Source organism: Pyrus communis, chromosome 4 (assembly GCF_963583255.1).
Source record: "Pyrus communis chromosome 4, drPyrComm1.1, whole genome shotgun sequence".
Lineage (NCBI taxonomy): Eukaryota > Viridiplantae > Streptophyta > Magnoliopsida > Rosales > Rosaceae > Pyrus > Pyrus communis.
Window position 1 is genome coordinate 5,780,454 of NC_084806.1, and position 144,179 is coordinate 5,924,632.

General features: G+C 36.4%; 13 protein-coding genes and 1 pseudogene across 15 annotated transcripts in view; 5 read left to right on the top strand and 9 right to left on the bottom strand.

Annotated features, from left to right (window-relative positions):
- Window positions 1-3,068, top strand: part of LOC137732038 (BTB/POZ domain-containing protein At1g67900-like) — a 3,246-nt gene extending 178 nt beyond the window's left edge. Inside the window, exons 2-4 of the mRNA XM_068471329.1 lie at window positions 59-128; window positions 259-1,530; window positions 2,110-3,068. Coding sequence (XP_068327430.1) covers window positions 59-128; window positions 259-1,530; window positions 2,110-2,607 — 1,840 coding nt within the window. The 3' untranslated portion in view covers window positions 2,608-3,068. The remainder of the gene's footprint in view (window positions 1-58; window positions 129-258; window positions 1,531-2,109) is intronic.
- A 13,878-nt stretch (window positions 3,069-16,946) lies between these two features.
- Window positions 16,947-18,230, bottom strand: LOC137730757 (ethylene-responsive transcription factor ESR1-like). Its single transcript, XM_068469717.1, has one exon. The coding sequence runs from the start codon at window positions 18,228-18,230 to the stop codon at window positions 16,947-16,949; it is 1,284 nt and encodes a 427-aa protein (XP_068325818.1).
- A 27,777-nt stretch (window positions 18,231-46,007) lies between these two features.
- On the bottom strand, window positions 46,008-48,123 carry LOC137732408 (non-functional NADPH-dependent codeinone reductase 2-like). The gene is made up of 4 exons (XM_068471716.1): window positions 47,694-48,123; window positions 46,958-47,199; window positions 46,649-46,848; window positions 46,008-46,264 (listed from the first exon to the last, which is right to left on the bottom strand). The coding sequence occupies exons 1-4, from the start codon at window positions 48,017-48,019 to the stop codon at window positions 46,034-46,036; spliced, it is 999 nt and encodes a 332-aa protein (XP_068327817.1). The 5' UTR covers window positions 48,020-48,123; the 3' UTR covers window positions 46,008-46,033.
- Window positions 48,124-50,059: 1,936 nt separating this feature from the next.
- Window positions 50,060-51,572, bottom strand: LOC137731421 (protein DOWNY MILDEW RESISTANCE 6-like; annotated as a pseudogene).
- Window positions 51,573-58,221: 6,649 nt separating this feature from the next.
- LOC137732051 (RAF-like serine/threonine-protein kinase PRAF) lies at window positions 58,222-59,381 on the bottom strand. The gene is made up of 2 exons (XM_068471346.1): window positions 59,153-59,381; window positions 58,222-59,066 (listed from the first exon to the last, which is right to left on the bottom strand). Exons 1-2 carry the CDS (start codon window positions 59,307-59,309, stop codon window positions 58,525-58,527), a joined length of 699 nt encoding a protein of 232 aa, XP_068327447.1. The 5' UTR covers window positions 59,310-59,381; the 3' UTR covers window positions 58,222-58,524.
- A 12,348-nt stretch (window positions 59,382-71,729) lies between these two features.
- LOC137730463 (inorganic phosphate transporter 2-1, chloroplastic-like) lies at window positions 71,730-77,604 on the top strand. Its single transcript, XM_068469452.1, has 3 exons — window positions 71,730-72,797; window positions 76,209-76,400; window positions 76,780-77,604. Exons 1-3 carry the CDS (start codon window positions 72,045-72,047, stop codon window positions 77,602-77,604), a joined length of 1,770 nt encoding a protein of 589 aa, XP_068325553.1. The 5' UTR covers window positions 71,730-72,044.
- LOC137730704 (uncharacterized) lies at window positions 73,550-75,713 on the bottom strand. Its single transcript, XM_068469664.1, has 4 exons — window positions 75,535-75,713; window positions 75,356-75,454; window positions 74,626-74,688; window positions 73,550-73,662 (listed from the first exon to the last, which is right to left on the bottom strand). Exons 1-4 carry the CDS (start codon window positions 75,672-75,674, stop codon window positions 73,656-73,658), a joined length of 309 nt encoding a protein of 102 aa, XP_068325765.1. The 5' UTR covers window positions 75,675-75,713; the 3' UTR covers window positions 73,550-73,655.
- Window positions 77,605-80,107: 2,503 nt separating the features above from the next.
- On the bottom strand, window positions 80,108-87,089 carry LOC137730920 (uncharacterized). Of its 3 annotated transcripts, XM_068469927.1 has the most exons (12): window positions 86,599-87,089; window positions 86,296-86,335; window positions 85,591-86,013; window positions 84,019-84,326; window positions 83,760-83,936; window positions 83,481-83,669; window positions 83,229-83,303; window positions 83,085-83,151; window positions 81,938-82,946; window positions 81,800-81,856; window positions 80,743-80,817; window positions 80,108-80,594 (listed from the first exon to the last, which is right to left on the bottom strand). In XM_068469927.1, exons 1-12 carry the CDS (start codon window positions 86,947-86,949, stop codon window positions 80,549-80,551), a joined length of 2,817 nt encoding a protein of 938 aa, XP_068326028.1. In that variant the 5' UTR covers window positions 86,950-87,089; the 3' UTR covers window positions 80,108-80,548. The 3 variants fall into 3 exon arrangements, with proteins under 3 accessions (XP_068326028.1, XP_068326029.1, XP_068326027.1); XM_068469928.1 differs by having other exon boundaries at window positions 80,108-80,817; window positions 84,061-84,326; XM_068469926.1 differs by having other exon boundaries at window positions 80,108-80,817.
- A 974-nt stretch (window positions 87,090-88,063) lies between these two features.
- On the top strand, window positions 88,064-90,300 carry LOC137732101 (uncharacterized). Its single transcript, XM_068471393.1, has 4 exons — window positions 88,064-88,639; window positions 88,951-89,103; window positions 89,210-89,415; window positions 89,948-90,300. Exons 1-4 carry the CDS (start codon window positions 88,148-88,150, stop codon window positions 90,153-90,155), a joined length of 1,059 nt encoding a protein of 352 aa, XP_068327494.1. The 5' UTR covers window positions 88,064-88,147; the 3' UTR covers window positions 90,156-90,300.
- A 520-nt stretch (window positions 90,301-90,820) lies between these two features.
- LOC137730734 (large ribosomal subunit protein uL15x) lies at window positions 90,821-91,495 on the top strand. Its single transcript, XM_068469692.1, has one exon. The coding sequence runs from the start codon at window positions 90,891-90,893 to the stop codon at window positions 91,329-91,331; it is 441 nt and encodes a 146-aa protein (XP_068325793.1). The 5' UTR covers window positions 90,821-90,890; the 3' UTR covers window positions 91,332-91,495.
- Window positions 91,496-91,605: 110 nt separating this feature from the next.
- Window positions 91,606-96,483, bottom strand: LOC137731422 (protein DETOXIFICATION 30-like). Its single transcript, XM_068470531.1, has 5 exons — window positions 96,199-96,483; window positions 95,395-95,936; window positions 93,628-93,714; window positions 93,120-93,176; window positions 91,606-93,045 (listed from the first exon to the last, which is right to left on the bottom strand). Exons 1-5 carry the CDS (start codon window positions 96,478-96,480, stop codon window positions 92,646-92,648), a joined length of 1,368 nt encoding a protein of 455 aa, XP_068326632.1. The 5' UTR covers window positions 96,481-96,483; the 3' UTR covers window positions 91,606-92,645.
- A 6,146-nt stretch (window positions 96,484-102,629) lies between these two features.
- On the bottom strand, window positions 102,630-106,493 carry LOC137732439 (protein DETOXIFICATION 30-like). Its single transcript, XM_068471746.1, has 7 exons — window positions 106,248-106,493; window positions 105,145-105,686; window positions 104,273-104,359; window positions 103,606-103,662; window positions 103,138-103,495; window positions 102,958-103,044; window positions 102,630-102,868 (listed from the first exon to the last, which is right to left on the bottom strand). The coding sequence occupies exons 1-7, from the start codon at window positions 106,461-106,463 to the stop codon at window positions 102,707-102,709; spliced, it is 1,509 nt and encodes a 502-aa protein (XP_068327847.1). The 5' UTR covers window positions 106,464-106,493; the 3' UTR covers window positions 102,630-102,706.
- Window positions 106,494-113,060: 6,567 nt separating this feature from the next.
- LOC137731962 (uncharacterized) lies at window positions 113,061-115,331 on the top strand. The gene has a single exon (XM_068471232.1). It carries the CDS (start codon window positions 113,186-113,188, stop codon window positions 115,052-115,054), a length of 1,869 nt encoding a protein of 622 aa, XP_068327333.1. The 5' UTR covers window positions 113,061-113,185; the 3' UTR covers window positions 115,055-115,331.
- A 6,742-nt stretch (window positions 115,332-122,073) lies between these two features.
- On the bottom strand, window positions 122,074-123,071 carry LOC137732366 (cyclin-dependent protein kinase inhibitor SMR6-like). Its single transcript, XM_068471677.1, has one exon. It carries the CDS (start codon window positions 122,585-122,587, stop codon window positions 122,258-122,260), a length of 330 nt encoding a protein of 109 aa, XP_068327778.1. The 5' UTR covers window positions 122,588-123,071; the 3' UTR covers window positions 122,074-122,257.
- Window positions 123,072-144,179: the final 21,108 nt, after the last annotated feature.

Below are 144,179 nucleotides of genomic sequence, written 5' to 3' on the forward strand. Positions count from 1 at the left end.
TCAATTAATCAGAGGTACTAAAGATTTTTTTTTTTTTTTTTGTTGTTGTTCAATTCAGGTCAGTCTCCTCTGAAGTTTCTAGTGATCTCATAATTCAAGTGAAAGGAAGCAGATATTTGCTCCACAAGGTACACACGTACTACTTTTCACAAAAATAAATTTATGGGATTTCTTGAAGTTCATGTTTTGATGTAATTTAAGTTCAATGTCACACATGGGATTTTCTCAAAATTGTTCTTTTTTCCACTTGTCACACAGTTTCCTCTGTTATCCAAGTGTTTGAGGCTGCAGAGGCTCTGCTCTGAGTACCAAGAATCTTCAAACCACCACATAATCCAGCTCCATGACTTCCCCAGTAGCGTCGAGGCTTTCGAGCTCTGCGCAAAGTTCTGCTACGGCATCACTATCACTCTCAGCGCCTACAACATTGTCGCTTCTCGCTGTGCCGCTGAGTACCTGCAGATGACCGAGGATGTCGAGAAGGGAAACCTTATATACAAACTCGAGGTGTTCTTCAACTCCTGCATCCTCCACGGTTGGAGGGACTCAATTGCCACGCTTCAGAGCACGAAGGCATTTCCTCTGTGGTCGGAGGAGCTTGGAATCACATCCAGGTGCATTGAAGCAATTGCCACAAAAGTCCTCACAAACCCTTCCAAAGTTAGCCTGTCACACAGCTATTCCAGGAGGGGCAGAGATGACATTGTGTCGTGCAATGGCTCCGAGAGCCTCCGGCATAACAGTAGGCCTGCAGGCAGGGGATGGTGGGCTGAGGACATTGCAGAATTGGGGATTGATTTGTATTGGAGAACTATGATTGCTATAAAATCTGGTGGGAAAATTCCCTCTAGTCTCATTGGAGATGCATTGAAAATTTATGCGGCTCGATGGTTGCCTAAAATATCGAAAAACGAATGTGATCATCGACAAGCAGCGTCGGATTCGGATTCAGACTCGGCCAATGATTTAACCTCAAAGCATAGGTTGATCTTGGAGTCCATCGTAAGTTTAGTTCCAGTCGAAAAAGGTGCTGCTTCCACTAGCTTTCTGCTTAAACTTTTAAAGGCAGCCAACATTCTCAATGCTTCTTCTTCTTCAAAAATGGAGTTGGCTAGAAGGGTAGGGCTTCAATTGGATGATGCAACAGTCAATGACTTGCTAATCCCCTCTGCGTCGTGTGAAAGCGACACGCGATATGATGTGGACATAGTCATGACAATTTTGGAGCACTTCTTGCAGCAGGGGCAGAGCCCCCCAACTAGTCCTCCGAGGTCCAAGCTTGGTTTCGAAAGGAGGAGGTCTCGCTCTGCGGAGAACATTGATTTTGAGTTTCAGGAGAGCCGGAGATCTTCCTCGGCGTCACATAGCTCGAAGCTGAAGGTGGCTAAGATTATAGATGTGTATCTTCGGGAGATTGCCCGGGATGTCAATCTGTCCCTCTCAAAATTCATTGCAATTGCTGAGGCAATACCAGAGTTTGCAAGGCTTGACCATGATGATCTCTACAGAGCAATTGACATTTACCTCAAGGTAATAACAAGTTACTTGATCTCAAATTTACCTCAATTCATGTTTTACTGTCTTATAAATTATCTGCACAGGACGTTTGTAAAGAACGGAAGGGCATTGTTTTTGTCGAAAACAAAGATATAACGTGTCTACACGTTTTTTGACAACAATAACATTGGCATATTATCCATGTCATATTGACAGTCTGTTCGAAAAATGAAGATATAACATGTCTACACATTTTTCGACGACAATAACATTGACTATTATCCATAACATATTGACAGTCTGTTTTATCCATCGACGGACTGACGACTATTATGTTAGATTTCTAGGTATATTTCATTGTCAATTTTCCAAATGTGGGACACCATTAGATAACCAACTCTCTTGACCTTAAAATCTTGTCATCATCACAACTTGTTATAAGTTAGGGTTAGGTTTATCCACTAGAAATTTAGAAGGGGTGAGTCCACATTTTCAATAGCATAATAATTAATCATAATTTCTTTTCATTAAATTTTGTTCTATGCTCTGAGTTGGTCTTTATTGATGTTACTTATAGAAAATTCGCTAATTATTGTTATGCCTTCGAATCAGGCACATCCAGACCTAAACAAAAGTGAAAGGAAGAGGCTTTGCAGAATTCTAGACTGCAAAAAGCTCTCAATGGAGGTCTGCATGCATGCTGCACAAAATGAGCTGCTCCCACTAAGAGTGGTGGTCCAAGTTCTTTTCTTTGAGCAAGCTAAAGCCGCCATGGCTGGCGGCAAAGTGACCGAGCTGCCTAGCAACATTAGGGCTCTGCTAGCCTCGCATAACATTGATCCGTCAAAGCCTCCGCCCTCTCTAAGCAACGCTAGTATTGTTCCGGCAGAGGATCAATGGAGCGTTTCAGGCCTGAAATCGCCAAAGTCAAAGACGTCAACTTTACGAATGAAACTGGATGAAGACGATGATTTGGACGACAATGATATGCATCCTGATGGACTTGGGAGAAATTCAAAGTTCAAATCTCTTTGTTCACTTCCTGCTAAACCCAAAAGAATGTTCAGTAAGTTGTGGTCCATAAACAGAACTAGCAGTGAAAAGAACTGAGTGATTTTTGTATAATTTGTTTTCCCTAGCACACCATTAGTGATATCTTCGGTGTATGTAAGTTCTCTCCAAGCTGGAATGCGGTAATCCAAATATTCCAAAGAACAACATATAATACTATGCTTTTTCGCTCCCCTCATTCCTTGTAAACTTACTAGGAACAAAAATTAAGAAGGATTCCAATGTGCATTAGTTAATGTTCATGTAATCTTTTGTAATAAGAAAGAAGATCTTCAGGGCATGATCAAGTGGCTGCTGCAAATCTCAATTCGTTGTACTAGATCAAACCCTTTGTGGGACCAATTTTGTTGTCACTGTCCATGAATCTGCAACACCTGTCTTTGTCTCCTAGCTGCACCTCCATTGGATCCTCACCTTCTAATCAGATTTTATTCCTGTGTTGTGAGAGGGGAGTTCATGTACCTGACTAAATGCACTGCTGTAGTTTTGGAATTTCTGCAAATTAAATTCCACTGCATAATAGAAAATTATATTTTCTCTCAGAAAAATTATGTACTCTTTTTTCGGTTGGTTTGGGGAAATCTTTTGGAAAGTTGAGACAAGTTGCTGTAAACAAAGCACCATTAAAGGATTTAAAGTAAAGAAGTCAAAAAAGCATACAAGAAGAAACAAAAATGATTTACCTGGAGTAAAATCTAGATGAACAATGTTTGTGTCTTCTTACTGGGAACTTACTTATCTAATCACTTACGATATTGTCCGAGCTCATAATTTGAACCGTTCATTATTTTTATCATCATCTAAAGATCATATATACAAAAAAGGATCAGGATCCTCTCCTGAGCTTAGGAGGCTGAGCCTCTTAGGCAAATCACACGGACTGTTGATTTTTGATCCAACGGCTTCAAACAGGGGGCCCCTCTAAAAGTTATAATAATTATAGCCGTTAGATAAAAAATCAACGGTCTGTGTGATTTGCTCAGGAGGCTTAGCCTCCTAAGCTCAAGAAAGGATCCTGATCCTACAAAAAATTAGTTAGTAGGGAGATGTTTTAGTTATTCATATGCATAACACAAATGAACAGTTTATCGTAAAGATGATACTTATTACTAAAACCGTTGATTAGTTTAACACGTATAAATGACAAAACGATCTCCAAACTGAATGATATTTTACAAATACGATCTTTACAACAATCATACCCCATCAACTGACCGACACATTCACCTCAAATTTCTTGTTTTTTATAATCTTTTTCAAATTGAGGATGACATCAAACTACCTGGTGCTGTGTTGCATGGAACTAATCATAATGTCAAAAGCCTATTTGGCACCTATTAAAAGGTTACTCATGTTACAATACTAGCATCCGATCGTGTTAGAATGTAAATATCCAATTCAAAATTACTGAGCGGCTCAAGAATTTTTAAGCAGTTATGTTATCGCGCGTTCATCCTTTCGTGCCGGATGTTAAGGTAAGCTCAACACAATTGAGCTTAGTTGACTTATTGTAAATTCGATTTTTCTAGAATTAGGACTTAATTTGTATAATCCGCTGCGTGTAATCCTATTTATATTCTTCCGTATGGAGAAGACAAATACAATTCAGAATATTTCTTCATATTTTAGCAATAATCTCAACGACGCCCACAATAGTTATTGGTGATTATCTGCGGAAACTAGTACAATCGATAGACAAATGTTACCTTGCTTGCTTTTGGATTTTACATGCAATAATTTTAACCATCCTTGGCAATTCAACTGAGACTTCCAATCGGCAAGAACAAATTGGGGTCACTTTCATTCTCCTGTTGATACGTAAAGTTCCATGTTTGCCATCCAAAAATGATTAGAGCAATAGGAATTCCATTGCTATTGTCTTGTTGGAATGCTATTAGGAATATAGTGAGTCAGATGCCAATATATCATTGAGATCGAATTCTGCATGCAGAAACAGACATCTTACTTACTATTTGGGGAAAGTAGTACAGACTACAGAGAGAGATGGAATTTCTCTCGTATGTACTTGTAACCTTTGATTTGGTGCTTCATAATTTGGTGTTGTTTGGCTCGATACAAGCCAAACGAATTATGTGCGAGATGTGCAGGATCGCACGTCGAGGTAATACAACAATAACCTACAATTACGAATATCCCTGTATGGTTTGAACTTAGTAGAGGCCACTTGCTAAGTCGGTGACACGACACAACATAATTGTGGCGGAGATCGTTGTCCTTTCAATATTTTCAATATGATTACCGTCGTCATGGTTTATTACAGTTTTCCTCCACATTCTCCATAATTGTGTGAAAACAAATGTATTTTACTTTGCAATTTCGTTGTCTTAAAGTTTTTTTTCCCCAATCATTCAGTTAGTAAGGCCATTCCACTATATGAGGAACTTAAGTAAATGTCGAATTGTATAGAAAAACATTGACACGCACAGAGCTTCAAGTATTGCAATAAGACACAAACCATAGAAGAACCAACCAGATTTCGTGTAGTAGAATTGTAGAAACAGCCTCTTTGCAAAAAACAAGTGTAAGGTTGCGTACGGTAGACGTCTCCCCTTTGGGACCATCGCAAAGCGGATAGCCTTATTAGTTTGGGATCGCCCTTTTAGTGAAGAAATTCGATATAAATTATACTATAGATGTGCTAGGTTTTACAGCGATTGCCCATGTCGCTTAACAAATGAATGATCCTTATAAAACCCTTGATAAAATGCCATATTTTTAATTCTCAATACAAAATAAGGATGGTTACAAAGTACAGAGAAAATACAAAATTTCCAAACTTTAGCAAAGAGCCATGCCATATATGATATAAATAATACATATAGTAACGCTCTTATTTTTCATTAGATCGTTGCTGGCGTTACAAGCTTAGGATCATGGTGATGAGCAGAGGTAGGTTGCATTATAAGCCAGCCTTAGACGCTGGGTCTTGGGCTCGGGGGGAAGCGTAGCTCAGGCTTTTCGTCCGCTGGAGGCTCGGGGTCCGGTGAAGCCTGCAACGGAACGAACCCTCATGCGTAGTCGGGGAGCAAAGGCAATTGTTCTTGGTCATGCTCTGCTGTCTCATAAGCCCGGCGCACACGACTTGATCAGTCTGATGATCCGATGGAATCTCCACCTTTATCACGTCCTTCTTGCTTACTTGGTCGTCACTCTCCATTAGACTCGATCAACACACCTTGAATTATATCGGAAAAGAAAGAAACAAAGAAAATAAGACGATAAGAAGAATAAAGAAGTAGTAAATTTTGCACCTAAAAAAAACTTGGTGATCCGGAAAAGTAGTGACTGGTGTGACAAGATAGAAATTTGTGGTGTGACAAGATAGAAGTTTAAACCAATAATTAATATTTTGGTACGAAAAATTGTGGAGAAGTTTCTGCTTGAAGGATGTATATGGCTGCTGCTGCTGCTGCTGCTAATATTTTCTTATTAGATGGAAAGAAAGAAAGGAGGGACAAGAAAAAGATAAGAAAAGTTGATGCGTGTATACACTTGATTTAAAAACCTTGATGGGTTGATGAGGAGGTCATGCATGATCTCTCTCTCTCTCTCTCTCTCTCTCTCTCTCTCTCTCTCTCTCTCTCTCTCGCCCCCCACGGGTGTGATAATAGTCCATTAACGTCCCACCTACATCTCTATCACCTTTTGATAATGCTCCAACCACTTGTGGAAACCCGTCATCGTCGTCATCATCATCATCCATAACATAGAGAGCATTAGCTGATTCTCCTTCTACTCTTTTTGTGAAATTGCATTGAATCATGAAACTACATCATATATAGAGAGAAACTTCGATACGTTATCCTACTAGAACAACTCACATATCTAAAATCAAATATGAAATTAAAAATACAGAAGACAAGAGATTTCATATATTTGTGGGACGGTGTTATTTCTTCAATAATTGATCCAGTTTTTTTCTCCAAATGGAGATATCTTCATAGGGATACCCCCTCTCGAATCTAGGGGTCTGTGTAATTGCAGGTATTCTCACAATCTAAGAATATGAAACCCTAGTAGATAGAAGGGGGCTAATTCTTATATCAACTCGCCCAATTAGGTGTGCATTCACATGAGAGTCAAGATTATTACAAGAAAATGGGGTGAGGGTTCACAGAAATGCTCTGATCCTACAAATTGGGACAACACAAAGTCCTTCATATGCAACACATGTTCTACATTAATTAAAGACACTTTTACAGGAAATATTTAAAAGAAAGTTTTTGATACATTTATCATCGAAACATACCTCAATTTGGACAGAAAAGGTAAACGATTTGGCCAAAAATAAAATTCTCTCAAAGCTTCTGCCAGAAAAATGGTTCTGTTTCTCAAGCAATGAGAAGAAATTCCATCTAGCAATCTTGTTTAGCACTATTGGGCCTGAGAATCTGGGCCTATTACCATCTGTTTGACTTTCTAGTGGCCCACGGTCAACCACGATTAATTAAGCCTTTGTGAGAAGCTTTCTGAAGGGTGAAAACTCCGTTCAGGGCTCAACAGACCCAGTTTCACCTTCCCAGTTAAAGGAGAATTGGGCTTCTTAAAACAAGTTGAGATAAATTATCAATGTATGACATTGATGAGAGGGGTGTGATATTCACGCACTTATTTTTACTTTTTACACACTTCTTGTTAATTTTTGTCATTTGATCTTCTTTAATTCAATCGATTCGACGGCCACAAATTAAGAGGGAGTGTATGAAATAAAAAGAGGTGTGTGGATAGCACTATCCTTGATAAGATAATATGGGATTATGGATTCATTGAATTGTAAGTGCATAACATTAAAGACAATATAACAAATAAGGGTGGGCAGAAAGAGAAAAGAGTTCCGCATGTTAATCCAATAATCCTGTTAATGCTAAACATGATTAGGGGGATGGATTGGTAATATATTCTTTGAATTCAATTTTAATGATCATTATCCATGGCGTTGAGGTCCCCGAATACTGTATTGAGTTACGTGTCTTAATCCCGAGGCCACAAGGTCGAAGTAGTGAGATTAAGTATAAGTAGGATAAGTAATCCTACGAAAATGCACATAATATGATCATGGAAGTGTGGTATTGATTATTTTCAACCAACGTTATTGATTTTTAAGTACCATACCTCAGATAGGATTCAAACAAGGAACCTTACATAACAACAATAACAATATCAACCACCAAGTCTTATTTCGCTAAGTGAGATTGGTTATATAAATTCTAAAACGATATTAGGCTTGTTTTTGCGACAAATCTTCCGTTAGCTCTAAGTACTCCATATCTTTTTTTTTTCTTTTTAATTCTCTTTCCAAGTCTCGCTAGATCTTCCTCTACCCTTTGTCAAAGTCTTTGTCTCATAATCGCATATTCTAACCAGAGTATCTGTACATCTTCTATTCACATTTCCAAACCACTTTAATTAATTTTATCTTCAATTACGACCACTCCCTACCTAAACCCTAGACTTTACATAAAGAGACAAAAACACAACTAATCCACCCCCATTACTTATCCTACCCGCCAAACCAATCAATCCAAAAGAGCGATGAGAGCGTACAAGTGCATAGCCACAGTAACTACGACTCATGAGACCTAAAACTTGGTCCAAGACAGCTTCCTCCAAACCTAATAAGGGTCATTCTCTAGTTGAATATTATTCTTCAAGTCCAATCCATCTAAATTTCCTTCTCTTATATCCGTTGATTTGGAATTTGAATGGTAGTTCCCAAAAGACAGTTTAGTGAAGTAGCTAATAACTCCCCTCTACTAATTAGTAGAGTCATTAGGAGCTCTACGAAAGGTTATGTTGACATCTTTGTGGACTGCAACTGCATCTGTATGTACATTCATCACTCAAGTCCCAAACCCTGGTCCAGCTTCTATTGATCTCAATTATTAACCATTTATAAAAGCACTAAACAGCTCTTTAGCTATGCTTTAGTGGGGTGCATTCTCATGCATGTAGCCGTACAAGAAACACGATAAGCTCTTGCCCTGTATACTTTCTTCATATCTAAGTGTGAAAATGTGAGCACAAATTCCCACATATGTGAGAGACCAATTAAACATTCAAGGATTTATAAGAGATTGAGTTACTATCTATATTGTCATTTGGTTTTGTAGTGGAACCTTAACTTTCTTCATGGTATCAAAACAGGTTGGCTCACGCGTGAAGTCCAACGGCTACACGTGCTTTACATCACTCCATTTGTGTTGTTCACGTGTTAGGTTTAAAAATTCATCATCTGTGAGGGGGCATGTAAGAATGTGAGGACAAAATTTGACGTCAGTGAGGTACCAAATCATGTAAGGATTTATAAAAAATTTAGCTACTCTCCATATTACCAAACTACGCTTAAACTAGCTAAGTCATTTAACAAGTAATCCCACTTTTGTTTTCCTATTTGATTTAATAATTTGTGCATACAAAATGTCCTAAGTAAAATTACTGATTTTATTATTATAATAGTTTCGAACATCATAATAGATGGAGTGTTGAGTTTTACAATTCCGATTATAAGTCTAATCTATAGTAGATCACATTTTGCTTACATAGTGCAGAGTCTTGTTGCAAATGAAAATCATTTGTACATTGTAGGCTAGTATCTAGTCATTTACTCAAAGATTTGTACCACACTACTCAAGCATTCAACTTAAATGCCTCGTTTGGTATACCAGATATGACTATTAATACGGAATCGGATGTTTGGCGCCCTCTTGTATTAAATTGGACGGGACTAATTTAATCCGATCTGCTTATTTTACACGACATACACCCTCTTACTAAAACCGTCCAAAATGGGCGTATTATTAGTTTTGTACCTTTCCTTCTCTCTCGCACGAACTGGGCTCTCTCTCTCTCGAACTCCCTCGCCGTCACCCTTCTCTCCATCTCCTTCTCTCGCCATATCTCTGTCTTCTCTAGCCGGATTTGTTCTCCCCGTCTCCACTAGCTAGCTTTGTTCTCCCTGTCACCTCCGTTGTTTGATAATTAGAGATGCTCACAGAGACCACTCGCACCACCACCGTACAAATTTGGAAAGATTTCATCTGGGTTTTAGAACCTTGACTGCGAAATGATGATAAGATTTGAAAATTCGAAAAGATTTCATCTGGGTTTTATGATTTTGCATGTTTCCCCCCTTTTTGTTTTTTGATAGTAATTTAGTTTCCTTAATTTCTGATTTTTGAATTAGTTTCAGACATTATTCTAAAAATCACAGCTTAACGCCGCCTAGGCACTATGCGGCTGGCCATCTAGTCTTGCTGAGTCGCTTGCCTAGACAGCCTAGCCCTTCCAGACCCGCCTAAACACCAGCTGTGGAAAATATGGAAGAGAATGCTTTTTCTCATTATTTTTCTCTACAAGATTACAAGGATATATATACATGATACAAGTGTGTAGGTAGGACAAGGTAGGACGGCTTGACGGTTGTAGGACGGCTGTAGGACGGCTTGACGGCTGTAGGACGGCTAATTCTTCCAATACCAGCCTAGATTGCAACTCACTTAAATAGAAAATATAATACTTTCCTTTTGCATTTTATTGTTTCCAATAAATTGTAAGATACTTTTTGAACACTTAAATAAACACATATTACATGTTTGCTCCTTATGTTTTCATTATGGTCCAATACTTTATAATATATATGTCATTTTATTTTTCTGGTTTATGATGAAATTATATATATTTTAAATATAAACAGACATTTATTTACATGAAATACAATAGATTTACTTAAATCCGTCTAGCCGCCTAAGTGCTAGGTCCCAACCCGCCGCCTGACTAACGCTGAACGTCTTTTAGAACAATGTTTTCAGATGTATAGGCAGAAGCTACGGTGCATTTCAATCCTCTTTGGGCCAAGAATAAAGCGAGTGAGGGTGTTTGGAGGGGGCGGTGCGGCAGAGATATCTGGAGAAGAGGTGATTTCAATTTTTTTTTTACTTCTCTTTAAATAATTTGATTTAAATGGAGGACAAGTAGGAAATGCAATATCGAAGTTCAAAATGACAAAATACTTTTTTACTTTTTATTTGTTTTTTTATTTGATCCATTTTGTGGTTGTGAATATTATTAATTGTAAAAACATTTTGTTTTTCCATTAGTCAGGAATTTTATCTTAAAAGTAATAATACTTGAATTCCTCTTATCTGGTATGGTACCAAACACAGTATAAATAATACAGTCATTAGTCTAATACTACACTAAACACCCGACTAATTTAGTGAATATTATCCGAAACTATTTATCATATCCGACTGAAATAGTCAATACAGTCCAAACGCAATCAAAGTTAAAGTTGACAGGACAAATGAATTCACTATTCCTAATTAAAGTCAAAGTTTCTAATTAAATAGAACCCCCTTGCATGTGGTTCATTGTACTAGTAGATACGGTGTTAGGTTTCTACCGATGCGCTTAAGGTTTGAAAATTTCCTCTCCTTAATTAATGTAATAGTTTGGACATTTTTACCGATGTGTTCATGATTCAAAAATCTCCTCTCCTTAATTAATGTACCCTTCCCTCCTCTTAATAATAGTAAAATTTTTATTAAAAAATAAAAAACCCTTGCCCATTGCAATTTGTAATAGGAAGGGTCTTTGATTCTTATGGTTAGAGGAACAAGGTGTACACTTGTTATTACCTTGATATCCACAACCTCTCTTAGTCATGAGACATACTAGTTCTCTTATGTTAGAGGATTTTCACCTATTTTGATAGATTAGCGTCAAGGAGTGGAGAGATTTTTGTGTGAGGAATTCGGAGGTGGTTGATCGTGAAAGTGGTTTGAGAGGGAGTGGAATTAATTTAGAATAGGTCGTTAGGATTGTGCCATATGTCCAATTTTACTTTTGATGAATAATGATTTCGGTGTTTGTTTCTTGATTAGGAAATATTTTTTGGAAACACGAGGCAAATTAAACACATAAATTTGCCATGACAGAAGATGAATTTTTTGCGTTTTCACTTGGCATGTTAGGAAATATTTTTAATTGTTTCCTCTTGATATTTTTTTTTTCCTAGTTTCTAACAATTTGTTTTTAATTTTTAATTTCGAAATAAATTGTGACCGTTGAATTAAAGGGATCGTTGGAATCAAAATGTTAGAACTCTCCCTTGTTTCATAGAACCGCGTTATTTGCATTGTTGACCGTTGCCATGGGCTCACGTGCTACTTCAAGAGAGATTTTTCAGTGTGATCGGTACACAGGGTATTACATTACGTGTCTTTATATAAATGGTAGGATATATGTGCTAAAAAGTTAATAACTTTAAAAATAAAATGTTCCACCAATTTAATAAAAATAAGTGATGTAACATCTGTGTTTCCATCACAAAGAAAAATTTCTCCTGCTTCAACCACCCGCTTGCCAAGCGTGTGAAACCAAAAAAAAAAAAAAAAAAAGGTAAAAAAAAGATCTAGCCTGAAGTTAGCCGAAGCGTGTTGGGTTTAGGGTTAGAATTGCCTTGGGCCGAAATTATCAAGGCTTGACAAAAATGGGCGGAGGGTGTTTAGCGTTGGTTTTGGCACATTTCCATGGCTAAAAATCATGTGTGAAAGTACTCTCACTAATTCACTTTTTTTTTTTTAATATTCAAAGAGGCTCCAAGTTGCTACTTGGTATTACAGTTAGAACTTAGAAGTATTCATCTTCACTTATAAGTGAGAGATCTTAGGTTCGATTTTCGCCAAAGACAAATTTGAACCACATTATTGCTAACCCATTGTGAGCATCCCCTTGGTGTAAATAATATTGTTTGCTCAAAAAAAAAAAAAAAAACTCCAAGTTCAAATCACTTTCCTCACGTAAAATAAAAATAAAAAATAATAATAATTAACACAGAAATACCAAATCGACACATTCTATGTATATATGCATACTCTGTATTTCGGTCAAACTGAAAAATCTCTCATTGCCATGGCTTTGGTTGGCATTAGCTCTTCTTGGCTTAGTTGCAATTTGTGTTTATTTGTGCCGCCTAGCAGTTGTGTGGCCTCACTTTTTGATGATTTTTTGTGTTCCTCGAATATGTCACCACTGATCTATTGTGGTGAATTTGCACCTACGGTTTTTTTGTTTTGTGTTGTTTGTGGTGGCCATGTTGGTGATTTATGTGTTGTGCGTTACTCTCTCCAGATCAAGAATTTAGTCACTAGAGAAATGCACCTAGTTCGGCAACCTTTTTGCAATCGTGTTTTAACTTTTAATGAAATACCATTGTTGTTTCGGATAAAAAAAGGTTTAAAGAAAGTTAAGGTTCTATCATAAAACTAATTGGCAATTTAGGGAGTAACTCAACTTACTTATAAGCCTATACAAGATCATTTCTCTCATTAATATGTGATCCATTTTCAACATGCCCTATCATATTTGGTGAATTTTCAAGTTTTACAAGTGAACAATACAAAGGAGTGACGCGGAGCACGTGTGACCATTGAGATTCGTACGTGTGACAAGCTGCTCTAAATACCAAGAGGGAAGTTGGGTTCCACCATAAACTTAATAGGCAATATGAAGAGTAATCCAATTTACTTATAAGCTCATACAAGATTTCTTCTCCTATCAATATGAGATTCATTTTTAACTTTTGATAGGAAATTTTGAACACTAACTAATTTAAACCTCATATAGAATTATAACTATTATTTTAAATTTACAATAATTATAACCAAAAGTTGATATAAAAATACAGATATACCCTTAGAATAGAAACTGAGAGATAAAAAGAAGAGCTTGAAAACAGATAAAAAAAACTCAAATCAAAATGTAAATTAAATTAAAAGTTGAAAAAACAAATGCACGTAACCTAGCAGCTATCCTATATATCCCATTACTCAGTCCTCCACCCCGACCACCACACGCTGGCGGCTGCAACCTTCTCTCACCACCTCACCCCCACATTTGTGTGTACAGTATACAATTCCTCCTCTAGCAATCTTATGTTTTGTTTTCAATATTTTGATTTTCAAAGTTATGGGTTAATGGGTGTATGATCAATTTGAACTTTTTGGTTTTCATTTGTTCTTTTGGGTGTGATTTCAACGAGAGAGCTGTTTATTTAAAGTGTGATTGATTTTCACGGTTGATCTGGACTTGCGTTTTATTCGTTGCAGAACTTTTACCCACCACCAGATCTTGAACCAGGGTGGTGTGGGGAGGGCAGGCTCTTCCGGATTCGCAGCGCCACCTGTGGGGTAGTGGTGGTGGGGGTGGGCGAATTAGGTCACGGTGTGGCTTTGAACTTGCAATGGAAAGGGATTTAACTGCCATTTATTGAGATTAATTTTACTACAAAATTATAATGTGTATCAAAGAGTATATTAATAATTTCATATTAACCATTGTATTTTCTGCTGAACACGATTTTTGACAAATGCCAAGGCTTCTTTTTTTTAACGGCCCCAGATTGTAGGCAAGCCAAGATACTTCCCCGGGTCCGGGGAGTCAATCATATTTAAGACCGCTCCAATCTCATCTCTGGCATGCTGAGGAGTGTTTGCAGAAAAGAACAAGGTGGATTTATTGTAGTTGATCTTTTGTCCCGAGGCTTCACGATAGGTAATTGAGGATATGGATAAAGGCTTGGCAGTTTTGTGAGGTGGCTTTTAAGAAAGATAGTGTGATATCCATACATCCCATTTTACTTCTCATACATATTTTTAATTTTCGGTTGTCGGATAAGATGAAATTAAGAAGATCAACGGACAGAAATTATCAAATGGTGTGTGAAAAGTAAAATAGGGTATGTGAATAGAACATTTCTTAAGAAAAAGAGGGAATCATCTGCAAATAATAGATGAGAAATGGTGGGTCCTCCTTGGGAAATAGATATGCTTTGTATAGCATTCTCAGTGCAAGCTTTTGTTAGCCGAGGAGAAAGGGGCTTGCATTATTTTTCGCAGGCATTAAACTCTTGATACAAAATTAAAATGCTAGGGCTAGGAGGACCACATATCTTGTGCATGCTACCTTATTCATGTGCCTAAACAACACAGCAAGTATTGAAAACTTGGGCAGTGGTGGTCGGTTCATCCCTAATTTAAAGTAGATAATGTTTGTGTCCTCTTTATGGGGTTTTACTTGTGTACTCACTTACAATTAATGTTTTTTTAATCATCTGAAGACTATAATTACAATCGTTCATTATTTTTATTATCATCTAAAGATCGGATTTACAATAAATATTCAATTTTGAGTTCGTTTCTCCATTCATACGCATAAAAACAAGTAAATGGTTCACATGATAATGTTATTTGTTACTGAAACCGTTAACACGTATGGATGACTAAACAATCTCCAAATCAAATGATTTTTTTGTACATATGATATTTTGATAATGACAAAGAGAATGAACAGTTCTGATTATGATGTTTGGACAGTAAACATCCGCTAATCGTAAGAGAGAGATATTATCTCCTCTCTAACTCTAATTCCGCTCCCACTCCCTCCTCTCCTTTCTCACTTTTCTTTTTGTCTTTCTTTCCCTATAAAGAAGTGAATACAAGATGTTGACGTGATTTAATCGTGATCCTTCAAAAGAAGTGGACTAAAGAGAATGGAAATTGGAAAAAAAAAAAAAAATCCTACTTTAATTGTAAATAGAAGAACACAAGTATTATCCTTTAAAATATTAATAAAGATCAATTTTTTTAAGGAAAACTAACGAAAAAAGTTTGAAAACTTTGAGTTTTAATGAAAATGATAAAAAGGTGTTGTAAATCAATAGTACCAAAAGTGACTTTTTAGAGTAAAAATATGGTTTTTCGTTAAAGTGAACAATACTATGAGTGTTTCGTTATAAAACTCCCATTTTTTTAAGGGTGTCCCACATGTCACCTGATGTTCGTAGGATCCCTTGATTCACTTTCATCAGGGAGGTGCCAAATACACGTTTCTAGGTTTGAAATAAAACCTAAGAAATTTAACAAACTCAAAAACATATAATTTGAATCAATTATATATTTCTTGTGTTTGCATGGATTATTTTTTTCTCACTTTTTGGAGTTCGTGAAAATTGTTTTTAGGTTACTCGATGTCTCAATGAACTTCAAAAATGTGTGAGGAAACCAAATTAAAGACACTAGATGATATGCAGAGGAAATAAAAATGAGACGCGAAAATCATCTCTCCTAACACCCTTGGCCGATCTGGACTCGAAAGAGGCACTACTATCCTCTTGCCATCGGCCAGCATACTGAATACCATAAAAAATTATAAGAATGTGGAGACAAAGTTTTATATCGGTATCTCTATATTGTCAATTAGTTTTATGATAGAACCACAAGTTCCTTCATGGAATCAAAATCCCACATCGGTGGGGGACCAAACCACCATGCAAGTGCTTATAAGTAGTTTGGCTATTCCCTATATCGTCAACTATTCTTATCTTGAAATCCCAACTTTATTTATGGTACCATATTAAATTGATACACGTGTGAAACCCAAGGTCCATACGTGCTCTAAATCATTCAATTTGTATTGTTCACGTGTTAGACTTGAAAATCTATCACGTGAAAAGACGTGTGAAAATGTAAGGATAAAGTTTCACATCGGTGAAGGATGTAACCATGCAAGAGTTTATAATGAGTATTGATTATATATTAAAACTCCAAACTTTCTCCAAAATCAAGAGGACAGAAAAACTTTGTCCTGAAACAAACTTGTGCAGCATTTTTATGCCATGCAAGGCAAATGCAACTCAATATTTTTTTTTGTATACAAACAATTCGGACATTGGAGCAGGGAGAACTTGATTAACCTCATTCCAGCTAATGCAAGTTCACTTTTAATTTTTTATATTTATTTATTTTTTAGAAGCTAGCACAAGTTGCTTGTTGAGTCCAAGAAAATTGGATACGGGGCCCATCAAATATTTAGGTATCGACAATTAGAGAGGAATCAAGATAGAACCGAAAAGTCGAATGATGGCCTTGCAAGGTGCCAGATTTCCAAGGTCAAACCGTACCACTGTAAAGCCAACCGAACAATTATTATCACAGTTCAGATAAACAAAAGCAAAATTATAACGAGACAAATTTCCAAAACTAAAATGTAAATAATTAGAAACCCAGATTATGCATACAGTTATTTATATCGATTATGTAATCAAAATACGACGACAATTCAGATCTTTTTTTTCTCTTCTTTTCTGTTCCTCATGACTAACTAAAAACTAAAAACAGAAACAGTTTCCGCCAACCTTCTTAAAAATAAGAATTAAGGACAGAAACCCTAAGTTCAAATGGGAAGAACAAGAGAAAGATTACATGCAAACTGGTTAGATCCATACCATTTTTTTTTCTTTTTATGTAGCTATCTTATAAAGCTACCTTATCATATGAGAGGGAAGCTAGGAATTATTATTAGTTCTGGACCCTGGCTGCGAACCCACCCATAAACTCAGGGTATTGAAACATGTTATCCATTCCCATGGAGTGATCTGCGCCGCCGCCCATCTGGAAGTTGAACGGCACGTGATCGTTGTAGACCGGTACTGCCTGTGGCTGTGACACTTGCTGTTGGTGATGATCCATTAGTCCGTTGAGACTGTTTCCTTGCTGCTGCTGAGGCAGCGGCAGCAGCTCGTGGAAATTGTAACAAACATTTACCTGACTCTGCTCATTTTTTGAGTACCCTCCGACTGTCCTCGTTGAAGACCCGTCAAAGCAAGCCGTTTGAATGGAACTGGAAGGATGGCCGTAGTCTTGAGTCGATATGGGATCGTCGTTTGATGATTTTTTGGTGGGTTTTGGGAAGAAGCGATGGATCACCTCCTCTAACAGCCCGGAATACGCCGGCTCCGTGGGGAAGAAGTCTGAGGAGTAGTCCTGTTGATAGTCGTGGGAGGTGGGTTTTGTGGGAGGAGGTGAAGTAATATCTATGAAGGGAAGAGTTGTAGTAGTAGAAGTAGGAGCAGTAGCCATGGAAGAAGATGAACCAATAGGGAACTTAGTACTTCCGGAGATGTTGGTTTCATGGCGTTGACCGTAAGAGGTGGTGTTGACCAAAGATGCTGAAGAAGAGCCGTTGATATTGTACGGAAACTGGTTATTGTAAACGGGAGATGGGTTTGGTGAGGAATATTTCATGAAATTCTGGAGGAAAGGCATGTTGAAAGATGTTGCAGCAGGAGTGGGAGCGCCGCCGTAGCCGTCGTTCTGATTAGGAGATGGATACTGCGAGAACGGTACGGAATTCCAACTAGGAGAGTGGTTGGCGCCACCGTAGCCGTTACGGGTTTTGGCAGACGGGTGAGAGTGCTTGTGGAAGCTGAAATGAGGGAAAGGATGGTCAGCGACGACGTCGGTAGGCGGGGAAGAAGAGTAGACGAAGTTGGTCCGCGCCTTGACACCGCGCATGGCACGAGCGGCGCAGTCGTAGGCGCAGGCGGCTTCCTCTGCCGTGTCGAAGGTCCCAAGCCAGCGTCGTTCTTTGGACTGCGGGTCTCTGATCTCCGCCGCGTAACGACCCCAAGGCCTGCGTCGCACGCCGCGGTATCTCATTGCGCCCGAGGCAGCGGCTGCCGCCGTGTCTCTCAGCGCGCGCTTGTTGGTGGCGGCGGTTGTTGACTTGCTTGGAGGGTCAGTGATCAAGTCGGGTTCGGATGCATGAGAGAACCCGTTCATTCTTCTAAACGCTTCTTCCATTTCCTTTTTGTGAGAGAGAAATGGGGTTCTGTGAACTTTTATGCGTTGGGTTTGTTGATGATGATGGGTTGGAAGAGCACTGTGGGGGTATATTTATAGCTGGAGATCTAGTGAGGACCTGGAAACTGACTGATTTTAAATTCTCATTCCATTTTATGCATCTAGAAAGTTATATTATATTTATTGCGTATACAGATTAAAATAGTTTTACCAATTATTATTTGACTCGGATACAGTATAACATTACTCATGTTGTAGATAGAGAGACGAGAAGGAAAATACAGGAGAAATTCAATCGTGATTTCCTTCTTATTAAATTAGAGGAGTATGATTTACTTTAAAAAATATTCAACTATTGCGGTATAAAATATTAACTCAGAAAGGGTCATTTTCATAATAAAATAATATTTACACCAACTCGCATATTATGATGGTGAAAAGTAAAAAAAACTACTTTTACAATTTATTTGTATTATCATATGTATTATTTTTCTAATAACGATAAAACTTACATGTGTTAGAAATTGTACTTCTATTAAAAAATAATATAAACAAGGATACAAATACGTGTTACATGATTTATTCATGTGGAAATGCAACACAAAACTCGAAAAAGAAGAATCGGTAGGGGTGGGTTTTTAATTTTCAGAGTTAAATTCTAACGACTAGGATGTCCTACTGGCCCAACCATCTCTGACTTAAGAGGGTCCTGATCGTTTCCTCAATCTATGTTCCTATTTTTATTTCATTTTCTTGGGGCGATAGTATTTATTTTCTTTTGCAATTTAATTAAAGTATGTCTATCATTTGTTAGATCTTACCCATTTTAGAAAATGTAAATAAATGAAAATAATGGTCAATAAATGTTGGCACAGCTTGCTGTATAGTTTACAAAGTGCCTTTTTTTCTCACCACCATTTATTGTGGAGTATACTTAATACCTTATTTATCATCATTATATGAGTTTGAATTTTGAAATTTGTCTATATCTACTACTTTAATCTCGAAATTCAAACACATCTAACAGTGATAAATAAAATGATGAATATGCACTACAATAAATAGTGGTGAACAAAAATACTTTCATAATTTACATTGGTGTAGCAGAAAGTGGCGGAACAACCTCTTTAATTACTCAGAAGCAAAACGTATCGACATAGTTAACTTCTTTGAGTAGAAATTTCAACCCAGAAGTTGTTGGATGAAAATCCTCGTAAAATAGAACCAACCACCTACAATCTGGTTAGAAAACAATTAGAATCAAAGTGGATATTTAGTTTTTGAACAAAAAATTTGTAAGTATTTTTTTTGAATTTGTAATATAGAGCAATGATTTTTAGATACCATTATTACAACTTTTTATTCTTATTTGCCAGATAAAACTTTTTTTTTTTTATCGGAAGTTCTAACCAGGTTACTCAAAATATCCACGTTACCTGAAATTTATGGAGTAGTTTTCATCTGCGTGGGCATTTCCTGCGACAACTGAGAGCTACAGAATAGGATTCTCTTCTATTTTATTTTCCTTCTCTTCCTTTCTTTCTTTTTTGAACCGTTATGATTAATGTACATCAATATTTTATATTAATTTTTTATAAAAAAAATAAAATAAAATAAAGAATATAAAAGACGAAAAACAAAAAAAATTGTAAAGAAGAAGGAAGAGAATCTTAACCGAGAGCAACAACTGGGAACGGATATTATCTTTCGGCAATTTCGAAGAGTAGAGAAGAAAAGTGGATGGAGTGGAAGTAAGAATTATTATATATTTCTTTGGAGATTTAATGCTATTGGAGTGGAAGTAAGAATATGACTGATGTCGATTGGAGATTTAATGCTATTGGAGTAAATTAGAGGTTTCTTTTCAACCTCCAATTTTTTATTTTTCAATTAAAAAACTGGAAACACTACTAAAACAAAGGAAAAAACAAAAAACCAAACGAAACAACATTTCCGAAAATGGTTATAAACATCCACACGTCTCCATCCAAGAGGCAATCGAACGGACCCGGATCACCTCCGGACCCAATAAATCTGAGCTTAAAAATTAAATGATCCGGACCGTTGAAATTTGATTCAACGGTTACAAACAGAAATTTTTTATAAATTATAATAATTGTAACCGTTAGATCAAATTTCAATAATTTAAATCTTTTAATCTGTAAACTCAGATTTATTAGCTTCAGAAGGGATTCGGTTCCCAATGGAGCCACGAAAGAGCCCGGAGTTTTGGACAAGTATATGCAGGTCGCGGCTGCCAGCTTTTTAGTTTTTTAATAAACTAATCGAAACGAATTACGAGAAGGATAAACATATACGAAGTGGTTTTATTATCAAAGTAAGATTCTTTTCCTTTTTATTTTCATCATCTTCTTTTATTTTTTCTCACATGTTACTTTCTGTCTTATTGTTTTTCTAAAAAAATCAACATAAGATGTTGATATAACTAAACCGTAACTATTCAAATAAAAAAAAAAAGGCAAAAGATTAGGAGAGAAGAGAATTCCCTTCTTTTATTATCACTAATTAAACCTTACAAATTGTAGTGTTTGTCGTGTTTATGTCATTTTCATGTCTTAATAACTGTGAAACTGATTTTTGCAAGTTGTCCCGAGAACAAGAGTTCTTTCCCTCCTTCCTTCCCTGACCACTGTGATTAACATTCTGAATGATTACACTGGCGGCGCTCAGAAGTTGTTCCTCCTACTTTGGTTTTTGCTATTTTTTTATGGCTTCATGCTGGCAAATTTTTCCATATTTGCAGTTTCAAATTTATTAGTGTGATGAGTTAGGGTTTGAAAACCAAGGATTTTAATGGTCACATGGACTTGTCTCATGGTTAGGGTTTTTTATATGTTCTTTTTGAAAGGGTTTGTTATTAGACCTTTTGCTAGGTTCTGTTTGGTTGTAAGATGGAGACTTAAAGTTGTTTGTGTTTTAGTCAGAAGAGAAGACAAGGAAAGAAGGTTAAATTTCCACGAACCCAAATGCTCTCCTTAATTTATTGCATATCTTTAACTCAATTCATTATTTACAAGTACGTGCTCTGACTTAAAAATCAGTACATCTCTTTGTTCACACATGTGTGAATACTTCACTTTAAAGAAAATATTTGTGTCCATCAATTATCTATTGTCCTACTTTCTTGTTTGCTCAATAGTAATTGATGTAATTTATTGTACATATTTCATAATAAAAAAGAACATCAGTTGTTATCGAAATCATTTAAAGATGAGAATTTTAATGAAAAGTTTTTAGTACTGTTTACTTTAACGAAAAATTATATTTTTATACTAAAATGTCAATCCTGGTACTATTCACTTTACTCTTTATTTTGTCATTATTGTTAAAACTTAAAGTTTTCAAGTCATTTTCATTAGTTTTCCTTTCAAATATCTCCTTACAAAAAAAAATTAAATAAATAAACAATCAATTTGGCAATCCATTAGGTTTTGTTTAATGTATAGAATAAATCAAGGGCTTGTGCAACAAGTAACATTAATTTGCAAGAACAACCGTCCATTTGTTTGAATTTATAGAGACTAGACAATCAATAATTTGATTAACTTTTTTGCATAAATAATTTTTAATGATGATTATACATTAATTATGGTTAAAATATGCAATTCACATTTAGATGCACAAGGTGTGCCCAAGAGGTGGATGCAAGTATATTATTCTTAATTTAACTGCACAAATGTTATAATCAAAATATTTCATTTCTTAATCGTTATTTAAGTATCATTTTTAGCAAATCCTTGTCCGAGCAAATAAACGTGTCTAGAAACAATTAACATTTCATGATGAACAGATCATTTTAATACATATGAATAAATTATGGCCGTCAGTTTGTTTGATTTTGTGCTCACACATCTTTAAATGTTTTTAAGGAAATGAACGATTTGAATTATGAGATTTCTACAAGTGAAATATGTCAATCAAAATTAGATGTACAATGAGGTACACCCGTGCGATGGATGCAAGTATTACCCAGCTGAAAATATGCACAGATAAGGTACAACTTCTTCCTTCCCAATGTAATTAACTTTAATACATATTGGGCATGTTCCGTTCAAGATTATACGTGCCCTTCTTGGTTTTTCCAAACATGGGATATCCTAAAACACCGAAAGAAATGAGGCAAGGACGAAGGGCGCCAAACAAACCGTTAGTCTGACGAAGAAACCTTGGGGGTTTAGCCAAGGGAATCCATCGGGAAAGTAACCAGTTCATGCTCAGCAAGTTTTGCAAACTATTAATTAATTAGGTACCAATAATTCGAATATATAGGTTGAGATACTTAATTTCAGTCTCAGTTATTAGTGGATAGATAATTTTCCAGCATGGTGGACTGTTCATGTGTGAATCACCTTCAGGACCGACCTCGTTATAGAAGGCAGTTAATGATTTGGTTAATTAAATCAATTTACAGTCTCGTTATTGCATCCGTTGCCCATAGATTATATATAGGGAGGCTGTTCCGTATGAACCACAACAGTGTGTAACAGTATAAGGTTATTTTGTACAATACATGCAAAAATAAACTATGTTTAACTCAAAAAGGGATCCGGCGTTTAACTCGCCAAAGGGGGTTGATTGAGTTGGTGAGGTCTTTATCTTGTGCGTTGCTCCATCAAAGTGCGATTTCGCTACATAAATCTATACCAATGACCGTTGATAGTTAAGTGTCATTGTAAGTTCCATGGCTCGAGATTAAGAATATGCGGTAATGCTGGTAGTGATAATAACAAATCTTCCCTAAACTTTTTTTAGTCTGGGAATGTAGATCGGCCCCTCTCTGACTTATATTCTATGTTTGCTAATTTTTTTTGTGAACAAAAAAAAAAAAAAAAATTTGGCTCATGTCCACAATTAAATTGTATATTTAACTGCATTACTTAATTATATATTTTGTATCAATATTGGCATTACACCTTTGCCAACAGTTTAGATCACTGGGTTTGAATTTAAGAAAACGTTGTCCATCATGAATCAATACCGAATGACAGTATGAACACATCCACGTCAATCTGGTTCATGTCAAACCAGGGAGGATGTACGTCTTGTATATGATCATCTCACAAGTCGCAAGAAAAATTATCTCTGTTAATGTCACATACGCTATGATCATCTGAACATATTTTGTCATGCAATGCTCATAAATATCTGGGATTTTATCAAAAATACTAGTAGCTCCCTTGTTTTAGACGGTCACTTCAGGGTACGTGACTAAAATATTATAAACCCTAGCTAGCATACGATATGATATGTGCATTGCCTCATGAACATGAAAACTCACCGACCCAAAAGAAAATAAATATTATTATTACTAGTACATCACAGAGAGAGAGAGAGAGAGAGAGGGGGGGGGGGGGGGTTGGGTTTCAGAGAGCGGGTAACCGACGGTGGAGGGCTTTTAATTAAAGAGAGATGAGAAGGGCGGAGACGCCAAACCAGAAAAAGAGAGGAGCAGCAAAGATTTTAACGACAAGGAAATCGAAGACTGTCAGTCAGAAGGGGCAACAGAATCAATGGAAAGTAATTTAAGCAGCTTTGTTCTTTTTTGTTTGCAGTTGTTGGATGGATGGTAAATGAGAAGCCCAGAGACATTGTCCTTTTTCTTCTTCCATATATCATCGAAAGGAATGTCAAAATATTACTAAAATAATGTTTTATAATTGAGCTTCTCAAGAATCAAGGTTTTGTTGGTTGTGGACTTGGAGAATTGGAGTGGTAAGGAAAGTCTTGAAATTCATTTCATCAAATATCTCATCCTCTCATTCTTTTTACTTCTTTCAAATTCCTTACTCAGAAAAAGCTCTACTCGCTGGAAAATCTTAAATGATTTCATTATTTTTACTGTCTCTCAGAATATTGTCTATGGGTGCAACAGTTGCGGTAAATTCATTGCACTGTAGTATAGTATTCACCACAAGTTATTTACAGGTAGTATAAATACGTAAGACTTTTTAACTGTGAAATTGTTATTGCCATTTCAAATTTTCATTCTACATTCCAAACTTTTTATATTTAGAAAGAAAAATATACTTGTGAGAAGTGTCGAATGAGATTTTTAGAGTATCAATAACATTTTCCTTTAACTAAAATAGTTACTGAAATTCGCATAACTTCTTATTTTGGTTTTTGAGATTTAAAATTAATATAATTGAATTCTAAATTTATCCATCATAAATTATTTTGATCATTATATTAAAAATCTATCATAAATTATTTTGATCATTATATTAAAAATCTATTAAAATTAAATTACAAAAATACCCTCAATTTTTGTCAAATCATTTTGACCCATTGTTGATTAAATTAAGAGTATTTTTGTTAGTTAATAAAGATTTTTTCACAGAATGATCAAAATGATTGACGGTAGACAAACTCAAAGACCAGTCCTATTTATTTCAAATCTCAAGAACCAAAGTGAGGAATTATGACAATCTCAATAATTATTTGGCTAGAAAGTAAATATGCAATCTCTCAACATTTTTGGCTAAAAAGTAAATATGTAATCTCTCAACATTGCTTTATGCAAAAGTTTACATAAATTGAATAATTTTTCTCTTTTGGATATTTGGGTGATTTGTGAACTATGCTTTAAAGGCTTCAAGCTCATTTTATATTTTGTAAATAAAAAGAAGCTAATTTTATGTTTGTCTAATTAATCGTCAAGTAATTTTCCATTTTATGTTAGACACATACGAGCAAATACATGACAAAAATGAGATAGAAAAAACTGTACATAAGTTGAAACCTTAAAATCTAAAAAATATTTAAGTTGTTTTCATGTTCAAGATCTTGTCCCCTCTCTCCCTTCGTCTTTCATTTTCACTATATATACTTATTACATATCTCAAGTATAAACAGTAAAAATTAGAAATAAAACACGAAATATAATAAAACCAACTCTTTTTAAGAATGAAAGAACGATGAGATTTAGGCAAAAATACAAAACATCTTTTTGTGGAGAAAAACTTGTGTGGGGCTTGGCTTGCCATTGGATTTCGTTGAGTGGCACTACAATCCACTCAAAACTCGCCACGTGGTAAGTCTTAAATATATTATTTTATCATTCTTTTATATAAAATATCATTCTTTTATATTTAAATTTTTTATAATTATTTTTTTAACTAATTAATATATTATATATATTAATGTTATGTTTCCTTTTTTATTTATTTCCCCCTATATTTTTCTTCCCAAATCCACCCCACCCCCCCCCCCGGGGCAACTTTGTTTTGCCGTAGATCTTAGGTTTCAGTACTCTCACCCCTTTCTTTCTTTCCTAGTTTCGTTTCTTTCTTTTTTCAAAAAAAAAAAAAAAAAGTTCTACACCCACTCCAATTTTATCATGGAAAGCAACTAAGAATCTGTAAGTTTTTTTTCTTTCTTTATACAATAGTTGCTTTGATCATGTGACATGAATAACCCACATATATAGATGTAGTAGGGTTATTTTCTTTTCTTTTAATTGGGGGTTTTTGGGTTCGGGTGAGGTTTTTTGGATTTTTTATATTTATAATATGAATTAGGGTATCTTCTATGTTTGCTACCTTCTTTATTACGAGTCTTTAATTAATATATTAGTCTAATCTTTGACTTCTTTTTTTTTTCAATTGATAGGTTGCTGCTGAGGCAATGGAGTTTGAAGAAGATCTGAAAATCGGAATGGTGGTGCATTCAGACGCTAAAGCTTATAGATACTTGGCTGCTTTCCATGATAAACTTGGAGTGGGTGCATAACTTTATTTTATTTTATTTAAAGAAAGAAAGAAAGGGGAGGGAGTCCTATGACCTACGGCAAAACAAAGTGTGGGGGGGGGGATTTGGGAAGAAAAAAAAATAAGGGGAAAGAAATAAAAAAGGAAACATAACATTAATATATTAATTAGTTAAAAAAATAATTATAAAAATTTTAAATATAAAAGAATGATAAAAGAATATATTTAAGACTTGCCACGTCGGGGAGGGGATTTGGGAAGAAAAAAAATAAGGGGAAAGAAATAAAAAAGGAAACATAACATTAATATATATAATATATTAATTAGTTAAAAAATAATTATAAAATTTTTAAATATAAAAGAATAATAAAAGAATATATTTAAGACTTGCCACGTTGCAAGTTTTAAGTGGATTGTAGTGCCATTCAACGAAGTCTAGTGGCAAGCCAAGCCCCATACAAGTTTTTCTCCTTTTTGTGAGTGATGTAGATAAACAAACTAGCTATATAACAATATGTAACTCATTTGCATCTACATTGTAAATTAAAGAAGCTTGTTAAACATAAGGAAATACCTTTTGAACATGCAGTGTTACATACTTTAATATATCTGCTTATATATATAAGCCCTTTATGCAAAGGGATCCTCATTTTTTGAAAAAAAAAAGGGATTAGGTGTAAGGCCCACTTCACATCAAACTTTAACGATCCGAACTATCAATTTTGTAAATCTTGATTCATAGATTATTCTTGCAAAATTCAATTCAATCCGAAATCATTTATATATTTAATTATTAAAATAAAATTTCATTATTTTTTATATAACAAAGTATTCATTAATTTTTTTTAACTCAATTAAATGTCTTAAATATTTTCGATTTGGCTAATATTTTGCAATGATGTTCTATAATGTGCAACTCTAAAAATAGATGGTTCGAATTGTTAAAGTTCGACGTGGTGTAAACCCTACAACTAATCCTTATTTTTATAATACAAATAAGGATCCCTTCCTTTAAAGGATCCCTCTGCTTAGAATGTTTTGTTGTTGGATGTAATTTTACATCACATCTCTTGATGAGTGGTCTTGAAGGTGGGGTGTGGGAGGCCATGAATATGAGCACGAATATCAAAACATGAAAATATTACATCAATTCAATGGGATGGAACTAAATATTATGATGCCACAGAGAAATTTTGTTCATTGTGAAGCCGAAATTCCAAGAGCTTCGATTCATAGAAAACACAACCACCCACACCCACCTGCCCTGTTCTCCAGAAAAAGGGAAAAAAAAGAGGTTTGTGCCCCTGAGAATTAACAATGAAGTGAATAATGAATGACATGGGTTACAGATACATACGGTTGACACTGTTGGGATTGCCGGGAATGAATCAGAAGGAACAGGAAGGCAGAAGTGCAGGGATCCGAGCACAACACAGCACCACCCTCGCTTCATCTCATGGCTTTCATTGAAAAGGTAGTGCTAGGTTGATTATGTACTGAAATTAAATTTTATAGACTATATAATGTGAATGATGATAGTTGAATTTTTTTTTAACTATTAAAGAAAAAATCCAATTATTATTACCACATAACGTGGTTTACAAAATAATAAAATATAATCTACCATATGATCTTCTTACCATTTTCCTTTGTTAATATAGTCTAAAATATAGTCTCCTTGATCCACTCATTTTTCAAAAACTTTCCTTTCTTTCCTTTTTCCTAGCTCAAAGGTCCAGTCTTAGAGAAAAATTTTAGTATTGCGAGAACACATGCCGCTACACCAAATATCATAATTTAAGTGATTAATTTTTTTTTCAAGTATCCAACCACTTGTATTACAACATTTGGTGCACTGAGCCGTATTTCTATCATACTAAAAAAAAATTCCGACACACTGAAAATCTCTTTTACCCTTGAGTTTTATTATTTTTTTAATATTTAATTGCTGAACAATTGTATATAACTTTAAAGAGTTACTGTTTATTTTACCATAATAATGACTCTTTGCGGTTAGGCTACGGCAAGCAAAAGCTTGCATGCATGATGCATACCCCACCCGCGCCTCCTCTAATTCCTCTTTCGCGGATTTTGCTTTTTTACGGGTTTTACTACCGATACTGCTCCAAGTCCACCCTGTCTCTGTTCTATTTTCTGCTGCTTGCTTTTGTTGGGTGGTGGCATTATAAACCCGTCACCAGTTTGGTGACATTACTGTGCGAATGTCACTTACAATCCCATTCTTTTTGGTCGAAGTTACAATCCCTTCCTATATTATAAAACTCTGGTTCTCATCTCACAACATCTTACGTTCTCATTGTAATTTGGTTGATTTTTTTTATACAAGTGGATATTTAAAGTTTGATCGATAAATTATATAATTTCGATCATAAAACACAATTACAGAAAAAAATATAAAATAAAATGAAAATATTTGAATGAATATGTTGCTAGCATCCCCTGATTACCATTGATCCAACTTGCCAATGAATTCTCACATTGCTTGATTGTAATCTATTTATGTTCATTCTGTAATATTCTGTCACTACTTTCCTTTGGTCACAATCTTCTGGCATACTTTTGGTTTGCAATTCAATTACTGAAAATATAGAAGCAATTACGAACTGGTTCTGACATATTATAATTAGCAAGTAAAAAATTAATAAACGCCAAGTCTGCCCAATCAAAACGACGTACGGTAGCCGGTAATAACGAAAGAAAGGGTGGAATTTCAAAATTCATGGCCATGCATGCATGCAACATTCCAAAACCCTAACGAGAGATCAAAGATTCAAAAGGAGAAAAATCTGTTTCCTTTTCCATTGGGACTTGGTTAATTTGGTCGGGTATCTGCTTAATAGCACTTTCTGTGTCTATACCTATTCCAGATCCAAATATGTGTAGGCAAACCCTACAACTCTAAAGTTTAAACCCTAAATTCTTAAGGCATCTTTAATCATGGAGAGCTAAGTTCAGCCCTCTGAAAATTAATATTTTAAATATTATTTATTTTTTTAAATATGATTTTAGGTTAAATTTTTTATCATCAACCATATGCACGGCATTTTTTTTTTCTCTTTCATATTTTTTATTTTTTGTAGCTGAACTTAGCCAGATTTTTTTTGCCCAATTCTTTTTAGCTCTTTAGTTATACTCATTCTGTCAATTTTAAGGCTAAATATATGGTCATTAGCCTTTGACTAAGATGGCTATGCATGCAGGTTATGTACCTCAACTTTGAACAGACAATATATATGATCACTGTTTTGACCGTCGCAATTGGTACGTGTGCAACGCGTGGCATTATCTCTGTGGTCCGTGTTGTCCTTTTTGGACCCTTTATTTTGCCTGATATAACTATTTATAGGAATTTGCCTGATATAACTATTTATAGGAATTGGATCTGCTCCGGATTTTAGATCATCTCCAACCAAAGGGTCCAGAGGACCAGAATATCAAAAATAGTCCGAAAACTGTCTTCAACCGAGGGTTAGGCCAAAGGGTTTGTGGGCCCCACTAGACAAAAAATGGTCAAAGGGCCAATCGACTGGCCCAACTCAGCCAGCTAGCCAGGGCTAGGCCAGAATTTTCATTATTCATGTCGGTAGTATCCGATAGCATTGTACTTATTCCTGCCGGTTATAGCTGACAAAAATGGTAGGCCAAAATTTCAAATACAACGGCTAGCTGACGTCAACTAGCCGTTACTTTTGAATTTTTTTTTTCTTTTTTACAGTTTTTTTTTTTTAATTCTATTTTTTCCTATAACTTCGTAAGCCATTATACAACATTACATTAAATTAAGTAATATGAAAGAACATTAAACAATATGAAATAACAACATTAACCAACATAAAAATTATACAACATAAGAACAAATCATTTAACAACATGAAACTTAAACAACATTTTTAAATTTAAGGTGTTGTAGTTTTTAACAACATGAAACATTTGTAGCTTTTAAATTTAAATAATAAATTATATTTGGCTCTATGACCCTTTGGACCTCAGTTGGAGATGATTTTTTGTGACAGGGCTAAAACGAGTCTTATGGCTCTTTGGCCCTCGATTGGAGATGGAGGCAAATATGGTCATGTACTGTTCATTAAAATATTAATATCTTGGAGGCCCAGAGGGCTAAAACGAGCCATCGGGCCCTCGTTCGTTTGGAGATGGTCTTAGTGTCCGGAGCATAAGAATCAATTCATCTAGACTAGAAAAATAAGTTAATGAAGACCGTTAAATTCAATTTGTGTGGTCCGAGATTAATTGATCCTTAGGCGTGTCGAGAACGGATCCAACTCCTCATTTCTAGCCATACAGCAGGTCATCCTTTACAACTCTTACAAAAATAACGAATACAACCGAAAGCAAATCTTGAATTTGACGATAAAAAAAATCTTAAAAGGACAAAGAATTTTAATCCTTTACTCACAAGGAAATCAATAAAAATAACATAACAACAAAATAATTCTACAACCAATCGTTTTATTTAATTTCAGTAGTGAGCAAAGACTTGATCATATATAAAATTATTATATTCGAACACATAAAATAGACTAATTGGTTAAGTTTGTTATAGATCATACAACATATATAAATAGGTTTAATTGGATTAACAGTTTTCATGGTGATAAGGTTGTTGCAAGGGACAAGGATTGTCTGCCCTCCCACTTTTCGTGCCCTCCTGTTTGTGTGGTCAAGGTTAAGCCATGTCAACATTTTATATTACTATTTATTTTTGTCTTATTATCTATAAAAAAAAACAATATAAAATATTGAAGTGGCTTAACCGTGACCACACAAAACAGGAGGTACGGGAGGGCAGACAATCCTTGTCATGTTGCAAGATAGTCCATGTGATAAAAAAAACCAAGATTTAAGCCCTTACGGTAAAGTTTGTTAGGATTTATGCTTAAAATTAAAAATTCTGTAAACTTTCGGTTAATTATTAGCACGTGAACCAGCCCCACGTGCTAACAATTAATAGAAAATTCTATTTTTGCCTAATATGTGTACGGAGAGTTCCGTTTTAGCCTAATATATGTGGCTCATGTGCTAATAATTAACAAAAAGTTGACAAATTTTTTAATTTTGGGCATAAGTCCTAACAAACTTCACCATAGGGGCTTAAATCCTTTTTTTTTTATTTTTTTTTATCACGTGGGTTATCTTCTAACTACCATGTCACCGTAGGGACTAATAATCCAATTAGGCATGTATAAATAATGAGACATGTATTTGTCACTTCCATCTCTATAATTTCCAAATTATGTATTGTTTTATTAAATTTATAACTTATGTATTTGTTTTTATTAATATATCTTAATATGAGACGTATATATGTCAATTTTATCGTAAAGTTGTGAATGTAAAAATAATTTTGGCCAATATAAACCGATGAAGAAGTCATAAACTTCAAAGTTGACATTCTCCTCGCTGTCGTATTCTCTCAAGTAACAATGGATTTTAGTTCAATAATAAGTGCGTAATAAAGTTTGTGAGAACAAAACTCACTTTTATATATACAAACAACCCTTACAATTCACTATTAAATTACTCATAGAAAACCAGTATTGTCTCACAATTTTAATTGAAGCAATGAACAATTTAGGATTATTTTTAGTTTCTATCATACATAAGCCAATACATTTTCTTACTCATATTCTAACATACTAGCCTTTATGCACACGCTCATATGCGTGCAAAAGACATTTTTTGAATCAGCGTGCTACACGCGACTTACATGTTTTAAATGTATTTATATGCGTAAATTGACAAAAGGAAAGTCAAATATTTAAAGTAAATGAATAATCTTAGATCATGCTAGAAGAAACCCCTCATAAACCAATTAAAACAGCTGAATTCACATAATAAAATCGGTCTACATTAAGAATAGAGAAAATAATATTTAATAAACAATTAATTGAATCACATTATTGCTAGCTTATTGTGAGGCTAAGCCCATCCCTCCCCTTTAGTGTAGTAGATAATATCATTTGTTTAAAAAAAAATCATTTGATAATTAATTTAATCACATTATTATCCGCATGCGAAAGACCTTTTTTATAACCGACATTACATGCCTCGTAAGATGTTTTGAACATGTTTAAAAATAGACAAAATAATACTTAATAAACAATTGATTGAATCACATTATTGCTAGCTTATTGTGAGGCTAAACTCACCCCCTCCCCCTTAGTGTAGATAATATCATTTGTTAAAAAAAAAAAATCATTTGACAACTTATTTAATCACACTATTATCCGTGTGCGAAAGACATTTTTTATAACCGGCATTACACGCGATGTTTAAAAAAAGAGAAATTGAATCACATTATTGCCAACCTATTTTGAGGTACTAATTATAAAAAATAAAAATAAATAAAAACCTGTACCAAAAAATTAATTATTAAATAAACACTATCAAAATGACGATAATGCCCCTGTCTTATTTAATGTATTATTTTGAGATGCTTTTGAAGTTTTTTGTCTTTAGAACATTTTTATCCAAATATTTTTGTTGAAGCTTGACACTAAAATCACTATTTACTTTTTCATTGACTTTATATATAATAGATAGCTAGATAACACATTAAGCGTAAAGGTTCATCAAGTACAAAATTTCTCGACAAGGCGTGAGTTAAAAATTGCCATGTACGCTTTAAACTTTTCACAAAAGTGCGGTTGTAAGTACAGAACTTTTTGTTTTAGCAACACCGTTTTGCGAGCCAGGAACTGGATACATAGGAGATCTTTGGAAGAAACCGGTATCAACAGGCATGTTCTGTCTGCTTCTTGCATTCGTTTTTCTTGAAAGTATAACCTAGTTGTTTGCCAAATTCTTCTCCGTTTTTCTCCAATAAAAATTCTTCTCCGTTTTTTCTATCCCGTAAGGGGTGTGTTAACACATTCGCGTTTACTTTCTTATTTCAATTTTTTCACTTTATTTATGTCGCGTGTATTTGCATGTACATTTTAATGGATAAGTTATTGAATTTCTATTTATGTATATTTTGAGTTAGAAACTCTCATATTTTTTAAATTATTATATTAATTTCAAACTTTCCCATCTAACTCTAATAATAGTAAAATTCAAATAAATAAATAAAATGTCACGTGTATTTAATTAATATGTAAAAACTAAATATCTAATTACTTTGTAGTTGATAAACTAGCTTCAATTATACTAACATATGCCTACACTTTGGTGTGTGTTATTTTTGTTTTTGAAGTGGGAAGGAGAAGGGGAGAGAGAGAACGTGGGAGTGTGAGTAGGCGTGAGGAAAGAGTTTTTAGTTTTTAAATAGATATATCCTAAAATCACATGTATGTGTGATTTACATAAAAATAGCAAAATTTAGTTTTATAAAATTAAATTACTGTCCATAATTTTTTTGTTGTGATAGAATACTAAATAGTTTTTTTCACCCTTTTTGGTTAACAAATAAGGTTTTATTAATAAGTAGTTTAGATTAATAAAGGGAAAAAAATTGTGAGATTATAGTGTAAAAATGAATTTCCTGTAGCAAATAACAAGAGAACTCGCATACAAATGATATTTGTATTTATATAAATGTAGGGTTATAATTTCTTTACAACTTGATCTTCTGATTTGATCTCCAAAATAAAAAGTGTGTAGTGTTGTTGATCCAAGGGTCGCGATGACTTGATTTTGGATGAACGGATGTTGCAAGGTTTTGGCTCTTGACAATGGAGAAACCGACATGTATAGGGGTGCTTGGTGGTTCTTCACGGGTTTGACGAAGAACGCAGAAGTTTTTCAAATCTTCTTGAGTGTTTGAGGGGTTTGGGTGGTTGAGAGCTTCAGATCTTCAAAGCTTCAGCATCTGGGTGTGAATGATTTTCTAGACCATTTTCTTTGTCTTAGAGCTTCCTATTTGTAGACTATTCAAGCCTTGACTATGGATGGATTTGACCTTGATTGTGGGCTTGATTAATTGATGAAAGAATCAAAAATCAATTTGTGGGCTGATTCGTGATTTGACTCCATCAATTAACATTTGATTTAATTAAATTAAAATCAAATAATTCATTTCCGCCAAGTATTGACACGTGTCATTCTTGATGACTCGTCTGATTTTGATGAGTTACATTCATTATGTATAATTTGTGAGACACATGGTGCATGCCACGCGAGCCTCGACATGTCAAAACTTTAAAGTATTGGTGAACATTTACTTCACCAAAATTTCTTTGTCTACATATAGTTGATAACATTCATCTAAGGATTCGCAGATGAATGTATGCAAAGAAATGCAGAGAGAGAGAGAGAGAGAGAGAGAGAGAGAGAGGAAAGGATGAGTGAAAGCTTTGTTATTTGTAGAGAGATGAAAAGATGATTACACAAATGAGTTGATACATGCTTATATAATCTGCAAACGTAGCTTATCAGCTAAGCCATCTGTGTAACTAACTTTTAACAAACTAACCAACTCCAATAGCTGATATGGCACTTATGATGACATGTCAAATGATGTGGCAGTCACTATATATCTTCAACAATAGTATAATCAAAATTTTAGTTTTTGAGTGCTAGTGAGTTCACGTGACATAAGGAAAATAAAAATGTAAGTGAGAAGGTTATTAACACTTATCTCTTAATATTAAGTAAAAAGAAACAGAAAAAGGGGGTTAGAGTAAGTCGGTGTCAACTTGGAAATTTAGAAAAAACGGTTTATCGTTTACATGCATTTTACAATAAAGAAAACTAATGAAAAGAGCTTGAAAACTTTGAGTTTTAACGATAAGAACAAAATAAAGAGTAAAATGAATAGTACCATATTTGACTTTTTAATGTAAAAATATGGTATTTCGTTAAAATGAACAATACTGTAAATTTTTCGTTAAAACTCTATTTACAACATTCTTCAAGCATATTAACCAATGAGATCCACCACTTTTGCAGAATGTCAAAAAGGTTTGAACATTCATTACAGATGTTAGCTGTCACTGCAAATTAGTCAGACAGAAAGATGGAGAGGAAGAAGGAGGGCACGCGTGGAATGAAAAGGATAGGGAACTGATGAGGGTTTTGAAGAGAAATTTGATAGGACAGCAAGCAACTGACGAATAAAACCTGTTCTTTGTTGTTTTTTACCTGTTTGAGTTACCTACTCTATATATATGTTCCTAGGGAAAACAAAAATAAAAGAAACTAACGACGTTTAGGGAATTGAAAACAAAGGAATTTAACCACGTAACGACAAAAAAATATTTTAAGATACCTGAAGGAAAATACCCCTTGCTTCTTGAAAAAATTATATTAGACAATTGAAAGACATAACTTGTTAAAAATTATATTTTAGACAATTGATAGAGAATATTTTAGACAACTATTAAAAAGTATAACGGCCCTAAGGTAGCGAAATTTCTTCTCGAATAAATTTCGGGATGCATGAAAAGTTTAATGATATATAAGCACTGTCTCGAAGAGAGGCTCGAGGAAATAGACATGTCTGTGAAGATGCGAGCTACTTATACCTAGACAAAAAGACCCCATGCAGCTTCAATGTTCCTTGGAATTGACTTTGAGTCTTTCCTGTGCAGACTAGGTGGAAGACGAAGAAGACCCCTTTCGAGGAAGGAGGAGCCATCAGTGAGATACCACTCTAGAAGAGCTAGAATCCCTAACATTGTGTCACAACCTACAGCCCAAGAGATGATCTCAGGTAGACAGCTTCTATGAGGCATGGACCTCCCAAAAAATAAAGGCGTGCAAAGGCTATTTATAATTAAATATTTAAATTACATAAATAAAAATTCGAACTTAAGTATAGAAACAAATTTCAATAAAACCAACCCTATAGGAATTTTGTTTCTCGTCGCCGGCTAGGCCAATTGAGATTGATGTAAGTAGTAATGCAATTAACTTTTCTGTTTGGGATAAAGTAACTAGTAATGCAATTGACATTTCTCTTGGGATAAAGTAACAAGTACTTACCCTTTTATGCAGACCGATGTAATTTAAATGCGAGACTGAAAACTCACAGTAGTTTTGACAGACTAATTCTGATCCATTTGTCCCCTAATCTGATCCCTTTGTCCCCTAATTTAATCGCTCCACTGTAATTTCCTTCAAATTATTGTTTACATAATATGACACGTGTACTTTTTATAAACATCAAAATTTTGATGAAATAAATACTTTTCAACACAATAAAATTTTGACATGTTACGACATATGTGGAATGCGCTCTATGTCTCACAAATTGTACACATAGATATAACTTATCAAAATCGGACGAGTCATTAAGAAGAATACGTGTCAACACTTGGTGAAAATGAATTATTTGATTTTAATTTAATTAAATCAAATATTAATTAATAGAGTTAAATCATGAACCGGTCCACAAATCGAGTCAAAGTTCTTTCATCAATTAATCAAGTCCATAATTCAAACCAAATTCATCCATAGGCAAGGCTTGAAGAGCCTATAAGGCCATCCAAAGGGCTATAGACCAAAATGTAGCCCGTTTTGACACGAAAATCGTTTTCAATCGAAGGCTAGGCCAAAGGACTTGTGGGCCCCACCTAGCTATATCTCATCCACAAGGTTAGCCCGTTTCACCAAGCCCAAATCATTCGAACGGCTACCTGGCGTTAGCATGATGCCAACTAGCAACGGCTAGCTGACGTCATGTTACTGTTGGAAATTGAAAAAAAAAAAAAAATTTGACGAAATTTTTTTCGTATGAATACCTAAGTAAATCTACACCATTTCTCACATCCTTTTTCACAATTCCATACTATCTTACCTCATTTTATTTCAATCATTCACATTCTATTAGCGACAAATGACACTCAATCAAAATATATCCGAAAATCTTATTTTAATATCGTAGTTTATTCAATTAAATTAATAAATTATAAAGGGGGCTAATTCGGTTGGAGATGAGTTTTTTGTCAAATGACTTATTTTGGCCTATGGCCATTTGGTCCATTCAGTCGGAGATGATATAAAATATGGTCTGACACTGTTCATTAAAAATAATTTCTTGCAGGGCTATTGGCATAAACATGGCCCTTTGGCATTCTTTGATTGAAGATGGTCTAAATACGAGACTCCAAGACAGAAGAAGAGGGCCAGAAAATCATTCACACCTAGACGCTGAAGCTCTCAAGCATCCAAATTCTCAAATACTTAGAAGAATTCCAAAAGCTCTCTGCGTTCTTTGACAGACCTTTGAAAAATCATCAAGAACTACTACCCTTGTCGGTTCTTCCATCGCCACAAGCCAAATTATTGCGGCCATGTTCATTTGAGATCAAGTCATCGCGACCTTCAGATCAATAAGACACATCTACACATCTTCGAAGTTTGAATCAGAGGAAACATTATAAACAGATATTGTAACCCTATATTTACATTAATACAATACAATTATTTTATACATATGTTCTTGTTTTATTTATCATAAGATTTTCGTGTTTACATTTTTAATTTTTTGCCTAACAAAGAGACTACTTATATGGCCTTTAGCTTTTCGTCCTAAAAGGTCCATCATTCCACGTCGATCTCACACATGCATCCTACAATTTCCTCCTTAAAAGTCCATCGTACCACGTCCATCTCACACATGCATCCTACTATTTCTTCTTTAAAGGTCCATCATTCCACGTCGATCTCACACATGCATCCTACAATTTCCTCCTAAAAAGTCCATCGTACCACGTCCATCTCACACATGCATCCTACTATTTCTTCTTTACAGGTCCATCATACCACGTCGATCTCACACATGCATCCTGTATTATTGTCAGCTTCAGTTCATGGCATTTTCTGAAGTATAAATGCAAGCACAATCACAAGAGAAAATTGTACCAATGATCCCACAACTTTAACTCAATTGGAGCAATGGTCTCTCAACTAGAAATTTATGATCGTTAATCTCTTAACTCATTTTAATGTGCAGCTATAGTCATTTTCGTCAATTTTGATAAAATTCCATCAAAATGAGTCATGTTGGAAGGACCATTGCTACAATTGGATTAAAGTTAAGGGACTATTGCTACGATTGCATTAAAGTTGAGGGACCATTACTCCAATTGAGTTAAAGTTGAGGGATTATTTCTCTGATTGGGTTAACGTTGAGGGACCATTGCTATAATTTTTCTCATTTGGTTTTCCATATATTTTCCCTTGATTCAGCTTCACATGCATATCGCATGAATCATTTTGACATAAGTCTAACGAAGTTGAGGAAAATGACTATAGCTGCATGTTTTGATGAGTTACAAAACCAATGATCATGGATTTTTAATTGAGATACCATTACTATAATTTACATAAAAATAGGTCAAGGACTCCACTAAAATAATGCAAATTGATCAAAATGATCATATTTTAAAATCTCAGTTGGTAAAATAATTATTTTTAAATATTTTATCAATATGTGATTGATTTGTCCTTAATATTACATGTCATCGATACTTAATTTTGATGATATTTAATTTATAATCAATTTAGTCAAATTTTTTTTTCAAAATATATAAAATTTATCTATACGTTAAAAAAATATAGCAAAGTCCGAGAGAAAAGAAAAAGATTAAACCGACTATGAGTTCATTTGGATGTTATGACAGCCCGTTCCGAATATTTTAAAACGTGCGTGTGAAAAGACGATTTTGCCCCTAGTGTGATTTTTACGTTGTGTGGTTGTTTTGAGATTGGTGTGGCTGGTTGTGGACCACACACACAATTCCACACACTCACCCTCACATTTCTGCCCTGCACTCCCCTTGTCCCGAGCCCTCTCTCTCCCATTTTCCCCCTCCATGTGTACGGACACACTCCAAAACCACCCAAACCTTCACAGATCGAAGAAACAAAGTACATATCCATGCTCGTGAGGTCCATTGGAGTCCAACCATACCCATTTCAGGTAAGGATACCTTCGTTTTCACGTCGAACTCGGGATACCCGATTTTTCGTACTATTCATGCACACGTAAATTCTTATGTTTTTGGGAATTTCAAGCTTGTAGGAAGTTTGGTGAGGTTCTTAGGAGGCTCGGGGTGGTTCGTTTGAAGGTTTTGGACGTCGGGATCGCGAGTTTCGAGGTTGGCCGGAGTTGGGGTTATTTTCCCGGTGAGATTTCATGGATTTTAGCACTTGAAAGTGGTATGATTTTGTTCCTCTCGTTGTAAGCTTCAATTTGGTACCAATTTTGTGAAATTTGGTTGAAAAACGAAGAAGATATCACGATTTGAAATTTTCCCGATTTTCCGGCGCTGGCGACGCGCCGGAGCCTCGCCAAAGAAGATGACGGAATATTCCGTCAGTTTGGACGGAATATTCCTAACGCCGTTGACGGAATCCGTTAAAGTTAACGGAATATTCCTGACGGCGTTAACTGACGTCGTCAGCGTGCCAAGCACGTGCCTGCGCGTGGCCGGCGCGTGGGGGTGCGTGCAGCGGTGAATTTTTTTTCTAAAAATATGGGGATGTTCCTGAGGTTGAGTAGATCACGTTGGTGTATTCATACACCCCATTTGAGCATTGTATGAGAAGTTATTTCTTAAGATTGGTTATGTGCTTTAAAATTAACGTTTTTATAGTTGTTTCGCATATAGGTGAATCCTATCCCGAGGACGAGCGTGGTCACTCGAGGCAGGGGGTTACGACCCTTCCACTTACCAGTGAGTGGGTTTTTGGTTTTTCGTATATACCTATATACTTATACTTTTCCCATAAATTGATTTAGAACGTTTATTCGTTATATGCCGTGCCTATAGTTTTGCCGTTGTTTATGCATTGTTAATTGTTTATATATATGCATGTTTGGTGTTGCGGACGCACATGTAAGTGCCGGGTGAGTTGCGATTTATGTTTACTTTCAATAGTGATTTGAGATGCATAGAGAGCTCATAACCTGCACCCCCGGTGTCAGTGCTCCCGCCCAAAGTTGGGCATAGTCCTTCACGTGATGTTCACCTCCCGCACCACACGCTCAACTTGGATCCAAGTTAGGTGCACAGTCCTGTCGTACAGACCACTCTAGGTGGTTCCGACTCGTAGGTGACCTGCAATTATTCGCACAACCTTCACGTGATCGTAGCACCTGAGCGTATATATATGTTACACCCAGGCCTGTCGTACAGACCACTTTAGGTGGTTCCGACTCGTGTGCAGGTCTAGTTAGTGAGATGGAGATTTGAGCTCTAGATTCAGCTGTACAGGTCACGTTAGGTGACTCCGGCTGACATATTATATGATATTGATGCGATATTACTTGAGCACTTGCATTTTACTTTGAGGTTTTGGCATAACATATTCTTGAGCATGACTTATATATATATATACTCTATTTTCTAGGAAGTATACAGGTTTTACAGCGAGGGGTTAGAACTTATTTATTAAATGGTTTTCGAAAAGCTCTGTTTTTGCCCACTCACGCTTTTGTTTTGCGCACCTACAGGTTCTAGTTGGCTAGCACGTTTGGTGGCTTCCCTGAGGATTTCCCCGGCATATCTGACAGACCACCACCAGTGTAGGACCACCTTCTGGTGTGCTTTTGTTGCGTCGTTTTCTCCTGGACTGCATTAGGCTTTTATGCTCTGAACTTAGTGTCGCACTTACGCTTGCACTTGTTTGTTGTTACCTTGTGTAAAGCTAGTTTTTATTTATTCGTACTATTTATATTATTATTTTATTAGCTTCCGCACTGTGCACATGGTTACGTCACTCCCACGTGACGGCCAGCATGCCCTGATATCGATCGGGGTGTGTCAGATATGCTTTTAAAATGATTGAAAACGTTTTTAGATAAAATGTTTTGGGTTCCAAAAGCACATTAAGTGCTTTCTAAAAGAAGTATCAGTTATATGCTTCTTTCATGAAGCATTTTAAATACTTTTTAAGGATTTACTAGCATTTTTACTAAGGATTTTTTTCAAAATATTTTCGCTAAAAGCGTTTTCTGTCATTTTAAAAGCACATCCAAACAAGTTTTACATAAACATATATTCTTATTTCATTGACAAAATTTGAATAGCACTACAAAATTGTCAAGCCGACTCCATAAGAAGAAGCACCTACAACGACAATCAAATCTTATCTCATTAAATGAAGTTGATTGTATGAATCCCAAAATGTTATTTCGTTCAATTTTTCGCTGAGTCCTCATACACCAATCAAGAGAGGCACCTAAATGATAATTACTATGTTTAGGCAGCTTTGATGGAGTAGAATAATAATGCATGTGCAATTTTGAATTCATTGAGTAACTTGTTTGTTTGAATCTTCAACTCATGTAATAAATCCAGTTCTGCATCAAGTACTTAAAATTGAATTACTTCCCCGTCTGTCTTGTACTTTATCTTGAAGAACAATAATTCACAGGAGAAAAAAAAGTGTGAGATGAAAAAATTGATGCAAATGCAATGTCGGACTTGTGGTGAGAAGTTGCTATCTTATAGATTCACTGTCAGGATATTGCCTCCTGTAAATCACCAGCATTCACGCGCCACGTGTGCACAAATTGAATAATCATGCATGCCTTTCCATACACGTGCTACCAATAACTGGGGTTGTTGGATAAAAAGAGGCCAAACTTTTCAGACAGAGCATGTAGCATGGTAGGAGGTGGTATACGTAGAGTACTCATCGTGCCCCTATTGTTCTGTATTAATATGGCGGCTGCATGCCCCGCACCTGCAGTAGTTGACTTGTCCTTCATTTTTTAATTTTGTTTTAGTACCAAAAGACGATTTTCACTAAATTAATTACAATTAGCTAACATTCTAAACCAACTTTGGTAGGATATGATTTCCTTCCGTTAGCGGTTCCTACTGTTTTATTTTCAGATTATATAGTTTTTTTTCTTCTGCTTCTCAATTTAATATACATCTCGGCATACATGTTTGTTTCAATTTCTTGTTTTTTCTTAACCTTGTGATGTTGCTCATTTTGTTTTGCAGGTTTAATCCCTTAGTTTTGGTTTTAGAGGAGTTATGTTTCATGTTCCCCTCTTTTTCAATTCGATCTTTGTTATTTTTGTTTCTAAATGGATAAGGTTTGTGTTCCTTTTCTTTTTCATGTATTTTTAATTCTTTATTCTTGTACCATGAGGTATTAGGTTTTATATCTTCCCTGATTAGATATATATATTTTTTGATATCAATAAATTTTTTTTCATATTGTCGAAGTTTTCTTAAAAAAAAAGATAAAGAAAAAAAAAAGCTGACCCTCACCTTAGTAATTATGGAATTATGAGACTCATCGGCCATGCACAGAACCGGCCCTGACGGTGTGCAAAAGGTGCCACCGCACATGACCCCCGATTTGGAAGGGCCCCAAAATTTCTTTACATGTAAGCAGATACATATTTTATACTTAAATGTGTGAGATAATAATAACTACCGTACCAGTGCTAGTGGTGCAGGCCTTTAATCTTTTTTGTACATGGCATGGGTTTGAGTCCTTGTGAAACTATTTTGCTATTTTTAAGTTTTGCAAATTTATTAACTTAAAAAGTTGATAAGTTTTACACAAAAAACCATGCTACATAATTCAAACTGAAGTCCTTTCAAGACAGGAAACACTCTTGTCCACTCAAATAATACGTATAATTTGGTTCTCTAATTTGTAGTGTTTAAATTTTATAGATACAAATTGAAAAAAATAACAAAGAAAATACAGTATAAAAAAGAAGAAGAGCCTCCATCTAAATCTTACACAGGGCCCCTAAATTCTTAGGGCCGACCTTGACCATGCGGCTCATGAGAAGTGTCAAGTGTACCATGTTGAGGATGGCTAATATACTTACGAGAAATAATTTTCACTGTTTTTTAACTTTTTTTTTCTTACACAATTTTATGTAGGATTAGCCTTTAAATTGAATAATTAAAAGAAATTAAGAAATTTAAATTAATAGAAGTGTGCAAAAGGAAAGAGAAGAAGACATGACAAATCTTTTTATTTTTATGTTTTACAAAAGATATTATTTACATTAAAGAGGGAGGTTGTGAGTTTAGCAAGCTAGCAATAATATGTTTCAAATTTATTTTTAACGAGAATCGAATCTAAGAACTCTAATTTATAAGTAAAGAAAAATATCACTATATTATAATACTAAATGACAAAACATGACACATCTTATTTAACCGTAAAATGTACTTTTATCTTTTATAAGTCACATGATAAGTAAGAAAAATTGTTAGCAAATATCCGTTGACTATTTTTTTACTCCAAATTAGACGGGAGGCGAAGAGGACAGGCGTGCAACACAAGGCACAAGGCGCTTTTTGCTTTTGACGGACTTCGTAAAGAGTATGATTACCAGTTCTATGTAGGCATGCATGCATGAGATCTTAGGGTTTAGGGGTTCTATTGCGTCCCAGCCTATAATGCTGTATGCATGGTGGGAGAAATTTTTACAAGTGACGGGAACACCATGACACGTAGTGTTCCCTTACACATTAGGATTTGACATCTTGAATATTTTTTAATTTTATATTTCAATAAATATAAAAAACTAAATCCTAATGTGTGAGGGAACACCACGTGTCATGGTGTTCCCGTCACTTGGAAAAATTTCTCGCATGGTGGATGCAACTGTTTACTGCGTGCATACTTACAAGTTGTCGTTCTTTATGTACTAGAGGCGGTACTTTTTTAGAAGTTCTAAGATGAATTGGACCATGTGGTCACCTGTTGTGTCCTCTATCATCTTTTCTTTTTTTTTATTTTTTTATTTTTTATTTATTTAATACATCAATATTTTTATATTAAAAATATAAAGAAGTGATCATAATCACTTATTGTGCCCTTTTTCCTTTTTCTTTTTTTTTAGGATTTTAACGAAAAATATTTGGTACTGTTTATTTTAACGAAAAATCACATTTTAACACTAAAAAGTCAATCATGATATTATTCACTTTACCTTTTATTTTGTCCTTATCATTAAAAACTCAAAGTTTTCAAACCATTTTCATTAATTTTCCTTTTGTTTTTTTTTTTAGTATATCAATAACCATATGGTCACCTATTGTGTCATTTATTTTTTAGTACATCGATATTTTTATATTAAGACCTCTCATTTTCAAATGAAGAGAAATACCACCAGGCCCTAGTCACTGAGTGGCCTCCTCTCTTTTAAACATGAATAGTGCTAGCTACCGTTGTTAATTTTTGCTATTTAATTTTCTTCAATTTATTCAATCTGACGGTTGAAAATTAAAAAACTATATAACGGATAAAAAAGATTGTGGACACACCACCCTTACACAAAATCTCACATATGATCATCCCCGTTCTCCATCTCAATTCTATGCTACGCATGCATGTTTATGTTTTCCTACATTTTCCCCTTCCTTCTAGGTTTTATGTTAAGAAATAAATAATAATATTATTTTAATTTTCACTACAGGGGGACACGGTAGTTCAATACAATGGCCTTAAGCGTTAGGTAATTGGTAATTCATCGTTTACCAAGAATTATTACGGCTTAATAGTATTCATTTTTATCTTATAATTTTTAGCTAAAACCTCACAATTAGCCAATTATATTAATTTTCTTCAAATTTATTTTTAACGATAATTAAATCTAAGACCTCTTACTTATAAATGAAGATAAATAGCACTAGACTGTAATAATAAGTACTAACGTAGCCATTTGTTTCGAATGTAATTATATAGCTCATCAATTACGCAAAATTCTTGTCTTTGAAACTAGATAGATTTTTGTTGTCTAAGACGGACAACCAAGGGCCGAGGCCGTGGAAGTAAAGATTTGAGAGCAATCCTAGGATGACAATGTGAGAGTGGTACAGTCCTACGAGCCTATACAAATTAGACCACGAGGAAAATGAGCAATTCACAAGTGTCTCATAGGATAGGACATATGTTGTTCACAAAAAGTCCACCACAAATTTTAAGGTTGGGTTGGGTTGGTTTGAGTTTCGATTAATTAACGATTGACGGTATTAAAACAATGAGGAGTTTGAAAAGAATGAGACTTGAAGTCAGAAAATATGAATTTCATCGGTTTGCCTAAACCTGTAATTAAAAACATGCTAACTCTTAAAATATAAGAGTGATTTTTATAATATTACGATCTTAGTTTCAAATTTCGAGTTATAAATAAAATGAAATACAATGAAGAAATGAAAGATAAATAGAGACAGAGGGAAGGTGGTAAAAAGGAATGAAGGATGTGGAAGGAATGCATATTGAATGATTTTAACATGAAACCTAAAAATTAAAAACAATTTTAAATAGATTTCCTTTTCTAGTATTGTTATAATTTTGTATGTCATTTTGTGGTCATCTCTCCCTATTAACACAAACCCTCCACGGTATTGATTCATGCATTTTTCATCTACTTTCTCTCTATATCTACATAAGAAAAAGAAAAAAAATTGAAAATGCAAAATAAAATGGTTATCAAACGAGTTTAAGAGCTGTAATTTTTATATTCTCATTTTCTCCTTCTACATTTCCCTCCTTTTTTATCTTCTTTAATTTTGTTTTGACTTAATCAAAAGAGTAGAAAAAGTGAAAGGAAAAGTATGCAAGAAAAGAAAATGCGAATGTGTATATCATATTCCAAATTAAAATAGTTCTTTTAACGATAGAAATGTTAGATTTTGGACCACTGGGTCTAGAAAACGAAAGGCCTAATGGCAAGTCTATATTGGACACGTGGGCTTGGAAATAACAGATTGGGTTTTACAGACTTGCAGTTGCTGCTGAGCTGATTTTTGGGGAAATTTTGAAATTTCTATTATATTCTGGTATATGCATGCTTGTTGGCGGAACACGCTGTTGAATGAGCGGTGAAAAATTCAATGAATGAGTATTTAACGGTAAAAAGTTTTGGTGTCCATACATGCTAGAGAAAAAGGAATTAAAAGTGGAGGGCCTCCCCTCCTCGTATCAAATATCGTTCTCTAAATCCAAGGAAGCAATAGGGTATAGGAAATCATTCTCGTTAAAGGAATTTGAAGTTCAACATTCTAAATTCAATTGGCAATAACAGAAACAATACGGTTTTCTTATGATGTTGGACAATTAGGCACATCCACAAAAACACAAAAAGGCAAGAAGGGCTTAAATCTCTCCATCCCATAATTCTTCAACAGAATCGTACGGAGATGATCCATCAGCTGAAACCAGTTCTTCTCTACGCATCATCTTCTTCTGTGGGATTTGATTGATCTTGGCAAGATCATCTTCTGATAGCTCCCAGTCAAACACATGCAGATTCTGCTTCAACCTCTCCTTGTTGTAGCTCTTCACAGCTAGAGTTGTCCCTACCTGATATACCCATCTAATGCAAACCTGCCAAATTTACCACAAACTCACCAAGTTTCAGTCCATTGATTAGTGTGTACTAATTCTAATTTTGATTGAAAAATCATTAATCATGTTTGTTTCTGCTTATTATTCCCATTCAGATATTTCCTGGTGTGAACTACATAAATTTCATTACTGTTATGTGAAAACGACCATTAAGTCTTACCCAACAGGGCCAACACCGATATTGACACCAATTTAATCACTCAAGTCTAATACTAAGTTGGGTTAGGCTCAATGAACATATACTGGTGTGTAGTCTTATCTAAAAAAATATTGATGATGTTTATGGAGAACCACATTGTGTTAACTTGTATCAAGCCACACTACCCCAACACAAAAATATCATCAAGAAAAACGAAATGTGACAAAACCTGAGCAATAAATAGTCTTTCCCCGAGCCTCTGCTATATCCTGAAGCACTTTGCTTTCCAAAACATGATTGGTGCCCCAACTGGAACCAATTGCACCCAAAGGAGAGAATGCAGTCACAACTATACCATTGGCCTTGCAGAAGTCTCTCAGCTTCTTCTGTTGCCAGAATGGACTCATCGCCAGAATGGACTCATCTCGACCTGTATTCACACGCACACACTAACAAATTAGAGATTGGAAAAAGGGAAAAAAGTACAACTTTTAGATACAAATTTAAGCAATATTGTAGGTTGAAAAATGGACATACTTGATTTACAGAGGGAGGAATGGAAGCAAAAGAGAGTAAAGTTTCAATCTTTTTGCTAGAGAAGTTGCTAACTCCAATGGATTTGGTGAGGCCAAGTCTTTGAGATTCTTCCATGGCTGCCCACACCCCTTTGAAGTCCATGGGCATAAGGTCAACTAATGGGTACACCAATTTTCCTGGCTTGGCACTGATAGGCCAGTGAATCAGATACAAGTCAAGGTACTCCAGTTGAAGATTCCTGCACATAATCACACAGTCAAATCATCCAGATTCCATACAAAATAAACTCCATTTCATAAATGTCATATTTTGAGAAGAAATTCTTATGTCCGACAGTCAAATTACTAAGTGGGACTGTTCAACCACTCAGTAATTTGACTGTAACCAAACACGCATTCCTTTTCTTTTGGTTAATCCGGCTCCATTTGTTGATATGCGACATCTTCTTATTGGATAGTCCTACAAATCCAAGATTATCTAGTCTATATGTATGGAGGTCTTGGTCCCAAGTGCAAACCTTATGCAAGGCTCCCCTCTTTATAAGTGGGTTAAACAGTCGACCTAATCCGACTGTGAGACACAAGAATTTGCCCACACATAGATGCTACGGTGGCATTATTTCAAACCAACTATACAAAACTTTCACTCGTAAGCAGTTTGATTAAACTATTAGCTTGAGATAGTCAGATATGGGTAAGTAGTAATTTTCCATAGTAACTACCTAATACTTACTGAAGTGATTTCTTGAGAGCTGGAAGGACGAGATCAGGGTGAGCATCATTACTCCACAGCTTTGAAGTGATGAAGAGTTTGTCTCTGGAATCAACAAGGCCAAGTTCTAAAGCTTCTTTAATGGCGTCACCAAGAGTCTGCTCGGAGCCATATATGGAAGCTGTATCAAAATGCCTGTAGCCTAGCTTGATGGCCTCAATCACCGCCGTTTTCAATGCGTCAGGCTGTATGTTGTCGGCCGCTGTGCCAAAGGCGAGGACGGGCATGCTCTTGGGGCCGGCGGAGGAGCCGAGCACCACTTCCGGGATTTGGGTTGCTGCTGCCATATTTGATCAAGACTCGAGTAGTGAATCGAGGTTTGCCTTTTGGATTTTTCGTTCCAAGTGAAGTTTGCTTTTAAACCGCAAAAGTTTCTTGTATTTTTCGGTCTGCAATCATCATATCATTTATATTAGGGGTCTTTTGATATGGTTTAAAGTAGTTAAAAATTCGATCTATTTCAAAAATAAAAAATCATTAAAATTTGAACTTATTTCAAAAGGTGGTCTATAAAATTGAACCTATTTCAAATTTTCTCTTTATATTAATATTATAAAAAGTGATGTTATTCTCTCTAAATATCTTATCCTCTCATTCACTTTTTATTAAAAATTTTTAATTACAAATTTGTACATTTGTAAAATGACTTATAAGAACATTAATTATCCTCTTTTGTGTTAAAAAAAAGGGTTGGGTTGCATACTTTAGTCTATCTTAAACTCTAACTCATATTTCCATCTCCTTTCATTCAGAGAAAGCCAAAAAAAAAAAAAAAACAATGGATTTAGAAGATGACTTTTCCATTGAAGAAGTAGAAGATGAAACTTTTATAGAAAAGATAGAAAATTATGTTTCCATTAAAGAAGTAAAAGAATAATTTTGTATATGGATCATTTGAATTTGCCGCATAGTATATACGTCGTTGTCGAAGTTTTCCTGTTTTCGAATTTGGATACCTTGGTGTTTTAGAATTGAACTAGCATACTTGTGACTTCAAGATCAGAAAAAAGGATTTGGCCAACATATCTTCTTTTTTTTTTTTTTTTTTTGCTTATTTGAATTTGGCCAACATAGGTTGAGAAACACAAAATTCACCTACGAAAATCTTTAAGTAAATCAAACAATCCTTTCCTTTTTTTTTCCGTTTCATTGACGTTTGAGAACGCTTGAAATGAATCTACAACACCCTGGTGTGGAGCAAAAAATAATCAAGAAAAATATGGATGCGACACATGGATTTTTGGATGAAAAAAACAAGATTACCCTCAAGGTATATCAGGAACTCCTACGCTCGAGCAGCGGACAATCATCACTCAATCAAGGTCAAAAGTGATCAAAATAGGTGTTTATTCAAAACCTATTTCATCAATTCTCCTCAAATCCTCCCCACAAGGTAACCTCCAAATATTCATTCAAAATAGGATTAATTACCTAAAATTAATTAATTGATTTTCTAATTAATTAATTAATTTTCTAATTAATTTCCTAATTGATTGCAAGATATTATGGCCTAAAACCACTACATGTTGCCAATTCCCACCTCTCCAAAGGGGGCCTGCCACACCCCTATAAATACTACTCCATTTCTCCAAAAACCTAAGTTGAATCCTCTTGCAAAATTTTCTAAATTCTCCAAACACTTTTCCCTCAAAATTCTAACTTTGGCATCGGAGGTTCTTCGACCAAAGCCCACCCCTCCCCTAAAATTCATTGTGAGCGCATGAGGCTCTTAGCCTTGACCTAAGGTGTTAATTGTTTTTGCAGGTGCATTTTCATCCAAGAACAAGAAGGAGAAAATTTGCATCCACACCTGGTACGAAAGCCAGTTGAAACACCACGTCTGAGATGCATTATGAAAATTATATGCTATTTTATAATTTTATATGTATGCATATTTAAAGGTTATTTTGGGAATAATCGTGGGTGGGAAAATAACATTTTAATTTTTTAACTTTTTAAGGTGGATGAGATTATAACGTGGATGGAGAAATAAGACAATGAGGTGGGTGGGTCTAGTAGCTCTTATTATAAATCGATGCTCACATTTTTTATATTATTATTATTAATCACGCGGTGACTCAGTGGTTTAAAATGAATTATATGCCAGTATTTTACACGGCACGTTTTTGGTTCAATCCTTAGTGCTGGTGAATCACACGACGATAGTCATGAAGAGGCTAAAATACCTTTGTGAATCTTTCCTACCCTGAAAGGTAGGCTGTCGTGGCGATTTAAAAAAAATAAATAACAACACTGAGAAAATTTTTAGATGATGACAATAATGTTTGGAATACAACATACCCAATCATATAAGTCAAGGTAATTTTTCAATTCCGCAACTCAAAATCTTCCTTGACAAACCTTCTTGTTCCTTCTTGCCTGTAGAACTCTTAAAACTCTGCCTACTTGTAGCTCCGATACAATGTAGGGTGTTGCTCATCAATCGAATCCTCAATTGCACCAATCACAGTGTCCCTGTTGGGTCACTGCCCTGTCGTGCACTTTCTTATACCTTCCATTACTCATCACCTACATAAAAAAAGGAGAGATAATTCAATTTAAATATGAATATAATCCATAAAGCAACTGTGAAATAAATAAAAATAGAGTATAAATCACATATAAATCACGGTTAATTATCTATTTATTTTCTGTTTAGTATCACCGTTTTTGTTTATAAAAATTTGTAACCAGTTTTATGACAGCACCTGAATTTGGTCACCAAGATTGATAACAAAGGCATTGGGGAGAGAATCGACAGCAACCCATTTCCCATCTTTGATCACTTGAAGGCCAGTCACTCCCTCTGTCCGCCTGAGTACTGTGAGTGCATTGAGATTAGTATGGATAGCTAGTCCAAGCGTGACCTCAGGGTCTGGACATGGTGGATAGTAGTTTCCCTGTGCTATCAGAGTAGGATTATCACCCAGCTTCTTTTGTAAGCAGTCCTTCTCTAGTCCAAGTCCCTGGGATAGCAATCCCAAGAGCATTTTCATCAATCTGCCAATCTCCTTTGCATATTCAGCAAAAAGCTCACTAACAAAACCATAAACAAAAGGGAAATTAATACGCAGAATTAGAATAAAGTTACAAAACCTTAATTAAAAATAGAACTCGACGGCACTGAAAGGACTATAAAATGTGTATGAATTATGGTTTAGTGCTCATTTATTGACATCTTAGTTCTCCCTTTCCCCTAGTTTATATTAGTTTAAGGTAGAATATATTGCTCATATTATGCTGGTACCGGTATTGGGGAGGATTTTCAGGCAAGGAATTGAGAGGATGCCAAAGATGTGAGAAGAGTGAATTTCACTCCACATAGTGACCTTTTGCTCTTGCTTGAGAAGGTTTCACTCCACATAGTGACATTTTGCTCTTGCTCTTCAACTTTGAGGTAGTAATTGAATAGCTTTACTTGCTTGGAGTGATCTGTGGTGAAGTATTTTGCCCTTTCTTCAGGAGGCAATTTGAAGAACTGGACCATGGCAGTCATCATTTCCTCAGGTACTCCATGGTTGATGATCTGGAAAAATCCATACTCCTCACAAGCTTGTGAGATCTTCTGAACCTCTGGACCATGGCAGTCATCATTTCCTCGGGTACTCCATGGTTGATGATCTGGAAAAATCCATACTCCTCACAAGCTCGTGAGATCTTCTGAACCAATGTGGATGGTCCATCGCAGTTATTGCTGCTGCCTTGGTCGTTCAAATCAATGGTGGGGATTGATTCCAGAGCTGAAACATTTGAGAGGTGTGGCCTGTGATTCTCTGAGAGAATGAAGTTTGGAGAGAGGGATAGAGGAGTGGTGTCTTTTGCCATTTGGAAGGATACCATCTTTTGAGGAAGAAGATTGTTTGAGTTTGATGAGGTGATCTAAATGGAACTGTTGTACCGACAAGGACACGGTCGTGGGTAGTTGAGCATTGGGGTAGTTGTGTCTCATGCGCACGCAGCCAACCGAACTAACTCATAGGTAAGGGATTGAAGTCAGTGCAAGTGGATGTGCATGCTGCCTCGAGTAACTGATCCAATTCACGAGAGAAACATGAATAAACGACCATCGTAGCATCATTAACATCTTGTACCAAAGTTACAATACATGAAGAAAATTTATACATAATTTGTTATTGGAAGCATCTACTTGTGCCATGGAAGTCATTCTCTTACTTTATATATGCAACATGTTATTTTAGTTAGTTGGCATAGTCAACTTCAAGGAAAGAATAATTGGAGCTACAATTTTCAAAAAATTCTACTATGCTCTGGTGTATGACATTGTGTGTCATAATTTATAGTTTTGTCAACAACTAAAACCATAACCATGGGCAGGTAAGTAACCTTGTTTTTGAAATAATCAAAGCATCAATTGTCTTTCTACAGTAATAAAAACACTCAGCTATCAAAATCTTCTGAAATTTGGTCTCCTTTTAGCAAGTTTCTTCCTTGCGCCGCAAGATTTTTGAAGAAATCGGCGGCCAACAACCTCACAAAGTGGATCTTTCCAACCGTCTTTTTAGTAATGAAATAAGCAGAAGCTGTCATTGTACTACCTTTTGCCTAACACCACCACCTTCATACTCCACCTGACGCTTAAAGGAATAGATTCAGATTGGAACGTAAAGTTACATACGACATATTGGTGGATTTCCAATTATAGATACTTACCAATGCAATCAAAACAAAATTAGAGCATAATTAACAACGTAATTACACTGGAAGAATCTAATTACCTCAGCAAGCACCCTGGCTTCTTCTGTGATTTGGAAGCTGCAAGTTCATCTTCCTCAAACTTCCTAGAAGCAGTAACAGATTCCACTCGCTCTCTCTTGTGAGCAGCAACTTCGGCCTTTTCATCCGTTTCAACTGCATATTAGTTCCTCTATTGAGTGCATTTGATACAGACACACACAAATACACACTTTTTCTCCATGATTTTATACTAGAGTTGTAGCCTTGCTTCATGAACCTTCTTTTTTTTATCTCACAACTGAGTAGCACGTAAATTATGAACAGTGGACTTATGCAAACTTAGCGCAGGCTATGCATACATCCATTTCTATTCTGTAAGATACTAGAATTTGGCTCTACCAGAATCTTCAATATCATTTTCCTCTTCAAGTTCATCGTTGGCTTCAACATATTCTATCTCAGTAATTTCCTGCTTATTCCAAGCACAAAAGCATTTACATTACTCCTCACTTTAGAGTAGTAAAAGGAGAATTACCTTTGTTTTTTGTTAGGCTTTTTAGCCAAAATGGTATTTGGAATTGACATAACTCCTCACTTGGGTCTTTACTATTTGAAATCGATAGAAGTGGTTCATAAGTTTGTTCACTATCAATCATTTTGGTCATTCTGTGAAAAATTATGTAAATAAAGACCAAAAGGATAAAAATATCCTCAATTTAATAAACAATGTGACAAAATAATTTGATAAAAATTGAGAGTATATTTGTCATTTTATTCTTAGTTAATGGAGATTTTTTATAAAATAACTAAAATGATTGATAATTACAAGCTCAAAATTTCTATCGATTTCAAATGAGACCAAAATGAAAAATTATGTCAATCTTAAAAATCATTTTAGCTAAATTTTTATTATTTCTTATACAAGAGACATTACAATTACATACATTTCAGAATGCGGAATACGAAACACGGAACAACTACAGCTCGCAGGTGTAGTCCTCCTGTGGCCTATGCGTGGGATCCAACACAATACATTACCACTTTTTCCCCACCCACCTAAAAACGTAATTTTACTCTTTGTCAAAAGTTGATTCAATAGTTACTCAGTACTATAATTTAATGATATATTTTTTCATTTGTAAGTAAGATGTTTTAGGTTTGATTTACGACAAGGGAAAATAAAAACCACATTATTTTAGCCCATTGTGAGGTTAAACACACTCCCTCTCTTTTATGTAGGTAATATCGTTTGTTAAAAAAAAAAAAATTTAATTCAATATTGATGATCACTACTCTCTAGTGCCACATTTCTATTTTTTAACAAGGACAGATCACAGAACCATACGTGGTGGGGGCAGGGGTGGAGGATGATCAAACCTTTAAACCACTTTAATTATCTCTTATTATATTGGTTAATTTATCCACAAGATATTCAAGCCAACGAGAGATTTTTCACTGTGACTAGAACACATAATGGTACATCACATGTCATTATACAAATGGTAAGATATGTGTGTTATAAAATTAATAACTTAAAACATAAATTTTTTCATTACTTATATAAAAACACGTGATATACAATCCGTGTTTTGGTCACAATAAAAAATTTCTCCACAATAACATGCAATGCTCACATCTCTTTCAAATTTGTCTGGTGCTTTCCCTAAACAAATAAATAAATAATTAGTTTACTGGGTGTCTTTATATGTCAAGAATGTTTCAGAGTTGACCATCCGATTAATACTAATCAAATCGATGTTCTTACAACTTAACTATCTACATAACTTAATAAATGTTGTATTTTATTACAAAAATCTTGCTATAATTACAATGTAGTACTCATTCGCTATAAATTATTTTGTCAAACTTTCGACAAATTACATTCTTCAAATCTTATATCTCAAAATTCTCCTAGTATAGAATAATGGAACTTCATAATATTTTTGTATGTTTTTTTGTGAGAGGGGCGGGGGAATCTCATCCCCTGAATGCTACGTGAGTGGAGTGAATTATGGAGGGCCTTCTTAATCAATATTTTTTTATTTGCCCTTTTCAAATAGAATGTCTCCATCTCCATCAGCTGTCATCCTTTTTCTTGTATTATATAGTTTAAAAAAAATACTGGATTTCAACTAATTACGTGCAGCTTCATGAACCAGTGTAGCTAGGTTACAATCTCCAGCTGGCATGTATGGAATAAATATGTATTTTTATGGTTCAGTCCCATTTTATTCCACTTTCAATAAATAAATAGGTATTAATATATAGATAAGTTCATTGTACAGTTGTGATTCGATACCTAAATGAAAATAATATATGATCCCCCGATGCTTCCAAATTATCGCTATTGGATGTTGGAATCATATATGTTAATTTGATTTGATTTGATTTGAAATCGCCATGCATGGTTCCTCCGACCTCTTAAATTCTCCAGTACTCCTACTGCCTTCCCATCCCTAGCATCCAATCGCAGCAAGCCACCGATCGAATCTAGCCAAGAACTTATTTTTGTCATGGCGATCATGCATGTATGGACTACGTTATAACCATCATAAAATTCCAATTTTCGTAAGGGTTAAAAATGCCTTCCCATCCCTACCATCCGATCGCAGCAAGCCATAGATCGAATCTGGTCAAGAAATTTTTTTGTCATGACGATCATGCATGTATGGACCATATGTGTAACCATCATAAAACATTTTTCGTAAAGCTTAAAATGTCAAAGCATATTGATGCCCGAAAAAAATGCCACGAAGACGAAGGAAGCCAAGAAGTGAGAGTGTAAATATCCTGATTTTAAGTTCTAAAAATCTGGGCAGGTAAGATCGTAACTTTAATCAATAACACCCACAAAACTAAAACACTTGTTGACAGATTTTGATAAAAATAGGTCTTACCTGGGCAATACTATTTAAAACACAAACCGGGCATACATAATTGCTAACATTTTCTTATACATGTAGGTCTTACTTACAATGGTAGGACCCACAAGTTGAAAATTAGAATACTCCTAATGAACGAATAAATGCAAGATAAACTATGAACATTGTTTTATTAAACAGAAAACAAATAAATGAGATTGACGAGACAACAACAAACTAATCGCTATGACTTGACTGACTTAATTCTCATACTAAACTACAATGTGTATTTGTAGAGAACAGAACTTAAGAAACCCTAATCCAAATAAGTTAGGCCCAAACCCAAATAATAAAATAAAGGGTTTTTATCACAAATGATCCTTGAAATTCACCCTCACCATCCCTGAAATTGAAAATCAATCAATGTAGTTCCTAACAATAGGTGTTGCAAATCAATGTGGTCATTTTGTCACAATTCTGTAAAAAATATGTCAAGTGTTGCTGTGACACATAATGGGCCCCATAAGTCATTTTTTCTTACAAATGGTCCTTAAAATTGACTCACAACATCAAAATAGTCCCTGAAATTGACCCACGACATCAAAATGGTCCCTGAAATTGAAAATTGATCTATGTAGTCCCTCAAGTAAATGTCTCAAATCAATGTAATCCTTCCATCACAATTCTATAAAAAATTCTGTTATGTGCTGATGTGACACATAAATGAGTCACACAAGTCTAATTAAATTAAAAAAAAAATACAAATAGACTTAAATAATTTAATAATTAATAAAAAATTTGTCAACCCAAAAACCTAGTCCTACAATCACCTCCGATCCCAGTCCACATTTATATACCTCATTCGCTCTCTATTCTCTATAAAAACATCTCAATACACCCATCTTTACACACTTCGACACCCTTCACCGAATTGAACCTAGATCGAGATCACCTTTGGTGATGACTTGGCCCATTGGTAACGACTTCTGGGAGATCACCGTTAACATTTAGGCGATCAACTTCCTCGTCATAATCTTGGAGAGCTTATTCGACGCTTCCCTGGTGGTCTAGTGATGCAAAGAACGATGAGGTCTGCCTTGAGATAATGAGGTTATAACTAAGGAGCGTCCATTGTTGGTTGAAAATTATTTCCACACCCCCTCTTAGACCTTGGTTAAGCCTTGTGCCTTTGAGAATTTATGGAAGGGATCTCTCTTCGGAGTAGGCCTTACTATAAGAAAAAAAATATTCATTGAGCAAAAAGGTATTTAGACAACATTTTTAATTAATTATTAAACCCATATCAGCATATAACAAATTTTTTTACAAAATTGTGGCCGAAGGATCATATTGATTTGTGACACTTATTTTCAAGGACTACATTGATTGATTTTCAATTTCAAAGACCATATTGATGGTGTAAGTCAATTTCAGAGACCATTTGTGATAAAAACAAGTAAATCTTGTGGAACCCATTTATGAGTCACATCACCACTTTAACATAATTTTTAACAGAATTATGACGTACGGAAGGATCACATTGATTTGCAACACTTATTTTCAAGGACTACATTAAATGATTTTTAATTTCAGGGACCATCTTGATGGTGAAAGCCAATTTCAGAAACCATTTGTGATGAAAACCTTAAAATAAATAACTAATTTTCTAACACTTGTTAATTGTTGTGTCTAAATATCATAATAGTCTTAATATTGTAACGTAAGACCTTACACGTAAAAGAAAGTGTCACCAAGAGGGTCTCACATTACTCATCTTTCAAATGCGTTACCGAAGTTAGTTTAGTGGTGAGTGTAAATAAGGTGGTGGATAAATAGGTTAGGGGTGGTTAGAAACCCACGAATGCAACAAAAATAAATAAAAATAAAAGACGGCGTGTACATAGCTCATTGGTCATTGTTGAAGCTAGCCGATGTGTTTCTTAATGATCATGCATATATGAGAAGATCCCAGGCGGAACACATAAAAATTTTCGAGAAAATCTATTTAGTGCATAAAGGATTGAAGTCCGAAGATAAATAACTAAAAACTAATACATTCACTTCTGCAAATGCAACTGCCCTAAACCTAAACTAAAACACAACCAAAAGCTAATACCTTCACTTCTGCAAATGCAATTGCCCTAAACCTAAACTAACACAATTAATTCATGAATAATGAATTAATGGTACTTACATGCCGCTAGCTCATCAGTTCTATATATACTCTCAGAAGTTGATCTCTCTCTGCGGCCTTCCAGATCATCATCCTGCTTGTTTCATTTTACTCTCTTCACAAACCTGAGGTACGTCCACAAAGTTAACAATATTGATTAAATACACTCGATTAATAAGCTACTCTTGGAAAAAGGAAAAAAATAAGAGGTAAAAAAGAAGTGGAATTTACGACGAACGAAGAGACATGAGTCTGAACGTCAGATCGATTGGGATGAGGTTTGTTTGTCCCACGTAAAAGCATAACGCATAACAGAGTGACACATAACAAACACAGCGGACACTCTAATCACACACCAAATGCCACGTCTCACTCAGTACAGGGAATCTGACAGAAACCTAACAGATGTTATGCGCTTACTGACAGTGCTACGCACAACGCCCAACGGCGTTTAACGGGACGCTAACGGAGAACAGACATGGAAAAAGCTCTACTGCTCTAGTGCAGAAACAATGGCTATAGACAGAGGAATTGAATCCTCTCCTGAGCACAAGCTCAAGAGCCTTCTGAACAGCATACTTGGGTCGTTGAATTTTAATTCAACGGCTATAAATAGGAGGTCTATTTAAAAATTATAATAATTATAATCATTGAATCAAAATTCAACAGCTCACATGCGCTGATCAGTAAGCTCCTGAGAGACGACGACAAAAAAAAAAAAAAAAAAAAGTGAATACTGAGAGAGAAAGGGAAGGATTGCTAAAAAAGCACTCACCATGTCTTTATATGTATGCACATTGAAAAAACGAATTAGGACTGAAAGTCATTAATCACCACGGATATTCAATAGCAATCCATCTGATGAACGATTACAGCTCCATATTTCCCATTACATAACTGATCAGATATACTATATAACTGATTTTTTTTGTGTGTTTTTCTTTTTTAATTTTAGGGTTTGTAGTATTAACTTGTTTTAATAGGCCGTGACATATTTGTAATTTTGTAGTCCGGAACTCCGACCGTGGCAAACGATGTTATAGCCAGTGATTGCTTTGCCACGTTATTGCCAGTGATTGCCGTTGTGAACCAGGTAGAGACGACTACCGGTAGTACCAGTAGGGTTGTTGTTTCTGTGGCCGTGACAAGCATGGTAAATATTAGCACAGTGAGGAACCTTGGAGGGGGATCTCTGAAACGGCACCGTCGACGGGGAAGGCTGCAGCGGCATTTGACGAAGGCAACGATCAACTGGGGTGGAAGACGGCAAGGGGAATCTTGGGGTGGAACCGGAAGCAGCGCCGAAGTAGTTATTTGACGACGAGGAGCTGCTGGAGGACGAAGTCGTGGAGGCGGCAGAGGCCGAGGAGGAAGAAGGGGATGAAACGCTTTTGGTTGTCCTGCCGGCGGGGATGAGTGAGAGGAAGGCTCTGATTTTCAGATTAGCGGAAGAGGCTGCTCTGTCGTATTCCTCAATGAGATTAACGAGATCCTCATCGGACTTGATGGATACGAGGGCGTCGAGATCCTCGGTGGGCAGTTGACAGCGCAGACTGACGGCCGTCACGGATGGCCCACACAACTCAGTCAGCTTTGACGACAGTTCTGTTACACAACCACGCAGCTAAATTCAATAAAACATCCTCCAAACAAAAGACTAAAAAAATGGGGGAATTTATATACAAACTGACCGGAAAAGGAAATAGAGCGGGGAACGGCAAGGACACGGGTTTCCCCGCCGAGGTAACGGAGCTTGCCGTCGGGGTAACGGGGGAGGATTTTACCGCCGTAGCTGCAGAGTAACTTGATGTTGGTGACCTTGGTCAGGTCAGGCGAGGGTCCGGCCATGCTTACTAGGGTTTTGCTTTGACTAGCTAGTAACTAGGAGATGAGGAGTTAGAAGATGGGGTTGGAGTAGTGTGCTCAAGCCTACGTATGGTATTCTCTGGCCTTTATTTATAGACATGGAGTCTTCAAAGTAAAGGGACAGGGTAGGTGGAGCCAACTAGAATTGATTTGGTTGGTCAGCTTACGTCGGCACTTAGATTCCCATACCCCAGAGTAAACTGTAAACCTTATATTTTTCTCCAAAAGACATTTCTAAACTACTCTCTTAGTCTCTTTTGTGAGTTAAACTTGAGTATAAGTCTACTCCCTTACCCATATCTCTCATTCTTTTGTTGAGAATGAATATTACATTGATAAGAGGAGGGATCTCCAGTCTTCATAAGCTTATAAGTAAGTTGGTTGGGCTACTTCTTATATTTTCAATTAGTTTTATGGTAGAACCTCAACTTTCTTTATAATATTAGAGCAGATTGTCGTACAGATGAAGTCTAACGGCCACACGTGCTCCTCGTCGCACTGTTTGTGTTTTTCATGTATTTAACTTGAATATTTACCACATGTGAGAAATGTGCTGAGAATGTTTCTCACATAGATGAAAAAAGGGATATTGCATATACTTATAAGTAATTGGGTTAAATCCCATATTATCAATTAATTTTATAATGGATTAATCAACTTTCTTCAATTTATTTCAAAACTATTTTTTCTTTTTTCTCTCTTTTCCTTGTGCTTTTATTTTCTCTTTTCCATCTTAGTTCTGTTTGTATGGACTGTGAACATTCTACATCTCACTTTTGTTACCTCGTATGTGAACATAGACCAGCATTACTAGACCATACGCTATTACCGGGAAAGCGAAAGTTCAAATCAGGGCTACTGGCTAGCTAATTGCAAAATCAGGAAATGAATTATCGCGTGTGTGAACAAAAGAATTAGATATTTTCGCACAAACTTTATCTTGATTCCAACCAAAAGTACACATTTTGATAACGACTCTACCTGAAATTCATACGTTGAACCCTTTCAAGACTGTATCTGGAATTTTATACCTTGTTTAACTTTTTAAGTACCGCTTCAGATGTAGTCACGAATTTAATCAAGTTGGTTAGAGCGTTCTTTTTTACCTTCGGCATCCAAGTTCAGATCTCCATCTTTGTACACGAATTTAATCAAGTTGGCTAGAGCATTGTTTGTTACCATCGGCGTCCAAGTTCAGATCTTCGTCTTTGTAGTTTAGATTGTAATAATCTTATTGTTTGTTAAAGAGACAATACCAGTTCGGAAGAATTATTGAAAATAATAATAATAATTAATGCTTAAACTATTTTTGTTCGTGATGCATAAGTAGCCAAGTTCATAGTCATTAACATGGCGGCATGGTGAAGCAGCCGGGCAGGCAAAGACATATGGGATGGGATCCACAAGCCATTGTTTTGCTTTTACTTTTTGGAGGAGAAGTCGACTGAGATGCTTTGTATTTAGTAAGTCATGCACTAGCATATACACACAAATAAGTAGCTCTCACTCATGACTCACTGCATGCATATCTTCTTTAAGTTATTTAATTTGATTAAATATCGTTCGTTAAAATACTTCTTTGACAAGAATCTAACGTAATTAAGACAAGAATGAAGATGTATACTACTAAACTATAGTACTAAAGCCACTTAATATCTATTTTCTATTCCAACAGTTTCTTCTAATACCAATTACAACATGATATATTTATATTAAGTAGTGAAAGATTTAAGAGAAATCATGCATTACTCTTTTTTTTAGTACAAATCATACATTATGTTAGCTATAATAATCTGATAAAAAATATATTTCTTTTGTGGAATTAAATAACGAGTTCATCATGTAAAAAAAAATCAATCCAGGTCTCTTCTAGATATAATTGGAGTAAAATAGCCCTAAATTGTGGCATTTAATCACTATATTCCATCAGTTTAATTGTGCCTTGTCAGCAAAAATTGAAGGGAGGGGAGGCTACCTTGTCTCAGGATCAGGGAATACTGCAAGTCTCTTTGAGAACTTAGGCCATCTCCAATTAACCCGACCAAAGGGCTATAGAGCTAAAAATAGTTCGAAATGACACGAAAACCGTCTCCAACCGAGGGCTAGGTCAAAGGGCTTGTGGGCCCCACATGACCAAAACCACCAAATCAGGCCAACAAGCTGGCCCAAATGAGTCAGCCATCCATTTCTCTTAAATACCTAAGCCTTTAAATTTAAGTTGATGTAGCCTTTAATATTTAAGTTGTAGTTTTTAAATTTAAGTTGTTGTAATCTTTAAATTATAATAATAAATTATGTTTGGCCTATGACTCTTTGGCCCCTTCGGTTGGAGATGGTTTTTATCACAGGACTATGTTTGGCCTATGATCCTTTGGTCCTCTCGGTTGGAGATGGTATGAAATATGGTATGACAATGTTTATTAAAATATAATTTCTTCAAATAGTTATAGGGCTAAAGAGAGCCCTCTGGTTTTCCTTCAGTTGAAGATGGCGTATAGAGAGTCTTAGCTCATTTTTAATTTTTATAGATTGCTCATCAAGAAAAATTGTCAATAACCAAACTTGACCTAAACCTTAGTCTATCAAAGAGTCCAGGCCCCACCAAATTCTCGGAGAAGAGGAATTTCAGGGTTTCTTGAGACTAACAATATAGTCGCATAAACAAACAAACAAATGAGAGAGGGGAAGGAGGCATCTCAAAATTACCAAACAAATGAAGTGTTGTGTTGAAATAATGCTGCCTCGTTATTAATTAAGGTTGTTCGAACAATCTTTGGGTCTTCTAGCTAGACACGAATTATTAAACATCCCTTCTAATAAGTAATTTATTATACCAACCAATTGCAAGCTATAGACTCCACAGAATCATGTATAAACTTTAATCTCCTAGCAGTTTAGAGCAGTGGTGGATTTAGGAAAAATTATTTGGAGGGTCACATGTAAAAGTTCACAAACATTTTTTAGACACATAATAACTTTAAACCATAGTTCCATTATTCATAACTTATAGAACAAATAATAATACAAGTTGCAATAGTCAATGATGTGTTTTCATGAAAACGCATCATTATAGCTTCATTATCAACAGAAGAAAAAACATTGCTTTAATATAAACCATCATGCTATCACTCAATCATTGATTTCATATTCGGTTACGCAATGGACTCTTCACAATTTTCATAGCGGAAATGGCTCTCTCCACGAAAGTAGTAGCAACCGGTAAAACTAAAGCAATGTACTTAGCAAATACACATGATTATTAATATTTTTTTGGCTGTTGGTGTTTTTATTTTATTTTATTAAACTAACTTGACGCAAAATGACATCGTTTTGGTCAGGTAATATTAAATAATAATAATAATAATAAGAAACTCAACTCTTCTTTTAGGCATTTTATCAAACAACTGAAGGGTATGTATGAAGTTAACTCCAATCTTCAAAGGGGTAGCATCCAAATTCTTCATGGACATTCACTGAAGTTTTGGGTGGTTGTGGGGGGGGGGGGGGGGGGGGTGTGTGGGTCACCTGACCCTCTAGCCCCTTAGTCCATCCGCCACTAGTTTAGAGTAAGGTGACTGGAAAACCAACTAACATGCGTATGAGATCATCACATTTGGGCTGATCTTCATTACAAAAAAGTCATGATCAAAGTAAGCACAGATTATGAAAATGTTAATGTTAGAATTCCTCTGTCCCACATCTGCTAGAAGGCTTGAGAATAAGCCCTTTAAATAGAATTACCCCACTCTAATTAACATCGAGGCCTTTTGAATTAAAACCTCACACCTGACAGATTGAGCATGTGGTTAAGTGGGGACAGTATTGGTGTTGTTGGAATGGGCCCTTGGCCCGTTTACCTAAAATTTAACATGGTATCAGAGTCAGGGGATGGACCTGTACTGCCACATGAACGGGTGGGTCTCCCTTGATCTCGCGAGAATGGGTGAGCCCCAACTTGGCTGCACGTAGGCCAAGACATGCCACGTGAATGGGTGGGTCCCCATTGGCCTCGCGCGAACGGGTGAGCCCTAGCTTAGCTCTACGTGGTTGTCGATGTGTAGAACTTCATGTGTGACCCATAAAATGGGGTCTCACGTGTGGGGGAGTGTTAGAATTCCTCTGTCCCACATCTGCCAGAAGGCTTAAGAACTAGCCCTTTAAATAGAATTACCTCATTCTAACTAACACCGAGACCTTTTGGATTAAAACCCCACACCTGACAGATTGAGCAGGTGGTTAAATGGGGACAATATCAGTGTTGTTGGAGTGAGCTCTTGGCCTGTCTACCTGAAATTTAACAATTAATGGCAAATCCAAAAGATATGCATCATTGACAAGTAACAACTTGACAAATAGATCATGCAATGCCTTATCCGATCAAGCTCTATCTCTTCTTTTAGGATAACTTCTCTCAGCACTCAAAATTAAACTTCCTCTAATCCTTTGTCATTTTCCTCGATGACGTCATTCAATTATCCACCGATTAAAAGATGAACATGTCAATGCCCCAATGGGGTCGTACTTTAGCCAAGGATCGATCAAATCCTATCTCGCGCGCACCTTCCCTCTAACTTTATATATCCCCTTTATCCTATTTGTCTCCAAATTATAAATAGTAAAGGCTTTATGCTTGGCTATTTACATATGCATGTATAAATTGTTTTGGTTGTAATTTTAATATGAATACTTTTGCATGCATCTGGTTTACAAAAATGTCAGACGCATGCAAAAACTAAGAACCATTAAATGTATTTATTGAGAGTATGAGGGTTGGTTTGGGGTTGTGGTACTTTAAAAAAAAAAAAAAACAGCTTATTACAAAAATTTGGAATATCAAATGTGTTTGATAAAAAAAAAAAAAACTAATGAAAAGAGCTTCAAATCTTTACATTTTAATATAAAAAAAAAAAAAATCATCCACTAGCTTTATTTAATGATAATAACAAAAGAATAAAAACTAAAAAAAATAAAAAAACCATAAAAAACCCAACTTGCGCTGGGCACGTCCACCCCTCTTCCACACTCCACTTTTTTCTTCCATTGTCACCTACATTAATAGATTTCTTTCTTTCTTTTTTTCTTTTTTTGCTTAGAATAAGAAAAAGACTTCAAATTGAATTACATTCCCTAATTTTATTTTTGTAGTGTTGTTTCCCAATAGTAGTTATGATGACAAGAATGTGCCTGGAACATAGGGTGGTACACCACATATCTCTATACAAGTTGTGAGATTCTTGTGTTAAAAAATTAATAACATAAAAAATAAAAAAATTTCCACCACTTACATAATAACACGTGGTGTACCACTTGTGTCACAGGCACAAGGAAAAAAAATTCTCCAAGATGACACCCAAGCTCAAAAAATTTGATGGAGAGCTACATTTATTATTGTAGGTATGTAAAAAATGTGAGGAAATTTTAATTTGGTAATTGAAAATAGCTTTTTAAATATAATTACTGAGAACACAATCGTCTCAATGTTTTGATCTAAATGGTCACTTCTAGGTTCATCATTTTCAGTGCAACGGGTGCTTTTACAAAACCAAAAAGGGTCTAAGTTTCAAATAGAACTGAACCAAGAATTAAACACTATTTACAAAACTTGACCAATAAGTATACACTATTCATGAAACTAGACCACTAAGTAGACACTATTTATGAACTGGACTAATAAGTGGATACTATTTATGAAACGAAAACAAGAATTAGGCATTATTTCCAACTAAACCAATAGGTGGAAACTATTTATGAAACTGGACTATACACTATTTATGAAACTAGAGTAAGAACTAGACAATATTTATGAAATGTGACCAAGAACTAGGCACTATTTATTAAAGTTGATCAATAACTAGACACTATTTATTAAATCAAACCAAGAAAGAGACACTATTTATGAAATTATACTAATTACCATACATTATTTATAAAACTAGACACAATAACTAAGTATTATTTATGAAACATGACCACTAACTAGACCCTATTTACGAAAGTGGACAAAAAAACTAGGCGCTATTTGTGAAATTGGACCAATAAATACTTTAATACCGTTCAGTTTCAAAAATAGTGTTCAGTTTCATAAACGGTGTTTATGATGGATCAGGTTTTTTCTTTTATATATATATATATTAAAATTGTGTCATTTTCATTAAAATTTAATTCTTTTTTATTAAATAAAGTTATAGCATGCTTTTTTTGTATATTAAAATATACTTAGCCCAAGCTATTTTCATGAAAGTTCTAAAAAAAAAAAAAGCTTTTAAAAAAAAATGTTGTCAATAACAATAGAAAAGTATAGAAAAGTAGAAGAAGGGTCTACCAAGCTTCCAAAAAAAGGTTTGTTTTTTTTTTTTTTTTTTTTTTTTTAAGCATAGTCAACACTACCTATTTAATGAAAATTTCAAATGGCAATACCCCTCATATTTGGTTATTCTTCATATTGTCAATTGTATTTGGTTATTCTTTGCATGTACTTATAAAGTATTTGGTTATTCATCATATTGTCAATTGTATTTATGGTAAAGCCTCAATTTCCTTTAATATTGTTTTGTTGCCTAAACAACATTGCGCGCGGATGAGCCGTGTCTAAGCATCAATGCGCACACTTTCAAAACGATGTGTATTGATGAGATTTCTAGTGGTGCAACTAGTCTTATAATAATTATGGATGTTGTTATCTACACATCATTTTTTAATTTTCATATACCTCTCTTATTTTTTAATTGTCGGATTGAATAAATTAAATATGATCTATAACAGAAATGATCAAAGAATGTGTAAAAAATAAAGATAAAAATAAAAAGTATGTGAATAAACTCCACCCATAATTATTTGCATAACATTTCAAATGGTGAGCATATCCACCTTTATCTCCTTATCCTGTACGAGAGAGAATCATGCACTTTGCTTGGATTATTCGCATACATCAAACATAAGCCACTTGGATATTAATATAGTATAAGTAAGTCCCAACTCCCATTTACAAGTTCACCAAGAAAAAAACTCCCATTTACAAAGTGGAGGGCATAACGAACCCTAGAAACGCAATTCCTTGCAATTCCATTTTGCATTTCATACAGTCATTCTGGTGTGGATTTAGCAATACCCTTGTGAAGAATAAATAATAAGCATTTTCCTCTTCTTTTGTGATGCTCTTTTCCCCTTTTCCTTATTCCGTTAGTTACACAATTTTTATTTGCCTTTTGTGGTATACATTTGGGATCGGATATTCATATGAACACATTTGAAAAATCCTGCCCCTGCAAATCTCTTTTTACCCATGGCAAGGACCCACTTACGACACTTGTAAATGGGATGCTGACGCCTTCTTGTTGTCTAACCTTAACAAGTAACCATCCAACTTGGAGTGTTAAGATACCTAGTCGGGCAGGTGATCCTCTACCACAGTGATGAAGAGGAATGACGTCCTTGCATGATATCGTGGGTTCGAACCCCATCAGTTGCTAATATCGCTCAACTCAAAAAAAAAGAAAAAAAAGATACCTAGTCGGTTGTCGTTTGTATCAATTTTCTAAAGCGTGTGAGTCACTTGTGTCATCTCCAAACTTGACCCATCTTCAATGGGACAATAGTGAGAGTATCAATCCATTTTTTTATATGTAGGATCGATATTCTTAATAGACAGTAATATTGGGGAAGGACCGTGACTGATGAAATGAGTAGAGCAGATATGTTGTGGAAACTTTGTTGTGTATGATATATGTACCTAACAATTTGTTACTGAGCTCTCAATATATGCACGATGAATGATCATCACCTTATACAATTTTGTGCTGGCATATTGATATAGGATATAACCCATATTGGACCCTACTTACCAACTTACCATTAAAATTGATTCACATGGGTAGAATTTTTAACCTACAAAAAGGTGATGGCTATTACTGTTTTAAGTTTAACACTTTCAAAAAAATATTGTGCTCACTTTGTAACGAGAGAATGACACCAAACGAATTTCACAATTAAGATCAATCAAAACATAAAAATGGATGGAGAAGAAGTTTTTCATGTGGTACATTTCGATGAGGGTAAAAGTTTAGCAAAACTTAGACCAAATGTAGTAGGTATACCTTAAAAACTTGGTAGAACAACAGAAAACGACTAGAAACAACACATTTGAGAGAATTTAGGATGCCAATTTAGTGCCTTTGTAGTGGTATTGTAGTGCATTTGTAATGACATTTGTAGTGGTATTTGTAGTGCATTTGTAGTATTTTAATATTAGTTTTTCTAGTTTAAGTAGTTCATTGTTAGTCCTCGTGTAATACATATTTAACAAGAATGAGTTAAAGTTCCTTAGTAATTTAAAATTCCTCTTCCAAACATAGCATAAGTGTTCTCATAGAAAACTTATAGTTCACATGATATATATTTTTTTTCTTTCTAATTTACTAATATTTGCCGTCGCCAAACAGTTTACAATTTTCTAGTTTGAGATCCATGACAATTTAGTTCATGTCCATTCAAAAATTGCAACACGAACATTTAGGTTGTCAATCAGTACAAATAATCTAACCATCAAGTTATTAATCTTTGTTTTTGTAAGATGTAACACAATTAAACTTTTTTTTCCTGACATATGCATGTGAGTTATTGTATGCTACATGAATAACAAATAAGTGTTTTTTTTTTTATATAAATAAGAAAACCCTTAAAACAATATGTAGTACTGTGCATGCAAAAATAAATAAATCTATCAAATTCCTATTAAAAACAATGGTTACGGAGGATCATGGTGTAACAATTTTATAGTACTGACTGGTAATTAAGAAGAAGCCATTGAAGTTTTACGGAGAAAAGGGGATAGAGCCATAAAAATAGAGAAGGAATCCCTCTGAGACTGCCGTGCAATGTGCCTCGTACAGAGTCTGGTAGTATGGAGTGAAATCGATATATATTCTTGGACTCCTAAGATGGCAGATGATGACATGGATTGGCTGCATGCACTGTGCAGGGTTTTGGCACTCTCCCAAAGATGTGAAATTGGTAAAAGTAATCGGCGGGGGCTGGGACTGGGACGTCGATGATTGGAACCCAGTGGACGTTGAGCTTTAATTCTTGAAGCTTTGGAACTTTCTATAATTTCTTTGCTCAGTGGGGGACCTGACGGTTCAGTGATGTGTGGATGGTCCTCCACTCCCAATTGAACCTTTGAGTATTTGATGCTTTGAAGGCTGAGAACCGTGAACTGAAAGTATTGAACGGATAAAAAGTTCAAAGGAGAAGAATATTCCCAAAAAGATTTTTTTTTTTTTTTAAATATCCACGTACGAAGGAAATTTATTGATATGATATTACCAAAAAGATTTTTTCGTCATTCTTTTTATTTATTTCTAGAAGTCATGTGTTTTTGTTAGGGTTGGTAGTTTTATGCTAGTTTTGTACTGCCAAGTCTAGAAAGGTTGCCTCCTCCTAATTAGATATCTCTTCCACCAACCTATATAATGAATTATCCTTGATTAATGGTTTGCCAAATGGTTGATTAGATATTGAGAAGTTGATGTACAAATTGACCAAGCTTCGAAGGCTCACGTTGGAACAGATAAACACATGATTGGATGCAATTGATTATATGTTATATTTTACCCCAAACTAGAGAGCATGTGAGAAATCAACAAGACTAGTTTTTGTTACATGAGTAGTGGTAAATAATTGCATAATAATCATTAGAAATAAGTTAATCTATGTGATGTTTCGGTATGCATTGTAAGTTCAAAAGAAAAGAAGCTTATCTATCTTGTGAGATCTAGGCCCTACATAATATAACGGTTCCGTCGATGCCTACAAAACATTAGTTTTAGGAATGCTCTTATGCTAGTATTATCTTCAATACAATGTAAAAGCGTTGGGAATATATGTAAGTTGAGGTCGACGAGGAATCTAGTTTCGTAAAGGAAACTACTACATTCAAACTTTGAAGTTGGAAGAAGAGTAGAGAAAGTGTAAGATGACAATAGCATAAAGGGTCCAAAACCGTCCACAATCTAGGAAGCTCTCTACATGATTGGATTCCCGACATTTTTTACACAAGAGACCGACCTAATTGTCCAGTATTCAATATGCTTGGCATCTCCTTGTATCATGTGAATGCACGTAAAAGTACGTTGTGTTGGATCACTTAGTATTACCGTTTAAGAATATTTTTTTTAACTATTAATTTAAGAGGAAAATTAGACTCTCATAGACAGCGAGTAAGATGCTAGAACTTTTAGCTCACTTGTTGTATGGCTTGGCCAAAAATTCTCTACCTTAAATGAAAAGATATCCTGACGTTTAGGACAGAACAAAAGGAAGGGAAATTATGGAATAATTGAAGCCGATGGGCTGGCACTGCCAGTAGTTTTGAGGCCCAACTAAAGCCTAGGACAGAAATAATGGGCTTTCCTCTTGGGGTTGGTACGGATTTATGGTGTACAAGTTTAATTTGCCCCTCGACCCAGTTATCGTTTGTTTACATGAGCGCTTGTGTGGGCAGGCTCGGCCCCGACAGATTTATGGGCATAGATGAGAGAGCCTAGAATTTTGGTGTAAGATCCATGAGGAAAAATAGTTATATATCAATATATGGGTACTTAATGTATCTGGTTCGGTTTTTGAATGGCAAAATTGAGAACCGAATCGGTTCAAGTTAAATTGAACTCATTATGATGGTCACTAGAGATGGGAAATCAACCCGTTAGATAGTTTATGGATAACTATTAAGACCAGTTGCGTTTGATTTCAACATAATATGTTGGTGAGATTGGTAGTGGTGATGATGGTGCAATGGTGAAATTAACTAAATGGTCTTAATGGTTAACCATTAACAATCCAATGAGTTGTTTTGCCATGCCACCCCTACCTTAGAGCAGCTTTAGCAGGAGCTTGTGCTCGAGGGACAGGTTGTGGAACAGGGCCAGAGAGCCTGAGTGGGGAGGTCCAGCGTGTGCTGGCGATGGAGCCTGAGCGGCCCCGAGGGAAAGGCCCAGCAAGAGTTGCCAGCCCGAGAGCCCGAGGTGGAGGTGATGCACGCTGACGTCAGGGTGAAGATGCATGGATTTTCTGGTCTGGGAGGAGCCTGGAGTCTCGGTTCTGGTCGTCAGACATCATCTCGTAGAGGGTTTGGGACTGGGTCGGTCGAGTCAAAGACTGATTTGACTCGGCGGCGGCGGCGGCGGCGGCGGCGGCGGCGGCGGCGGTTGGGGAGAAGGAGGGGAGGATAGGGGCTTGGGGGGCGAGGAGGTGCGGGAATAGAGCTTGGAGAGGGATCTTGACGGCGAGAGAAAAAGAGGTGGGGGAGTTGGGTTTGCGTTGGAATTTAGAGAGGCTACGTCGTTGGGTCAGAGTTTTGAGGACAACCGACGATGAATGTGCTTCTTCTGCAAATAGGGGAGGGGATTACAGAGAGAGAAAAAGAGAGCTCTAAGAGAAACTCGGGTTAAAAGATATGGGTTTTTTTTACAGGAAACAGAGGAATGAGAGCTCTGAGAGCTCGGGGGAATTAAGTGAATGGGAAAGAAAACCCAGAAGTGGGATTTTTGTGGGGATGCAAGGATTGAAAGAAAGTAATATATTTTATGGGAAAATGAAAAAAGTAAAATATTTTGTATTATTTTATAAATAAATAATATTTTATTACCTATTGCCAAGGTTATTGAAGTGCAACGGTGGAGATGCAAAAGGCGATTATTGTTCATTAAGGGCAATTACTGTTCACTAGGTGGATAATATATTGTATTGCCTAGGGGGCCTTTCCCACGATGGAACTGCTCTTAGGTGAGACTATTATGTTTTAAAAGCCATCGTTGGTGCCTAGGAGATTGTATTGGACAATTTACTATATCCAATGTACGTTAAACGAAGAACTTGAGACAAACTTTCAAATTTTGTCCAAGTTGAAGGTAAAAGAAAAGATGAATTAGTTCATGAGAGAAACTTTATCTCTTCAAATCTTATTAAAATGGCTGAAACCTAGTGGCCACACATATGCCTCCTTTTAGCTTCAACTTGAACAAAATTTCAAAGTTGACATTCATTTATTCGCTCATCATATATGAAATCTAATGAATTATCCAATTCAATCATTCTAAAACAAACGTGGCCATGGTGTATATTAGCAGCTTTGAGTTAGGAAATATAGTATATCAATAACTACTTATGTGAATAGTAACTCAACCCTTCCTAGTAAGTATACAAAATTGTGTAGCTAATCAAGTTCCCCACCACTTTGTCTCGTTACGTTATCTAGAGGAGAGCAAATTATGCATGTCACTATTTTATTGAAACCAAAAGTTATGATATCGATGAACTCGTTTTATATAAATCACTCTCTGGAAGAAAAATCATCATTATGTTAGATATGGTGCTTGGTATATTCTCTGTTTTGGCCAGTAGAATATATGAATGAAAGGTGGGAAGTCTCTCTAGAACTACCACCACCACGCGTATCAACCGAACCAAAGGAAGCAGCCAAATCCACTCCCACCTCCCTTTCTTTTCTTTCCACCAAGAAAATTTAAAAAAGAAAATAATTATTATATCCAATTCAAAAAAATGCACACTCCTCAGTTGCATACTGTTCCTCTCCCTCACCAAATTCCATGGATGCCAAGAATCCACCTGAATAATTCCCTCTGGATTCTCCACCCTTTCTCTTCCTCCTTCTCCTCCTCCTTCTCGCCCTCTCAGCCGCCACCACCTCTCTTCACCTAAGACATGACTCCTTCCTACTGCTTATCTTCTGCAAGAACCACCCCCACACCAAAAGCATTCCTCCACAATTCCCACCTCTACCTCCCAAAGCACGGCTCCATTTTCCTCCCAACAGAACCCCACTTTCCCAAGAAAGTCACAAACTTTCTCAGCTCCCAAACACCATTAACCAAGTCTTTTCTCCCCACTTTGAGGCTCAACGCGTCCAAACTCACACACCCCTTTGCCAGTTTATCCTCTTTCGCCGATGCCGAAGGTGAAAACGAAGAACAAAACCAAGATGTCAAAGCCGAACAACATCACGAAATAGCAGAAACAGGGGAACAAACCAAGTCGCCAGGAATGGCCCAGGCCTTCCACATATCTTCCAGCACCGCCTCCGCCATTTCCATCTGCATAGCGTTTACGGCTCTGAGCCTTTCGTTTTTCATGAAGTCTCTGGGGCAAGGCCTGGCCGTTAAGACCAAGATGCTGTCTTATGCTACTCTGCTTTTCGCGTTTTACATGGCGTGGAACATCGGAGCCAACGACGTGGCCAATGCCATGGGGACTTCGGTGGGCTCGGGAGCGCTGCCGCTGCGGCAGGCGGTGCTGACGGCGGGGGTTTTGGAATTCTCAGGGGCGTTTCTGATGGGGACTAACGTGACGAGCACGATGCAAAAGGGGATCCTTGTTGCTAATGTGTTTCAGGGGAAGGATCCTCTGCTTTTTGCTGGGTTGCTTGCTTCTCTTGCTGCTGCTGGTACTTGGTTGCAGGTGTACTTCTCTTCTTCCTATGTTTTCATTTTATAGACTAATTCTATATATCCTAATTGATTGCGTGATATTTTATTGGAATTTCAATTCAGCGTCCAAAAGTGCATGGTAGTGCAAATTAAGGCTAATGCCTCTAAATGACAGTTCGTGTTGCCTAAAGTTTCAATTTAGTTTGAACCTCGCTATACTTTTAATTCGTGTCAATTTACCCCCGACGTTAGTTTTGAATTACTGCAAATGTATAAGTTTACGATTCTTCTGAATTTGTTTGTCACAACTCGATTATCAAAATTTCAAATAATTATTAATTCACTTAGTAAAAACATTTTGTGGACGTATATGCCCCAAAAATTTACTCACATGCATTGCATCATTGCATGTGAAGAAACTCGATATTTGAAATAAAATAAATAGAACCACATAGTCGACTGATCTGTATGTGCTATTGTAACAAAATTGATACTTAAGGGGTCATTGACGTAAAAATTTAGAGGGCTCAAAACTAAATTGAAAGTTCAGAGAGCAAAGTGAAACGGGGTCTACAACTTAAGGGAGTTGCTAGCATGACACGCCTGATCTTGATATTCCCCAAACACCAAGGTAGGCACGTGATGGCCGACATCCGAAGGTGACGAAGCCATATTAGGATGCATGAGAAATAATAAATATAAACAATACTTATAAATTTAAATACAATGCTTATGCAATTGAGGAATGTATTCAGAGCATACAACTAATCTGAGACACTAAAACAGGAATAATATAAAATTGAATGAACAAAGGGATGGGTGCTACACCGAGAGGACTTGAAGACGCCAATCCGGAAGTGCCTTAATGCCGGGATTGTACGCCTCGATTCTAAGTCCTGAGGAGGCGCAAAACAAAACATGAGTGGACCAATTTGATATATAGTAATACTAAAACAATTATTCAACAACGTACTAACCCCCAAAGCTTATGAAAACTCAATAGTATAATATGTAATAGGTTTTCCGAAAACCCTAGCATGCCATAAAACCTTCGTAAAACATATATTATATATAGTGTGCTAAGTAGTGTGTATATAGAACACTTCTTTATTCATCCGAAGGTTCTACATCACGCGCCCTTAGACAGATCATTTGCCCGTAGGCACTACATATCCTGGCCGAAGCCAATATAAGTATCTTCTGCCTGTAGGCACTACATCTCCCGATCGAAGCCAACATAAATATCTCTCGGCTGAAGCCACCAACCTACGCCCTGCCGAAGCCAATATAAATATCAATCGCTCGTAGGCTCCTACAGCACCCCCGAAGGCATATAAGTATCAATCACCCGTAGGCTCCTACAGAGCCCACCCGAAGGCATATATAAGTATCACTCGCCCGTAGGCAAGATCGTTCGAATAACCATTAAGTAAGTACATAAGTGTATATATATATATATATATATATATATAAGTATCAATCGCCCGTAGGCTCCTACAACGCCCACCCGAAGGCATATATAAGTATCACTCGCCCGTAGGCAGGATCGTTCGAATAACCATTAAGTAAGTACATAAGTATATATATATATATATATATATATATATATCTATCTTAATCGGAGTTCAGTAGCTAAAACGTCATGTCGTAAAACTTATTCATTGTATATAGTCATCAATCATATATACTACGAAGAACGTGAAAATTGATAAAGTATGGTATTCCAGAATATTCTCAGAAAGCATGATATCTCATAAATTGTAAATCTATTTTACTCATAAAACATAACCATTAAATCATGTTTTTCATGCATGCATTTCTAGTAGCAAAATCATGCATTTTAGAAGGGGTCCACTCACCTTACATCGTAAGCGAAAAGCCGTGCAAACAAGGGTGGACAGAAATGCCATAAACAATTGCACCTAAGCACATAAAGGGTCCAATTAATAAAACTCTATCATAACAATTGAATTTGGGAAAATGGACATCGGAATTGGGATCAAGACGTCGAAATTAGCCTAGAAGGGGTCCCGAACAAAACCCGAAAAAGTCAATTGGTCAACGTTGACCAAAGTCAATAGGTCCGACCGGGGTCATCTTTCGAGTTGGGTCAACGCAAGTTTAGGTCGGGTCAACAGTTAGTGGGTTGGCCTAGTTCAGTTGGGTCAAATGGGTTGGGTTGGGTTGGGTTAGGTTGGATCCGGTTAGGGTTTAGGACTTGGGTTAGGGTTAGGTTTAGGTGGGTTGAGCCGAGTTAGGTTAGTGGGTTAGGGCCTAGGCTAATGGGCTGTCACGCCCAAAGGTTTGGATTTCTGGGTTCTAATTTAAATGGGTTGGGCTTGGATTTGGGCTGGTTACTCGGCCCAAGGGTTTAGGCTGGTTCAATAGGTTGGCCTAGCAACTGCGTTGGGTGTCTAATTGGGTTGTGGGTCGTAACCGCCCAATTGTTTCGCGGGCTGCCGGAACCACGAAGGAGATGGCCGGAGAAGTCGCCGGGAATTCTCGAGCTCCGATGGAGCTCGAAACAAAACCATTTTTAGTGTATAAACTATCAAAATGAAGCTAAGGAGAAGGAGAATGAAGATTTACCAACATAAGGGCAAGCCGTGGTCGGAAAGCGGCTGGAAAACCTCTGCAACTCGCGGCCTAGTCATCGGGAAATTGGGAAATGCTTCCCCGGAGCTATCTCTGCGTTCAAACGTTCCAAGTTTCTCAAAAACAGCCTAATCTAACCTATGACAACAACTAAAGAGGTCTAGGGTGCTTACCTTGGTCGGGAAAACAGAGAACTCGCCGGGAGTTCATCGGGGAAAACCCAAAATAGTGAACTCCGCCACTGCCGAAGCTCCACAATCTGGGCCAGGGGTCGAGACGACGGTTCATATTTTGGTGGTGTTTCTGTCGCCATTGTTGCAGGTGTGGGTGAGTCATAGAGAGGAGAAGGAGAACTTGCAGAGGGGGAGAGAGTTCCAAGAGTGAGAGGCACGAGAGAGGTGAGGGAGAGAGAACAACCGGGCCAGGGGGACACAAAACAAAAGGTGGGCCCCTCCTAGGCACACCTAGTAAGACCCAAAAACATTATTTTAAACAAATATCCCATAACCAAAATGAAATTACAACATTGTCTTTTTGCTTCGTAAAATCTTTACATAGCATGTTGGTGTCTTGATTGTTTCAAAATTCCTCCTTATGGTTTCCTAACTTATACTTATGGGATAAAATTACTAAAATTCCCATGTAACAAAAGGGGAGATAGTAAGAAGAAGCTTTTGCGGACTTGGTACAAATCTTATTGCCTCTTGGGAGACATGAAATTCAAATAATTAGTATTCATAAGTTTTTAAGTTTATATGAAATGATTTATTATTCGTTTCATAAGTTTTATATGCTACATTGCCATGTTCTTTCTGCCATCCATGAGTAATTGTTTTCTGCTAGTCAGGTTGCATCATATTATGGCTGGCCGGTCTCGACAACGCACTGTATAGTTGGATCCATGGTCGGATTCGGGCTTGTCTATGGCGGTCCAGATGCTGTCTTCTGGAGTTCGTTGGCAAGGGTGACTTCGTCGTGGGTGATCTCTCCGTTCATGGGAGCCCTGGTGTCCTTTCTTGTGTACAAATGCATTCGTAGGGTATGTTCTACTTCCTTGGAGATGCAACTGTCAAATGATCCTCAGCCTTTTATCATATATGGGTATGCCGTTGGCTTATGAATTCTGATACCATATCAGAAATTGAGCTCACCAATATTTGTTGCACTTGTAACCTTTAATCCATCTTATTGTAGCCCCACTCTGTGCAGGACGTCTTGTTTTATGAAGGACACAATGCAATGAGACATCGTCACTTCTACTCAGTTTTCTTCAACTTTGATCTCGTCAATTGACGTGATTGATTGTTTTAGGGCTTAGAATCGTCACTTGGAGCTTATAACCTGGTTTTATGTTCGAATTTGGATACACTTTTTAGTTCTTACTTCTTACCACCCTTCTTCTTCTCTATTCCGTTCAGTATGTGTACAGCGCTCCAAATCCGGGACAAGCCGCAGCTGCAGCAGCACCAATTGCTGTACTAGTCGGCGTAACTGGAATCTCATTCGCAGTCTTTCCTCTCGGGAAAAGCTTGCCTTTGGCTCTGGCCAAGGCTCTAGCCTGTGGAGTTGCAGGTGCAGTCCTCCTGTACAGAATTATCCACAGGCAGCTAGGTCATCTCCTCGTCAAGGCCATGTCATCGGAAGCAGAGCAAATGGAGGGTACCATCCAGCAAAAAAATATCGGATTTCTCACTGATATTGCAGGTCCAACCGGCACACAGTTGGAAATAGTATATGGGGTTTTCGGATACATGCAAGTCCTCTCAGCATGCTTCATGTCATTTGCTCACGGCGGGAATGATGTCTCCAACGCAATAGGTCCTTTGGCTGGTGCATTATCTATTCTTCATGGCCGCGCTAGTGGAGCGGACATTGTTATTCCGACTGATGTTCTAGCATGGGGAGGGTTCGGAATTGTAGCAGGTATCACAATGTGGGGGTATAGGGTGATAGCAACCTTTGGGAAGAAGATTACTGAACTGACACCTACTAGAGGATTTGCGGCTGAGTTTGCAGGAGCCTCGGTGGTTCTGTTTGCGTCAAAGCTGGGACTGCCCATCTCCGCCACACACACTCTGGTGGGTGCAGTCATGGGGGTGGGATTTGCAAGGGGGCTCAATAGTGTCAGAGCAGAAACTGTGAGGGAAATTGTGACTTCTTGGGTTGTGACAATTCCTGCTGGTGCTTTCTTTTCGGTTTTATACACATGGATCTTTACCAAGCTTTTATCTTATATTTTGTGAGACTACATTTGAAGATTGAAGTGATGAAACCTGATGTAAGTTATTAATTAAGAAAACCATCACTTTTTTTCTGAATTTGATTTACTAATGATCCTGCTTGTTCTCAAAGCCTTTTTCTTCTCAAATTTCCTTCGTCGGGCATTTCTCTGGCCTTAAAAGGGCCTCCTGCGGATTTTTGAACACTTCTGGGCGGGCGACACATACCAGGATACTTTTCCATCAACTGAGATACAGGAACTACATTCTGGTACAGCTCCTCTCGACCGCCTGCATGAACTATCCCCACAAATACATCCTTTGAGCGCCATCTCAAGTCTAATGATATGGAAGCAGCATCTACTTCCTTTACTTCGGATCTGTCATCCATGAAAGGTCCTGTCAACTGCTTGTTTCGTTTAGATCCACTATCAGGATTCCAGGCTAGGCCTAACAACTGGATGCACCGCTTCAGCATAGCCCTTCAGCATACTCCATTGGTGGGAAGTGTGAGCATTCTATTGCCTTGAAATTATTGAGCATTGACCACACCGCATAGTTCCTGGTTTTTCATGGCCGGCTTTCCTTCATATAATATTCTCTTCCACAGGAAGCTGTGATGAAACCAAGGCTCTCATAGTTGCAAACATCAGGAAGGAACAATTTCGTTGTCACTGTCGGATGTGAAAACCAAGCGGATGCTAATGAATATAATAAACCACCAATTAGGACTCAAATTTTGTTTACTAGTATGAACTCGTGCCGACATATCCTTGTGCTTGTATCATATTCCCATAGGCCTGAAGAAGCCTGCCTTCCCAACTTCTTCAGTCTTTTCCAGTTGTTATGGAGAACCAAACAACCCCGCTTCGCACAGCCAGCTCTCACGTTTTTCCTCTGCCACAGGTCCAGATATGCGCCATTTGGGAAGGGCTCTCTGTCCAAGAAATGGACAGTCACATTTGTTTCAGGTTCCAAGCATTTATTGTCACCCACACGATTGGAACCCCCTTCTCCACATAGTGTGTCGTAGAAGCGGCTGCTCAGATAGACCCGAAGTTGGTGCATGTGCCACCACCTTCTTCATAGCATTGATTGTCGAACTACCAGTACGGGCAAAGTAAAAGCCAGAGTTCAAGCGTCTAGGTACGTTAAATGGTCCTGCACACCGAAAAGAACCACAGAGAGGTTTTTAAGGCGATAGATAAATTGTCGTACTGATGGAGATATCACCGAAAAGTTATCAAGTAATATTCCAAACACCAGATAAATTTCATCAATCTTCTTTTTCTCCTCCACTCTATGTTTGTACCAAGTGTTTATATACCATTAGAAAAGAAGAGTGATCATGTACACAGGATATCCTCAAGAAAAGCACCTGTCGTGTTGAATTCATCAGATTGAACGACAACAATAGCAGGGCAAAGAGAGTAGAGCAATGGCAGCGGATTTCCAAACCAATATACATCCACATCGCTAAGAAGCACGTTGTAACCCAGCGTCAGTATCTTCAAAACCATTCGGGACTTCACTTTGGTCAACTTCTGAAAACATTTTGTTCCAAAGTCGCAATCGCTGCTGATCTCGCTCGGAGCTAATGGATCCCTGAAAACAGGTAGGCCCTAACAGTAATACAAAACAGACAATCAAAATGACGAGTGCATTTGATTTGGAGATCAATCTACAATACAGACTAGCATCACGATGTTTGAGTTTCCATTTACCGAAACTTCAGAGAGTAAATATCGAAACTTCCTGCAAGACAGCAAACTCGTATATTTCCTTGTCAAGGGCACAAATGATAAAATTTGTGATTTGCAATTGGCGCAATCTGCACACCCAGCTCATTAGCATGTCCTTGTAACTATATCCCGCAGCAGCAAGCACAATTTGTGTTATTTTTGTGTGCATTTAACGGTAGAAGTGTCTCCAAGGAGAAAGGAAAGTCTAATGGTTTTGAACGCCTTGGTGGAACCATGAGAGAGCAATTAGACAACCGGCCTAGTGATTTGACACCGTCAACCAAACCCAAAGTTTTCACCTTCCACCAGGAATGCAGTATCCTTGCTTTTCGTAATCTCCCTGCACATTGGCATTCCATTGGACAAACAACGTTTTCCCTAGTTCCCTTCACTAGGAGTCCATGGCCATCTCTGAACAAAAATCTCCTGCAACTCAAGGAAGAGAGCACAATATCAATGGAGGTGTCCTGAATGGCTGGCTGATCAATGGAGAATATAGTAATCCTCAGAGTGTCCGAACCGCCGGCAGCTCGTTGACCAAACTGGGGCCTCATGATCTGATCTTTGAGGGAAGGTAAGCATTGGGTGGCATACAGGGAGAGGGTAACCAGCGCCAATCCAGTTGGGCAAATTGTACCATAAACTCCATACTCCCACCTTAAATGCCTGCAAAACCCAGTTAGCCAAATTGTACCTACATGATCTGATCTCTAATTTAATTGATTTTCTTTGAACGACGAACTAATTTTCTTCTGGAAAAAAAAATGGATTACACATCATCTGGGTAGAACAATAAAAAGACATCATATTTCTGATCCTTTAGGCACAAACCAAGGGGGGGAAATCAGCGATGTTGATATGAACAAACACTGTAGGAACATTGGAGCAACAAAGAGAAATTATGTTGGGTCACAAGACTCTGCAACTATAAATCGTGATGCCACAAAACTGGATTATTATAATTCCTACAAAACCACCATCAGCTCATACTCCACCAGCCAGCTTCAAACCGTCGAGCATGCGGTGCCATACTGCCATTATCCTCGGGACTTAATTGAACCATCCGACAATGTACACCGATTTCATATTTGGAGCAACACTCAACTGCAGTATCTGCATACAGTGCACTGGCTTTGCTGCGAAACTCAGTTCCAGCTCTTATCTGACATTCAGACTCGTAATGAACATTACTGTGGCTCTCTATTGCTATAGGATCCTTCCTCCAATCATCTCTGCCGCCGCACAGGTGATCTGGATCTTGACCTTCTTCCCCTATATATTAATTAGTATAGTTAAAACAGACCAGAGAGCGATTAGAGTTGTAGAAGCAGATGCCTGGCAATATCACCTGAGTAGTTGCTTATTGATAGCTGTATATGTCTGAAAAACAATACACAACAACGATTTCATGGCAACATACCTGCTCGTCTCAAGAGAAGAATAAGGAGAATGCCTGTGTTGAGAATGCTTGCTATGTGGAGACCGCGAAACTTGTCTAGAAATGAAAACATCCATGATACTGATTTGGTGAATTAAACATGCATGGTTCAGTAGAGAAATGCTCAGCCTTTTGCAGAGTCATACTTGATAAGAAGTGACCCATTAGAACATATTTTTCGGCTTCTGATGACTATGTAAAGAACATATATGAGCAAGTCATAATTCTCAAAAGGGTTGAGAAAACAAAAGGTTTAAGCTTTTCTCTGCACATTACTACATGTCAACTTAAACTAGACATAAACCAAGTTCCAAATGGTAAAACCGACAAAAAACATACAGTGAGATCCAGGATAAACCACACCCCCCCCCCCTCTCCCCCCAAATCACGATTATGTTTTTGTTGCAGCATTGCATACAAGGTTACCAGGATCCAGATGACTGATCTCTATTCATATAGGCAATACACCAATAATGAAACCATGTATACCTTTTCACTCTTCATCCCGAATTTTAGTTTTTATTTCTGATCTTGTGAATCAATTCAAAATAAAGAGCTTAACATATTATACCTGACATTTCATAACCTCAAAATGTTAAGGCAGTAAAATCATTCACAAAGGGAAAGAGAAAGCTGAAAGATTTACAAATTCTAATACAAAAAAAGGGAAAAGACAAATGCAATGTAATTGAGAAAAGAATATACACTGATTTACTGCAAAGTATAAAACATGAACCATCACAAAAAAGTTCCAATCTCGCACAAGTCACATTGGAGCCACAAAAAAAAACCTCAGATAAACAGATTTAAAATCAGTTCATTTTGTATCTTTTACCTTTTGCATTAACCTGCTAATGACATTACCTTTAGTTTATTTTGATTTCTCTGTATAAAACTTTCATATAAGAGGACAACAGTCCAAAACATATTATCAATTTTGATTTACCGGAGCTTTGTAAAACTCATTGGGATGAACCTTATAAATTATAATGCAGCAGAGAAGAAAAAATGAAGAAAAAAAATTACTGATAAATGGTACCTTCTCCTAGACTTGATGGGTGATGGTGATAAGTTACGTCTCCTTGAATGGCGCTTCCTGCCACATTATACTATATGAATCACAGTGTAATATAAGTTGAACTGAAAAAGATATAGTCAGACGACCACAATGAAGAACCTTTTAGAATCATCAGAAGCTTCATCGCTTGAATCATCCTTGCTGTTTCTTCCTCTACTGGCAACAGAAGAGGAGCGCCTTCCCTTGTGCCTGCTTGAGTCAGTAGAATGTTTATGTCTTGATCTATCACCCTCCTTTTCCTTTGTCCGTCCTCTTTTCCTGTCCTTATCTTCTTTAGCACTAGCCCTATGGAGTTGCTCTGTTTCTCTTCTGTCCTCCTTGGCATCAGCAAGGGAAGACCTTTTTCTTGACTCAGATTCCTTAACACTTTGCTCTTTCACCTTTTCTTTTGAGCCATTCCGATCATCTGTCCTTTCCTTTCTCGGATAATGTCCCTTATGATTCTCATCACCCTTCTCATCTGTCCTAAACTTACCACTTTCTATCTCCTTATTGATATCTTTTACAGAACTCTTTTTATTCTCATCTCGATCATGCTTATCAGGTTTCATCGTGGACTCCATAACTTGTGGGTCATCTTTTGATGCGTTTTTCACATTGACAGTTTCTTTAGGTAGTTCAGGTTTGAATATCCCTACAGTATCCTTCAACCTAGAGGCAGTAGTTCCATCTGGCAAAATTCTATCACCATTACTATCATCATTCTTGTTTCTATTATTAGACTCAAGTGAACTGGTTTTGCCCCGTCCACTCTCCAAAATTGTCTGATTTTTACTATGCTCTTGAAGCTCTACAGAAGAACGGTCATTTGCAGTGGCATCATGCCTATCATTTGAAGGCCTTCTGACAGTTGACTGCTGAAGCTTAGCATCTTTCCCAGAATTTGGCACACCAGAACTCTGAATATCACTATCTCCATCTTCATCATCTGTAGCATAATTTGCAAGACCCAATACATCACCAGGTAAAGTAGAGCTAGATTTTACATCTCCACTCTCATATTCCTTAGACTTGGCCGCAATTAGAACTTTTGCAGAAGCCTTGGGAGTTGTAACTGCTGGCGGAGATGGCAATACCTTATGGTTTGAAATGAGTGTCCTCTGTTCCACTGTACCAGTTGACACAATTGATTAACTTCTTTCCTTCTTTGTTATTAAAAAAAAATTACAAAGAAAGAGTGCTAGACTAAACAAACAACATGTAAATATATAAGCACAAATCTAAGGAGCAATTATGGTACAATTACCTTCAACTGTCAGATCATCTTCAGTAAGAACTTTTGTAGCAATTTCATCAAACAGCTCATCAGTAACCTGTATAGAAACATAGAAGTTAAAGATACAGTATTATGGAGTTAAATAAGGCAATCCAGACTCTTGAACACTACAACCTTCAAGAAAACTTCAGTTAGGATACGCTTTATTTCTTGGTTAATTGCTGCAGTCCTAGCAGCTTCCACTTGATCCTACAAAACAAAAAGATATGGCCTGTCGATCCCCCAATGAAAATGAAATGCATGAAATACCTATTATTATGAGGTGAAAATATGGACAAAGAAAAAAAATGCAATTTTATAGAAAGTGCAGTTCACTAGAGGTGATACAGATGCAAAATGAATCATCTTCAGGTGACATAACAAAACCTCATCATCCTCTTCTTCTGTTGGTCTAGAAAAATCGATGCTCTTGCTGTCTGCTTGATCACCTTTCCCAAAAGATCTATCAAAACCTTCATCCTCAAAAGATTGAGTTTCCTCCTTAGGATGGTCCATAGAAGAACTTGTGATTACTGCTTTCTTAATTTCGTCTCTAAGCCAACTAGGCACTGGAGCCTGGCAGAAATTTCAGTAGAACAGATTTAATAACAATCATGTAAGTCACCATCAAGTATATAAACATATGTTAACAATGGCATAGTTTACCTTTTTGGGGCGCTCAGTAACTGTAGAAACTCCATACGCATCACCAGGGAAGGCTGCAGTAGGGTGAACTGTGGTTCCTGCAGTGAGAGCAAAGGGCATTGCAGCAGATGGGAAACTTCCAAACGAATGTGGAGAATGGCCAGGAACAGGAGATGGTATTGCATTGGAGGGATCATGCTGCAGAATTAAACAAATGTTGGCAGACATTCATACAAAGGACTTAGAACTAAAGATAGACACATGACACCAGAATTAACACCTGTAGTCCTGATGGAACTGGAACATTATGAGGATAACCTACACCAGGTGCAACAGAACTAGGCCAGGTATTCACGGAGGGTACTGTGGTCGCTGGGTCGACACCTCTTATAGTTCCATGTGAATCATGATAAGTATAGCTGGACTGCACGTGTGGACCATGATCAGAGGTAAACCCACGTGCAAATTCTAAAGGCTGGTCAGCAAGATTGGTTGTTGGATCAGCAGACTGACTGCCATAGGCAAAAGGAAAGGGCTGTGATGGCTGCATGTGATGTTGTCCTTCTTGAGCTGCAGTCCCTTCATTGCCTGCCATTCAAGTAAATAGTCAAACAGCAAATCAAAAGGCTTTTTAGGGGAAATATCCTTGGAACAAATAAGGGTACAAATTCTCTCCTAAGGGTACAAGCTCATCTCTTTTGCATGAATTCCTACATGGACCATAAAAATCCGATGTAAATGTGAGAACAGAGATGTAACCAGACTCTAAATATTCCATTTCAACTACAAGTATTAGAGTTGGATACTTATTCTCTTTCTAATCTCTGCATAGGCATATTATTTCCAAAAACCCATTTATATTTCCACAAATCCAACTCGGAGCATCTGTACAGGGAAGATGGAGTTCTTGACAATTAATATTGCTCTTTTTAATGGAGATGGTCGCCACTCAATCAAATGGAAAATGTATTCTTTGTGTGCATGGTACGACTCCTTCAACTTAAAAAAAGAAGATAATTTAATTGGCAGAGTAACAAAATCAGCATATCTGATTGGGTATGAGTCAATTACTCTGAACTCCTTTGAACTTTGCACCAATTGCTTGCTGAGGTGTCTCTTGCAATTAAAAGAAATTTAATTTACAACTATTCCCAAAATCTAAGTTGTTAGGATGTTTGCAAACAAATATTTTATACTCCCAACACTCCCCGACTAATGTGGTCTCACCCCACTTCTTGCTTAACCAACATGTGAAATTCGTAAATTTCTAAGGCTTGCATGGTTCACCCATAACAAGCTTTATTATATTCTACCAATTCGTAGTCATAATAAATATTGGAGAGGTAGTACTATGTCTGGCAAGGGAGTTTGGAATAATATACTCTCATTCTCATTGATATAATTATTATTTTAAAAAATCCAGATGGAGGCCTACATCTGCAGAAAGACTGTCAAGTTTATGCATTTCATTGCATTACATCTATAACCAATAGCAAAAAATGGTATTAGGATTGTGAAAAACAAACTGAACATCCATTCGAAATAGATAACTAATGAATGAGAACAGCTATCTCAAACAAAACAAAAAATTGACAAGAAGGAGATCCACTTAACCAGTTATTATCAACCACCTACTTATATCAAGATTAATTTGGTTGAACTAATCACAGCCGAAAGAAGCAATGTCCAATTAAGATTATCAAGATACTTTAATGATCAGTATGGAAGGTCCTATATTTGGTATAATTGAAAAAAATCCAGAATGTCGAACTAAGGAGTAAAATTGAGTTCCATAACAGCAGTTGTGGAACACAAGCTTCACATGCAAAGCCAATACCATTTGAATTATTACCTGTCACAGAAGAATAACTATAAGGTACCTCCTGCTGATGGACAGATGGACTTGTAGATAAGATTCCTTGACGGTGAAACAGAGCATTTGAGTCCCCAGCTGGCGTTCCATCTCTAACAGCGTGATGAAGATAAGGAGATAGTTCAGAGCCGATTGATGAAGTCTCCTGGGAATGAATTCCCGGTGGGTAGTGTGTTGGAGCACCTGAAACTGGAACCTGTTGATAGCTAGATGCAGAAAATGACTGATGGTGACTACCAGAATAGTGCGGGTCACCGTTGTGGGGATACTGTTCCTGATAATGACTCTGTTCTTCTAATCCCCCCGCCGGTGGAAACTGCAACTGTTGATGTTGAGTCTCCACTGCCGTTCTAGCATCTGCCCAAGCCTTAGCCTTCGCTTCCCAATCTTGATTATTTGGGGCTACCATTACATAAAACAATCAAATTTAATTCATTGCCATTAACCCGCAAAAAGCAGAAAATCCCATTCCTAGCAGCATTTTACCTTTACACTAGATCAAATAAGCAATTGGATAGTTCAACAAATAGGACCTCGAGTTTGTTTTACTTCACAAAGGAACTAATTTTACCGAACAGATTAAGTTGACAACAAAGATATAACGGGGAACATGGTGTTTTACTGCATATGAATTCAACAAATAAAGTTGTGGTTTACATGAAATGTGATGCGGAGAGAACTCACCTGCGTAGTTCGGCCAACTCGGAGGAGCAGCTCCCCACTCCTGCAAAGGTTTATGCTTTGCGTTAGAACATCAGCATTACAACTTTGACCCCAAATACAGATACAGTGATTGTTTTAATCAAAAGAAGAACAAGTATCAATGTTAACCCTCACATCAAGATTCAAGGATAAACAACGAGTTCAATGCACCCAAAATTAAATTATCAACACCAGGTGCACATGCATACATATACATGCACTGATATACATACATATATATATATATATAGACAGAGAGACAGAGAGAAAGAGTTTAGGGAATGCCTGGGCGTGCTGATAAGAATGAGGTGGAGGAGGGCGAGGCGGAGGGGGAGGCAGGTGAGGGCGAGATTGATGAGGAGGGGGAGGGGGAGGGGGAGGAGGGAAGTGGGCGTGATTTGGGGGTTGCGCAGGATAAGGGTGAGGGGGCGGAGGATAAGAACCCAAGGGAGGGAGATGTTCAGCGTACGGTGGTGGTGGTGGTGGTGGAGCCGGTGGGTACTGGTACTGGTTGGGGTACCAGTCTGGCCTTGGTTGCTGCTGCTGCTGGTGGTAGTGATAGGGATCCGACGTGACCCGTGGTTGCGGCGGCGGGGGCGGTCTCAGGTACCGCTGCTGCGCTTGGTACGAATCCATGGCGATTTCCCTTTGGATTTTTGGCCTTCTTTTTCCTGTTTTTTTATTTATTTTTTTCGTTTTTTTGCTTTTTTTGGTTATTTGTAGCGAGGGTTTGCACAAGTGTTGTGTAATTGAATGGAAGACGAAGGAGGAAGAGAGAGGGCCCTCTGATTTCGTTTCTATGTTTCCACCCCGCGGCCCCGCGGGGGTTTCTATAACTTGGGCCTTTGGGCCGCGGGGGTTTACTTTTTGCGGTTCTGATTTTTCACACTATTTTTACTTTCTTATATTCTTTTTTATTTTTTATGATTAAACAAGATTAAAGAATATTTAAAAGCATTTACTATTAAGATCATGTGTTCAAGTCCTCCAATATCGGTTCCATCATAGATTCACAACAGGAGAAAAATAAATAAAATAAAAAATAAAAAATTTACAAAGAAAGTGAGTTAGTCACAAAATTGTGGTAGGATTAAGCAATTAAACCAAGAGCCAAACAAGCTAATTAAATCATAATCAATCACTCAAAAAAATTTCTATAATTGTGTTTGTTCGTTTTACATAACTACAACGGTGAGTATATACACAAATTCTATAAAAACTTTGGTGATCAATATAAAATATTGTCGTGATTTAATCATAATCGTTCAAATAGGATGAGATGAAAGAAGAGAGAGATTAGCAGGTACAAAAGATACTAAGCCTCCTGGTTTGGTGGGTACCTACGTCAAGCACCCGAACTTCAATAATTTGATCAAACGGTTAAAAATTAAAAAAAGTGTGTACAAAGTTAAAAAAAGCGTGAGTAGCACCATCCATCTGAAGAAATAAATAATTAATTAATTAATTAATTAAAGGCAAAACTTTTTGGGGGCATAACTGAAATTACCGCAAAAAAAAATATTGACGCGTGCACGCGTACTCGTAAAACGACGGCGTAAGTAACGTGTTTTCCCGAGACAAGTCGAGGCTGCTACAGTTGCCACACGTCTCTCGTCTGTGACGCGCCACGTTCACATGCTTTCCAAGACTATTGCCCTAGCCAAACTCAGAATCTATGATCCAGAGCGCCCAGATTATTAACGTAATTACGTATCAAATTAAGGGTATTTCCGTCTATATAAATCAACGACCCAAATCTCTCTCCCACTGTCTTTTCAGCGGGAACCCCGTATCTTACTTTTCTCTCCTCTTCTCTGACTCTTTCCGGAACACGATGGCCGTGGTTATCGGAAACCTAGCTCTGCTACTAGACGTCACGTCGGCTAGGACCACGGTTCCTGACCGGAAGACCCGTCCGGTGGCGCTCGACGCCCTTTTGAACATGAGTCTGACCTTGCCGAAGCGAGACCCGCATAGTCACGCACACAACGGGTTTATCGCGGTCAAGGGATTTGACTCGGACGGGGAGACTCGGAGCCAGCGAGTCGTGGCTCGGGGAAAAGCGAATTCGAAAGTAAACGGCGTGAACTACGACAGGGACGAGGAAGGGAACGGGAATGGGTACGGGGACGGGGACGGGGACGATCAGGAGCCGTTGGATTGGGAGAATGAAATGCGGAAGAGGTTGAAGGAGATCGAGGAGAGGAGGGAGTTGGAGAAGAAGGCGGAGGAGATACAGAGCCGCATGGAGGAGGATTTCGAAGACGGCGGCAGGGAAGAGACGGAGCAGGAGAAGCGGATGAGAGTGAGGAAAGAGCTCGAAAAGGTCAGTCTTTTGAGCCAATTTACTGTTTGGTTCCTCGGAAAACAGAGTAAAAGTTTTCGATTTTGCGTTGACAAGTGATTTGCGCACACCCTTTCTCACTTGCACACCCTGTTTATTTTTCGCCTTTTGATTGAATAAAAAGGAGGCACATAAACTTATGTATCAAATTGAAGCTTGATTCTTGAAAAGTTTATTGCTTTAGGCGTGTAATATGTTTTTGATTTCGTGGTTGGTGGTGAAATTACGGGTAGGCGCAATTGTAGTTGTGATGAGATTGATTGGTTTAATTTGTTGCTGTGGTATGAGGGCAGGTGGCTAAGGAGCAGGCGGAGCGGAGAGCCACCGCTCAGTTGATGTTCGATTTGGGGCAGAAGGCTTATGGAAGGGGCATGTACGGCCGTGCCATTGAGTTTTTAGAAGGCGCCCTCACGATCATCCCTAGGCCCACGTTATTCGGTGGTGAGGTTGGTTTAATTCCCCATTGACTATGTGGAACTTCTTTGGACAATTGTGTTAATGCCAGTACATGTTTGTTCAGTTGCTAATGGAAACTTTTTGTGTTATTTTCAGATACAAATTTGGCTTGCTATGGCCTACGAGGCTAATAACCGCCATACCGATTGCATTGAACTTTACCATCAATTGGAGAAGAAACACCCAAGCGCCAGCATCCGGCGCCAAGCAGCAGAGCTTCGGTACATTTTGCAAGCACCAAAGCTCAAGATAACACAAGAAGAGATGGTAACCATACCACTCATTGGTTCTAGTTATGACAGGTATTGGCCCTTCTCACTCAAGCATATCATGCTAATTGTAATTACCCAACGGTTAAAGTGCATGTGTTTCCTCTGACCTGCATAGAGGAATCCCTGAATCGCCTGCATTGGGCTTTCCAGTTCTCGGTCTATCAATTACAAAGCTACAACATTTGATGCCCCCCTCGTCGAGCATTAAGGTCCTTCCAACTTGTAATGGAGGTGTTTGATAATCTTGAATTTAGTTTAACATTTGGAGTCTGTCTGAAATCAATGCTTTGAGTTGGTGTCGCCCTTAATCTCTACTAGTTCTAGAGCAGCAGGGCTGCAAATGCAAATAAACATATTGAACTAAAACCGTTGGCTGTCTTTTCTTCACAATTCAGTAGCTTTGTTTTGAATAACATGGAGGTCGTTTGATAACCATATCGCTTTTAGTTTTTCACAAAAACACTTGGTTAACACCCGTTTATGTCTCAGTTTTTTCTCATTTCCTGCAATTCTTCTCATATCTTCCCTGACTAATGCGGTTTATGATGCTTGAGCTATGCAGCTATGCTGGAACGTGGAGTGATAAATACAAAGACAAAGAACCGATTAGCAGCGGGACAGTGACCAATCAGCTCCCGTCGTCTAGAGACTATTTCGGAGACTTTATGGTATGGCGACCTCCAATCGGCCTGGAAAAAAACCAAGCGTTTTGGATAGGTTTGGCATTGTGGTTGGGTTTAGTTGGAGCTGCTCTCTTTATTCAAAACTGAATTATACAAATCCTTCTTGTTGTATCTGTGTATCATTGAGGTGTTTGTCATCTTATTCATGTAATTATTGGTTGTTCTTGTAATATATGTACATTTCATGGCAAAAATGTTGAATCTCTCTACTTTCTCAAAGTTGCATTTTTCATTTCCAACTCCTTTTTGTTTGAGTAACCTGTTTTTAACAACTTAGAAAGCAAATATTACCAAATAGGTCACAATCATCGAACTATATTTCAAACAGACGACGAATCATATTCTGAAATGACAGCGAATCACTCAATGATTTTAGTGTGGCCTCTATAGAATCTAGAAGTGAGCCGAAACCATTTTAAAAACTTCATATGTCAATTCACGTAGGATTGTATATTGGTTAAAGTTTCTTCCTACTTTCAAATTTGGTTGTGTGGCAATCTACTTAGAATTTGACGTCTTAAATATTAATTTTCACATTGCGGGGTTCTTTAGGTCTAAAATTATTTCTGGTGTGGGCCGGATGATTGGGCTATGACAAAGAGTACAGATACAGGCTGGCTTCAAAATACCACAGCTAGCCCTACGTGAAACGCCTCGCGAATCCTCAATCCTCAGGGTAAAAGCGTAAATCCACACGAATTCCCACCGGATAAATACCCGAAATCCCTACCTCCCCCAATCTTCTGTGCCGCCGAAACCCTAGCTAGGTGAGTGAGAGCAGGAGGCGCAGACAGAGAGAGAGAGAGAGAGAGAGAGAGAGAAATGACGACCCGATTCAAGAAGAACCGCAAGAAGAGAGGCCACGTCAGTGCCGGTCACGGTCGTATTGGCAAGCACCGAAAGCATCCCGGAGGTCGCGGTAACGCCGGAGGCATGCACCACCACCGTATCCTCTTCGACAAGTACCATCCGGGGTATTTCGGCAAAGTCGGTATGAGGTACTTTCACAAGCTTCGTAACAAGTTCTACTGCCCCATCGTGAACGTCGACAAGCTCTGGTCGCTCCTCCCCCAGGAGGCCAAGGACAAGGCCACCAAGGACAACGCGCCGCTCATCGACGTGACCCAGTACGGCTTCTTTAAGGTCCTCGGCAAGGGCGTGTTGCCGCAGAACCAGCCCGTCGTGGTCAAGGCCAAGCTCATCTCCAAGACCGCCGAGAAGAAGATTAAGGAGGCCGGTGGTGCCGTCGTGCTCACCGCTTAGGTTTGGGTTGTTTTGGAATTTTGAGCACTAGGGTTTTCGATTAAAGTTGCTTGTCTTTTGGATTTGGAATTTCTGTTTAGACTGCTGAGCTACAGTTTATGACTTTATGTTATATTTTGGAAGTTTAATTAGCGGATAGTTATATGCATTTCTGCTTTTCCAAATGATTGGTTTTGCTGTGGATGTATGATTACGTTGTGCATTTCTGGTTTTCCAAATGATTATCAATTTTGTTTGGCTTTCCGAATGCAGCATTGAAATTCATGTTGATTCGACACCACTTGCACTTGTGAAATCGAGTTTCTGCATTTGTGCATTTCGTCTATTTTCGACAACATATGTGCCGGGTGTAGGTCCCAACTGTATCTTGTTAGTCCTCCAATGCACAGGTTGTATGGCCGGAAATGCTTTTTGCCGGTGTGTTTAGGGTAGAGGTCATCCGACTGCTTAACAATTTATGATTGTTTTGCATATTAGACCCTCTTAAGATTCGCATTCGTTTGCATTTGTGATGTGTTCTTGGTTGGTTTACAAGTTCAACAGATGTTATAGAGGCAGAGTAAAATTGAATTGATCTTCTGTCCTCCTTGTTAATCCACTCAGTTAAGTATTTAGTAACTATCAAATCAGATGTTCTTACGCACCATATAACTGCATTTGTTAGTTCGTTCTGTTAGGCTGTACAAGCATATGATGCGAGCTGTAATAAATAATAAATTTTAGTGCTGCTGTTTGGGAGAACAACTTACATGCAACTGGGACGGTGTCCTAATTAGGGCTGAAAAAGAAAAAAACCGAAAAAACTGAACATGACCTGAGCGATACTTAACACGATTTTATTTATCGACTGTTTTCATTGTCGAGTTCCATTGCCATATTAGGATTCACAAGATCTATGTTACTTCTTACAGTATGTAGCCCTCCTTCCTGATAAGACCTAAATCGTTGTTCTTTTCCACATCTGTATGTCCGTCGTTGTTCTGTGAATCTGTATGCCCTCTGTTCTCTTTCGATTCTATTTCCCCTCCCCATTTCCTTATCCTGTCTTCAGCTATAGATGCCTGCAATATTATTACAGATTACGTCTCAGCTTATGTTTTTCTCGTTGGACAGACCAGAATATTCGATATCGATCAACCACCACCGTTACCTCTTTGTTCCAGCTGGTTTTACAAATCATCGAAAAAAGGATACCGGTTTGAAGGACAGTCCCCAGCAGCAATCCAATCCAAATACCCTGGAAGTTATCAATATATATTTACTTTACCACTCAAGTAAATATAAAAACTGGAATGGAAGCAGACGTTGGTTAGGTCAGTGCGAACTCACCTTTGCACCCCCATGAAGCTTGTAACCCATGATTAGGCCCAAGGGAACCCCAAATGCATAGTAGCATATCAAGTTCATATAACCCACTACAGCTTGCCATCCTGCTCCAACGGCGACCCCAGAGAGAACGGTTTGAGCGTTGTTTATAACAATACAGGTAGCCAGCAACGGAGTGAGTTGCTTCACAAGAGCTTTCACCTCCGAATCGCTTGAAAACAAAGACGGATATATGTCCCGGGTGACGATGAGTGCTAGCGAGAGGGCAACGCCGATCAGAAATGAAGTCACCACGGCCACTACTAACGAAAACTTTGCCGTTCTTGGGTGAGATGCGCCTAGTTCATTAGACACTCTCACACTGCAAAGTGTTAAAGATTGCATTTCAGATTAAGATTTTTTATGCTTTTTGAAGTTAGCAAGTTTGATGTATTAGTATGGATGCGGGACTGAACGACTGACCTTGTAGCTGTGTTCATGCCGAAAGCTACCATGAACGTCCATCCGGATATGCTCACACTGCATAATGAACAGCGCTATATCAAAATGAAATATTTTCCCCAAAAAAAAACCCTGAAGAAATATTGAAAAAAAAAAAAAAGAAATATGTTTATGCACCAAGTACGTTTCGCCACATTTCGGTTGAGCTAGAGTGACTTTTTAATGCTCACAACTGGCTGACTGGGAAGAAAGTGGGATTTGGATTCAGAACTTCTTTAGATCTCTCCTTTTTTTTTCAAAGATCTCCGATTCTAATCTGTTAAATTTGTGGATCAAAATTTCTTTCTAATTGTGAATTATTCAAAATATTTGGAGTTCAGAATTTTTGGAGTTGGTGTTATCTCAAAAGTTTCCAAACATAGTTCAAGACTTCTATATTTTTACCTAGACGTCATGCAAACAAGGCACGACCGTGTGTCTTAAACTGACCCGAACGCGTAACAAAATAGCAGAAGAAGAAACCACTCACCATATGGATAGCCCATCCACAGCAACCTTTGCATTCTTCAGATACCCAGCAAAAAGAACTAGTGCCATAAAGTACCAATATTCCAAGCTGCACAAGATTTTAAAAAATAAAATCACATGAGCTTATTCAATTAGCAAAAGCCTTGAATAAAGGTTAAACGTTGACTCCAAATTACAGTTAACGTGTAAATCTTAGCCATAATGCTACATCGATAAGGATCGTAAGCTGTGACTAACAACTTTTTATGAGATTGGAGATATAGAATTTAATCTAGTTAGACAAGATTTTTTTTTTTTCCTTTTTTTTTTTTTTTGGCATTTAAGTCGAATCACCCTCATAGTTTAGCCCGTATCATAGGGGATAGGATGTTAGCCTTCTACCCATGCGTTTCAAATTTGAAATTTCGTTCATGAAAATGTTGTAATAGTTTCAACCCTTTCCCACACCCTTAATAATAATAAGTTTATAAAAATATTCTTATTCAAATTAGTTAGAGTAGTGTTTTTTCTTTTGCACTTAAGTTCGAATCACCCTCCTCATAACTTAGATCAATTTAGAATAGAATATATTTTTCCTCACTTGCCATTATTCACAAAATTAAGTTAACTTTATTTTGGAATTAACTTGGCTCCTCAATTCACTATGTAGCCAATTCACGGAACCTCATGCTTATAATCCGAATCGTCCATGTTATAAATCACTACATAAAAATTATCTCTACAAAAAATTAATTAACTATGAGATCGTTTGGTTATCAAATTGTACAAAAACAAATAGACGATGCGTAATAGATGGATTCGGTAAATAAATTACAAACCCTCTATCTGTTTACTACAATTAATTGACTAAACAACCTTAATTTTAATTGATTTTTTTGTAAAAAAATGAGGGAAAACTTGATATAAGTCCAATTTTTTTAACCAATAGTAGGAATAGTCCAATTTATTAAAATAAGTCCAAGTCCTTAAATTTAATTATTTTAATATCAATAATTAGCTATTCAATGATAAGATTTATTATAAAAATCAAATTTCTTCCTAATTATCTCTTTGATTGTTTCTTCTTTTTTTTTTTTTAATTTCTTGTTCTTCCTCCTGCTTTAAACCCCATTTATAGATTTTATTTTTAATTTTTATAATCAACCTATATCACAGGTTAATTAGTTTTATGTATCTATATGACATATTCTTTTTTATAATCAACGTGTCACAAATTCATGTGTCTTGCTTGTAGGTATATAATGTTTTTTCCTACCTTTTAGTTAGGTTTCATATCTCACTTACAGGTATAATATATATTCATATATTTGTTACTTGAGTTAAGGTACAATGTTTTGTAGATAATTTATGTTAGTATACTAGTTTTTTTTTTTTTTTGTAAGATATTAATTAGATTTTTTGGAGTTGAAAAATGCATAATATTAGAAGATTTTAATTGATTTATAATATTTTAAAAAAATATAAAATAAGTATAAAAGAAATAAAAACATGTAATTAGATAATTGGACTCACTCCTAAAAACCATCTATGTTTTTGGATCTAGATCTAAAAGTAATAATTTTTATATATTAATTTATAACGTAAAAATTCTGATTATAAACACAAAGTTTTAAATAGCCACTAAAAAAAATATTAAGGAGTGACTCCTCCTTAATGTAGACGAGCCAAGCCTTTATCATTATTTTTTTATAAAAAATAATTTAACTCAATATTATGCAATAATCGTAAAAATAATTTAGAATTGAGTTTAGCTGGTCTGTTTGAGTACCAGATCATGATTCCAGAAGCCACAGACAACTTAACAAAACCCCAAAGATTATGAAAGGCCTTCCACGAGAACCCAACCCAAGCTCGACCACATGTCCCAGAAAATATATAAACCAACTGAGCCAAAACTATGAACCACCAGGACGCGTTGAGCACGACGGCGGCGCCCACCAGTCCCCACCCGAGCTTCAACATCAAAAGCCAGCTGAACAACGTGTGCAAGACCAGAGCCACTGCGGATATCGCTGCCATGACCATGATCTTGCTCTGCGACTGCAAGAACTTGGCTAGCGGGAAGTTCATGGCGTAGGCAAACAGTTGTGGTATCATCCATATCGCGAACTGTCCCGCCGCCTTCGATATGTCATCGGGCTGCCCTATCAGTTTGAGTAGTTGCTGTGCAAAGATGTGAAAAAAGGAGAGCAGTACGGCGGTGGCGTTGAGGATCACCCACGACCTCTGCATGTAAATTCCTAACATGTCCAGCCGCCCTGCTCCGAACGCTTGCCCACACAACGTCTCAAGCGCGCTCCCCATGCCCAACTTCAATAATATTGGATATACAGGTCAACTTTTTTTTCTTTATAAAAAAATAGTTGGCGAAACTGAGATATTTTTACGCCATATATTGTAACGTTACAATAATTGAATGTGGTTAATATTTTATCAGCAAATATATGGTCAACAACAAGATAGAAGGAACATACACACATAAATATATATATATATATATATATATATATATATATATATATATTTGCTGAATATGATTGAAGGGTAGTGGTTGCATGGTGAGCGTACGAACCATAACACCAAATGAGAAGCCGGTTATGACAGAGTTTGCGACGGATACGGTTGCAAGCTCTAAGATGCCCACATGGCCGGCGAAGATCTGTGTGATGGCGGCGATGGAATATTGGCTTAAGGAAGTGAAGATGGCTGGGCCAGCGAGGTACCATAGCGTTTTGGTTTCCCTGTAGAACAGGCGGGAGAAGTCACGGAAGCTGAGGATGGGAGGGATGTCGCCGGCATGCACCACTACCGGATTATCCTCTTGGTCAAGTGCCATCCGGGATGTCGTCGGCATGCAGAGACGTACACCACTTCCTGCCTAATATTGTATTATAATATATGCTAACTTTTGTTTGGTATATATGATATTTTTGAGTGGTGCTGCTTAATTAGGTACAGTAATTAGACACTGACTAGTTAGTGTATAGTTTTACTGACCACCAATAAATAAAAGACACATGTCAGCCAAAACTCTTGCTAAATTTATAACCAAACAACCAACTCTAACATTGCACCCATAACCAAACAGCCACTCTCTCCTCTTAAGACTATGTTGTTGTCTGCCGTAGATCTCGTCCGCAAAAACCTCTACTCCGCTGAGCCCTCCCCTGCGCCAAAACATCTTCCATCGAACCCAGCCTTGCCCACTCATAATCCAACCCTCTCTTTAGCCATGGAAGGACGTCTGCACCCAGTGGAGAAGCCAAAAATTGACAGGGGGAGGGACGAAGTCTACTGCTGCGTGGAGCAGAACCCACACATCATCGGCCCGCAATGAGCTCTGAACCACTAAACCCAATGGTGGATCCAGGATTGTAAGATTGGGTGGTCCAAATCTAAAGTTCCAAAAATTATTAAACGAAAAATAATATCGAAAAAATTAAACAATAAACAACTTTTCATTCACAATCTTCGTACACACAACATTACAAATTACAAAGACTAAATATGTCCCCAACGAGATTTCATACTAAAAAATGCGTCATGATAGATTTATTGTCAACTAGAGCAAAAACATATGTATATGATTGAAATCATGCAATATTGAAATTGAACTATTTGATATGTGGACACTAGAGAGGAGACTAGTGTTGTGCTGGTGGGTGGCCCTCGGTGGGTGGGGTGGGGTGGGGATAAGGAATGGTTCTCTGTTTCAAATTTGAACCGTTTTGATTTTGTTTTTTCAAAAAAAAAAAAAAAAATTTGTGAAAACTATATATTAAAGAAGTGCACCAAACGTACTGTTTTACTAAAGGATGTTTTCAAACCCAAGCCCTATGTAAAACACACCGTTTTACTTAAATGATAAATAGCCTTCTTCTTCCTTCTTCTAATTTGCAGAACATCAGAACTCTGCAGCCCCGCTCCTCTTATCCTTCATTTTGTGCCCAGACTTGGGTGGTCCCAGGATCACCCAGTTCCCTTAATAGATCCGCCCCTGACTGAACTAGTGGGTTTTCCGACGAAAGGAGGAGCGGACTCGGAAATCCAGTCCTGTTTTCCGACGAGGGGAGTGGTGGCCGCCACTCTTTGCCCTCACCAGGCTTCGCCACTGTCTGCACCTACCCACTCACAAGTTGCGACTCGCGCCACCTTTCTCTCCTTGTTGCCATAGTTGCACGAAAAAAAAAAAAAAAAAAAAAAAAAAAGGAGTTTTAACAAAAAGTCCATGGTACTGTTCACTTTAACGAAAAATCATATTTTTACACTAAAAAGTCGATCCTAGTACTATTCACTTTACCCTTTATTTTGTTCTTATCATTAAAACTCAAAGTTTTCAAACCCTTTTCATTAATTTTCCTAAAAAAAAAAAATAGTGGATTGGGGTTGGGGTCGACGAAGGAGAGAGACAGGAGGAAGAGACGTGAATGTTGTCAACGGAGGATTTGTCATCGATTTGGTATCATGGTCTGTTTTCGGAGTTTGAGAAGAACTCCAATGAAGGACGTTTGGCCAGGTGGGAGCAGACAGTGAATGGTGCAAGTGACCGGATGGGAGAGGACGGTGGTTGGAGATTTTTTGCGAGAAAGAATATGACGTTTGGTTAGAAAGATAGAGGTGTCGTTATCTAGTTAGGCCACGTGCAACAATCAGTGTATTGGGTCCTGACTGGTCAGGACCCAAATATTATCCCTTAATTAGCCTGCTTTTGTTTGTTCAACTCTCACTTTCATAGGAGATAAATGATTTTTATCTCCAAAATATAAGGGAAATAATCTATTTAAATTATACTTTGTAAATCATATATTATTTATTTAAATTATATTTTAAAATTATATGATATTGTTATTGATGATTAAATTATTATTTCTAGGTTAATCAACGTGTTTTTTTATTATTAGCGAGACATTGCATAATTTACAAGAGGAATGCTAGTCGGACTTGTCCAAAAAATGAGTCTAGCCCGACTCTCCCATCACGTGGAGATATTTTTCAATGTGACTGGAACATAGGATGGTACAATCATTACTCTTGCTGTCATGTTATGATTACGCGAATTGAAAGTAAATGTTGTCGACACATCATTGTTGGATGCAATTTCTTTCTATCATGTATGATTACACAAATTGAAAGTAAAGGTTTTTGGCACATTATTGTTGTATGCAATTTCTAGAGAGAATCAGCAAAATCCCTTGCTAATCACTAATTACGGCTGGACACGTGATTGATGATCAGCAAAGGGTATTGCTGATTCTTTCAGCAGCCAAGTCCCATTCTTTGTGGATGTCCCTACAACTTTTAAAAGACCAGAGTTTCTCAATGGAACTCAAACCTTCAAAAGGATGTTTAGAATATTATCTTAACAAGAGAAATGCGAGGGATAAAAAAAAAAAAAAAAAAAACAAGAGAAATGTTAAGAAGATTATATCTAAGGAATTTTTCGTGAATTTTTTGTCACCTCATAATTTAACGTTAATTTATGTAACAATATTATAAAATATTATGCAAATAACATAAGATAATAGATTCTCTATGAAGAGTTTCATTTTTAAAGATTATCTTTAATATTTCTCGTTTAACGTATTTTATTCTCATTAGCAATAAGATTATCAACATTGTCCTCGAGATGCCAAGTGGACCACCTTCTTCCACTATTCTACTTGTATTTTATTATTTCTAATTAGTGCTTATTTTTATGAATACTTAAACGAAAAGTAACGTTAGAAAGATTAAATTTGTAAATAAAATTTGTAAACTAAATGATGTGTCATCAATAGATGATCACGTTTATTAATACTTAAATAATAATCCAATTATCCATATATAGGTCATTTAATTTACAAAATTTTATTTATAAATTTAACCTCCTTAACATTATTTTTAAACGAAACTCAATTTCCGATATATAGGTACAAGTTAATGCCTGAAACTGTAAAATTAACCGGGAAATCTCCCCTCGTGCATCGCGCACCACTGCTGGATTTAATGGAGTGTCTAAGTGGGTGCAGCGTGAAGACCTGCTCTTGTTTCTTGTGGAAATTATAGTGAATGGAAGTAGGAATTAAAATATAGTTTTAATGGGTTTTAATTGTGATGTTTTGCTGAAATCAACCCACTCACTCGGCCAGTAATTTCCACCGTACACTCCACTTACTCTCGAAAGGCTTCAAGTCATGGCTGGTGGAATTCCAGGCCAACTAATGGACCGGAATGTGGAAATTTTTTTCAAAGAGAATGGTTGAAGTGACATATTTATCTCCCCATCTGCAATGTCAAATAAATGATATATTGGAAAAAAATAAATTATTCCAAAATACGATCAATATAGCAATTTAGATTTGAAAATTCAAGTTTTCAAAAATTATTTATGCAAAGGTTCAAAGTGTACCCCCAATGTTTTTATTTAAGCATTAGTTTAAACTTGAAGAAAATTGAGATTTCACTATAAAATTTATTGGTTATATAAAACGTAGCTCAACTCCCAAGACATGCAATATTCTTTAATTTTCCTATATGGATTGACACTTCCAACGCACTTCATCACCTATGGGCCACTGAAAATTAACAAATGGACACCATGTGTTGCGTGATGTAGTAGTAAGTGTGTTGTTGGCTCTGCTTTAATATTATGAAAAAGTCTACAAAATCAATGAAAAATATAGAGAAATAAACTTTTTGTAAACACTTGCAAATGCCCATTATTTTTTTAGAATTGTTATTAACACTCCAAAAATCTCATTCTACACTCCAAACTTTCTATATTAAGAAAGAAAAATACACTTGTGAAGAGTAAAATGAGATTTTTGGAATGCGAATAATACTTCCCTATTTTTTTACGTGTAATTTATACGCTCAACACATTACGATAGTTATTGACACTAAGGTATACATCGTATACTTTGTTCTATTACATGCATTTTATGATGAATACCAACCCACTTGGATTTTAAAACCTGTCCACCAAATACAAATAAACTGAATAGCTCATGCAACCTTAGCTTAGCCAAAAATAACCACACACACAACATTATTAAACAATTTCAGAATTATTATTTTTTGGTTGGAATAATATATATATATATATATATATATATATCTCCAGCCGTGCAACATTGATAGTTAGTAGTCAAGAAGTCATCTTTATAATTGATCTATTGACGTGTGGGTGTGCCTATGAAGAAATTCTTGAATCCGAACGTTCATATGCGTGCACTAGGCGCAAAGAGGTGGTGGGATCAAAATCCGACAAGTCAGGTGGTTTTTGTATCTACTATTACTATCATGAGCTCCTGTCTTCTGCACTTAAAAGTTTCTCCAGCTTGTGAATATGAGGTTTCTAAAATTCTTAGTGTACAATATTTGTCATGTCCATAATTTTTAGTGTCATTTGGGGCCAACCAAATAAATTCTGAATAAGCACGCATTTGCTTTGTTGAGTTTGTCTAATCATGGTTTGAGCAGGAGCCTCATGTATTTATATGTCACTTTCCAATTATTTAGGTTCATCCGAGCATTTAGCAAGGCACACTAGTGAACTAAAAATGGGCCCAGCCCAGATACTCCATAAAGGCTGAAAACCCATTTCACTAATCAGCTTAATCAAAACAAAACAACATAAATAAAAAATTAATTAAAAAAAAACAAAACAACATAAAATAATGGCTTCTCAACTTCATACCTATAGTTTGATTTTCTACCACTTTTATACTTGTGTTAGGTTTTTCCATTTTTGTCAAAATGATCCATTAATTGATGACATGAAGGAACTTTGACCTATCCTACCTAGGCTTGGCAATTTTTTGTAAGATTCGTTAACCGACATGAAATTTACAACTTTTGGTTCAACCTGTTAACGAGTTGGGTTGTTATCGGATCAATTGTTAAGAACTTGTTAACATGTCGGGTCGTTATCGGGTCATCTGTTAAGAACCTGATAAAATATCATTTGCCAGACATTAGACATGTTAATTTCTTACATGATCCGTTAACCTGACATAAAACGACACTACCCATTAATAAATCAGGTTGTTATAGCCTTATTAAGAACTCTCTGTGATATCGGGTTTGACATAATACGACCTATTAAGATAACAGACATAACACGAACCCGACCATTTTATCAGGCCTAATCCTACCATATCATCAATAATAAAAAAGCTAACGACCAAACTAAGAAGTGGAATCTCCTATCGCTCCACTCCATAATCAGGCCGATCAAAATTAGTTGCGTCCTACATCATACATATGTGTGTTTTCTCCGGCGTTCAAGGTAACATATTTCATATTAATACAATTAGAGATTTTTAGTAATATTTTGATTTTAATTTTGGGATTTTTAGTAAAGTAGATTTTAATTTTAGAAATTTGTAAAAAGCGGGGGACACCAGCTGCTTCAGACTAGAATTGACGTTCGATCTATAAAAATGGCTAGCGTCTTGGGGTGGTGGACTGGCGACATCGAACAGGGAATAGGCAAAAATTGGTTAACCAAAACCGACTGAATACCGAAACTTTTTAAGCTTTCCCGAATTTCCGTTAACCGAAAAAATCAGTTCGATTTTCGATTATTTTTTCCCTTTACCGAAATTATTAGTTCGATTTTTTTTGGATTAAGTCCCTAATCCTAATCACACAATTTCATGCGGACAAAATACATGCTATGGTTGGGCTATCGCCATATTGGCGCCCCAGTTCATCCAACGACATAAAACTGTAAGGAATATTAACATAAGATTTCATTGTCGACTTCCATTGCCATATAGGATTCACAGAATCACAACCTTTCCCCATTTGTAGCCCTCCTTCTTGATAAGACCTAAATCAACCTTTACTCTAACACTCTTTGAGTTCAATCTTTCTTTATACTGCATGAGGCTGGCATATACGTAACTCGATTTTATTTATAACTCAGGGTTCGCCTCGTAGATTCCTTCCTCTCGTTTAAACTTATGTATGAGACAAGTCACAGCCTTCTATACTATAAAAAAGATGGTTGTTGTCTCTGGGAAGGACTCTCGTCTTTCCACATGATTGAGCGAGTGATCTTTATCAATTTCTGAATGTTGTTTGATCTTATAACTTCAATTTTCTATGCCGTTTTCTTTCAAATCTGTATGGTCTCCGTTCTTTTCCAAATCTTTATGACCACCGTTGTTGTTTTGTGAATCTGTATAGCCTCCTCTGTTCTCTTTCGATTCTATTTGCCCTCCCCATTTCCTTATCCTGTCTTCAGCTATGGATGCCTGCAATATTATTACAGATTACGTCTCAGCTTATGTTTTTATTATTGGACAGACCAGAATATTCGATATCGATCAACCACCACCGCTACCTCTTTGTTCCAGCTGGTTTTACAAATCATCGAAAAAAGGATACCAGTTTGAAGGACTGTTCCCAACAGCATTCCGGTCCAAATACCCTGGAAATGATCAATATATATTTACTTTACCACTTGAAATATAAAAACTAGAACGGAAGCAGCTGTTGGTTAGGTCATTTTGCGAAAGCTCACCTTAGAACCCCCGTGAAGCTTGTAACCCATGATTAGGCCCAAGGGAACCCCAAATGCATAGTAGCATACTATGTTCACATAACCCACTACAGCTTGCCACCCTGCTCCAATGGCGACCCCGGAGAGAACTGGTTGAATGCTGTTTATAACAATGCACGTCGCCAGCAATGGGGTGAGATGCTTCACGAGAGCTTTCACCTCCGGATCGCTTGAAAACAAAGACGGATATATGTCCCGGGTGATGATGAGTGCTAGTGAGAGAGCAACGCCGATCAAAAACGAAGTCACCACGGCCACTACTAACGAGAACTTTGCCGTTCTTGGGTGAGCTGCGCCTAGTTCATTAGACACTCTCACACTACAAAGTGATAAAGGTTGCATTTCATATTAAGATTTTTTATGTTTCTTCTGAAGTTAGGAAGATCGGTTTGATATGTATTAGTATGGATGTGGGACTGAACGACTGACCTTATAGCTGTGGTCATGCCAAGAGCTGCCATGAGCGTCCATCCGAATATGTTCAAACTGCATAATTAATGAACAGCGCATATACCAAAAACAAACATTTGGCCAGAAAAAAAAAAAAAAAAAAAAAAAAAAAAAACCTGAAGAAATATTAAAACAAAAAAGAAATATGTTTATGCACCAAGTACGTTTCACCACATTTCGGTTGAGCCAATGTAACTTTTTAGCGCTCCCGACTCGCTGATTGGGCTAGGGAAAGAGGATTCGGATTCAGAACTTCTTTAGATCTCTCATTTTCTTGGATATGCACTTGCTTAAAGAATTTACATAATGCTTACAATATGCAGGTCCTAATTGGGATTTTTGCTGGTGATTGATCCATCTATTTCTAAGAGTCCCGGTACGGGGTGATTTCAAAATGATGGAATCGAGAGCATGATCTCCGATTCTAATCTGTTAAATTTCTGAAACAAAATTTCTTTCTAATTGTGAATTAATCAAAATGTTTGGAGTTCTCGGAATTTTTGGAGTTGGTGTTATCTCAAAAGTTTCAAAACATAGTTCAAGATTTCTATATTTTTACCCTATATGCCATGCAAACAAGGCTTGCCAATGTGTCTTAAAACTAACCCGAATGCGTAACAAAATAGCAGAAGAAAAAACCACTCACCATATGGACATGCCATCCACAGAAACCCGTGCATTCTTCAGATACCCAGCAAAAAGAACTAGTGCCATAAAGTACCAACATTCCAAACTGCACAAGATTTAACAAAATAAAATCAAATGAGCTTATTCAATTTGTAAAACCCTTGAATATAAATTATACCACAAATTATTGCTTTTAGGGTTGATTACATATATAATATAGTATCATGAATAAAATTTGTGCAAAAAACTTTTACATTATTCCTGAAAGAGCATTTAACTTTGGAAATAATATTTTGCATACAAATAATGGAAATAACATTTCTTTACAAAACAAAAAGAGCAATTGGACAAGAATCGATATTCAATGTTTTTGATATATTCCTCTATATATATATACACACACTATGTTCAATGTAATACCAAAAAGAGAAAGGTCAATTTGACACTAAACACGTATAGCTTAGCCATAATGCTACGTCAATCATGATCTCAACCTTTGACTAACAACTTTATATGAGATTTGCAAACGTAAGTATAATCGAGTTAGTTAGAGAGAAATGCATATTTTTTGCATTTAAATTCGAATCATCCTTGTAGTAACAAAAATTTATTACGAATTGTCTATTTATTTGCTATAATTAATTTATTAAACAATTTTTATTTTAATTGATTTTTTGTATAAATAATCTTTACATAATGATTTATAATATGAACAATTTTGATCATAAGCACGAAGTTCTGTGAATCTGCCACTAAGTAAATTGAGGAGGAACTCCTCCTCAACCTTCAGGAACCACACCTTTCTCCTTTATTTTTTATGAAAAATTAATATATCTCAGCATTTTGAAATAACTGTCAAAAATAATTTAGAATTGAGTTTAGCTAGTCTACCAGAGCATGATTCCAGAAGCCATAGACAACTTAACAAAATCCCAAAGATTATGAAAGGCCTTCAACGAGAACCCAACCCAAGCTCGACCACATGTCCCAGAAAATATATAAATCAACTGAGCCAAAACTATGAACCACCAGGACGCGTTGAGCACGACGGCGGCGCCCACCAGTCCCCACCCGAGTTTGAACATCAAAAGCCAGCTGAACAACGTGTGCAAGACCAAAGCCCCTGCGGATATCGCTGCCATGACCATGATCTTGCTCTGCGACTGCAAGAACTTGGCTAGCGGGAAGTTCATGGCGTAGGCGAACAGTTGTGGTATCATCCATATCGCGAACTGTCCCGCCGCCTTCGATATGTCGTCGGTCTGCCCTATCATTTTGAGTAGTTGCTCAGCAAAAATGTAAAGAAAGGAGAGCAGTACGGCGGTGGAGTTGAGGATCACCCACGACCTCTGCATGTAGATTCCTAACATGTCCAGCTGCCCGGCTCCGAACGCTTGCCCGCACAACGTCTCAAGCGCACTCCCCATGCCATACTTCAATAAAATTTCAATATACAAGTCAATATGTTTTTTAATAAAAAATAGATGAGATAATTTTACACGACGGTAATCGTAGGGAGACCTTTAAAATCAAATGAATGATTGTTGATGATTATATTAGTACTCAACTATTGATTAACGCGTTTGTTTTCTATTGATGACACCTAATTTGGTTTAAAAATTTGATCTCCTTAGCAGTATCCTAATGTTATATTGTAAATTTATCATAATTGGTATGTGATTAGTATTTTATAAGTATATATTCAACAAAATAGAAGGAATATGAGAATTGTTATTAGCATTTTAAAAATCTCATTCTACACAATCTACAAGTGTATTTTTTTTAATCATAGAAAGTATGAAGGGCAAAATAAATTTTTTTGAATGCCCAATAAATATAAAATAATTTTTTTGAAGTGTTAATAACAATTCCAAATAAATAAATATATATATATATATATACACACGTTGAATATGGTGTAATGGATGCATGGTGAGGGTAAGAACCATAAAACCGAAGGAGAAACCGGCTATGACAGAGTTTTCGACAGATACGGTGGCAAGCTCTAAGGTGCCCACATGGCCGGCAAAGATCTGTGTGATGGCGCCGATGGAATATTGGCTAAAGGAAGTGAAGATGGCTGGGCCAGCGAGGTACCATAGCCTTTTGGTTTCTTTGTAGAACTGTTGGGAGAAGCCGCGGAAGCTGACGATGGGAGGGATGTCGCCGGCATGCACCACCACCGGATCATCCTCTTGGACAATTGCCATCGGGGATGTTGTCGGCAAGCACAGACACCACCACCTGCCTGATATCATATTATAATATATGCTAGCTTTAGCTCTATATATATTGTTGGAATCAAATTCGGCATCCCACATATATATAATATCTTCGAGTAATGTTGCTTAGTCTTAATCACTGATGGAGCCAAGGCTAAACCGTAAGTTTTAGGAAATGATTTCGTAGAAGAATAATGCTTGTGGCCCTCCATAAGACATAAAAGGTTGGGGTTATGTACTCTTCGTCTTTGGTTTACATCTCTATACAATACAGGCGCTTGTGGGCATTAGAAAGGTGAACTTAATTACGTGTCTGAAAGAAATGAAATTCATTGCTTGTAACATTTCTTTCTTGTGTTTAATCCAATATGAAGTGTTTTTTTTTTTCGTTTGCATAAGATATGTGAGTTTGTGAAAGATGTTTACATTAAAATTTTTGGAAGGCAGGTTGGTGGCATCACTTTTTATATAATACTTTTTATGCATATTTTTGTGGGGTCCAATTAGTACTTTATTTAAGGGTTCAAACCTTCCACCTTTTAGATATTCTTTTAAAGATCGTGTCTACCAAAATCATTCAAATATAAAATCGTATGACCATTGGATTAAGGGCTTATTATTTCTTTGTAAAATCGTATTCGCCCATTTTCTTCACTATAAAATGTCTAAATGGTTTTGGATTTGTCTAATTTTCGGATGATTTATAAATGATGTTCTAAAAGATAGACAGTTCGGATCATTAAATATATTACGGAATGAACTCCAAACGTGTGAAAAAAATTGGTGCCATAGATTCGCCTCCAAACTTTGGGTAATTTCAGATGCAATCTTTATTTTGGTACATGATTAAACATATAATCATTTTCTGTCTTTCAAATTTTTACCATACATTTTTAAGGTTAATGATTTGTTTTTTGTTTCTATGTTGGCCCTCCCACACATAAATTCATGACTCCTCTCCTTCCTTGAGACTTGGAAGCCTCTCACTCAAATATAGCCCAGATGGTCATAGTAAGGTAAAATCAACAACCACAAACAACTAGATTTTGTCAAGTCCGGTAGTGTTTTTAGTTGGTTATTAGACAATGTTAGAGTTTGACTCTCATAAATGAGATAACCAAATATGCATTTGTTTGTAATTAAGTCTGTTATATAGAACAACAAGAAGTAGGGTTTGGAATAATTGAATTATGACAAGTTCTGGCATAGATCGGCCAATGTAATACAAATGCTAGATGCTGCTGGGGGATCATATTCTCTCTATTAGCCCTTATGGTTAGAGGGAATCATATACTCTGTCATTCTATTTGCATTTGTGGAGCATGTAGTGCGCAGAAGATCAGATGCTCTATTGAAATTTGAAAATCTGTCAGGGCCAAGTGGTTTTGAAAGTAATCTATTTGTTTGTATGACCCATATGTTCTAAAAACTTATGCCTAGCGTCGTCTAGGTTTTGCTTAAGTGCTAGACAATTGGTCACTGCCTCGATTAGTTCTTAAGCGTTTGAAATTAAGAAAGTGCGACCAGACCCACTTAGACATTCGCCTAGCCTGCATGGGCACTCACTTAACCCGCCTAAACCCGCATAGGTTGTGACTATCAGTTAGACAAAAATCTTTAACTTTCATTTTGTATTTTATTTTGTCAATTATAAAATGTAAGACCCTTGTTAGATATTTTGATGAACACTCATTATACGATTGTTCCCCGTGTTTTCAATATGTTATAACACTTTATAATATATATATATATATCATTTTATTTTGCAATTTATATGTATCATAATACAATTATGTGTTTTTTAAATATAAATAGGTACTTATACATATCTATATATATATACACACACACACACACACACACATACATACATACATATATATAATAAATTTATTTAAATTTCATCTAGTCCGTCTAAATCCTACTTAAATGATAAGTCCTAATTCGTCATCCAATTAGCACCCAACGTCTTTTAAAATCTTACTAAAATTACAAAAGACCATGCAGAAACGAAAAATATTGTCAAAAAAATCACTCCCCCCTTTCAAAATTTCAGCTCTCGAAGACTATGGTGATGTATTTTTTGTTGAACTGGTTAAAATTGACGTGTGCCTGCACTGGGACTGTCCTGTTTGTTTGTCCCCGTTAACCATTTTAGGACCATCTGGGTGGGAAGACAACACGGAGCTAGTTCCACAGCTTTCTTTTGATTTGATCGATATGGCTGCTAGATTATGAGTGGCCACTTTCTCCAATGTCCTTGCACCTCTAGATGATTTGATCGATATACACATCATTGCTGTTTGTACTTTTAACAGCAGCTGACAATCAATGATATCCCAGAATACTAACTCTGTCATGTAAGATGATTTATATGAAACATCTTAACGTTATTTATGGTTAGTTTTTAAAATATCGGTAAAAGAATCAATATACAAATTTATAAAAATATCGGCAGATATATCAAAATATCGATATTAGTTGATTTCGATAGAAATAATGATAATTTAAAAATAAATAAAAAAACTTTAGGATTCCAAAACATTGATTTGGACAAAATATAAGAATTTCGTCGATATTTAACAGATACGTCATAAATATCGATGATATCTATCGATTTTAACCTAAACTTAAGAGTTTATACGATATAAGATGAAGTTTAAACTTTACCCCCCCCCCCATTTTCATATATTTCTCTGATTTTTTTATATTTTCATGAAAATATCGTATCAAAAAAATTTAAAACACTGCGTATGATATTCTAATTCAATGGTATAATATTATATAATGATGGGATCAAAATACGAGAAGTCAGGTGATTTTTGAATGTACTAACACAATCACAAGATTCGTTTGCACTTAAAAATTTGTTCATCTTGTAAATGTATGGTGTGTCTTAAATTCTAAATGTACAATAATTGTCACGTCCATAATTTTTCATGTCACTTTGGGCGAATCCAAATCAATTCTGAACAAGCACGTTACACGTACGCTGTCATTTGCTTTTTTTTTTTTTGTTGAGTTTGTGTAATCGGTGTTCAGCTGGAACCTCATTTGAGCATTCAGCAAGGCACACTAGTGAACATAAAAATAGGCCCAGCCCAGATACATCATGCAGAAAAGGCTGAAAGCCCATTTCACTAATCAGCTTAATTAAAACAAAACAACATAAAATAATGACGTCTCGCATTCATACCTTTAGTTTGATTTTCTTCCACTGTACGTTATCCTTGTGTTAGGTTTTTCGTCAAGTAATTATGTCAGAATATACTTGCTTATTTTTTGGAACTGCACCATTGGATTGTCTCACATCAGCATGTCATGTTGGTTCGTTTTCTCTTTTTATTTCTGGTTGGCAGTGGAATTTCAGAGTTGGTTTTACCTCCAAGTAAGGCTCGGTTATCTATTCCGTCGCATATATTGACGGTAAGTCGAGGCCGGAGGTTGCGATCGTTTAGGCTATATCAAGTACTTTGATGCGAATTTTACAAATTTCACCGCAGGTGTTGAAACAATTGAAAATTGTGTTTGCTTGCATGAGGAGGATCACGGAATCTTATGGAAGCATCAGGATTGGAGAACAGGTTTATAGCAGAAGTTAGACGATCTGTGTGCTTCTTCTCCAGTTGACCTACCTGTAAGAATCCTATGTGGACTCAACTAGTTAGGATAAAGGAGAAGTAATAGGTTGGTAATACAAATCAAATAGAGTTTGAATACGTGTAAAGCTACATCCTATAATTGAGGAATACACTTCCAACGTGCGTTTGAAAATAAGCACTAATCACAACTGCTCCATACACGGTTGGGATTGGGTGCAACGGGTGAATAACCAACCTCCTATGATAGATGGAAGTTGGCTACCATTGCATCTATATAAAATGAATTCCCTGCTCATAGAGAAAGTGTTCTACGTTCAAGGGGTCTATCACCATTAGAATATAAAGGTCTCTAAGTGAGTAAAGAGTTCTTTGACAACCACGATGGCTTCGACAATTATGCTGCACAAATGCGTTCTCCTGAAACTACTGATATGGTGCTACTATGGCTACTTCGACAGGTTTGTCTTCGACCCTTATGTCTGATTGTGGTCTAGGGTTAAAGTTAGAATAAGATTTGTTCCAACACTACCCTACTCCCTTTCTTTTGGGTATGATTTTGTTGCTTGAGATGAGCAAATAAAGTGATGGTGATGCTTATCGACTTTCTCGTTCTGTAGGATGGGCATATTGAAGCTGAGGTGAAACTTACAGGAATACTAAGCGTAGGTGCACTGCAACCAGGAGAAACCCGAAAGTATGGTACAACTATTGCACCCGTGCATCAGCACTTTCGTTGTTTATATCGATAGCTATTGCAAGCGATTCGAGGGACCAAGTAGCCTTGCCTTGCTGTGATTCGAATTCCAGTGTTTGTTCGCTTAAGACTTCTATGATCTGATTGATGTCCAAATGTTACAGGTATGTATTTGGAGTGACACGCATTCCTCGACCGGGAGACTGGTTTTACACTCATGGTCATGGTACGCAATTTATTGTTTTTGTTCAACTTCTTCGTAATTGTTGACTTGTCTTTATATTTTGTTACGTATACCTCTTTCCTAGGACAGTTTTATTCAACATATGATGCTGTCGACTAGGGCTGGAATTTTATGAACCGCATACCAAAACCGAATTAACCGAAACCGAAATTACTGGAACCGACAATTATTGAACTTTTCAGTTCGGTTTTACCAAACCGAACCAAAATTTATTATTATTAAAAATATATAATATATTAGTGTATTTTATTGAGACGTTTGGTTGATAAAGACAAATTCGTTCAGTCATTCTCCCTCTTTCCTCTCAACTCATTCTCTATCCCTCTCGACTCATTCCCTCTCCTCTCGACTCATTAACTAGTTGCTTTTTGTTTCAACTTTCAACTTGAACTCAACTTATTGTGCCATTTAAATTTTGAAGTTACATAAAATTTCATACTCAAATCCAAATCCAAAACTCACATAAAAATTACACCAAATGGTCACTTAAATATGGGCTAAATTTGGGAGAGCCCAAAAAATTTGGCCTAACAAACAAAATCCAATCCAAAATTTCGGTTTATTTTGGGTTTGATTTTTTAATTAACTGAAATTTCGATTCGGTTTTTTGTTTGGCATTTTTAGTTTGGTTACCAAACCGAAACCAGCCCTACTATCGATAGTGTAAAACTTGAAATCAGTACTTATTGGGATCATAGGCATATATATTTGCATGAATTTGCACCTGTGATACTTCTGAGCTGCTACCTCCAAAGTGTACACATAGATTTGATAAAAGGTTCACAATTCTGATTGACCTTATTATTTGTAATGCCGCCGCGCGGTGGATGTCCCTCCGAACACATGCGATTTGGACCTCAAGGACAATGGGATGGCCGCAAAACCTATTCAGAACGGGTTACTCGCTAAGCTCTGAAAGAACGACGTACCTACGAATCAAGGGAAGAGATTCTACGTACCCATCCGTATTCAAATGATGGCTATTTAAGCTGTTCATATATTTGCCACTTAGTACTAGTGATATTCTTCTTAACCACATTATTATGGCTAACGTAGTGTTAAACTTAGCTCATTCCCCCACCTTCTAGTGTAGATAATATCATTTGTTAAAAAAAAACAAATCCATATACTATTTTAATATAATGTGGCGTGGTTATGAGCACCTAATTATTTTTAAGGTAGACGATGATCCGCTAATCATAAACGTCTTTGTCGCCTTATTTTTTTTAACAAACAATATTATCTATACAAAAGAAGAGGGATGGGCTAAACCTAACAAGATGCTAGCAATAATATGGTTCAACTTCGTTTTTATCGCCCCTTAAATACATAATGTGGTGCTCGAAATACAGGGTTGGCTTTCAGAAAAAATCTAATCAAATACTAGAACACAAAACAATATGTATTATATATGTCATCAAATCAAATAAAACATTATTAAATGAATTTGATTGCATAAAGTTTTCCTTTCAATTAAGGAAGTTTTAACGAAATATTTCCGGTACTGTTCATTTCTAACGAAAAATCATATTTTTATCCTTTTATGATACTATTCACTACATCTTTATTGATTAAAATTAATTTTTTTTTAAACTTTTCGTTAGTTTGTCTTTTAATTAACTCATCGCCATGTATATTTTTTTATTGATATATTGGCAACTTTAGCATTTTAAGTAGTTGATTCACTTCAAAGAATGAATTCAGCGTGAGGAGAAATGGAAGTCTCGAAATGGAAATTGAAGTCAACAGTTGAAAAAATCCCCTAATCCACGCTCCAAACTCCGCGTTTACTAAACACTCCCCACTCCAACTGGACCCCACACGCTTCATTGAAAATGTAAATTAAAACATAAAAAGTACAAAGTAATGTAAACAACGGTTACAGAAAAGACTAACTGACTCGGCTCACCCCGAATTTCCAATCCACGCGCCTTTCCGGGGAGTGGATTTACACTCCCACCAAAAAAAAAAAGAAAAAAAAAGAAAAAAGAGAATTTCATCGGTACAGAGCAGTCATCAAACCCGCACGCAAACATGCCGAGGAGAATAAAACGGACAAAAAATCCTTACCCTTTTACTTCCCACGCTTTTTTAACTCGTCCGCTGACTCGTCGTCGACTCAGTTGACTCGGCCTCAGAAAAACAAAAACAGTAGAAATCCAAGTGGGCGATGGCTTCGGAGGAGAGGCGAATCGATGACGAATTGTCGTACCCGATTCTGCTGTCGGAGCGGGTTCGGACCGCCGTCGACGAGGCAAAGTCGTTCAAGCTGGAGTGCTCCGAGGTCGGGAAGCAGGTGGATCGCCTCTCGCAAAATCTCCGAACCGTGGTCCGGTTCGCGACGTCGGCGCCGGTTCTGTACGAGCGTCCGATTCGGTGCATCGTCGCCGAGGTGTCGAAGAATTTGGAGCGGGCCCTAACCCTGGTGCGCAAGTGCAAGCGCCGGAGCGTCCTACGACGTGTCGTTACGATCACGAGGGCCACCGACTTCCGGAAGCTCTTCAACTTGCTCGAGTCCTCCGTCGGCGACATGAAGTGGCTGCTGAGCATACTCGACCCAGACACCGCGGGCAACAACGAAATTGAACTCTCCCTGGCCCCGATTGCCAGCAACGACCCGATTCTCTCGTGGGTCTGGTCATTCATCGCCACCGTCCAAATGGGTCAGCTGCCGTTTCGTATCGAGGCCGCCAACGAGCTCGCCTCGCTGGCGGACGACAACGACAGGAACAAGAAGATTATCGTTGACGAAGGCGGAGTCTCGCCGCTGTTGAAACTGTTGAAAGAGGGCTCGTCGCCGGATGCCCAAATTGCGGCGGCTACGGCGCTGTATAATCTGGCGTGTGATCAGGAGAAGGTGAGGACTATTGTGAATGAGGTTGGGGTGCCCATTATTGTGCAAGTTCTGGGCGACTCGCCGATGAGGGTTCAGAGCCGGGTGGCGACCCTGGTGGCGCGAATGGCGGAGCATGACAGCATTGCCCAGGAGGATTTTGCCAGAGAGAATGTGATCAGGCCGCTGGTGACGCTACTGTCGTTCGAGACGTTCGGGGAGGATCAGAATAATCGTCAATTGGGTAAGCAAAGCATTCACTCTCTGATTCAGATCAGTAAGGAAATGGAGAAGAGCACATTAGCAAAACCGAAACCGAGTAGCAGTAGCAGTAGTCGTGACTGTAATTATTCAAATACGTATTCAAGTTCTTCGTATTCTTATTATTCGGGGGGTAGTAGTCAAGGCGGGCATTATAGGAAGGAGAGGGAGAATGAGAAGCCTCATGTAAAGCTTCAGCTGAAAGTTAGCTGTGCCGCCGCGTTGTGGATGCTTGCTAGAGGCAGTGTTTTGAATAGTAGGAGGATAACCGAGACCAAAGGTCTGCTTTGTTTGGCCAAGTTGGTGGAGAAGGAGCAGGGCGAGTTGCAATACAACTGTTTGATGACTATAATGGAGATATCAGCCGCAGCTGAATCCGATGCTGACCTTAGACGAGCTGCATTCAGGACCAATTCGCCGGCTGCCAAGGCAGTTGTGGATCAGCTCTTGAGACTGATCAAAGAGGTGGATAGCCCAACATTGCAAATACCTGCCATTAAATCGATTGGTTCGTTGGCCAGGACATTCCCTGCTCGAGAGACCTGGGTCATTGGTCCGCTAGTGACTCAACTTAGTCACAAAGATCTAGACATGGCTACGGAAGCAGCAATTTCACTTGGGAAGTTTGCTTGTCCAGATAATTTTCTCTGTATGGAGCATTCGAAGACAATAATTGAGTTCAATGCTATTCTGCCTCTGATGAAACTGCTAAGAGGCAACGAGCACTCGCAGCTACACGGGTTGGTTCTCCTTTGCTACCTTGCATTACACTCTGGCAATACCAACTCTTTGGAACCGACTAGGGTGTTGACTGCCCTTGAAGGGGCCGACCGCAGTGCACTGCTCCAACATCCCGAGTTGAGAGAGTTGGTGTCCAAGGCGATATATCACCTCAATCTGTACCACACTGGAGGTCACTCGCAAATGTTGACATTTGTGCCGTGAGTACAAATTCTCGAAGGTAGAAGACCGATACCTTTTTTGCGTGATATGATCGTGCTGTGCAGTGGTAGTAGGATCATCAGTTTGATACTTTTCGAATGGAAGGAACACAGGGCTCTCAGAAAGATCGTTGAATTTTAAGATAAAAAGTGCAAATAGTAAATGCAGGGATGCAAATGCAATAGTTTGATAGTGTAAATTGGTTCAAATTACTTCTTAGCTTTTTAACATTATAGTGGATGTGGATGACTTGTTTATATGAAAAAGGGTTTAGGGTTTAGGGTCCTCTCTATTTTATCTCTCAGAGTTTCGACGTGCTTGAAACTATGGATGGTGTTTTTGATGCACCGGAATATGGCCGTTCAAAATTAGTGAATCGGCAAATTGGGCATTGGAACTCCGTGATCATGTTGATCACACAGAGTGTTCGAGTTATTTTAGCCAGACAGTCATGCCAAAATTCCTCTCGTGAACAAGTCAATTGTTCAATGTGTAGGGTTCGAATCCGGATATTCTTGGTTATGAAGAACAATGGCCCACAGTTGCTTGGGTCTGTTATGCATAATCATCGGCCTCATGGTCTGTCGTCCCCGTAACAAACTGGCATGATAAGCAAAGAGCAATCTGAACCATACAACATGAGCATTCTTTTGCCCCTCACAAAAAAAGAGCCAAATTTTGAGGTCAACTCTAATTTACTTGCAACTTTCTCATACAAACAAAAATACCAAATAATGGTTTACATTTTCAGTAGGAATTCGACTTAACCCAAACTATTTTGGGGCATCTACGGATTGGTCCAGGATTAATCCTTTTTTTTATTTTACTAAAAAAATGGAAATCGACTATGGGCCAATACGTAGTGCACTCTAACGATTGGTGGGTTGGTGACTATTTGAGGTTGGGCTTGAGTTCAAGCAGGCCCACAGTGTTTGAAATGCAAATCTTGGAATAAGCCCACTTAGCCACTATCCTAATCCTACTTTTCCAATTAGGGTTTTATTTTTGTTTTGGAACAATTTTCTTTTGGCAATTAGCATGAATGATCATTTCTTGACATTTGATTGTAGAAATGATCATTATTTAATAATGATCACACAATGATGACACAACGACACATGATTATTTCTGCAAGAGTGATAATTCTTACTATTGCCATTTTCTTTTTATAGCATTAGAGGAAGAAATTGAACTTGAGACTTCTTTCATCATAGTGTGGAACACTAGATTAAAACTTAGTTGATTGAACAAATTCAAAAGAATGAAGACTTGTGTTTTATTTTCCTACTCATCACGGTTTAGTCTCTCCAATAATTTGTAAGTTCAACAACATGCTTAGTGTTCGTTCGGAATGACCAATGCAAGATGTTCTCGTTTGGATAAGCCACTTTTTCTTTACAATGATATTAGGGTGAAATTTAGGCTACAATTCAAAAATAGTTAAGTCATAATTAGATATTGAACTCACTATTCATGATAATTAAATTTAAAACCTTGTATTTGAAAATAAAGAAAAATATTACTAAACTGTAATGCCGTGTCTAAAAATCTACAATTAGACACTTTCTAATTTAATTTCCTTTGGTGGAAGGATGGGGTATTGTTACTACTTAATGGTGGTTCAAACTTGGTAGAGCTCCTACTAGGGATGGGCAAATACCCATTGGTTATGGGTAACTGCAGTTATTTGCTCATTTAAATTAAATGGTTACGGTTATGGGTAACCGTTTAGATAAATAAACGGTTATGGGTATAACCATTTACCCGCGAAATTTAAATGGGCGGTTATGGGTATTTACCGCGGTTATAAACGGGTAACCGTTTACCCATTTATTTTGTATATGTAAAATTAACACAAACCATGTTCTCGATCCAATAATACTTAGCACCCAATAAATTAGCGAGGAATTCATTGGTCCTTCTCTCAATAACACTGCTACAGGAATGATGATTCTCATCATCAAGGAATTTGCCAAATTAATTTAAATTCCTTGCTGGTAACCGTGAAATTGACAAAAATGCTTTGACAGAAATGTCTTCTAAACAATTTTTGTAACCCAATAATACTTAGCAAATATTATATTTACCTTGTAACATTCCACATCGCCCAGGGGAGTGATCCTTAAATGTATATTCCCATCCTTATCTAGCACGAGGCCTTTTGGGAGCTCACTGGCTTTGGGTTCCGTAGGAACCCAGAAGTTAAGCAAGAAGGGGGCTAGAGCAATCCCATGATAGGTGACCCACTGGGAACTTACTCGTGAGTTCCCAAAAACAAAACTGTGAGGGAATGGTAAGCCCAAAGTGGACAATATCGTGCTACGGTGGTGGAGCGGGCCCGGGAAAATGATATGCCCAGGGCCGGGATGTGACAATTGGTATCAGAGCTTAACCCTGGCCGCGTGTGTGCCGACGAGGATGTCGGGCCCCTAAGGGGGGTGGATTGTAACATCCCACATTGCCCAGGGGAGTGATCCTTAAATGTATATTCCCATCCCTATCTAGCACGAGGCCTTTTGGGAGCTTACTGGCTTCGGGTTCGGTAGGAACTCTGAAGTTAAGCAAGAAGGGGGCTAGAGCAATCTCATGATGAGTGACCCACTAGGAAGTTGCTCGTGAGTTCCCAAAAACAAAACCGTGAGGGAATGGTAAGCCCAAAGCGGACAAAATCGTGCAACGGTGGTGGAGCGGGCTTGGGAAAGTGATCCGCCCCGGGCCGGGATGTGACATACCTTCATTGGTAACAGTTAACAATATCGTCTGTAAACTATTATTTCAATTATTGGAATGGTATAAGGACTTAAAAAATTAAAATATGGAAATGTATGATAACTGTACCTATAACGATGTTTAATTGTTAAAAAAAAAAAAAAAAATTATGACAATTTTTTTTTTTAATTTTCAAGTTGTTAAAAAACATGTAGACAAGTGAAAAATGGGTAATGATAAAAAAAAGAAAAAGAAAAAAAGATAAACGGGTTAAAAAGGGTAAATGGGTAAACGGGTATTAAGCGGTTATGGTTAAATTGATATGCGGTTATGGGTATGGTTAATCGTTTATAAACGGTTATGGGTATTGGTATAACCGTTTAGGCAATTACCCAACAGGTAAACGGTCATACAAGTATGAGTATAAATGGTTATAGATAAATAACTGCGGTTACCCGCCCACCATAACCGTTGCCTAGCTCCGCAACATGGTAACAAGGATTGACTCATAATATTCAAAGTCGGACCAAAGACTTGTATTGACATGGGGAGACAGTCAAACTTGGCGGTGGAAGCACTGCCACGAGCATTCCATATTTTGTATGGTGGTGCATGGTGGTGGCTCCCAAAACTCCACTACCAAGGTGGTTGCATAGATTTTTGAAGCATGAACCCTCCCACTGTCAGCAAAATGGCCCCCCACATGCCGCCCAATCGCTGATCAGTTTCTTTCTAATTTTCTATATATGTAAATGTTAAAATGTGGCATGTTAATCACACTTCAGTTCATCACAAAACTAGTTGTAAAGTTCGAGGAAAAGGATTTTCTTGCACTACACATGGTAACATGTTGCCCCCACAAGAAAATAAAACAAGATTTCGAGCTTTCCAGTTCTATGTTTATAGAGGGGAGGACACCTGGATATAGATATATATATAGATCCTATATGTAAAGAGATTCTCATTTTTTTCAAAAAAATAGGGATTAAATGTAAACCCACTCCACATCGAATTTCAACGATCCAAGTCATCTATGTTGTAAGTCTCGATTCATAGATCATCATTACAAAAATTCAATTCAATCTGAAATCATTTGCCTATTTAATGAAGATAAAATTTCATTGTTTCTTATATAACAAAGTATTTGTTAATTTTTTTGAACCCAATTAGATGTATTAAATATTTCCGATTTAGCTAATATTTTGTAAGGATGATTTATGAGGTGCAACTTGAAAAATAGAAAGTTCGGATCGTTAAAATTCGATATGGTATGACCCCCACAACTAATCCTCATTTTTATAAAAAAAAAAGAGAATCCCTTTCCTTAAACGTTTTCTATATATATATATATATATATATATATATATATATCTGCATGTACGAGGAAATACTTAAAACATGCAAATTGTTGTAAAATAGATAATATATGTGTAGCATCATATACAGTAAATAAGACATAATATTTATAAGATTTAGCAAGTACGTTTACATCGTCAGGATTATGGCAATAATTTATTTCATTATTTGAAATAATAAGAGAATAAAACAATACCCTTTTAGTGTATAATCTCACTAAAGTAGCTCACTATTTTATGGCCTCGAGTGGCCCTCTTAGTCTCACATATAGATGCATGAGAATTGGTGTTTGTCTTCCTTACAAACCAATCCTTTTATATAAGGATATTACAAGATATAGCATTCAATGGTGTGGAGCAAAAGTCTTCAATGGATGAAAATGCAACTTGTTTTTTCTTCTCCTTTCAATATGTGGGCATCCACATGTATATTACAACACAAACGTATCTTTAATATGGTGGTGCTTTAGTTAGGAGACATATTTTTATAATCAACAATTTATCATGTCTCTATCGTTTATTAGATGAATAAATGTATTTTTTTAACATGTGTCAAATTTTTATTAAACGATGACCTTATTAAAACTGAATTTTGATTATACAAGAGAATCTCTCTTTAGTTACAATACTCACGCATTCACTAAAAGAGAAAATTTCATTGAAAATCATGACTAGACTGAAATTTTGAAATCTGTGAAATTGTGATTAGTTGAGTGTATTACCAATTATTAATCACTATGTGGGTTAAGCTAAGCATAATGTAGTAATCCAAGCCCGTATTTGGTGGTTGTATGACAGATTCTAGCATAACTAATGATTAAAAACTCTTTGTTCCCTTGTCGTTTTTCAATCATAGAACTAAACACAAATTTAACCAAAGGTTTATTTGCAAATTTGCAATTTCTTATGCTTTTTTTTTTTTTTTTTTGTTACTTGGATTTGTATACGTAGTCTTGATCGTCTCCACGTGAACTCCAATAATGTGGTTTAGCAAAATAATATGGAATCTAATTATCCAATAAGATTAAGAAATGAACCTTAGCAAAGTAGCAATAGCATGCCTAGATACCTGCAAATATTACCATTTGCTGTCCGGGCCAGACGTTGCAACCTTATTGTACGAGAGACTGCTCGATTCCAAGGACCTTTGTTTAATACACCACAAGAAATCTAGGTCAGGTGAACCGAACTGAACCTCCATTTTCACTTATTCTTTTATAGGATATTCTCGATATATATCATGCATCAATTTTTTATGATACTCCGAAGTATAAGATATATTAAATTTTTTAACGGTTAGGTCTATATTAAAAAAGTATAATAGTCAAAATGTAAAAGTTTAAAAGGCCGACCTATACTTTGAAGTATTATAGAATTTTTGGATATACATATATTAGATTCTCTGCACAAGACGTATTGAAGATGTGAATGATTTATATGAAATGAATTCACAATTACTATAATGTTTTGATCCAATAATGCAATGTTGAGTGAAGAAAAAAGTTAAACCTAACATTGTATTATTAGACTGAAAAGTTATAGTCGTAGTGAAGTTTCATGTAAATCTTTTCTTTAAAAACTAGATGTGTTGAGAAAAACTTATTGTGCCCAATTTTTGTTAACATTGATTGAGTTGATAATGGTCCTTTAGAGCTTCGCTCTTAAGTACTTGTGTAAAACCTAAAATTGAGGAAATTAACAAGTATGAGACGACAACCTAAAAATAAAATAAAATTGAACTCAAAGTGAGTTTTTTTTCAACACGTCATATTTTTAATAGCAAATTAAACCGAGCCAGATTGTATATAATATATAAACTCTGCCATGAGCGAAAACTAATGAAAATGACTTAAAAATTTTGACTTTTAACGATAAGGATAAAATAAAGGGTAAAGTGAATAGTACAATGATTGACTTTTTAATGTAAAAATATAATTTTCCGTTAAAATGAACAGTATCGAAAACTTTTCATTAAAGTTCTTTATAAACAATTGGGGCATCGCGTTTTCCATGAACATTCCATATTCTATTGCAAAACGGAAACTTTAATCATATTAAACTACAAACTGAATAGATAAGTGGGATCCTCAATTATTGGTACTCCAAAACTTAAGTCTGAAAGAAAGTGCAAAATAAGGGCCATCCAAACTCACATAGGATTCCAAATCCTCCACTCCCACCCCACATGGGATTTGTCCTTTTTCATCTGGGCATGACTTGAGCTATGAGTCCGAGGTGGGTGGGGGGTCACCACTCATGGCGTGTGGGACACTATGACCAGACTCTCTAGTCCTTAACATATATGATGATGGCATCATGGCAGAGATGAAAGACTTTCTCAGCCGCCTGGGGCCATGGCTCAAGGGGTTCTGTAGGGCTTCCTTCTGTCGGTCAGTCTAGTCGAACAGGAAAAGGGCTTGCTAAGATGATGATGTTACAAATCAATTATATAACTTTATGTAAAATAGCGACGCAAAGCGTGAGAGAGGTCGAGATTATGGTGTCTCAAATTAAGTGATGAAATGTGAACAAGTAAAGACACATAGCGAACTTGTGGTAGGTTTAAAATACCGTCATTTTAATTAGTACATTTCATGCAAGTCTTAGTAAAAACAGTCCCACTTCGTGTAATCCATTGAAAGGGATTTCTTGCCCAGTAGATTCGGCGTTTGGCGACTTTTTTGGATGCTTACCAAGATTCGACTTGGAATTTGTCACTCTCCAGTCCCACGCATGATCATGAATACAGAATTATTAAAGAAAAAGAGATCACAATAGGACAAGGACTAGGAAAAACGTAATCGTGATATGAGATAGGTCAGCTAATCAATCATTGCGTCTTTCTTTTTGCACCAAAGTTTGATCCGAGTAAAAAGCCCAAAAATAGAAGAGGAGCAAAAGCAAGAAATTTCAGCAATCTCACAGGGCAGAAACAGAGCAAAAATTCATGAAGCAATTAAGCTAAGATCTGAAGTTTTATTTATTTATAATAATCACCCTATACATAATGATCTCCTAGCTACCTTCCGAATACAAAGATCCTAAAGACCATCACTTCAGACTAAAAAAAAAGCAACAAAAACTTAAAAGAGGCAAAGAAATTGGAGCCAAAAGTGCATCTTAAATTCGAAACTTTCAAAAGTTAGTTCGCCCTTTCAACATGGCGTCGTATAAACACGGTTTCTAAATCTGGAGGAGTGAAGAACTCCCGAGCACCATTAAATTTGCATTTCGAAGCAGCAGCAGCTTTACGTTTTCTGGGTGGAGGCGGACACGTCAGCATCGCCGGAATCCTGGCTTCTTCCGCCGTGGGAGTCGTCGAGCACTCTTCCCCGTCAACTTGCTCTACCGGGTTTGTATACAACGGCCTTAACGGCGCACGTAGTGAGATTCCGGCGACGACCCATGATTTTTTAGGGTCGGAATCGAAACCCATGTGATCCACCGGCTGAGATTTCCCGGAAAATCCCATTTCTCTCTGGGAAAATTGCAGCGGAATCGGTGAGATAAATATAGCGGGGAATAAAGGGTGGAATAAAAAAAAGATGGGTTCTTTTTTCTTCCCTTTTGAGTGATGAAAACGGAGGAGGAGGAGGAGACAGGGAATAAAATGGAAACCAGCGGGAAAGTGAGAGGGGAAAGATGAAAGGAGAGAGAGAGAGAGAGAGAGAGAGAGAGAGAGAGAGATGGAAAAGAGGTTTGGATTTGGGTTTTCTTTCTGGATTCTCAATGAAAGGGAAAGGGGAAGAGGAAAGATTGCGCTTTAAATGTGGGAAGAGTTAATGTCCTGTTTACACCGATCAGTCAGAGACTTCAGAGACGGGAGTCACAGATATAGTGAGAGTGAAAGAGAGAGAGAGAGAGGAGAGGGAGAGATAAAGAACCCGAGGAAACCCTTGTGACGTTAGCAAAGAGGGAGATAATTAAAGAAATACACAAATAGCAGAGAGGGGAGGTGATGCCCGGGGAAGTAGCTGACCGCTTTCGTAGACGGACAAATGTTTAGTGCTCGTTTGTTACATCATCGTGTTACTTCAAAAATTTAATGTGCATTCAAAACTAGATGGTAATAGGAAAACTAACTGAATTATTATTTTTTAAATCTTACAAATTAGATGGTAGGGTCAAAGCTGTTTTTCAACATAGACTCTCTATTATCTCATGTTTTTCACACAATATTTCATAATTTTGCAACGAAATTTAACATTAAATTGTAAGGTGACAAAAAATTAATGGAAAGTTCCACTTTGAGATAGCCTTCTTAGCATTTCTCTTTTCCATATCTTAAAGTTTTTCCTGCGGTTGGCTGAAAATTTAGAAGTGTTTATTGACCCTAAAAACAATAGAATAAAAAATAGAAAAACTTTAAACGAAACTATAAAAAAGAGGTATAAATACTTAGAATTAACGAAAAATTTAACATAAGCACAATTCATGTCAATTTCTGTATTATGGTAGGTGTGTGGATGTGAGGGGTGGTCGTTGCATTGAGAAATTGTTTCCGAAGGTGATGAACCGCTACTAACATGGGTGGGGTCCACGGTGGGATTGCAGCCGAGAGCAGGGGATAACGACAACGTGCTCCAGAAGGGAGGGAGGGAAGAGGGAGAATGACTTGGATTTTGGCGCCAAGATTTGGGGCCTTGGATCGGCAACAGTACTCAAATATTCCCTTCTTTTTATAGATGCTCGCCCCTTTCCCCCATTTCTATTTTTATCTCTGGTTGCGTGGGTGAACCCTTTGCTTCTCTTTTTCTTTTTTAATTCTTGAGAATCGCTAATGCGAGATTTTTGAAGGAAACTCTTTATAGATTTTTTGTCACTTTAAATTTAATGATAATTTTTATATCAAAACATAAACCGTACTTATTTCTATGCAATGATAAGTGCAAGAATGAAGAATAATATGAAATTAAACGCAACATTGATGCCCTATATAAAGGGAAATAAATCATATTAATTTTTATATCAAAACATAAACCGTATTTGTTTCTATGCATGATAAGTGCAAGAATGAAGAATAATATGAAATTAGACGCAACATTGATGCCCTATATAAAGGGAAATAAATCATACTTTTGATCCATGATTTGATTCGAATTCCTTCCATTCCACTTACACATGCAGAGCATGTTTGTGATAATCAAAAGAAGTTTGAGCATCTAAGTGATTGTTAATGGCAAAAAGAAGAAAAGCAAAAAGAGGAGAAGAAACAAGTGCTTTGACATCCAAAATCAACCTTTTCCATGTTCCGAATTCGATGCTCTTCAGACTTGTCCATTAGGGTCGTAGGGACAGATCAAGTTCTACGTAACCAGATCATGCAAATGTCAGAGCCCCCTATTCCTCCATGCCTTTAACAGTCTGGATACCTTCCCGATTTCTTTCACACAAATACAAAACACCAGTGCTCCTCCCGCACAAGAAAAGTGACAAGTCATATTTCTCAAAGTAATGCAACTTGGCAAGTAAATCTAGCCACTTTGCTTTACCTCAAAATAGGGCGAGCCTTACATGTGATCCGACGTATATCTCATCACTTGACAATATGATGTTTACATGATGAGTGAGATAGATTTGTGCTCAATGTATTGAGTGAGATAAAGTAATACGCTAATTAAACTCAACTTTCACAAAAAATTCAATAAAAAACAACGTGCATTGTGTCAAAGTCCTATTAAGTAAGGAGAGAAACCATACGAAGGGTCATTTGAATTACTTGTGAAGAGAATTTATCTATCTCAATGCCCAGAAATACTACCCCAAACTGGAAAAATACTTCACCTTCACTTTCAATTCTGACTTCAGTATTCCTGGATTCTTATAATTCAATCCAATCTAATCCAATCTTAGGCAAACAAGCCATTTTTAGAAGAGCAACTTGCATGAAACTATTTCACCCAATACGACATTACATTGCATGCAATAATAAAATGTCATGTGAAAATATACACATAATATTTTGTTATTGAATTGATATGTCACGCAGTAAAGCAAGGCTTTAATGAAGTCTCCCATCACTGTTGGTCCCCATCTAACTTAAAGTTGGAATTTATTTCTGCAATTTAAAGTTGAGGTTGGAAAGCAGAATTATAAATATATGCAATATTTATATGTAAGAGGTGAAAGTAATTTGACAGAAGAAGGAAGTTTATCGATTATACAGCCCAATGTGAAAAGTAGACACTTTACAGTGGACAGGTTTGCATAAGTGGAGATTATAAGACACCTTTTGATTTGCTGGATCTTTACATCCTCGAATAACCTCTCTGATCTTAGTATTGATCCGTGAACTGGTCATTCAACTTTTTGAAGTTATTCATGATCAGGGTCGGCCTTGAAATTTTAGAAATTTTGTGCAAAACTCAGACAGAGATCTTTAGAAAATCTAAAATTTTAATTGCTACATTTTCTTTTATATTTTATATTTTTATTATTGTGTATAAATTGATATAATGTAAAAAAGTAAAAAAAAAAAAAAAAAAAACGATGCATGATGTGGTGACTATCTATCCGCGTTAAGATAAACAACCACTTAACTCATAGTAAATTTGCAATTAACTAAGATCCAAGGAACACTTTTATTCATTAAAATTTCACATTTGTTAAGAAGCAACAATATTATTGAAATTGAAAATTGAAAGGGTAGCTAGGAATATATTGGATCAGAATCCAATATGTTTTTCTTGTGTTTAATCAGTGCCCCCGATGCAGCACTGTAGACAGAAGGGTGGAACTTTGCTACCGTCGCAATCGCAGCAAACCTCGTTTTGGTTACACTGCCCGTGGCAAACTGCAGATTCACGTACAATCGCAACCAATGTCAGTCCATGCATCCAATCAAAATAAAGAAAGTAAAATGTAATTACCAACAGTTGAAAAAAAAAAGTTATTCGAAACCCTAAACCCTAAAGTGTGAGTAAATTATAAGAAACACGTACGATCGATATGAATATCAGAAGTAGGAGCTACAGAAGCATGTTTGGTGCTGACCATTAATGGCATCCGACTGCTGTTGGCTTCTGCTAATTTGATTCCGCCCATTTGATGGTCGACAATGCAGAGGAAACAAAACAACAAAAAGGTGATTGCTGCCACTGCCTTCATTTTTCTTGATGATTATGCTAATTTTTGGTTGAGTCCCTTTTGGTTTCATTCATCCTCAAATGAACAAATATATAGAAAATGCAAATGAATGGATTAAATACAAATACACACCATTTACTCTTCATACAATGAATATAATGTAGAAGGGCCAATGAACCTTTGTATAAGATTTAATGAGCCAAATTGTTCAATAAACCTAATTAACACTCCCCATCCAGTTACTTTAACAATTTTTTGTGAAACATGGCTCAAGCCATATTTATAGGAAAATCTTCAACCCACACCAACAGATTATTCCCTTAGTCTTATTATATGTTAGTTTAAGAGAATATTAATTACCACACGCTTAACAATAATTTGGTTTGCATTTGTTTCTCTATTTATAGCCTCAATTCTTTTGCGTGCTACCATACTGCATTGAGTAAGTTGATATAAGTTCAATTTTGTGAGTGATTATCGGGTTTAGTCCACTTTTTGGGTTGAATATCCATATCAGTTTTTTTATTATCTTTTCATTATAAATGTCATTCCTTATATATAGGTTTATCTTTTACTTAAATTTAGGCTTAAATATAAGAATTAAATGTTGTTTCTAATAACTGATATAACAGAAATGCCACATGGCATTATTCTAGTGGTTAAGTTTGTTAATATAGTTAAAATAGTATTATTGTAATTGAGATATATGGCTATATAAGGGATTGTATAGCTACCATTTCCTAAAATTCAGATATATACATTTTCTCCAATCAATCAATACAATCTCTCTTGTTTCTCTCTATCATCTTCCTCTTCCTCTTCCTCTGTACCAATTCTTCATCTTTTGCAATGTAGTTAACATGGTATCAGAGCCACCAGGCTCACACCATGGATTCTGGTGGTTTCTCTTCGTAGTAGTTTACATTTTTTTTCCTAGTTTAGTTTCTCTTCAAATTTCCATTAGATTTTTGGCGCTTCCGCGATTGTTCTTGGGTTGATTTTTTCTGCGATTGTTGGGATCGCGATTGTTCTTGTTAGGTTGATCGTTCTTGGGGCAGTCGTGTTGCAGCCTTGTTGACGACAACCTTGGCGTCAAGTCACTACTACAATATATGCTATCACCGGCGGAGCAAAAACCAATGAGAAATCAAATTTCTGTCAGAAATTTGGCACAAATCCGACATAAAACAATGTAATGTCGCATTGGAATATCGACACTATTGCTAGCATCACGAAAGGGCTTCAGTGTCGGTTTATGGGCTTAATCCGCCACTACACAACGTCGGGTTAAAGAGACACTAAATTTAACGTTGGTTTAAAGCGACGTGCATCAGCAATTTAATTGTAAAATATACAACCTACTATCGCTTTTAATCGACATTGTAATAAAATTAAATAAATAAAATATCCCTTAAACCGACATTAGATAACAATTAAATAAATAAAATATGAAATCTAGTAACGTCTTAACCGACACTATCTTTATTAATAATAATAAAAATAGATGGACAACTGCATGCAATTTCAATTAATTCCAACTAAAATAAATTATATAATCAAAATAATAAATTTCAAGATCTAAATAAACATTAATGAAAATAAATAACAAGAACAGTAGTGCCAAAACATACAAGTAATGTACATCTAACATTCCACATAAAATACAAAAAGTCATCCGTTGTAACAAACACTAAATCCGACATTACAAACATAACATAAAAAAACAAAAAGATAGAACGATTAAAGTGCCGACAAGAAAATGAACCAAATAAACTACCCAACCGAATCTGTGCCTGGACGTCGTCCAAATCCTTCTGCTTGAGAACCTTCTCCTTGAGATCCTCCATCTGATCCAAAAATCCTCGACAAGTCCACATCAAATCCAACACCCGCAAGCATTCTAGAAAACCCCCCAGCTGGAACTTCAGGACAAAATCCACTAGGAGCAGCCATCTCGGGTCGATATACTGGTACTTGATAAGGTAGCTGTTGCATGTATGGCATGGGCGGCTGCTGCATGTATGTCATGGGCTGCGTTGGCATCGGATACATAGGATATGGAGGTTGTTGATTATGGCCAGCATACGGATATGCAGGGGGATGCTGACTTTGGCCCGACTGTTGAGGAGGCTGACTCTGGCCTGACTGTTGGGTTCCCAGGCTATACGATGGTTGTGGCTGAAATCTTTGGAAAAACCATGCAAACAACTGATTTTGCTTGTTCTCTAGGTCCGAAATCTGTTTATTATTATTTTCGTCCCTCATTTTCAACTCATTATTTTGAGTCATCAGTAATGCCATTGAACTCTTAGATGATCTCCTGGAGGAAATTGATGTAGAAGATGAAGAAGATGCATATGACACCATATCAGGAGTCACACCATGACCGTATCATATGACTCTATTATGCCTCTCAGGACCCATTGTATCAACATAAATTGGGGTCCTAAGATCTTCATTATCATCCTGGCCCGACTCAATCAACGTTTGCATATTGCTCTCCATTGTTGCCTTGCATTACAATTTTTAAAAACAAAAATTCAATCGTAAAACAGAAAAATAAGCTATAGATAATAAAAATTAATAAAATGAAATACTAACACGAAAAAATCAATTACCCCTGTATGCTCTGATGTTTCATCAACCCATGTTTTATCTTTTTGTGTATGACATTCACGAAAAAAGGTTACAGATCTGCTTCTTTCCCATGCTTTTTCCGCTTTATCAAAAATAAAATTTCATACAAACAATTTTAAGCAAACCTCATACTGAAAATAAAATTTATAACTATAGATTATTTAAAATTAATCATTTCTTCAAAATGTACAATCCATACATATTCTTCCCGCACTCTTGCAAAGGATTTTGTACCAGTAGTATGGTTCATTGATTTCAATCCCCGATTAATCTTATTTTTTTCAGCAACCTCCTGAAAAAAAAAAAAAAGGATTATATTAGGCAAATTTAAAGTTATAACGAAATAAATCATGTAAGGTTTACCCTTGTTTTGTCTCTATTCCAATATGCCAACAAATCATCCCATTGGGCAGGAATCACATCAGGAGGAGGCTGGCTGCGCACCTCTTCTGCTCTTTTAGTATAATACTTTTTTTTAAACTTATTTCTAAACTCTTTGTGCGCATGCTCTGCAATCTTAAGCGTCATATGACGGATCAAAAGCATTTTTACTATATCTGCATCTTCAAAAAAAATATTTCCCTACATCCATAAAAACAAAAAACAAAAAACAATCAAGCTAGTCAATTATTATTATAATCATTGACTTATTCTTCTATTTTCAACTAAAAATAAAAATACCTATACCTTTATTCTATTCCAGAAAGCTTCCTTATCTTCTTCCGTAACCTTACGCCAATTTTTCTCCAACGGAAGATTTCTATATTCTCTAACCTCCGCTGCTATATGTTTTGAAAAAGCACTAGCATTATCACTAATGCATTTTCCGGACGAATCAAATGAACAAAGCTGTTTCGTCCATTTAGGAATTGAGGGTCCACACCTTCGTTGAGATGTACCTTGTTAATACAAAAACACAATTAAAAACCAGGAAACAAATGTATATTTTCAATTTAGGCATAATAATAGTTTAAACACACATAAAAAAATAAAAATAAAAACTGAGATTAATAATCATTCAAAAAAGAACCAGCATCACCCTCGTCCTCTTCCAAATGAAGTTCCTCAGAACGTTGATCTTCACGAGAATTATCTATAGCAAAATTTAATGGAAGGAGAAGGAATATGGCTGAAATGGGGGAAATAGTAAGCCTGAAATGGGAGAAAGAGAGGGAAAAAAACTAGAGAGAGAGAGAAGTGGAATCACGAAAGTGATGGGAAATAAAGGAGATTAAATATGGATAAAAACTTAGTGTCGAAATATGAACACTTTGCGTAGGTTAAAACCGACACAAGGTCTGACTCGACCTAGAGACACGTAACCTGACATACTTTTGACTGAAAGCCTGACATACTTTTCACTGAAAGATCATTGCGTCGGTTAAAACCGACGTTAGTTTGCATAGCGTCGAAATAAGAACAAGTATGCGTCATTTAAAACCGACACTATATCTGACTCGACCTAGACACACCTAGCCTGACATACTTTTGACTGAAAGCCTGACATACTTTTCAGTGAAAGGTCAGTAGCGTCAAAATAAGGTTATATTGCGTCGGTTAAAACCGACGTTAGCCTGACAGATTTTTATAGCGTCGAAATAAGAACGAGTTTGTGTCGAAATAAGAACAAATTTGCGTCGAAATAAGAACAAATCTGTGTAGTGTCTCTGATAGAAAAACCACCGTAGCAGGTAGTCTCGAAATTGGATAAGTTTGCGTCGGTTAAAACCAAAGTAAACCTGACATGACAGTGACTGACAAAGGTCTTCCAATCCATTTCCCCGTGCAAAAAAAGGGGGAAAATTCCCGCCCAACATAAAAAAAAAAGTTTTAACTTAAAAAAGAAAAGGGAACAAGGATAAAAACAAAAAAAAAAAACAAAAAAAAAAATTTAACCCAAAATTAAAAAAATGATCAGTTATGTTATCTCATATAATATTTTAATAAATAAATTTATTAAGTTGAATTAATTTTTTTTGCATTGTAATTGTTATTTTGATAATTTTTTGTTGTTATTTACTAGAATGGATTAGATGAACATAATTTGAGTTGTTATGAGAAAATGGAATGAATAATATTTATAAGGATTTATGTTAAATTAACAATATTAAATATAACATAAACTTATAATATTTAGTAATATAAGAATATATTATGTTAAATTAATTTTTTTTGCACTCTAATTGTTATTTTAATTTGTTGTTATTTTGATAACTTTTGGTTGTTATTTACTAGTATGGATTGGATGAGCATAATCTGAATTGTTATGAGAAAACGGAATGAATAATATTTATAAGCATTTATGATAAATTAACAATATTAAATATAACCTAAACTTATAATATTTAGGAATATAAGAATATATTATGTTAAATTAATTTTTTTTGCACTCTAATTGTTATTTTAATTTGTTGTTATTTTGATAACTTTGATAACTTTTGGTTGTTATTTATTAGAATGGATTAGATGAGCATTTCTCAAAAGTTTAAACCTTGCCAATGTAACTCAAAGCTTGCATTTTATTCCTTTTACAAAATCTTCAATTTTCATTGATCATCATGACATAAAATCTAGTGTAAATATTTTAAATTGAAGATCGAATTCATTCATTGTATTCATATAGGTTCAAGGAGTGTAGTTGAAAAAAATCATCAAAATCGGACTTAAAATAACCATTAAATCGTCATTTTTCGTTGATAACCGTCGAAATTTTTTGTCCCGTTACTTGATCTCAGAATGTTTGTTTTTTGCAATTTTTTGCATATACGATCTCGATTTATATACAAACATGTTTGACGGTTGGATCATTGAAATTAGTTTCGTAGAATGCGTATCCCATCAAAACGATAACGATAGATTCACTAACACTTAAGAGTTTATTCATACTTTCATTGAGTATAACATAAGATTTTGTGGTATCTACTAGTGTAAATATTTTAAATTGAAGATTGAATTCATTCATTGTATTCATATAGGGTCAAGGAGTGTAGCTATAAAAAATCATCAAAATCGGACTTAAAATAACCGTTAAATCGTCATTTTTTGTTGATAACCGTCGAAATTTTTTGTCCCGTTACTTAATCTCAGAATGTTTTTTTTTTTCAATTTTTGGCGTATACGATCTTGAATTATATACAAACATGTTTGACGGTTGGATCGTTGAAATTAGTTTCGTGGAATGCGTATCCCATCAAAACGATAGATTCACTAACACTTAAGAGTTTATTCATACTTTCATTAAGTATAACATAAGATTTTGTGGTATCCACTAGTATAAATATTTTAACTTGAAGATCGAATTCATTCATTGTATTCATATAGGGTCAAGGAGTGTAGCTATAAAAAATCATCAAAATTAGACTTAAAATAACTGTTAAATCGTCATTTTTCGTTGATAACCGTCGAAATTTTTCGTCAAGTTACTTCCTCCCAGAATGTTTGTTTTTTGCAATTTTTGGCGTATACGATCTCAAATTATATACAAACATGTTTGACGGTTGGATCGTTGAAATTAGTTTCGTAGAATGCGTATCCCATCAAAACGATAGATTCACTAACACTTAAGAGTTTATTCATACTTTCATTAAGTATAACATAAGATTTTGTGGTATCCACTAATATAAATATTTTAAATTGAAGATCGAATTTATTCATTGTATTCATATAGGGTCAAGGAATGTAGCTATAAAAAATCATCAAAATCGGACTAAAAATAACCGTTAAATCGTCATTTTTCGTTGATAACCGTTGAAATTTTTCGTCAGGTTACTTCATCCCAGAATGTTTTTTTTTTTGCAATTTTTGGCGTATACGATCTCGAATTATATACAAACATGTTTGATGGTTGGATCGTTGAAATTAGTTTCGTAGAATGCGTATCCCATCAAAACGATAGATTCACTAACACTTAAGAGTTTATTCATACTTTCATTAAGTATAACATAAGATTTTGTGGTATCCACTAGTATAAATATTTTAAATTGAAGATCGAATTCATTCATTGTATTCATATAGGGTCAAGGATTGTAGCTATAAAAAATCATCAAAATCAGACTTAAAATAACCGTTAAATCGTCATTTTTCGTTGATCACCGTCGAAATTTTTTGGCCCGTTACTTGATCTCAGAATGTTTGTTTTTTGCGATTTTTTGCGTATACGATCTCGAATTATATACAAACATGTTTGACGGTTGGATCGTTGAAATTAGTTTCGTATAATTCGTATAATAATTATATGTATAATTATTATAGTTTTTAGGGGTATAAAACTGTTAAATTAATATATAATTATTATTATTAGGGGTATAAAACTGCAAATAATAAAAAATAATCGTCCTTGTTTCACATTAATACATATGATTCACAACAGGTTTTTACCTTGCGTCGAAATAGGCTAACATTGCGTCGCATAAAACCGACGAAAGGTTAACATTGCGTCGAAATAGGCTAAGGTTGTGTCGGTTAAAACCGACGCCAAGTCTGACACAGATGACATATGCCGTCGATTAAAAGCGACAGGAAACAAGCAAAAAAAAAAAAAACAGAAATTTAATTTTATGATACGATATCATAACATACAAAATGAAACAGAGTCTAATTAATACAAAAAATAATTAATATATTTACTCCACGTCCAATACCATCTTCATTTTGGCCTCTACAGGTACGACGAGACTCAACGTCTCTAAGATACATGGAACAGAAGGACAAACACTCATCCACCAAATATGCTTCAGCAATAGAACCTTCAGGACGACCCTTATTACGAACATAGCGCTTCAGTGTTTGCAAATACCTACAATTATAAAACGAAATACAAATTATTATAATTATTAATTAAAGTTATGACTACAATTGTAAAAAATTTATAAAAATTAATTCATTACCGTTCAATTGGATACATCCATCTATATTGAACAGGCCCTGCAAGAGCAGCTTCATCTGCCAAGTGAACTGGGAGGTGCACCATTATATCAAAAAATGCAGGAGGGAATATTTTTTCAAGTTGACATAATGTCAAGGCAATTCTTGAATTCAGTTGCTTAAATCCTTCCTCAGACTCCTTCTTACTACACAACTGTCTGAAAATTGCACTCAACTCTAATAAAACCATAGTAACAGCTTTAGGCAAAACCAGGCATATTGCAAGCGGGAGTAACTGCTGCATTAAAACATGGCAATCGTGACTTTTCAACCCATGTATTTTTCGTTCATTCACGTGCACACATCGCGATAGATTTGATGAATATCCATCCGGGACCCGAATAGTAGACAACACTTTACAAAACGCAGTTTTTTCTTCTCTTTTCAATGTGAACAATGCTGGAGGTCGAAATGTTCTATTTCCTTCTCTACGTGGGTGTTGACTATGTCTTATGTTCAAGAATTCAAGATCTGCACGTGCAACCAATCCATCTTTAGACTTTTCTATATCTAGCAATGTTCCCACCACACTGTCACATATATTCTTCTCGATATGCATAACATCAAGATTGTGTCTAATCAACAGATGCCTCCAATAAGGTAGTTCATAAAAAATAGATTTCTTCTTCCACTGACTGTTACTACTTGTACTCCTCGAAGTTTTTCTTCTGCGTTGCCCAACTGAAGCATCCTTGTTTGGTTTTCCAAAAGTAAATCTCAATGTAGAAAGTTCTTCGAGACATTGTAAACCAGTCCACTGCCTTAGTGCACTACGATGCGCTCGGCGACCATTAAAAGTTATGGTTTGCCTTCGAAACCTATGATTATCTTGAAGAAAACGTCGATGCCCCATATAACAAATCTTACGACTCGCTGACAAGTAAATAGATTCTTTATCATGCATGCAATGTGGACAAGCTTTATAGCCATGTGTACTCCATCCTGACAACATTCCATAAGCCGAAAAATCACTTATAGTCCATAACACGGCAGCCTTCATCGTAAAACTTTGGTTGTAATACGCATCATAAGTGGGAGTGCCCACCTCCCACAACTTATTCAGCTCGTCAATCAATGGACGCATGTATACATCAATCTCTTTACCAGGACTGTGCGGTCCTAGTATTAACATAGACAACAACAAATTTGGTTGCTTCATGCACATCCAAGGTGGCAAATTATAAACAGAAAGCACCACAAGCCATGTGCTATGATCATTCCTCATTTTCCCAAAAGGATTAAATCCATCACTGGCTAACCCTAATCGGACATTTCGAATTTCTGACGCAAAATCCGAATATAAATTATCCAAATGCTTCCATGCTGGAGAATCTAAAGGATGTCTCATGAACTCATCCTTAGGACATTCAGTTGCATGCCACCTCATATGTTCAACCATATGTTTCGACATAAAAAATCGTTGCAATCGTGGTTTTAAAGGAAAATACCACATAACCTTAGCTGCGACCTTTTTCCTCGAGCTATCCTCTGCATTGGTAATTTTATATCTTGATTTACCACAAACCGAGCACACGGTCAAATCCGAAGTATCTTTCCAATAGATCATGCAATCATTGGGACATACATCAATTTTCACATACGACAGACCCAAGTCATTTATAAGTTTTTTTGCCTTATAACAGGATTCAGGCAAACAATCCCCTTCAGGCAACATTCTTTTAATTAACTCCAGTAAAGTGGTGAAGATCCCGTCAGGCATTCCCGCTAAACACTTGATCTAATACAGTCTTACAACTGCTTCCAATTTCTTAAACTCCTTACAACCTGACCACAAATCTTGATTTGCCTCTTTAAGCAACTTAAAAAAAGTCTGCACATCTTCTAGACGCCCTTCCCCAATAGGGGGTTCAGTAGACGGCCCAACACCTTCTTCTGTTAATGGTTGGACAAATACATCATTAAGAAAATCATGCATGCTAATCACCTCATCTTCTGTTTCTTCTTCTCCAATTGCCACATTTTGCTCTCCAATGTTTTGCTCGCCATGATGTCGCCAGCAATCATTTTTATAATCTTTATCCATATTATACAATATGAGATGTTCAACAATAGTGTTCCTAACAAAAGTATATCGATTACAACATCTTTTGCAAGGACATCTAAACTTATCATGACCAATACCATTTGCAACTGCTTGATCCAAAAACAAATTAATTCAAGTTGTATACGCTTCAAAATTTCGGGGTATTGTCAACCAACTCTTGTCCATGTTTTACCACTTTACGAAGGCAAAATATTACGTTGACACTAATATGCTTACAATCTTTCAATCCCTATCATGTAGGCATAACTATTAGAATTTTCAATTTCTATCTTTCACCCCTCGAACTCTATCACGATTGCAATCTTTAATTTTCAACACCTATTATAGTAAACACAAATTAAAATAACAGCAAAAAGTTATCAAAATTATGCTCATCTAATCCATTCTAATAAATAACAACCAAAAGTTATCAAAATAACAACAAATTAAAATAACAATTAGAGTGCAAAAAAAATTAATTTAACATAATATATTCTTATATTCCTAAATATTATAAGTTTAGGTTATATTTAATATTGTTAATTTAACATAAATGCTTATAAATATTAGTCATTCCATTTTCTCATAACAATTCAAATTATGCTCATCTAATCCATACTAGTAAATAACAACCAAAAGTTATCAAAATAACAACAAATTAAAATAACAATTAGAGTGCAAAAAAAAATTAATTTAACATAATATATTCTTATATTCCTAAATATTATAAGTTTAGGTTATATTTAATATTGTTAATTTAACATAAATGCTTATAAATATTATTCATTCCATTTTCTCATAACAATTCAAATTATGCTCATCTAATCCATACTAGTAAATAACAACCAAAAGTTATCGAAATAACAACAAATTAAAATAACAATTAGAGTGCAAAAAAAATTAATTTAACATAATATATTCTTATATTACTAAATATTATAAGTTTATGTTATATTTAATATTGTTAATTTAAAATAAGTGCTTATAAATATTAATCATTCTATTTTCTCATAACAATTCAAATTATGTTCATCTAATCCATTCTAGTAAATAACAACAAAAAATTATCAAAATAACAACAAATTAAAATAACAATTAGAGTGCCAAAAAAAAAAATTAACATAATATATTCTTATATTACTCAATATTATAAGTTTATGTTATATTTAATATTGTTAATTTAACATAAATACTTATAAATATTATTCATTCCATTTTCTCATAACAATTCAAGTGACAAAATTAATTAATTCGACTAAATTTTTATTAATTTAACAAAAATAGTAGAAATTTATCTAAGTACTTAAATTAAAATTTTTAAATAAATAAACTTGTGTATTATACAATTTAAAAATTAAAGAAGTTAGTGATACAAACCTGATTTGTTGAAGAATTCCGACGTCAACAATTCTTTATGTACTCAACCAGCTCAAATAAATTCCCTACAAAAATAAATTGTAACTAAAAATTAAACATAAGAGGAGAAAATAAAAATATTAAAAGCAAGAAAAACTTACTGTTGTGAAGAAGGAACAAATGAAGTTGGAAGACCAAATAAGAAAGGTGAAAGAGAGAGAACACAGGGAGGCTTTGTAAATTGGAAGAACGAATAAGAAAAGTGCAAGAGAAGAAGAAGAAAACACAGGGGAGAGTATATAAAGACCATCAATCTGTCGCTTACAACCGACACCGGGTTTCAAAATATTTAAAAAAAACTAAAATATATGTCACTTAGAATCGACGCAGGCTTTAAAATATTTAAAAACAATAATTAGTGTCGCCTAGAAGAGACACCCACAATTTATCCTAGAAGAGACACCCATAATTTATGTCGCTTAAAAGCGACACTATTTTATTTAAAGCGACGCCAGTACTTAAAAATATTAAAATATGTGTCGGTTATAAGCGACATTAAATTTTTACGTCAGTTAAAAAGCGACATAGACATTTTATGACGCTTATAAGAGATAGTAAATCCGACGTCATCTTCAGTGGGTGTCGTAAGTCTCTTTTTTGCCACTATATTATATTAAACCGACGCAACAACTGACACTATGAGCCCCTTTTGTAGTAGTGAGTCACTCGATTTTGGCAGTGCAGATAAAGAAATGAGATCCATTGGTTCTGGAACCAGCGTTGGCCATGGACAAGATTTAGGGTCCGGCGTGCTTGTTGATGAAGGTCTAATCGCCAAATTTTCAATAGACATTCTGTCAAGTTCTTTGTTGCTTCCGCAATCATCCTATAATTTTTTGGTTGGCTATGAACATAGAGTGTCAGTCAAAATCTAGGTCGTCAAAAGATGATGGTGCCAAGATTCATCTTCTTTATGCTGTGCAAATCCCGATTCGGTGGTGATTCTTTTTGCTGTTCGTATGAGAATTTCTCTTCTGCGTTGCTGATTGGAAAGTGGGAGCTTAATTTGATTATTCGACTTTTAAATATATATAGATATATATACATTATATAGGTAAAATAAAATATTGTAAATCAAGGGCCCTCCCGAACTAGGGACCCTGTGTAGTGGCACCAGTTGCATACCGTTAAAGTGGACTTTGATGATGGCATGCATGTCTTCCTTAGCAGTAAGTTAAATGAAACAAACAGAAAGTGTTATTGTATATTAATTTGCAGCTAGCGTAAACAGAATTTACAGCGTCCATCGACTATGGTTGTGCAACTTATTACAGTAGACTCGGTGATGCGCATCATAAGATTTACGTCACACGCTAAAACTGAATATTGCTAACACTTGTTTCTGTTCGAACCTTGTTTGAAGAACCTAATTAGATTGAGTCGCACCCACCACTTATGCAAATTGTGATTCTTTCACTTATAAGTTTCAAACATATTTGTGAACAAACCACTTAACTTGAAGAGTAAATTTGCAATTAACTAAGATCCAAGGAACACATTTATTCATTAAAATTTCACATTCGTTAAGAAGAAACAATATTATTGAAATTGAAACTTGAAAGGGTAGCTAGGAATATATTGGATCAGAATCCAATATGTTTTTCATGTGTTTAATCAATGCCCCCGATGCAGCACTGTAGGCAGAATGGTGGAACTTTGCTACCGTCACAATCGCAGCAAACCTCGTTTTGGTTACACTGCCTGTGGCAAACTGTAGATTCACGTACAATCGTAACCAATGTCAGTCCATGCATCCAATCAAAATAAAGAAAGTAAAATGTAATTACCAACAGTTGAAAAAAAAAGTTATTCGAAACCCTAAACCCTAAAGTGTGAGTAAATTATAAGAAACACGTACGATCGATATGAATATCAGAAGCAGGAGCTGCAGAAGCATGTTTGGTGCTGACCATTAATGGCATCCGACTGCTGTTGGCTTCTGCTAATTTGATTCTGCCCATTTGATGGTCGACCATGTAGAGGAAACAAAACAACAAAAAGGTGATTGTTGCCACTGACTTCATTTTTCTTAATGATTATGCTAATTTTGGGTTTAGTCCTTTCTGGTTTCATTCATCCTCAAATGAACAAATATATAGAAAATGCAAATGAATGGATTAAATACAAATACACACAATTTACTCTTCATACAATGAATATAATGTAGAAGGGCCAATGAACCTTTGTATAAGATTTAATGGGCCAAATTGTTCAATGAACCTAATTAACACTCCCCATCCAGTAACTTTAACAATTTTTTGTGAAACATGGCTCAAGCCATATTTATAGGAAAATCTTCAACCCACACCAACAAATTATTCCCTTAGTCTTATTATATGTTAGTTTAAGAGAATATTAATTACCACACGCTTAACTATAATTTGGTTTGCATTTGTTTCTCTATTTATAGCCTCAATTCTTTTGCGTGCTACCATATTGCATTGAGTAAGTTGATATAATTCAATTTTGTGAGTGATTATAGGGTTTAGTCCACTTTTTGGGTTGGGTCGTGAATATCCATATCAATTTTTTTATTATCTTTTGATTATAAATGTCATTCCTTATTTATAGGTTTATCTTTTACATAAATTTAGGCTTAAATATAAGAATTAAGTGTTGTTTCTAATAACTGATATAACAGAAATGCCACATGGTATTATTCTAGTGGTTAAGTTTGTTAATATAGTTAAAATGGTATTTTTGTAATTGGGATATATGGCTATATAAGGGATTGTATAACTACCATTTCCTAAAATTCAGATATATACATTTTCTCCAATCAATCAATACAATCTCTCTTGTTTCTCTCTATCATCTTCCTCTTCCTCTGTACCAATTCTTCATCATTTGCAATGTAGTTAACATGGTATCAGAGCCACCAGGCTCACGCCATGAATTCTGGTGGTTTCTCTTCGTAGTAGTTTACATTTTTTTTTCTAGTCTAGTTTCTCTTCAAAAATTTCGAATAGATTTTTGGCGCTTCTGCGATTGTTCTTGGGTTGATTTTTTCTGCGATTGTTGGGATCGTGATTGTTGCAATTGTTCTTATTGGGTTGATCGTTCTTGGGGCAGTCGTGTTGCGGCCTTGTTGACGACAACCTTGCCATCGAGTCACTCAATTTTTGCAATGTAGATAAAGAAATGAGATCCATTGGTTCTGGAACCAGCGTTGGCCATGGACAAGATTTAGGGTCCGGTGTGCTTGTTGATGAAGGTTTTGTCGCCAAATTTTCAATAGACATTCTGTCAAGTTCTTTGTTGCTTCCGCAATCATCTTATAATTTTTTGGTTGGCTATGAACATAGAGTGTCAGTCAAAATCTAGGTCGTCAAAAGATTATGGTGCCGAGATCCATCTTCTTTATGCTGTGCAAATCTCGATTCGGTCGTGATTCTTTATGCTGTTTGTATGAGAATTTCTCTTCTGCGTTGCTGATTGGAAGGTGGGAACTTAATTTGATTATTTGACCTTTAAATATATATAGATATATATACATTATATAGGTAAAATAACATATTGTAAATCAAGGGCGCTCCTGAACTAGGGACCCTGTGCGGTGGCACCAGTTGCACACCGTCAAAGTGGGCTTTGATGATGGCATGCATGTCTTCCTTAGCAGTAAGTTAAATGAAACAAACAGAAACTGTTGTTGTATATTAATTTGCAGCTAGTGTAAACAGAATTTACGGCGTCCATCGAATATGGTTGTGCAACTTATTACAGTAGACTCGGTGATGCGCATCATAAGATTTGTGTCACATGCTAAAACTGAATATTGCTAACCCTTGTTTCTGTTCGAACCCTGTTTGAAGAACCTAATTAGATTGAGTCGCACCCACCACTTATGCAACTTCTGATTCTTTCACTTATAAGTTTCAAACATATTTGCGAACAAACCACTGAACTCGAAGAGTAAATTTGCAATTAACTAAGATCCAAGGAACACTTTTATTCATTAAAATTTCACATTCGTTAAGAAGAAACAATATTATTGAAATTGAAAATTGAAAGGGTAGCTAGGAATATATTGGATCATAATCCAATATGTTTTTCATGTGTTTAATCAGTGCCCCCGATGCAGCACTTTAGGCAGAAGGGTGGAACTTTGCTACCGTCGCAATCGCAGCAAACCTCGTTTTGGTTACACTGCCCATGGCAAACTGCAAATTCACGTACAATCACAACCAATGTCAATCCATGCATCCAATCAAAATAAAGAAAGTAAAATGTAATTACCAACAGTTGAAAAAAAAAGTTATTCGAAACCCTAAACCCTAAAGTGTGAGTAAATTATAAGAAACACGTACGATCGATATGAATATCAGAAGCAGGAGCTGCAGAAGCTGCAAAAGCATGTTTGGTGCTGACCATTAATGGCATCCGACTGCTGTTGGCTTCTGCTAATTTGATTCCGCCCATTTGATGGTCGATAATGCAGAGGAAACAAAACAACAAAAAGGTGATTGCTGCCACTGCCTTCATTTTTCTTGATGATTATGCTAATTTTTGGTTGAGTCCCTTTTGGTTTCATTCATCCTCAAATGAACAAATATATAGAAAATGCAAATGAATGGATTAAATACAAATACACACCATTTACTCTTCATACAATGAATCTAATGTAGAAGGGCCAATGAACCTTTGTATAAGATTTAATGAGCCAAATTGTTCAATGAACCTAATTAACACTCCCCATCCAGTTACTTTAACAATTTTTGTGAAACATGGCTCAAGCCATATTTATAGGAAAATCTTCAACGCACACCAACAGATTATTCCCTTAGTCTTATTATATGTTAGTTTAAAAGAATATTAATTACCACACGCTTAACTATAATTTGGTTTGCATTTGTTTCTCTATTTATAGCCTCAATTCTTTTGCGTGCTACCATATTGCATTGAGTAAGTTGATATAATTCAATTTTGTGAGTGATTATAGGGTTTAGTCCACTTTTTGGGTTGGGTCGTGAATATCCATATCAGTTTTTTTATTATCTTTTCATTATAAATGTCATTCCTTATTTATAGGTTTATCTTTTACCCAAAAGTTAGGCTTAAATATAAGAATTAAATGTTGTTTCTAATAGCTGATATAACAGAAATGCCACATGGCATTATTCTAGTGGTTAAGTTTGTGAATGTAGTTAAAATGGTATTATTGTAATTGGGATATATGGCTATATAAGGGATTGTATACCTACCATTTCCTAAAATTCAGATATATACATTTTCTCCAATCAATCAATACAATCTCTCTTGTTTCTCTCTATCATCTTCCTCTTCCTCTGTACCAATTCTTCATCATTTGCAATGTAGTTAACATGGTATCAGAGCCACCAAGCTCACGCCATGGATTCTGATGGTTTCTCTTCGTAGTAGTTTACTTTTTTTTTTTTCTATTTTAGTTTCTCTTAGAATTTCCATTAGATTTTTGGCGCTTCCGCGATTGTTCTTGGGTTGATTTTTTCTGCGATTGTTGGGATCGTGATTGTTGCGATTGTTCTTGTTGGGTTGATCGTTCTTTGCGTAGTCGTGTTGCGGCCTTGTTGACAACAACCTTGCCATCGAGTCACTTGATTTTGGCAGTGCAGATAAAGAACTGAGATCCATTGGTTCCGGAACCAGCGTTGGCCATAGACAAGATTTCGGGTCCGGTGTGCTTGTTGATGAAGGTCTTGTCGCCAAATTTTCAATAGACATTCTGTCAAGTTCTTTGTTGTTTCCGCAATCATCTTATAATTTTTTGGTTGGCTATGAACATAGAGTGTCAGTCAAAATCTAGGTCGTCAAAAGATTACGGTGTCGAGATCCATCTTCTTTATGCTGTGCAAATCTTGATTCGGTGGTGATTCTTTCTGCTGTTTGTATGGGAATTTCTCTTCTGCGTTGCTGATTGGAAGGTGGGTGCTTAATTTGATTATTCGACCTTTAAATATATATAGATATATATACATTATATAGGTAAAATAACATATTGTAAATCAAGGGCGCTCCTGAACTAGGGACCCTATGCGGTGGCACCAGTTGCACACCGTCAAAGTGGGCTTTGATGATGGCATGCATGTCTTCCTTAGCAGTAAGTTAAATGAAACAAACAGAAACTGTTGTTGTATATTAATTTGCAGCTAGTGTAAACAGAATTTACGGCGTCCATCGAATATGGTTGTGCAACTTATTACAGTAGACTCGGTGATGCGCATCATAAGATTTGTGTCACACGCTAAAACTGAATATTGCTAACCCTTGTTTCTGCTCGAACCCTGTTTGAAGAACCTAATTAGATTGAGTCGCACCCACCACTTATGAAACTTCTGATTCTTTCACTTATAAGTTTCAAACATATTTGCGAACAAACCACTTAACTCGAAGAGTAAATTTGCAATTAACTAAGATCCAAGGAACACTTTCACTTTTATTCATTAAAATTTCACATTCGTTAAGGAGAAACAATATTATTGAAATTGAAAATTGAAAGGGTAGCTAGGAATATATTGGATCATAATCCAATATGTTTTTCATGTGTTTAATCAGTGCCCCCGATGCAGCACTTTAGGCAGAAGGGTGGAACTTTGCTACCGTCGCAATCGCAGCAAACCTCGTTTTGGTTACACTGCCCGTGGCAAACTGCAGATTCACGTACAATCGCAACCAATGTCAGTCCATGCATCCAATCAAAATAAAGAAAGTAAAATGTAATTACCAACAGTTGAAAAAAAAAGTTATTCGAAACCCTAAACCCTAAAGTGTGAGTAAATTATAAGAAACACGTACGATCGATATGAATATCAGAAGCAGGAGCTGCAGAAGCATGTTTGGTGCTGACCATTAATGGCATCCGACTGCTGTTGGCTTCTGCTAATTTGATTCCGCCCATTTGATGGTCGACCATGCAGAGGAAACAAAACAACGAAAAGGTGATTGTTGCCACTGCCTTCATTTTTCTTGATGATTATGCTAA

Excerpts from the sequence above, each read along its gene's own strand:
- LOC137732408 (XM_068471716.1), bottom strand. The coding sequence starts at position 48,019 with ATGGCAGCAGCAACCCAAATCCCGGAAGTGGTGCTCGGCTCCTCCGCC. Across the intron at positions 47,200-47,693 it reads GCTCTCAAGAAATCACTTCA|GAATCTTCAACTGGAGTACC; the intron begins GTAAGTATTAGG and ends GATTATGTGCAG. Across the intron at positions 46,265-46,648 it reads CTATTTATTGCTCAGGTTTT|GTTTGCATTAGATGGGTATA; the intron begins GTCACATTTCGT and ends TAAATTTGGCAG.
- LOC137731962 (XM_068471232.1), top strand. The coding sequence starts at position 113,186 with ATGGCTTCGGAGGAGAGGCGAATCGATGACGAATTGTCGTACCCGATT.
- LOC137732439 (XM_068471746.1), bottom strand. The coding sequence starts at position 106,463 with ATGGCAATTGTCCAAGAGGATGATCCGGTGGTGGTGCATGCCGGCGAC. Across the intron at positions 105,687-106,247 it reads GCACCTTAGAGCTTGCCACC|TATGGCATGGGGAGTGCGCT; the intron begins GTATCTGTCGAA and ends ATTTTATTGAAG. Across the intron at positions 103,045-103,137 it reads AGCTTCACGGGGGTTCTAAG|GGTATTTGGACCGGAATGCT; the intron begins GTGAGCTTTCGC and ends GATCATTTCCAG.
- LOC137730757 (XM_068469717.1), bottom strand. The coding sequence starts at position 18,230 with ATGGAAGAAGCGTTTAGAAGAATGAACGGGTTCTCTCATGCATCCGAA.
- LOC137732366 (XM_068471677.1), bottom strand. The coding sequence starts at position 122,587 with ATGGGATTTTCCGGGAAATCTCAGCCGGTGGATCACATGGGTTTCGAT.
- LOC137730920 (XM_068469926.1), bottom strand. The coding sequence starts at position 86,949 with ATGGATTCGTACCAAGCGCAGCAGCGGTACCTGAGACCGCCCCCGCCG. Across the intron at positions 86,336-86,598 it reads ATTCTTATCAGCACGCCCAG|GAGTGGGGAGCTGCTCCTCC; the intron begins GCATTCCCTAAA and ends AAACCTTTGCAG. Across the intron at positions 83,937-84,018 it reads CAGTTCCATCAGGACTACAG|CATGATCCCTCCAATGCAAT; the intron begins GTGTTAATTCTG and ends TTAATTCTGCAG.
- LOC137730704 (XM_068469664.1), bottom strand. The coding sequence starts at position 75,674 with ATGGCGACAGAAACACCACCAAAATATGAACCGTCGTCTCGACCCCTG. Across the intron at positions 75,455-75,534 it reads TCTCTGTTTTCCCGACCAAG|AGATAGCTCCGGGGAAGCAT; the intron begins GTAAGCACCCTA and ends GTTTGAACGCAG. Across the intron at positions 74,689-75,355 it reads CACGGCTTGCCCTTATGTTG|GTGCAATTGTTTATGGCATT; the intron begins GTAAATCTTCAT and ends TTATGTGCTTAG.
- LOC137731422 (XM_068470531.1), bottom strand. The coding sequence starts at position 96,480 with ATGCCGACGACATCCCGGATGGCACTTGACCAAGAGGATAATCCGGTA. Across the intron at positions 93,715-95,394 it reads GCTTCTGGAATCATGATCTG|CTTGGAATATTGGTACTTTA; the intron begins GTACTCAAACAG and ends AATCTTGTGCAG. Across the intron at positions 93,177-93,627 it reads GTGGATGGGCTATCCATATG|TGTGAGCATATCCGGATGGA; the intron begins GTGAGTGGTTTC and ends TTCATTATGCAG.
- LOC137730734 (XM_068469692.1), top strand. The coding sequence starts at position 90,891 with ATGACGACCCGATTCAAGAAGAACCGCAAGAAGAGAGGCCACGTCAGT.
- LOC137732101 (XM_068471393.1), top strand. The coding sequence starts at position 88,148 with ATGGCCGTGGTTATCGGAAACCTAGCTCTGCTACTAGACGTCACGTCG. Across the intron at positions 88,640-88,950 it reads TGAGGAAAGAGCTCGAAAAG|GTGGCTAAGGAGCAGGCGGA; the intron begins GTCAGTCTTTTG and ends GTATGAGGGCAG. Across the intron at positions 89,416-89,947 it reads ATTGGTTCTAGTTATGACAG|CTATGCTGGAACGTGGAGTG; the intron begins GTATTGGCCCTT and ends TGAGCTATGCAG.
- LOC137730463 (XM_068469452.1), top strand. The coding sequence starts at position 72,045 with ATGACTCCTTCCTACTGCTTATCTTCTGCAAGAACCACCCCCACACCA. Across the intron at positions 72,798-76,208 it reads CTGCTGGTACTTGGTTGCAG|GTTGCATCATATTATGGCTG; the intron begins GTGTACTTCTCT and ends TCTGCTAGTCAG. Across the intron at positions 76,401-76,779 it reads TGTACAAATGCATTCGTAGG|TATGTGTACAGCGCTCCAAA; the intron begins GTATGTTCTACT and ends TATTCCGTTCAG.
- LOC137732051 (XM_068471346.1), bottom strand. The coding sequence starts at position 59,309 with ATGGCCGGACCCTCGCCTGACCTGACCAAGGTCACCAACATCAAGTTA. Across the intron at positions 59,067-59,152 it reads CCGCTCTATTTCCTTTTCCG|AACTGTCGTCAAAGCTGACT; the intron begins GTCAGTTTGTAT and ends GTTGTGTAACAG.